Source organism: Malania oleifera, chromosome 12 (assembly GCF_029873635.1).
Source record: "Malania oleifera isolate guangnan ecotype guangnan chromosome 12, ASM2987363v1, whole genome shotgun sequence".
Taxonomy (NCBI): Eukaryota; Viridiplantae; Streptophyta; class Magnoliopsida; order Santalales; family Ximeniaceae; genus Malania; species Malania oleifera.
In genome coordinates, this window is record NC_080428.1 from 33,812,338 (window position 1) to 33,956,516 (window position 144,179).

At 37.2% G+C, this 144,179-nt stretch overlaps 2 protein-coding genes and 1 non-coding gene across 5 annotated transcripts; 2 read left to right on the plus strand and 1 right to left on the minus strand.

Annotated features, from left to right (window-relative positions):
* The first annotated feature begins 1,922 nt into the window (after positions 1-1,922).
* Positions 1,923-51,550, plus strand: LOC131144307 (urease accessory protein G). 2 transcript variants are annotated; one of them, XM_058092865.1, is made up of 7 exons: positions 1,923-2,230; positions 2,329-2,511; positions 10,018-10,078; positions 18,383-18,584; positions 19,272-19,393; positions 19,473-19,577; positions 51,226-51,550. In XM_058092865.1, the coding sequence occupies exons 1-7, from the start codon at positions 2,121-2,123 to the stop codon at positions 51,307-51,309; spliced, it is 867 nt and encodes a 288-aa protein (XP_057948848.1). In that variant the 5' UTR covers positions 1,923-2,120; the 3' UTR covers positions 51,310-51,550. The 2 variants fall into 2 exon arrangements, with proteins under 2 accessions (XP_057948848.1, XP_057948847.1); XM_058092864.1 differs by lacking the exons at positions 1,923-2,230; positions 10,018-10,078; positions 18,383-18,584; ... (1 more) ...; positions 19,473-19,577; positions 51,226-51,550 and adding an exon at positions 6,494-9,837 and having other exon boundaries at positions 2,374-2,511.
* A 21,339-nt stretch (positions 51,551-72,889) lies between these two features.
* On the plus strand, positions 72,890-77,443 carry LOC131144308 (uncharacterized protein At4g18257-like). 2 transcript variants are annotated; one of them, XM_058092866.1, is made up of 3 exons: positions 72,890-73,424; positions 75,286-75,606; positions 77,161-77,443. In XM_058092866.1, exons 1-3 carry the CDS (start codon positions 73,147-73,149, stop codon positions 77,318-77,320), a joined length of 759 nt encoding a protein of 252 aa, XP_057948849.1. In that variant the 5' UTR covers positions 72,890-73,146; the 3' UTR covers positions 77,321-77,443. The 2 variants fall into 2 exon arrangements, with proteins under 2 accessions (XP_057948849.1, XP_057948850.1); XM_058092867.1 differs by having other exon boundaries at positions 72,907-73,424; positions 77,115-77,275.
* A 24,630-nt stretch (positions 77,444-102,073) lies between these two features.
* On the minus strand, positions 102,074-102,146 carry TRNAR-ACG (transfer RNA arginine (anticodon ACG)). Its single transcript has one exon. It is a non-coding gene; the product is annotated as a tRNA-Arg (tRNA).
* Positions 102,147-144,179: the final 42,033 nt, after the last annotated feature.

Below are 144,179 nucleotides of genomic sequence, written 5' to 3' on the forward strand. Positions count from 1 at the left end.
CAAAGTGCCCAAAACGTGGAATATATATATATTCTTGTTCTTGTCATAAAACAACTACCATCATCGTGCTCCTAGGTAAAATGACCCATAGGAACTGAACCTGCATTAATTGAGCCAACAGTTCCAAGTTTAATCTGTAAGACCTACAAAATAAGTTAAAAATGGGGTTCCAAGTGCCCAAAACGTAAAATATGTTTGTTTTTGTCATAAAGCAACTACCGCCACCATGCTCCTAAGTAAATTGACTTATGGAGCCTAGTTCTGCGTTGAACGAGCTAACGATTCCCAAGTTGAACCATGAGACCTAAAAAATAAGTTAACATAAGGTTCAAGGTGCCTAAAACGTGGAATATGCATGTTTTTGTCATAAACCAACTACCACCACCGTGCTTCTAAGTAAAATGACTTGTGGGAACTAGTTCTATGTCAAACGAGTCAACGGTGCTAAATTTTGAATTGTAGGACTCACAAAACAAGTCAAAAATGAGGTTTAAGGTGCCTAAAACATGGAATATACATGTTTTTGTCATAAACCAACTACCACCACTATGCTTCTAAGTAAAATAACCCGTGGGAACTAAATCTATGTCAAACGAGCCAAGGGTTCCTAAATTTGAACCACATGACCTACAAAATAAGTTAAAATGGGGTTTCAGGTGCCCAAAACATGAAATATGCTTGTTTTTGTCATAAGCCAACTATTGCCACCATACTCCTAAGTAAAATGACCCGTATTAACTAAACTTGCATCAAAAGAGCCAACAGTTCCCAAGTTTGAATTATAAGACCTACAAAATAAGTAAAAAATGGGGTTCTAGGTGCCCAAAACTTGAAATATGCTTTCCCCCTCCCCCCCCCCCCCTTTTGTCATAACCCAACTACCACCACCATTCTCTTAAGTAAAATGACCTATATGAACTAGTTCTTGCATCAAACGAGCCAAACGATTCCCAATTTTGAATTGTAAGACCTACAAAATCAGTCAAATGGGGTTTAAGGAACCCAAAACGTGAAATATGCATATTTTTGTCATAACCCATCTACTACCACCGTACTCCTAAGTAAAATGACCCTTGGAAACTAGTCTTGTGTAAGCAAGTTGACGATTCCCAAGTTTGAACCTTAAGACCTACAAAACAAGTCAAAAATGGGATTCAAAGTGCCCAAAACGTGGAATATGCATGTTGTTTTCATAAACCAACTACCACCACCATGCTCTTAAGTAAAATGACTTGTGGGAACTAGTTGTGTGTAAAATGAGTCAAAGGTTCCTAAGTTTAAGTCATATGACCTACAAAAAAAAAAGGTCAAAAAATGGGATTCAAAATGTCTAAAATGTGAAATATGTATATTCTTGTCATAAACCAACTATCGTCATCGTGCTCCTAAGTAAAACGAGCCATGAAAACTAAACCTGCAGCATCAAAAGAGCCAACAGTTGATTTTTCTTAAATATTAATCATATTAGAGTAGATTTTTATTTTTTAGTAATATTTAAGAAAGATAAAAATATAATAAAAAATGATTTTAAAATGTTTTTCTTTTCTTTTATTTTTCAATCAAAATTCTTAAACCAAACGGGTCCTAAAAACCAGTTTAAGGGAAAAAAACCTTCATAATTGAGTTGTAAGTTTAAAAAAGTATCTTTCTTCTTTTTTTTAAAAAAATATACTTGATTAATATTTAAAATATGAATTTTGGACCTTAAATTTAGATGAAACTCAATACAAGTTTGTATTTTATTTTTTCTAAATCTAAAAAATTTCAAATCTAAAGTTTGAATTCCAAATTCTTAGAGGCCAAATTATTTTCGTTGTCTTATAAAATTTATAAATCCTATAATTTTAATTAATATTTATTGAGTTTTTATTTTTTAAATTAATCTCTCCATAATAATTTAAGTCTTCATGTGGCATATCATCAATTATTGCAGCAGGATTTTGTTAATTAAAAAAATAATTTGCCTGGTGCACGCGCATGTACTGTGTGTGTATGTGTGTGTCTACACGCACACACATGCTAATCTTGTTCTCTTTTAGTCACTGATCTTCAAATCTCAGAGTGTTGACTTGGAACTTGGAAGGACGCAGCTCACACTCCAAGCTCGAAGTCGGAGTCCCATGGCATCGCATCCCCAAAGCCATGACCATGACCATGACCATGACCATGACCATGGCCATGGCCATCACCACCATCATCACGATCATCATCAGCATCCCCATTCTCACGAGTAATTTCCCTCTATTTTATCAAACTTAATCACTTCTCTCTCTCTCGCTGGTTTTGAATCTTCATTCACTCGTGCTGAATATTGTGCTGTTGCAACAGGAAAGCAGAATCGTGGGTGGGGCCAGATGGGAAGGTGTACCATAGCCACGACGGATTGGCGCCACATTCACATGAACCCATATACTCCCCTGGCTACTTCACCCGAAGAGCCCCTCCTCTTCTCAACAGGGATTTCACTGAAAGAGCTTTCACCGTGGGTATTGGTGGTCCTGTTGGTACTGGGTATCTCCCTTTCCCCCCCTTCATCTGTTTTGCCTGTTAACATTTTCATTATTTGCTTCTATCTATTTCCCCTAATTTTTTTTCATTATCATTTAGAATTTGATTTACTTTCGAATGCATTTGATAACTGACCTTTTTTTTTTTTTTTTTTTTAAATTTTCTTTTAGTTATGTAATGATAAACCACTAATCTATTTCCCGTAATTTTTTTTTATTATCATTTAGAATTTGATTTACTTTCGAATGCATTTGATAACAGACCCTTTTTTTCTTTTCAATTTTCTTTGAGTTATGTAATGATAAACCACTAATTTCTCTTGTTTCAGTTAATTTTGGTTTTTTAAGCTTTGGACTATTTTATATGCTTTATGTGTTAAGATTGCATTAGCTTAATTTTAGAAATTGAGATATATTCTTTCATGTAAATATTTAGGTGATTTGTAATCCCTTCACTTAAGGGAATTAGTTGAGATCTTTATTTTATTTTTTTGCAATTTAGGATCTTGATTTACTCTTGCAAACTTATATATAGCAGTCCATTTTTACTGTCGAAACTGTGGAAGACACAGTTTTTTAGAAAACTTATTTTTATCATGGTATCAGAGCAATGATCTTGTTGCCTCTTTAAATCATTTCCGCCTACTCTGATCTCACTATGTCTACATCTGCGATTGATTCCGTAGATCCTTTTTTTCATCATCCTGATATGATTCTTGTTCCAAAAGTTTGAGATGGAACCAATTATTATGCTATGTGGAAGAGATCTATGCTGGTGAGTCTCAGTGCTAAAAACAAACTAGGGTTCATCAAAGGAACAATTTCCACCCAAGATGAAAATGATCCAAAATACTCTTTATGGCAGCGCTGCAACGATATGGTGCTTTTTTGGATATTTAACTTTCTAAGTCGGGAGCTTACAAATAGCGTACTCTATGCTAAAACACCTTCAGAGATTTGGATAGATCTTTAAGAATGAATCTTTCAAGGTGATTTTTCCCATTATTATCAAACTCAACGATCTATTGTTGAATTGAAGCAAAATCAAGAACCAAATTTTTTCTTACTATACAAAGATGAAAATGTTGTGGGATGAGCTAAATACTTGCAGTCCTTCAATCACTAAATACTTGCAGTCCTTCAATCACGTGTACTTGTGGAGGACAAAGAGATCTAAAAGAAAATGAGGAAAGGATTCGGTTGGGACAATTCCTTCTGGGATTGAATGAGGCATACTCTGTTGTGCGAGGGCAAATCATGTCAATGCACCCTCTACCAACTGTCAAAAAGGCATATTCACATCTATGTGAAGAAGAAAAGCAGGGAGGACTTACTGAGGCCAAGGGTACTGATCTCATTCATGCCATGAGTATCAAAACTTATGACAACTCTAAAGAATCACAATCTGATGCTCAACGACAACACAAACAGTGGTAATCCTCTCATTCCAAGTCACAAGGCACTAGAAAATCTCTACTATGTTCTTATTGTGAGGGCACAACTCACACTGTGGATCGTTGTTACTACTTGAATGGATTCCCAATTGGTCACAAGCTCCATGACAAAGATGTCCAGCCACCAAATCAAAGCAGAAAACCTGCTGCACATCAAACCTGTGTCGAGACGCATCAGGACACAATCAAGATACCAACAAAACAGACTTCCCAATTCACCTTTGAAGAAATTGCCCAAATAAAAGCCTTTTTCCGTAATGGTAAAAATTCGGCTAGAGCAAACTATATAGGTATCTCTGTCCCTTTCTGCTCATCCTTTAGTGCACAAAAGACAGCCTTGAATCAATGGATTATTGATAGTGGTGCAACAAATCACATAGCATCTTCAATATCTAATACCTATCCTTTCTTCTCAAGTAACCTTGCCCAATGGTGCATATTCTAAGATAACTGGCATTGGCTCCACACAACTCTCATATCATATGCATGTTAAAAACATTCTATGTGCACCATCTTTCCATGTCAATTTACTATCACCGAGTCAACTCACAGCTGCCATGAATTGTTCAATCCATTTCTTTCCCACTTTTTGTATATTACAGGACCTAACTTCGAAGAAGATGATTGGTTTGGGAAAGCAACTTAATGGTTTGTACTACTTTGTTCCTCCAGTGAAGTCTACACTACCTTCCTTCTCTATCACCTATCATGTTGATTCTACTACAAACCTTCCATGGCACAAGCGGTTAGGACATCCCTCCAAGGCACCTGCACAATTTTTGAGCCATGTTATTCCCTCATTTGTATTTGATTCGAAAAATTCGTGTGAAACTTGCCATTTGGATAAGCAAACACGGCTACCATTTTCTTCAAGTTTTATTCAAACTTTACATTCATTTGATCTTATTCATTGTGATATTTTGGGATCCCTTCGTATTGCAACTCATACATGGGCACATTATTTTTAACCATTGTTGATGATTATATTCGATTCATGTGGATATTCTTAATGAAATTCAAATATTAAACGCAAGGATTACTAACAACCTTCATCTCTTTTGTCAACACTCAGTTTGATTGCCAAGTTAAATGCATTCAAAGTGATAATGGCTCAAAATTCATCTCCATGAAATCTTATTTTTCCAAACTTGGCATTTTATTTCAAAGCTCTTGTCCATCTACACCTCAACAAAATGGTGTAGTTGAACGAAAACATCGACATCTTTTAAATGTTGGCAAGGCCTTAAAAATTGATGCTAATCTATTGGCCTTACAAGGCTTAAAATCTTATTTTGATGATAACAAATCAGAGGAACTTAACATATTTGGTTAAGTGATGATATTTTAGGACTCAAGTATGTGAATACAAGGTCAAGTGCACACATGGATTATTGAAAGCTTATACTCCAAAGAAAGAAGATCTCATAAAGCTTCTATTAAGACATGGATTCAAAGATGATTTGATGAAGCTTAAAGTGAATTGAAGTTGGAAGTCAAGATGGACTCAAAAGTTGGAAAAGCATGAAGACTTAAATGCTTAGAATGTATAAGTCTTAAGAAGTCTCATGTAAGTACTTTAAGCGATTTCAATATGGATACATGAAACTCTTAGGTTAATTTCTTGGACCTAGATACCTTTTAAAATACTTGGAAAATATTTTTATAAGGTCAAAAGTTATTTCAAAAAGATTAAAATCATTTTTGAATGAAAAACACCAAAACAGGGTTCTTCATATTACCTTCTTTTTTCTACATCTTTATTGATGAGCATTTTTCTCTATCCAACACTCCTTATTTTAAAAAGTGTTCAACATGAAAGTTGTGAGATTTTCTCTTAGCTTTTTGTTGATACCAAGAACGTTAAAATCGGAGTTGTATAGTGAAAGTTATATCCAAAATATTGAAGGCTGGTAGAAGCTGTCAGCATCCCAGGTGATGACATAATCTGTCTAGGCGACTGAACAGCAGCTCGAGAGGACCCAGGCGACTGACTCAGTGTTTCCAGTCGACTGACTCCTTGCTGACTTTGAATTCTCTGTGTTTTTAACCATCCAGGCGACCGACTCTTTGTTTCCAGTCGACTGATTCTTCGAGATTTCAAATTTTAAAAATAACGGGAAGTTTCCAAATTTGATTTTTTGAATACTAAACGTTATGAAAACTTGGGAAACACTCCAAGTCATTTGGGGAACACGAAATACACTTTATAAACTCTATAAATATCCCTTAAACCCAAGGATTTCAAAACACCAAGGAATACAAACAGCAATCAAGCTATATTGCAAATACTTCTCAAAAGCTCTCTCTTGCTCAAACTCTTGCTGCAGTTTCTACTGAGAATTTTTTGATTTAAAGCCACGGTTCTTTGAGTTTCTACTGAGATTTTCCAAATCTTAAGAAACTTGGTGATATTATCTTGAGCTTCATTCTTTCTATATTGATTCTATTGAAGTATATTGTGCTAATCAATTATACTAATCTGCTCTTGAAGAGAGTGCCTTTTTACACCAAATTTGTTTCTTGCTTTTGTAGACGGTTCAGAATTGTTGAATCGTTGTACCAAGTGTGGGGTATCGCTTGGAGAGGGAGCTCCACCCTAGTTGAAGGAGGGATTGTAAAAGGCCACTTCTGCCCGTCAAAGGAGTGTGTAAGGTTGCTCCTACCCGTAAAAGGAGTGGAATAGTGGAATCCTTGTGTGTGTTTGCCTAAGGCAAGGACGTAAGCGGGTATAGCCGAACCTCGTAAAACTCGTGTCTCACTCTCATCCCTACTCTTTAATTTTCTACATATATAAATTGCGTGGCTGTTTATTTAAGTGTTGGAAATTAATTTGTTATTGAGATTGTGGAAACTTTAATTAAAGGGAATACGTTGATTGATTTTTTGCGGAAACCTTAAAGGGAGTATGTTGATTAATCGTTTGCGGAAACCTTGATTAAAGGAAGTGCATTGATTGATCAATACTAAAGCTCATTAACAAATTAATTGGTTGCATATTTCATGTTACATATTTAACATCATTATTTGAGCTTTGGAAGCTTGGTTGAATTTTCTATTGTGTTTCATATTGAAGAAATCAAGCCTTCCTTGTTTGTAAAGGTTATTCATCAGTTATATATTTAAGCTCAAATCTAAATCTGAATATTGGAAACATTGCTGAAATTGTTGTATGATTTCATATTGTGAAAGCTTATATTGAATAATTAGATTGAGTTGTTGGATGTGCTAAGGAACTTGCAAAGTATTCAAATTAGTATTCTCATTCATAAAGATTCAATCTTGAATTAATTATCCGCTGTATTTGTGATTGTGTAATTGCTGAATCCAAAAAGGTTTAAGAAAGAATTAATTAAAGAGGGTATAAAGAAATTTTTAATCCCAATTCACCCCTCTCTTGAGAGTACACCTTCCTTTTCATAATCTTTCCTTGCGTTTTTGGGGGGGGAGTTTACTTACCGCTGCCTATCATATAAATTGTATTCCCACCCCCGTGTTGCAACATAAATCCCCATATGAAATGTTGTATAACAAACCACCTATCTACTCTCACTTGCGAGTTTTTTGATGTCTTTGTTATGCAACCAATCTGCAACCATCTCACAAATTTGACTCTCGCGCTAGAAAATGCATCTTTGTTGGTTATCCTGTAGGCCAAAAGGTTTATCACTTATATGATCTCAACACTCAACAATTACTTCAAGCCGTGATGTCATTTTTTCATGAATCAATTTTTCCTTTTCTTGCTCCAAAAAAATCACTAGAAAACATTGTTTTCCAACTTGCGATATCTGAATATATCACCGATTCACCTCCACTTGCAACTCCTCTTGTTTCTTCATCATTTGAGATCACTCCTACATCATCCCCATCTTCTCCTTCTTCCTCTATATCTCCTGCTGCACTTCCTCTTCGCAGAAGTGAATGTGTCAGACAACCATCCATCCTCCTTCAAGATTTTCATTGTGGACAAGTTAGTACAACGCCATCAATTGCAACTTCAAAACAGGCATCTTTGACTAAGTCAAGTACTCGGTATCCTTTAAGTACCTATCTTTCCTATGATTCTTTGTCTTTTGCTCACAAACACTTTGTTAATTCCATTTCAAGTGTTCTAGAACCTACCTCATATGCTCAGTCTTAGATCCCAAATGGCAAGAGGCAATGCAATGTGAACTTGATGCTCTCACTACCCAAAAGACATTGTCCTTGGTTCCCTTGCTTGCTGGTCATCGCCCCATTGGCAGCAAATGGGTCTATTGTATCAAATACAATTCCAATGGCAGGATTGAACGCTACAAAGCTCGATTAGTCACTAAAGGATTTTCTCAACACGAAGGCTTAAATTACACCGAAACATTTGCTCCTGTTGCCAAGTTAACCACTGTTCGATGTGTTCTTGTTGTTGCTGCTGCAAGACATTGGCCATTGTATCAAATGGATGTGACCAATGCCTTCCTCCATGGTGATTTAGAGGAAGAGGTGTACATGACTCCACCACCGGGTCCTTGTCGACAGGGGGAGAAACTCATATGTCGACTGCATAAGTCTCTTTTTGGGCTTAGACAAGCCCCTCGAAATTAGTTTGCAAAATTCTCTCATGCTATAAAAAAGGCTGGCTTTGTTCAATCACATTCAAATTATTCTTTGTTTGTGAAAACTAAAGGCTCATCTACAACTATGGTGCTTATCTATGTAGATGACATAGTAATAAATGGAAATGATGCAACTGCTATACAAAGTCTCAAACAATTTCTTCATCAACAATTTCATATTAAAGATCTTGGTCTTCTTAAGTATTTTCTTGGGTTGGAAGTTGCAAGGTCGAAAGCAGGTATTGTTATCTCTCAACGAATATATACTTCAGAGATCATAGATGATGTTGGATACTTGGGTGCTCAACCATCAAACTTTCCCATGGAAATGAATCTAAAGCTCACAAATTATCAAGGTGATTTGCTACATGATCCAATTCGCTACAGGAGGTTAGTTGGACAACTAATCTATCTCACAATTACAAGACCAGACATCACATACTCAGTTAATATTCTAAGCCAATTTATGCATGCTCCGAGAAAGCCTCACTGGGATGCTGCTCTTTGCATTATCAAATATTTGAAAGGCAGTCCTGGTTTAGGTTTGTTGTTCTCCTCAAGCAATTCCTTTACCTTAAAGGCTTATTGTGATGCTAATTGGGCAAACTGTCCTATGACAAGAAGATCTACTACAGGATATTGTGTGTTCTTAGGGAATTCATTGATTTCACGGAAAGCAAAAAAGCAGAAAACAGTTTCAAGATCATCTTCAGAAGCTAAGTACAGGTCCATGGCAGCGGCAACCTGTGAGCTAACTTGGCTCAGATTTTTGCTCAATGATATGCAAGTTTCTACAGGACCAGCAAGGTTGCTATGTGATAATCAAGCTGCTCTCCACATAGCAGCAAACCCAGTATATCATGAGCGCACCAAACACATAGAACTTGATTGTCATGTTGTAAGAGAAAAGATACAAAATGGTCAGATTATCATCGAATTTGTTCCATCTCATTTGCTACTGGCAGATGTTGTTACGAAGGCTCTTGGAGGAAATTTGTTTAAAGAATAAGAATCAAGTTGAACCTGCTGGATATACATGCTCCAGCTTGAGGGGGAGTGTTAAGATTACATTAGCTTAATTTTAGAAATTGAGAGATATTCTTTCCAGTATATATTTAGTTGATTTGTAATCCCTTCAATTAAGGGAATTAGTTGAGATCTTTATTTTATTTTCCTGCAATTTAGGATCTTGATTTACTCTTGTAAACTTATATATAGCAGTCCATTTTGACTGTCGAAAATGAACTGTGGAAGCCACTGTTTTTCTGAAAACTTATTTTTATCATTATGTGACAGACTGGCAGATACCTCACTTGTAGTTTATGATAAGAAAAATTATTCTGTTAGCCTTTCCTTGTAACATTGTTTTTCTTTTTCTCATTCCACAATTTTGTTGCTAACGCTAGCTCAAATTATTAAATGTGGTAAACATATGCTGATGGTATGTCGCTTTTTGCTGTGCAGGAAAACAGCTTTGATGCTAGCTTTGTGTAAATCTTTACGGGACAAGTACAGTCTTGCTGCTGTACGTATTGTATTATTTTTTAAATTTATTTATTTTTGGTTTTTGGGGTTGCTTTGAAAATGGCGAGCTTTTGTGTGGTTTCCTCATAAAATTTACTAGAATTGGGATCAGTATAAAGGATGAAGTGTTCTAATTGTTCTTAAGTAAGACATTAACATGATGTTTGTCTTTCGCAACATTGAATCTTAGAGACTCTAATTCCTGATTTTTGGTATTTGTGATACAACATCATGTCTCCTAACCCAATTGTTGTGGCTGAAGTTGTTTTTCACTTTGTTGAACCCTCTATATATATGAAAAAGGCAGCTGGTGCACAATGCTCCTTTGTATGTGGGATCTAGGGGTGGACGTGATGGATCTATAGTTTGCAGCCTTACCTTCCATTTTTGTAGGAAGTTGTTTCCACTTCTCGAACCCATGACCTCTAGGTCACACGGCGACAACTTTACTGGTTCGCTTAGATTCCCTTCATATATGGATCAAAATCTCCCCAATTATGTCATCAATTGGGGATGTGGGTCATGACAAAGTCTCCTTATTTAGTCCTTATCATCCCCAGTTTTTACCTGCTCGGTCCCCATCTTTGTTGTTAGGGGAGGTATAGCTCGTATTGAAAAATGATTTAATCTCGATGCAGATCCACAATAGAATCATGGTCAACTCCAAAATGATCATGCAGGAACATGGTAGTGGACCTGAGTTGGCTCATTTGTAATACCATAGGCTCCTAGCCTGAAAGTGCCAAGTCAAGGCACTTTTAGTCCCATGAGCCATACTTATGGCCCAAAGTCCTCGTACTAGTCTATTACATTAACTATGTAAGGCATTAGTTATGGCATGTGATCTTTGATCGCTTGCTTATTAATAGCAGCAAAATGTTGAAAAATTGAACACGAACATCTGAGAAAGTTGCAGTTCACTATGTGTAACAGTTATATTGTATAATCTGTTTTATGAGGAAGGGAAATATCCCGAGGATTTGGGGAGAACTACTCAGCATATATTGTGCTCCCATTTTCCTTCAAACAGCTGCTAAGACAAGGCTCTTATGCTAAAGCAAATTGAGGACTGTTACTGATTTCATTAGTGACTCTTACCTCTCTTATTCAAAGTAAGTGCTCATCAATTAATCTTAATTTATCTCCATTCTGTGTGCATCCATCTAACCAGCAACTAATTCTATCTCTGTAGTACTAATAAAGAATTGCATCTCTCTCTCTCTCTCTTTATGAATATGTAATGTAGTGGAGTTGTTCAGGCTTAGGAGTAGACTTGGAGACAGGTTGGGCTCAGCCCCTTTACTGCACAAGCTGGCATAATCTTCAATGATGCCAATGGACAGTTCTGTTTTGTAATTGTGCCAATTCTAAACCGTTGCAGCCATTTTTATCCCTTCTAAATCTTGTGTTATGGTCTCTGATGTTTGTATAGGCCTCCTAAGACAAAGAAATGAAAAAAAAAAAAAAAACTTGAAGCTCAACGTTAGGCCTTACGCTTTGGAATGTTGATATGGTGTAATCTACCGTTACTGGATTTTCTGGATGTTGAGTGTGTGTCTTTTTAATTCTAAAGTTGCATTTTCTGTAATAATGTGAATTTGTTGCTAATATTATTGAGTGATGATGATGATTCCTGGGTTTGTATTATATAGTTCTTCAGTTTAGCCGTCTGATTCATTTTTTGAATTTATGTATTTCTGATTGCACATTTTTTTTCTTAATCATGATAGGACTTAAATATTCAGGTTTTCTATAATTCGTGCACATACTCCTAGAACTGCTTTCCTAGGATTTTTTTAGAGATTCTGTCATTGTAAAATGTTAATTGAGTAGTATATAAGATGGCAGTCTACCACTCCAGGAAGGTAGGAATTCAAATATCTATGGAAGAACTGAAATCAATATTAGAAACTCTAGCCAGTTTGTTATAATGGATGTAAAATGTAGAAGTAAACAAATTAGGCTTTTTGAGGGGTTCATCTAATTGCCTTGTAAAAGTTGTCTGATTGTATAACCCTTGGTAATATGTGTCTTACTTGATTCAAAAGAGGATGAAAATGTTGAGACCCAAGTAATTGAAGGTGAAATAGAAGCAACCAAGTGATATAGGTGAAGATGGAAAGGTGGGAGAAAAAGATTCTCTAGTATTTCAAACTGTCCTCTCTTCCCTCAAGGTTGAAGGAATCGGCATTTCCTAGGTGATTTTTCAGAAACAACTTCGTACTTAGGTTAATGATCTTGGTAGTTAACAAATGTAGTTTCTAAAGAAGCTGTGAACAAATTGAATTTGAAGGTCGAGCCATGCCCTAGTAGATTGGGTGAACAGTGCCAACTTGAAGGTCTATGATTGTTGTTCTTTTACCTATTAGATTTTTTTTCCATCACAGATGCAATGTAGTGTGACATCTTTCTTGTCAAGATTTGTTTCCTTCTCTTAGGTTGTTCATGGTTATTTGATGGGATGATGTAGAACAATGCATGTGAGAATTTTGACTCTTTCTCGGTAAAAAAAAAAGTACAAGTTGATGCCATCTCATTACTTTCCACTTTCCCAAATTGAAGCAGATGATTGGTTCCTTCTTATGAAGCTAGTTGATTCCTCTTATGGTCATGGTCTCCTTGGTGCTTTCCCCAACTGATAGAGTCAAGTTCTTTCTGGTCAGAGGGAAATGATGTAGGATAGAAACTGGCCATTGGGTTGATCTTTTGACCTTTTTTGCAGTCCAACTTCAAATAATTAGGTCAAAGGCTTGTTGGGTCCTCAGAAATGTGTCTGGTTTATGTAATTGGCAGGCATTTGTTTATGTGGGGGTTTGTTTGTAAATAGATTTGTCTTACAGGTTTGTATGTAATTTTTCTCATTTTTAATCTTTCCTAAAAATGAGACTATTAGAGTAATTTTGTACTAAACAAGCAAGTTGGTTGAAATTAAATGGAGTAAGTTTATGTGGTTGCCTTCCCATCCTTCAGAAACATATAGTAGGATGTCAATTGCACCATAAAAATAACTTCTAGTACAAAATGAGGAGAAAGGTTGCAAAGTGCCCTCAAATGGATGATAATATTTACTTTGTGAGTGGATGAGTATTTTCCCTTAAAATGTTTCTAAACTTACTAGAAAGAAGTGATTTTAAGTGACAATACCCTAGTGACATGACCATCGGAGGAGTGATGTTTAAATATACAATGAGTGTTTAACTATTTTTGGAAAATTTGTTTTACGTCTCCAAACATAATTTATGTGGTAACGTTGCTCAACTATTGTGGCTTGAATTATTTCAATTACGTGTGTTTTTGAAGATTTTCTCTTTGCTCTGGGAATTTTATGTTTTATTCACTAATGAAAGGTTTGTAGTGGAGAAATGCTTGTGTTATATTCATGTGCTTTCGAAACTCATGTGCAACATGTGGCCACAACAATAACAAGAAGAACAACCAAGTCTTAAGTCTCTATTTTAGTAATTGGTAAGGATTTAATTATAGAGATGTGGTGAGTTTTGTGCTGGTTGTTAGCCGCCTAATGCAATTTGCCTTCTTTAACCAAGCCTAGAACTAGCCAATGTTACCTAGAACATGGAACGTTCTGGTTCATGAAATGGGAATGGGATGATCACAGTATGCTCTCTAAAATGTGGAATGTTAGGATATACTTATATGGATATACTTGTGAAAATATGACACTTGTGTAATTTTGGGAGGATGTTGAAACTTTTCAAAATCTAGAAGAGATTTTATTTTTGTGCAATAATTTAACAATGACTGAAAATGGAATTACGATGCAATAATTCTCCACTTAACTAATGAAAAAATGTTAGGTGAAAAATATTGGATTAAAACTTTTTTGGGATTAGTGAGAATAAATAATTACAATAGACAGAGGATAAAACAAATCTATTAATGAGGATAAATAATTACAATGGACCGAGGATAAGAAATCCTCCAAGAAAGGAAAAAAAAAAAAAAAAAAAAAAAGCCAACTAAAAAACAATGACATCAAAGCTGCCTTCCAATCTCTTTGGATATCAGACAGTGTTAGACCCCCAAATACCCAAAAAAATGTGCCCAAAAAGAACCAAAAAAATTCTAACTTTCTCCTGAGGCAAAAATGGAGAAGTCTTCTGGCTTTGAAAATTATAGCATTCCTTTCAAGCCAGAGCACAAACAGCACTGTAAAAACGGCATAGCCAAAAAGTCCTTCCTCTTTAATTCTTCCCAAAACTTTACTATCAAAAAATTATGAATAGATTCTGGAGCCACCTATCCTCCCCAAAATATGAAAACAGATTGTTCCACGTGTATCTTGCAACCTTAAAATGAAGAAAGATATGGCTGAAAGTCTCGTTTGACTCACTACACATCATGCAAATGTATGGACAAACAGCTTTGTGTGGCCTCCTTATCTATAACACAGATTTTATTGATCTTGTTGAGAATTAGACTTCCATATGAATGTCTGGATTTTAAATGGAACCTTTGCTTTCCAAAGAACTTTGTTTAAAAGGAAGGGACTAGGATTTGTGGATTTGGTAAGATTAGAAAAGAAAGACTTTGAAGTTTGAAGAGAAAGACCCCTAAGTGTCCCCAGTCCAAAGACTTTTGTATTGAATTAGAACTTTGGATTGTTAGATTTAGTGTTCCAAAATGAATGTATGGTATTTTGGAATGCTTGTGCCAATACGTGGTTCACTAGGGTGTTAGTGTTTTTTGGTAAGGTGGGGACTAGCTGTGTGTGAAAAGAGATAAGAGAGACATCATGTGCATGAGGATAAAAACTGTTGTGCACAAATGTTCATTAAAATGCCCACTTTTTCCATTGTAGCAGTACCTGCATTCATGGGGCACTAATCCTCTTGTAATTGGCCCTCACAGTCATGTGGAGGAATCCCTTTTCTTTTCCACATTTTCATTTTGTATTTTGGAATACAATACTCACATTTCATAAACAACCTCCTTTCCTATGAGTATTGACAATCTCAAGGTACTGAGGTTATAAAATGACATTTTGTTGCTTATCCACTTCCTCTCATGCTTTTCCTTCTTTTGTTATTTTGTGGAGCTTAAGTATTAGTCTCCCTTTATGAAGGATAGACTGATTCTAGATTCTGTACTTGTAGCAAATGAAGTGGAGGATGTGTGAAGAAGGGGATAGAAGGGTGTTTTACTTAAATTAGACATTGAAAAAGCTCACAATATGGTTAGTTGGAATTTCATGGATAATGCGTTGGCCTTGAAGGGTTTCAGTGGGAAGTGGGGGAAGTGGGTAAAAGGTTGCCTGTCCCCAGTGATTGTGTCAGTTATAGTAAATGGTCAACCATGGAAGTGGTTTCAGGCCTCATGGAGTTTGAGGCAAAGGGATCCTCAGATCCTCTTTCCCCATTTCTCTTTAGCTTAGTTGTGGATGTGAGTAGAATGGTCAATCATGCCTGGGTCTAAATGTCATTTGGGGACTCAAAGTAGGTGGGTAGGAGATCATAGTGTCCCATCTCCAATTTGTTGATGATACTCTCCTTTTTCTTAAGGATGGTATTTCTGAATTTTCGGAGGACTTATTATACTGAAAGTCTTTGGGAATTTTTTGTATCTTAAAATTAACATGTCTAAGAGTGGGGTAGCAGAAATCAACTTAGGTTTGACAGAGTTAGAGGGTTTGGCTGAACTAGCGGGTTGCATGATTTTGGAGTGGTCTCTGACTTATTTGGGTCTTCTGCTTGGTGGTTATCCTAGCTCTATTTCATTTTGGGACCCAATGTGGAGAGAGTGGGGATTTTTTTTGGGGGGGGGGGGGTGTTGGAAGATAGCTTACTTGTCTTTAGGAGGTTGCATTGCCCTCTTTAGTACTGCTCTTTCTAATATTCCTATATATTTTATTTCACTTCTCAAAATTCTAAATGGGGTGACAGAGACCTTGTAGAGGATTATGAGGGATCTTTTTATAGTTAGGAGTTGGGGAGGGCAAGAGAGATCATCTAGTTAGCTGGGATAAGATTGGAAGATCAAAGTTTGAAGTGGGTTTGGGGCTTGGGAACATGGAGTCTAAAAACATTCCCCTGGTTGGAAAATGGCTTTGGAGGTTGACTCCCTCTGGCACTTGGTAGTTAGAAGTAAATATGGTCTGCATTGGAATGGATGGGATACCAAAAGAAGTGGTTGTGCCTCATGCAGGTCCTTGGAAATTCATTTCTTAGATAGCCCATTTATTCTACCTTCTTACTCGTTTCCAAGTTGGTAATGGAAACAATATTTGTTTTTAGAAAGATATTTGGGTGGGTGAGGTTTTGTTGGAGTCTTTAGTGCCCCATCTATTTAGATTGTCTAGGTTACACAACTCTGATTATTGATTTCTACAATTTGGAAGGGGACACTCTCCTTGGGATATTCACTTTTTTAGGAATCTGAATGAGAGAGTGGTTGATGATTAACTATTTTATTGAGAGTGTTGGAATGGTGAGAGATGACTCGAGGATTTGGGTGAGGGAATTCTCTGGTTCTTTTTCCACTAAATCGTTTTTCTCTCATCCTAAGAAATCCTTGAATTCATGTACTTTCCCTTTGAATAATTTTATCTGGAAGGCAAAGGTTCCTTTCAAAACTAAAGCTTTCGTGTGGACTTTGGTACTTTATTGGCTTGATATTCATCATTTGTTGCAGAAAAGGAGGCCTCACAAAGCTATAAGTCCTAATATGTGTATCATGTGTCATCGGCCAAGTGAAACTATTGACCTTTTGTTCCTACAATGCGAGATAGCTAAGCGGCTTTGGTTTATGTTGTTTTCAGTCTTTGGTGAGGCTGTGATTTTGCCAAGGACAGTTGAAGCTTTCCTAAAAGTGCATTACAAAGGTTTTGGGAAAAGTAGGGAAGGAGGATCCTTTGGAGATGTGCTGTCTTTGTTCTTCTTTGGACTCTTTGGATGGAAAGGAATGCAAGGAATGGCAAATCAGATCCTCTTTGCTTCCTTTGGGATAGAGTGGTTTTCGTTGCGTCTTTTCAGGCTCAGTCTTCTGGATTTTTTCGAGGTTTACTTTTGTCAGATTTTCAGAGGAACTGGAGGGGAGCATCATTGTAATCCCATATTTTTGTTTTTTGTTTTTTGGTTTTTAATTTCTTTAGGAGGATCCCTTATCCTCCATCTTGATGTAAATTTTTCTCTTCCTTGTCAATGAATTTCTTTTTGCTATAAAAAAAAAAGGATTAGTTGCTATGTTGTTTTCAATTTTGTGGGCATTTTTTTTATAAGAAATGTTCAATCATGATAGGCGTACATCAAGGGTATGTATTTATTCCTTATCTGTTCTCTTTAATTGCAGATGAACTTTCTTGGTATACGCAAAATGATGTAAAATGATATTGTCTTGATAGAAAAAAGTAGAGCTAGGGTCAAATCTAACTTGGAATTATGTAGAAGCTTTAAAATGTAAAGTTTTCAGGATAGGTAGAAGTAATATGTATAAAATGCAATTTTAATAATTCTAGGAGGAATATGAAGGCTGATGAAGAAAATGTTATACTTGAAGGTCAAGAAATCCCTTGGAGTGATCAGTGATGCGAGTAGGACGGAGAAATTTTAGAAGATGTGATACATAGAGTTAAAAGTTAAAACAAATTGGATTAAATGGAGAGTGCATTTAGTATGCTCTGTGGTAGTAAAATAGCTTGAAAGTTTTATAGGACAAGTTTAAGATCTACTGCCTTATATGAGCTACAATTTCCAGCAACTAATAAACAGCGCACACAAAATGCAAATTAAAGTTGGATGGATGGTATAATTCTAAAAGATAAAGTAAAGGATGAACGTGTCGGTAGCACTTGTCAAGATAGAAAAATGTGGCAAATACTGTTTGACCGCTTCCTACATTGACCAAATAATTCTTTAGTTACAGAGAGTGATTTGTTGACATCAAAGGCTGTAGGAGGGAGAGATAAACCAAGGAATACTTGAATTGAGGTGGTAAGAAAGAAATTTTGACTAACACTTTTACCTTTTTGAGGATATTCTCTTGGATATGCAGTAAAACAAGTCGGACGGGTGAATCTGAATACCCCTGATGGAACTGAAGCTTTGTTGTGGTTGGAGCTTTGTTCTTGAAAACAAAAAGTGTTTTCGTTGACCCTTTTATATTTTTCGTTGACCCTTTTATATGTACTGGTTTCTTAGTCTTTTATTTCAGTTATATTTCATCACATCAGAAAGAGATATTTTGTAGCTAATATTTGTATTTGTATGGAAATTATAACCTTTTGATGTCTGATGCTGATGTAAAGTATGGAAAGTATACATGAAAAAAATGAATTATGATGCCATTTTAGGTGACAAATGATATATTTACAAAAGAAGATGGTGAGTTTTTGATCAAACATGGAGCACTTCCAGAGGAAAGGATACGTGCGGTGGAAACCGGAGGCTGTCCTCATGCAGCCATTCGTGAAGATATCAGCATCAATCTTGGCCCTCTTGAGGAGCTTTCTAATTTGTACAAAGCAGACATTCTGCTCTGTGAATCTGGGGGAGGTAACCTGGCAGCAGAAAATTTTCTTTGCTTTCCATCATGCAGAATTGATTCTTTCATTTGAATTCTACCAGGATGAACTGGTCATTCAAACCAGCTCATGACAATAACCATGCGGAAAAATGATGTATCATGTCAGAGCCACATCAACAATTTTTTTATTCAGTGCTCGCAATAGTTTGGAATTAGGAAATGAATTGAAAAAGATTCGTGACCAAATGAGAAAATGCACCATGATCAAACTCATCTAGATTGAATTTGAGTAGAGGAAAAGTGGTTCATGATGGGGTTTTTTCCATTTATTTTCTTCCTTTAATCTAAAAGGAGCATGATTGGCTGAAAATTTTCATTTTAGCCATGACATTTATTCGTTTATATTTTTCCGAGCACCATATTATTATTGATAATTGCTATTCTTTACTAATACTGTTGCTGCTGCTGCTACTACCATTATGTAGTTTACCATGAACTCGCAATGAAGGAGGTTCAAAATGAATAATGGAACTTGTATGTGTTTTATTTGAATAATGATATATTTTTTTGTTCTACAGTCATTTTGATTCGGGATTCCCTTTAAATGATGATTAATGAGGACTTGTGTATCAGTTTAGTTTCTTCAATGTATGAAGTAGTGAACTGAGTTTCAATTAAAGAAGGATTAATGGTTGTGATCATTTTTGTTGGTGCAGATAATTTAGCTGCCAACTTCAGCAGGGAACTGGCTGACTATATCATCTATATAATAGATGTATCTGCTGGTGATAAAATACCTCGAAAAGGAGGTCCAGGCATAACCCAAGCAGATCTCCTTGTATGTAATTGTTTTTACTCTTTGGAACTAGTTTCTGGAAAAGCTTATTTGTAATTCTGATGAGGGTTGTTTGCATTAGGTTATAAACAAGACTGACCTTGCACCGGCAGTAGGGGCCAACTTGGCAGTTATGGAGCGTGATGCACTTCGAATGCGGGATGGGGGCCCTTTTGTCTTTGCACAGGTACATCTGCTACAATTTTTTCCCTTTAAATTTTGGCTGGATCTCATTTTTCATAAACATGGTAAGATCTTTAACTTTTTGTTGTCCGACTTCATGGGGCTACACGCTAATTATTTCTGATGTTCTAGTAGAATGTGTAAATGCTCAGCTGACTTGTATTATTTTCTCGCTTCCGCCAGCTGTATACCGCTTATGGTGGGGGCGAATGAACCTCAAGGAAAGCAATAAATATAGCATGCTTTCTGCTATTCCATTTTATCATCTTTACATGTTCTAAAATATCACTGCACAAAAAGCTGCACTATAGGACTGAGCACCTGTCTGTGTACCAAAGCTATAGCTTTGGGTACAGTGCTATAGCTTTTGGTCTTTTGATGTAATTGTGGGCACTAAAAAAAGGCAGGCTGATGCACAAAGATCCCTCAGACAAAGCTCCTGCTTATGTAGGGTCTTGGGAAGGGGTGGACCATGAAAGGTTTATAGTACACAACCTTTCCTTGCATTTATTGCAAAAGATTGTTTCTATGCCTCCAACCCATCACCTCAATTCTATAAATGGAGTTAGAACCAAGGTTGTGAGTTTAATTCCTAATAGGCTGCTGACAGGGTCAGGATTGAATTGTTGGTTGAGCTGTGCCAACAATCTGCCTGTGGTGGAGGCCTGGAGTAGGAGTGTGCGTCAAGCCTGCTCATATGTTTCTTGGGCTCAACTCGCTCTACAATTTGACTCAACTTGATTCTACTAAAGTTTGAGTCGAGCTTGAGCTACTCAAGTAGCTTAATGAGCTGAATTTGAGTTCTGTAATACTACTTGCAATCCTAATTGAGCTTTTGTAATTTTATTATTTTTATATATTTAAGTGATATAATATTCTGTATATATTTAAGGTTATTATATATTTTATACATATCTTTAATACTATTTTATAATCACATCAACCCTAATTGAGCCGAGCACAAGTTTTAAGAACTTGTAGCCGAATCGAGTTCAAGCTCAAGAAAAAATTGATCAAGTTGAGTTGCATTTCTAGCTCAAAATTTTCTAGTTAAGCTCAAGTATCCTATTGTGTTGAGTCAACTCAACATGACTCAAATAAACACCTAGTCCAGAGCATGGATCAAGAGGTCAGGCCTTGGATCAATGGCAAGGTTGCTCCTTTATGATTGGTGGAAACAATATCTCTATATAAAAGCCAAGTTAAGGTTGCGTACATTGTGACAATCCTCTCCGTACCCTTGCAAAGCAAGGAGCTTGATGCTCTTTTTTAGTTTTCTAGAGTGTGGATCAAGTCACCTAGGCACTTGACTCTTTCACGATATAAGAAATTTGGATAACACTTAATATTTAATAGCTCTGGGTGTAGTTGCAGCACTCAATCCAACAAGAATAAATGACACTAGAATTTCTGAAGACATCATTCCAATTATCCCATGGGTGATTTGACAATTCCAATGAAGAGTCATATGTGTTGTAGAAAACAGGTTTATCACAAATGCTATGTGAAAGTAATTAATTGTTTAATCCCATACTCTGCCCACTGCCTCCCCCTTGCCCTAGGGCCTCCCCAAAATAAGGGGGTGGGGGGGGGGGGGGGAACAAGAGGAAGAAAAGAAAATGAAAATGAAATGGAAACTATATGTTGACTTTTTGAGTCATATTCAGTTTTAATAATGACAATCCACAACATCAATCATTGTGCTGTTCATACACTTAAAGCACAGATGAGATGTGGTTTGTTATTGTCAAAACGGGATAGGACTCAAAAGGTCAACAATCTCTCCTTTTTTGGTGATAACAAATATAGGAGCAAAATGAGGTTATCTTGACAAGGCGCCCCCTCACAATATGCAAAATTTCAAAAGAATAGACAATGTATTTCAAGCATATTCAAATGAGGACTTAGGAATTTTTAAGTTGAAAATTTATAGTTTAGTTCAATTTACATTTAGTATTGAGAATGACTTTGAAAAGATAGTCATATAAAATAAGTCACATGATACATAGTTGTGTAAAAAAAATCATGTTGTGTTTTAGCCTTACTGGGGGTTAAGAGAATAGGTTTAAACAAACAGTCATAGTAAACTTGAAGCCATATTTAAAAACATTGCTTACGATTTTTGCTCAAGACCCCCTAAAACATGTAAACTTTAAGCCATACTTAAAGTTAACATAAGTTAGCAACATGCATACACATAGCAATGACAAACTATTCATTCATACTTGTCTTGTGAAATAAACTTGTGAATAATCCTTTGACATCCTTGAATGGACCATTCTTGCTTTGCTAATATCTAAAACTGGATCATTTAACCCCAGACATAGATGGACATACTTTGAAACTGGGGCCAGCATTGGTTGTTGAATCGGGTAATCTAAAGAAAGTTAAAGAATCTCGAGACTTCATTCCCGATTGATCATTCCCAGTAGAGTAACTCTGAACCCTACACCCTAGGACATCTTCTGAAAGAATCTCAGGATCTCGCACTCAACTGATCACCCTCAGTAGGGTAACCATTTTCTTCAAAACTCTTACAAAGAAAAAAAAAAGATCTCAGGATTTCATTCTCGATTGATCTTTTCCAGCGAGTCAATTAGGTTTCAAACCTAAAAACTCGTTTGCTGAAGATTCTCAGAGTAATCACTCCCCGGAGTGGACATTTCCAGTGGAGTGACCGTTCTCTAAAATTACAATACATGTTGAAATGTAGGTTTTGGTCATCATGCCCCTATGGCTCGGATTCTTACATCCATGGCAAACCCACACAAAGGTTTGAGTCATCGTACCCCCATGGCTCAAACTCCCATGTCCGCAGCAAATCAACACAGAGGTTTGGGTCGTTGTACCACCATGACTCGGATTCTTATATCCGCAGCAAACCATCACAAAGGTTTGGGTCATCGTACTCTCACGGCTCGGATTCCTACATCCATAGCAAACCGACATGAAGGTTTGGGTCATCGTACCCCCATGGCTCGAACTCCCACGTCCGCAGCAAACCGACACAGAGGTTTGAGTTGTACCCGCATGGCTCAGATTCCTATATCCGCAGCAAACCGTCAGAGGTTTGGGTCATCGTACCCCCACGACTCAGACTCCTACGTCCGCAACAAACCGACACAGAGGTTTGGGTCATTGTACTATGTCACGGGCCGAATTTTTCACACCGTTGTGAAGGGCCGTGTAGCGCTAGCTAAAGCACTCTTGCTTAACTAGCCAGCCTATTGTTTACCAACATTCATCCACGAAGTACTTTCATTAACATTCAATCAGATAGCAGCGGAAATAATAATCAATTCATGAAAGCCGTGGCAACCAAGCAGTAAATATTGAAGCAAACGTAATTCATTAACAAATCCTCCGTTGACATGTTGTACTTAGCGAGCGAGGCAAGTAGGCTAAGTACGTTGACAATTGCTAGTGAGTTTTACAATGATTGATGAACACTCACCCTCCCCTAAAGAGCTTTCTGGGCCATTCTCACTCTGGCACTAGGAAACATCAAAGTGATCGAGGAGTCATACTGCCTTATTTGGCTTACAATGAAATAAATACTGGAAAATAACCCTACACTAGTATTTACATGATGGAAACCCATCCCAAACACACGAGGCAAGCGGTCACAGGCAAGCATAATGCCCTGAACAAGCTTAGCTCGTGACATTCTCCCCCACTTATGCGGTCGACGTCCCCGTAGACTTTGACGCTAGGTACACTTCAACTTCGTCTACAAATGGTTGCATGTCTTCCGCCGAAACCTAGCTAAAATCTTCGTCACCAAGGCCTTTCCACTTTACTAAGAATTCATGCCGCTTCTTTCTTGAGGATTTGAACTCTCTGTCTGCAAGGATTTCTTCAACTTCACGTCTGTCAGGTTGCACTGTACTCACTTCTGCTCTGGCTGACTGATTTCTGCTTAGATCGTCGGTGTCGGCGTTGTACGGCTTGAGGCAGTTGACGTGAAACACAGGATGCACTTTCATCCAAGTCGGAGGGTCGATTTTGTAGGAGACCTTTTCGACTTTGGCTAAGATGGGGACTGGTCCTTCATATTTGCGAAGTAGTCTCCTATCTCGTCCTCGTAGTGACCTGACTTGTTCAGAATTGAGCTTAACAAGCACCAAGTCACCTACGTTGAAGTGTTGCGGTCTTCTCCCCTGATCTGCCCACTTCTTCATCCGCTTAGTAGCTTTCTCGAGGTATGCTCGGGCAATCTCAGCATTTCGTTTCCATTCTTTGGTAAAGACGTACGCCCTGGGACTCTTTCCTCTGTACAGCTCATCCACTGTGTGAGGTAACAGCGGCTGCTGGCCTGTAACAAGCTCAAAAGGACTCTTGTTGGTTGTGGAGCACTTTTGGGCATTGAAACAGAACTGAGCCACATCGAGTAGCTGCACCCAATTCTTCTGGTTGGCGTTGACAAAGTGGCGCAAGTACTCTTCAAGTAGCCCATTGAATCTCTCCGTCTGTCCATCTGTCTGTGGGTGATAACTCGAAGAGATTTCTAGTTGTGAACCGAGGATTCTGAAAAGTTCTGTCCAGAAGTTGCCAGTGAATCTTGAGTCTCGGTCACTAACAATGTCGTGGGGAACACCCCAATATTTCACAATGTTCTTAAAAAATAACTGTGCTGTCTCCTCTGCCGAACAGTACTTCGGTGCGGCTATGAATGTACCATACTTTGAAAACCTGTCTATGATAACAAGTATAGACCCTGCGTCTCCCACTCTGGGCAGGTTGGTGATGAAGTCCAATGAGACACTTTCCCATGGTTTGGACGGTACTGGTAAGGGCTCCAACAGCCCAGCTGTTTTACTCTGCTCAACCTTGTCTTGTTGGCAAGTGAGACAAGTTCGGGTATAATCAACCACATCATCAAGCATGTGCGGCCAATAGTACCCCCGCTTTAGTAAGGCCAAAGTGTGCTGCCATCCTGGATGTCCGGCCCACATGGTATCATGACATTCCTTCAGCAATGTCTTCCTCAGATCACCTGCTCGTGGCACAAAGAGCCGGTTACCATGGGTTATCAGCAATCCATCTTCCATCCAAAACTGTCGTGCCTTCCCTTCTTCGGTAAGTTTCATTAAGTTCTGCGCAACTGGATCTTTGGCTAAGTTCTCTTTGATGCGCTCCCGCATCGTTGTGGAAACAGTACTAGAAGTCAGATGTGTTATTGTAAGGCCGCCAGTTCGGCCTTTCTACTCAGTGCATCCGCGACTTGGTTCAATCGCCCCGCCTTGTACTCAAATGAGAAATCAAACTCTGCCAAGAATTCTTGCCATTGGCCTTGCTTGGGTGTCAACTTTGGCTGTGTGAAGAAATGGCTAACACCTGAATTATCTGTTTTCACCACAAACCTTGCCCCAAGTAAGTAATGCCTCCACACACGGAGACAATGTATCATCGCTAACATCTCCTTCTCTTAAGCTGTGTACTTCCGCTCCGCTTCACTAAGCTTACGGCTTTCGTACGCAACAGGGTGTCCCTCCTGTACCAAGACTCCTCCAAGGGCGAAGTCTGATGCATCTGTCTGTACCTCGAAGGGTTTCATGACAGCCGGAAGAGCCAGAACCGGATCTCTCATCATGGCATCCTTCAAGTCATCAAAGGCTCCCTGGCACTCCTCTGTCTAGTTCCACCCATGACCCTTCTTTAGTAGTTCTGTCATAGGGGCCGTTCTCCGTGAATACCCATCTACGAACTTCCTGTAGTAGTTGGCAAGGCCAAGAAAGGAACGCAACTCTTTCACTATTGTTGGGATCTTCCATTCTTGAATTGCCCTTACCTTCTCCATATCCATTCTGATATGACCTTGGCCAATCACATAACCAAGGAATTTGATGCTTTTCTGAGCGAAAGAGCACTTCTCCTTCTTTACATATAGACTGTTCCCCTTCAGCCTATCGAACACTTTCCGCAGATGCTCTTTATGTTCCTCCAGAGTGGAACTGTAGACAACGATATCATCCAGGTATACCACGACAAACTTGTCAAGGTATTCACGGAAAACCTGGTTCATCAAGGTGTAGAATGTTGCAGGTGCATTCGTTAACCCGAACGACATCACCAAGAATTCATATGCCCCATACCATGTCACACAAGTAGTCTTCGGCTCATCCCCATCAGAAATTCTCACCTGATAGTAACCTGACCTCAAGTCAAGTTTAGTGAAGTACTTGGCGTGACTCAACTGATCCAATAAATCAGCAATCAACGGAATAGGATACTTGTTGCGCACTGTCACCTTGTTGAGCGCGCGGTAGTCTACACACATTCGCAGGCTCCCATCGTGTTTCTTCTGAAATAGCACTGGTGCTCCAAATGGTGCTTTGGAAGGGCAAACATATCCCGCTTCCAATAATTCATCAAGTTGCTTCCTCAATTCTGCCAACTCTGGAGGCGCCATCCGATATGGCCCTTTTGTAGGTGGTTTCACCCCTGGAAACAACTCGATCTCATGCTCCACACCCCGTAGTGGAGGTAATTCGTGAGGTAACTTATCTGGCATCACCTCCTTGTACTCATCTAACACCGCTTGGATAGTTGTAGGCACCAACTCTTTACCTACTTCTTTATCTACCACCATCGTGGCTAGATATGTCTGCTCTACCTTCCTTAGACCTTTCTTGAGTTGCATGGCTGAAAGGAACTTCCCATCGTCTCCTTTCGTTGCAATAGCTTGCACCATGCACGGGTGATCTCCCATCAGGCATAGGGAAACAGCCGAAGGCATCATCACTGCCTTCGTTCCCCTTAGGAACTCCATTCCCAGAATGACTGGAAAGTCATCCAATGGCACTGCTGTAAAATTCACATGACCTTCCCACTGCCCAAGCTTCACAGTAACTTGCTTGGCTACTCCCAGAGTAGGCTGGGCTACAGAATTAATTGCTTTCATGCGTCCTGTATCCTTCTCTAAGGATGAGTTGAGTCTCCAAGCTTCTGGTTGCAAAACAAAGTTATGGGTAGCCCCGGTATCCACCATAGCGCAGGTGCTCTTCCCATTGATTCTCAAGTCCACAAACATTAGCCCTCTGGCTCGTGTAACCTTTGGTACTTTCGCCTGCTTTTCCAATGCGCTTACCTGCCGCATTGCACCCATCCTCGGGGTCTCATCTTCTTCCCCATCGTCTTCCCCTGCTTGTTCGGCAATGGAAGCCTGTAAAGCATTAAGTGATGCCTTGTGAGGGCACTCAAAGACTCTATGAGGACCTCGACACAAGAAACACTCAAGTTTACCCTTTCCCTTGGGTGTGTTGAAACCTCGAGACGACGAAACTTCCTTTGAGGTTGATGCTTTATAGTCGGCTCCCCCATTCTTGGGTTTGCCTTTCTTGAAAGACTTTCCATTGTTTCCCTCTCCGCCAGATCCTTTGGACGAAGTGGTTTTCTCCCCAGCATAGTCAGTCAAGCGTTCTGCAGCAGCTTGTGCGGTAGGCAAGTCTTGAACTCTTTGTCTATGAAGTTCAGTCCTTGCCCACGGTTTCATCCCCTCAAGAAAATAGAACAACTTGTCCTCCTCCGACATATCCCGAATATCCAACATTAAAGCAGAGAATTGTTTTACATATTCGCTGATCGACCCCGTATGCTTGAGATCTCTCAGTTTTCTCCTTGCATTATACTCAACATTTTCAGGAAAAAATTGGGCCTTGAGCTCTCTCTTCAAGTCTGCCCAACTATCAATTACACAGTTTCCATTCTCAATGTCATAGTACTTAGCACGCCACCACAGTTTGGCGTCACCCACCAAGTACATGGTTGCAGTATCCACTTTCACCTGTTCCGAGGGCATCCTCACAGCGCGGAAATACTGTTCCATATCAAACAAGAAGTTCTCTAACTCCTTAGCATCACGGGCACCCCCATACGTCCTGGGTTCTGGCACCTTGGTCTTGCTGACTCCCGGAGTGTTGGAGTTCCCCATAGCAAGAACCATTAGATTCACCTTTGCATCCAGATCAGCCATCCGGGCCTGCAAAGTTTCCACAGTGTGGTGAAAGTCCTCTGACATTTCACTTGTCAAACTTGCTTGATGTTGCTGTGATCCCATCACCTCATCAACAAGTCCCCTCAGTTGGGCCATCTCGTTGGCCATATTGTTGGTTGTCTCTTCAACCTGTGCTTCCAGTGCACCAAGTCTCTCAGCATTGTTTGGTGCTATGGTCAATTACCAAAGCTTCCAAAATCCCACAACGAAGGTAACTGAATTCTCGTAGTAACTGAGCCTTGACTCTAATACAAAATGTCACGGGCCGAATTTTTCACACCGTTGTGAAGGGCCGTGCGGCGCTAGCTAAAGCACTCTTGCTTAACTAGCCAGCCTATTGTTTACCAACATTCATCCACGAAGCACTTTCATTAACATTCAATCAGATAGCAGCGGAAATAATAATCAATTCATGAAAGCCGTGGCAACCAAGCAGTAAATATTGAAGCAAACGTAATTCATTAACAAATCCTCCGTTGACATGTTGTACTTAGCGAGCGAGGCAAGTAGGCTAAGCACGTTGACAATTGCTAGTGAGTTTTACAATGATTGATGAACACTCACCCTCCCCTAAAGAGCTTTCTGGGCCATTCTCACCCTGGCACTAGGAAACATCAAAGTGACCGAGGAGTCATACTGCCTTATTTGGCTTACAATGAAATAAATACTGGAAAATAACCCTACACTAGTATTTACATGATGGAAACCCATCCCAAACACACGAGGCAAGCGGTCACAGGCAAGCATAATGCCCTGAACAAGCTTAGCTCGTGACATACTGCCACAGCTCGGACTGCCACGTCTGCAACAAATCGACACAAATGTTTGTGTCATCGTACCACCATGGCTCGGACTCCCACGTTTGCAGCAAACCGACACAAAGGTTTGGGTCATTGTACCCCCATGACTTGGATTGCCACGTCCGCAACAAACCGACACAAAGGTTTGGGTCATTGTACTCCTGTGGCTCAGATTTCTACATCCACAGCCAACCATCGTAGAGGTTTGGGTCGTTGTATCCCCATGGTCTGAATTTCTACATCCACAACAAGCCATTTGGAGGAAATTATGGCTCGGGTTGTTGTACCAGCAATACTCTTATCCTCATTTAAAAGAAAATCACCCAAATTTTATTAATCACCCTCACTTATGGCGGAGGAATATCGTGGTTACATTTACGGTTTTGGAAGATTACAATAACTAAACCAAAACTCTTTGAAAAAAAAAAAGAAGTGGGGGGGGGGGGGTGGTTTACATTTACATGCCTCGTATGACAACCTAAATACATAACATCATGACTTTCCATGCCTCTCCACGTCCCCTTTCAGGTTGAGAAACGAGAAGCCTAGTCTTTTCAATGCACTGTGGTTTTGAGCCATTTATGCTTCCGCTGGAAGTCCTTCCTGCTTTTCTCCAACGTGGCTATTTTAGGCCCAAGATCGCTGGAGTAAATGACTACCATTCTTCTCAAATCCTCGATCTCCCGTTTCAGCATTTTATTTTCTTGCCTTAAGTCCCTCATTTTCTGTTGTTCTTCTCGGCATTTCTGCCGTACGAGGTTGACTTTATTTTCGAGGATCACAGTTTGGTTCTGGTTCTGCAAATGACGGACTAAATGAGATGTCGAGGTCATTGCTTGGGCACTATGATAAAGTGTCTGGATAGCTACGCCGACATCGGACATCGTGGCCAGCATTGTCTCCTTCCTCAACATTTCATTTTGAAACTGAGGAGAGAGTTGGAAGGAGCCAAGGATACTAGGACAGGATGGCACCTCCGGTGCTACATTCAAATCAGGAACCTGTTTGGAAGATAAAGCCCCTGCCATGAGAAATGATTGAGAGTTGTAAGAAATTTAAAATGGTTAAGGTGCAGTTGCCGTAACATAGGGTGGCCAAAGATGGGTTGCGGTTACACGTGAAGTTTGCCTGTCGTGTTTAGGTGTGAGAGAAAGTGTGTTAAATAGAACAATAATAAGATTGCCCAACTGTATATGTTTTAAAGTGTGTGAATGATAGGAGGAAGAGAGAGTAAAAGGTGTGTGTAGAAGCCCCCAGTAGCTGTGAGTGAGGGTGAGTCATGAAGATGGTGATGAGAGTTGATGTGCATCTAGAAGCCCCCAGGGATTGAGTAAGGATAAGTTGTGAGAGTCGTGAAGCCCCTCAGCTGTTAGTGGAGGACTATGTTCACGAGGTGGCGAAAAATCTGGGGACAGATTTTGATAGACGGGGAGTTGTCGTAATATCTAAAACCCAAGAAACTAGAAAACTCATTTGCTTTAAGGAAAAAAAAACAAGCACATTTATTCCTAGGGCCTACTTTAAAAGAACCCGGAGCTGTTTTGTTTTTTTTTTTTTTTTTGCACAAAGCCCAACAATCGTTTTTAAAACCCAAACCTGTTCATTTTCAAAACCAAAGCCCTAAAACTGTTTTTAAAAGGAACCTGGGCCCAAACCCTTAACCGAGCCCAACCATTTAAATAAACCCGGGCCCTGTATTTTTAAAGGGAAAGTGGGCCGGCCCGTTTTAAAAATGACTCGGGCCCTATTTTTTTTTAAAAAAATCTGAAGAGGGTCAGCCCGTTTTAAAACTCAATTCAAGCCCATTTTTCGAAATCAAACTCAGACCCGATTCACTCAAGCCTATTCTCATAAGTCCCAAAGTCCACATGTGACCTAGACACGTGATAGAGCCCATCTGGCTCGCTCGGGGTCCCCCAAATTCACTCAACTTTCCTGGGTTGACTCGCACGAGTCAACCGTGGTTTGACTCACACGCTCAGCGAGTCAACCCTGACACTCACTCACCGAGTCGAAGACGAGTTGACTTGTCTTCAACCTCACCAACCAACTTGAAACCCTAATCCTCGAAACCAGAGCCTGACATTAATACCTTTCAGATCATCACAAATATCACACGCACTCGCGTTCGAATCATACACATACTAGATCTAAAAAAAACAAAAATTGACAAAAACGAAAAAAAAAAAAAGAAACAAAAAAAAAAAAAATCAAATAAAAGGAGAACAGGGGGTACTTAGCTTTTTAGAATTCTTGGATCTTCTCGAGTGACTCCTTGAAACGCCTTCGGCCAACCGATTGTTTATCATCGTCCAAGCAAATCTTGTGCAGTTTCGAACACATTCATGTATTTGGTAGCCCGTTGACAGTCGAGGAATGAGGAGGATGAGAGTTTTACTAATATGAGAAGGAAAAATAGGTGGTCTGAGAGTCAGGTTTCGAAGGGGGTCCGTTTGAGAGAGAAGACAAGGACAGAGAGACTAAAAAAGAAGAACAGAGGAGACCAGGAGAAGAACATAAAGGGTAAAAGAAGAGAGAAAAGAAAGAAGGGGCACTCGAGAGAATAAGACATGGAAAAAATGAACAAAACGAAAAAATTGGGTTTAGGTATCTAAAGCTCCGGAGCCACAAGATTCGACCACGTGGCATTCCATCATTCGTTCTATCGAAGAGAACACGTGGCTCTCTTGCGTTCGTCCGTTTCTAATCCCCATCAACGGCCGAGCTCTCATCGTGTTAGTACTCTAGATAGCCGTTCGATCCTCACAGATCAACAACGGTCAAGATCGCCTTGTTTAAGAAGCCATCATGAGTGTCTGCACGTTTCTCCACTCGCCAGGTGACACATGGCAAGAGCGTGACCCTCATCATTAATGCGCACAGATGCCCGCGAGCCCTCTCCACAAGTCGTCGGATCGTCCCTCCATTGGACGAATCAGATCATGCCACAACAAGAGATCTGTGCGGGTCAAATCCCTATCGTCGGATCCCTACTGTGCACCAACGGTCCAGATCACTCCGCATCAGCACGTCAGCATCAAGAGTCTGCGCCCCCTCCTCAACCGCACGATCTGTGTTTTCTGGGGACGGCTTGGATCGCTCCCCGTTAGCAATTCGAGTACCACTTGCTGCTCACCGTCCGATGTGTGTTTTCTCGGGACGGTGAGGATCTCTCCATGTTAGCAATTCGAGCATGCCTTACCTCCATCGTTGAATCCCGCTTTTCCAAGGACGGCTTGGATTAAGCCACGTCATCGATCCGCACCCACATACACTCACCAATTGGGCCACCGACACGTGGCTCGTTTTCCCCAATGCACGAAGAGTCCTGCGTGGCCCCCCTGACCACTGTTGGTTCTGTGTTTTCTGGCAATGGCAGAGATCGTGTCACGTAATGAATCTAAGCGTGCCATACCTCAATCGCACGATCTGTGTTCTGTCGGGATGGTCAATATTGTGCCACTTCTAGATTCGAGTAACATTTGACTAGCCACTTAGCTACTGACACGTGGCACGCCTTCCTACACACTGTCATATGCTACGTGGGGCTCTCAAGCCCTGTGGGGTCCACAAGTCGTGTGAGGGTTATAGGAACCCGAGTTAGCATGCACCGGATGTAGGAATTCGAGCTACTAAAGGGGGTAACGTGCACCAAATGTAAGAATCCGAGTTAGCGTACCAAAGATGTGGGGCCCATAAGCCATGTGAGGGTTATGGGAACCCGAGCTAGTGTGCATCGGATGTAAGATCTGAGCTAGCGTACCAAAGGGGGTAACGTGCACCAGATGTAGGAATCCGAGCTAGCGTACCAAAGGAGGTAACGTGCACCGAATGTAGAAATTCGAGTTAGCGTACCAGGAGATGTGGGGACCACAAGCCATGTGGGGCCTAAGAGATATTGGGGCCCTCAAGTCATGTAGGGCCCACAAGCCGTGTGAGGGTTATAGGAACCTGAGCTAGCATGCACCGGATGTAGAAATTTGAGCTAGCATACCAAAGTGGGTAATGTACACCAGATGCAGGAATCCGAGCTAGTGTATCAAAGGGGGTAACGTGCATCAGATGTAGGAATCCGAGCTAGCGTATCAAAGGAGGTAACGTGCACCGAATATAGAAATCCGAGTTAGCGTACCAGGAGATGTGGGGGCCACAAGCCATGTGGGACCCAAGAGATGTGTGGGGTCCTCAAGCCATGTAGGGCCCACAAGCCTTGTGAGGGTTATAGGAACCCGAGTTGGCGTGCACCAGATGTAAGAATCCGAACCAGCGTACCAAATGGGGTAACGTGCAACGGATGTAGGAATTCGAGCTAGCGTACCAAAGCGGGTAACATGCACCCGATATAGGAATCCGAGCTAGCGTACCAAAGGGGATAACGTGCACCGGATGTAGGAATCCGAACTAGCGTACCATGAGATGTGGGGCCCAATGGAAATATATGGGGTCCACAAGCATTGTGGGACCTACAAAAATGTTTGGGGTTCACAAGCATCGTGGGATCTACAAAAATGTGTGGGGTCCACAAGTAGCGTGGGACCTACAAAGATGTGGGGGGTCCACACGTAGCGTGGGACCTACAAAGATGTGTGGGGTCCACAAGCAGTGTGGGAGGGTTTGACTAAAGGTTTCCTCGGAAATGTCTGGTTAAAATTGGGGTGTCTACAGCTACCCCTCTTATTGGCCTTGGTGGTTTGGGGTAATAGTAGGAACTCTCTTATGTTATCTATAGTAACAGACCTATAAAGATAAAAAATACCTATTTTAGTCAGGTCATACAACTGACCACGTGTCATCTTCTAAGTAAGGTTATGCGTCGACCGACAAAAGGGGAGATAGAGGGTGACCCGTATTGAAGACGTGGCATGATCTTGTCCGTTGTGGAGAAACATAGATCGAACGACTTACAAGAGACTACGTAGCATATGCCAGTGTGTAGGAGGGCGTGCCACGTGTCAGTAGCTGAGTGGCTGGTCAAATGTGACCCAGATCTATACGTGGCACAATCCTGACCGTCCCAGAGAACACAGATCGTGCGGTTGAGGTATGACACGCTTTGATTCATTATGCGGCATGATCTCTGCCGTTGTTAGAAAACACATCCAATAGTGGTCGGGGGGCCATGCAGAACTCTTCGTGCGTTGGGGAAAACGAGCCACATGTCGGTGGCCCAATTGGTGAGTGTATGCAGCTGCGGATTGGTGACGTGGCTCAATCCAAGCCGTCTTTGGAAAAATGAGATTCAACGGTGTAGGTGAGGCATGCTCGGATTGTTAACACGGAGAGATCTTCACCGTCCCAAGAAAACACACATCGGACGGTGAGTAGCAAGTGGTACTCAGATTGCCAACGTGGAGCGATCCAAGCCATCCCCAGAAAACACAAATCGTGTGGTTAAGGAGGGCGCACAGACTCCTGATGCTGATGTGCTGATGCGGAGTGATCCGGACTATTGGTGCACTGTAAGGATCCGACGATAGGGATTTGACCCGCACAGATCTTCTGCTGTGGTATGATCTGATCCATCCAATGGAGGGATGATCCAACGGCTTGTGGAGAGGGCTCGCGGGCTTCTATGCGCATTAATGATGAGGGCCACACACTTGCCATGTGTTACCTGGCGAGTAGAGAAACGTGCAGACACTCATGATGGCTTCTTAAACGAGGCGATCTTGACCGTTGCTGATCTGCGAGGATCAGATGGCTATCCAAAGTACTAACACGGTGAGATCTGGGTCGTTGATGGGGAATAGAAACGGACGGACGCAAGGGAGCCACGTGTTTTCTTCGATCGAACGGATGATGGAATGCCACGTGGTCGAATCTTGTGGCTTCGGGGCTTTAGATACTTAAACCCAATTTTTTCATTTTGTTCATTTTTTCCATGTCTCATTCTCTTGAATGCCCTCTCTCTCTCTTCTCTCTTCTCTTACCCTCTCTGTTCTTTTCCTGGTCTCCTCTGTTCTTCTCTTCCAGTCTCTCTATCCCTATCTTCTTTCTTAAACGGACCCCCTACGAAACCTGATTCTCAAACCACCTATTTTTCTTTCTCATATTAGTAAAGCTCTCATCCTCCTCATTCCTCGGCTGTCAACGGACTACCGAACACACGAGTGTGTTCGAAAATGCACAAGGTTTGCTTGGACGATGACGAACAACCGGTTGGCCGAAGGCGTTTCAAGGAGTCATCCAAATAAATCCAAGTAGTCTAAAAAGCTAAGTACCTCCTGTTCTCCCCTTATTTGATTTTTTTTTTGTTTTTTATTTTTTATTTTTTTCGTTTTTGTCAATTTTTCTCTTTTTTAGATTTGGTATGTGTGTGATTCGAATGGGGATGCGTGTGATATTTGTGATGATTTGAAGGGTGTTATGTCAGGCTCTGGTTTTGAGGATTAGAGTTTCAGGTTGGTTGGTGAGGTTGAAGACGAGTCAACTCGTCTTCAACTCGATTAGTGAGTGTTAGGGTTGACTAATGCGAGTCAACCTACTGAGTGTATGAGTCAAACTAGGGTTGACTCGTGTGAGTCAACTCGGTGAGTTGAGTGAATTTGGGGGATCCCGAGCGAGCCACATGGGCTTTATCATGTGTCTAGGTCACGTTTGGACATTGAGACTTATGAGAATGAGCTCGAGTGAATCGGGCCTGTGTTTGATTTCAAAAAACGGGTTTGGATTGAGTTTTAAAACAAGCCGACACTCTTCAGATTTTTTTTAAAGGGCGCGGGTCACTTTTAAAACGGGCCGGCCCACTTTCCCTTTAAAAAAACAGGGCCTGAGTTTATTTAAATGGTTGAGCTTGGTTAAGGGTTTGGGCCCAGGTTCCTTTTAAAAACAGGCTTGGGGCTTTAGTTTTAAAAAATGAACAGGCTTGGGTTTTAAAAACAGTTGTTGGGCTTTGTGTAAAAAAAAAATAGGCTTTGAGTTCTTTTAAAGCAGGCCCCGGGAATAAATGCGCTTGTTTTTCTTTTTTCTTAAAGCGAATGGGTTTTCTGGTTGCTTAGGTTTAGATATTACGACGGCTCCCCGTCTTTTAAAATCTGTCCCTAGATTTTTTGCCGCCTCGTGAACATAGTCCTCCACTAACAATTGGAGGGGCTTCACGACTCTCACAGCTTATCCTTACTCACAGTCCCTGGGGGCTTCTCGATGCACATAAACTCTCATCACCATCTTCATGACTCACCCTCACTCACAGCTATTGGGGGCCTCTACGCACACCTTTTACTCTCTCTTCCTCCTGTCATTCACACACTTTAAAACATATACAACTGGGAAATCTTATTATTGTTATATTTAATACACTTCCTCTTACACCCAAACACTACAGGCAAACTCCACGCGTAACCGCAACCCATCTTTGGCCACCCTCTGTTACGGCAATTGCACCTTAACCATTTTAAATGTCTTAAAACTCTTAATCATTTCTCATGGCAAGGGCTTCATTTTCCAAACAGGTTCCTGATTTGAATGCGGTACCGGAGGTGCCATCCTATCCTAGTGTCCTTGGCTCCTTCCAACTCTCTCCTCAGTTCCAAAATGAAATGTTGAGGAATGAGACAATGTTGGCCACGATGTTCGATGCTGGCGTAGTTATCCAGACACTCTATCATAGTGCCCAAGCAATGACCTCGACATCTCACTTAGTCTGTTGTTTGCAGAACCAAAACCAAACCGTGATCCTCCTCGAAAATGAAGTCAACCTCTTACGGTAGAAATGCCGAGAAGAACAACAAAAAATAAGGGACTTAAGGTAAGAAAATAAAATGCTGAAACGGAAGGTCGATGATTTGAGAAGAATGGTGGTCATTTATTCCAGCGATCTTGGGCCTAGAACAGCTGGGTTGGAGAAAAGTCTGGAGGACTTCCAATGGGAGCATAAACGGCTTAGCTTGAAAGGGGAGGTGGAGAGGCATGGAGAGCCATGATGTTATGTATTTATGTTGCCATTCGAGACGTGTAAATGTACACACCACCCCCCCCCCCCACCTTTTTTTTGGAAGAGTTTTGGTTTTGTATTGGTTTGGTTATTGTAATCTCTCAGAACCGTAAATGTAACCACGGTATTCCTCCGCCATAAGTGAGGGTAATTAATAAAATTTGGGTGGTTTTCTTTTAAATGAGGAAAAAAGTATTGTTGGTATACCGACCCGAGCCATAATTTCCTCCGAATGACTTGCTGCGGATGTAGAAATTTGGGTCGTGGGGGTACAACGACCCAAACCTCTACGATGGTTGGCTGTGGATGTAGAAGTCCGAGCCACAGGGGTACGATATTCCAAACCATTGTGTCAGTTTGCTGCAGACGTGGGAGTTCGAGCCGTGGGGTATGATGACGTAAACCTTTGTGTCGATTTTCTACGAACGTGGCAATTCGAGCCTTAGGGGTACGATGACCCAAACTTTTGTGTCGATTTGTTGCAAACGTGGGAGTCCGAGCCGTGGGGGTACGATGACCCAAACCTATGTGTCGGTTTGTTATGGACGTGGCAGTCCGAGCTATTGGTGTATGATGACCCAAACCTCTGTGTCGGTTTGTTGCGCATGTGGGAGTCCGAGCCTCTGTGACGGTTTGCTACGGATATAAGAATCCGAGCCATGGTGGTACAATGACCCAAACCTCTTTGTTGGTTTGCTACGGACGTGGGAGTCTGAGCCGTGGGGGTACGATGACCCAAACCTTTGTGTGGGTTTGCTGTGGATGTAGGAAGCTGAGCCATGGGGGCATGATGACCAAAACCTACATTTCAACTTGTATTGTAAGTTTAGAGAACGGTCACTCCACTAGAAATGTCCACTCCGGGGAGTGATTACTCTGAGAATCTTCAACAAACGAGTTTTTAGGTTTGAAACCTAATAAACTCGCTGGGAAAGATCAATCGGGAATGAAATCTCGAGATCTTTTTTTTTGTAAGAGTTTTGAAGAAAATGGTTACCCTACTGAGGGTGATCAATTGGGTGCGAGATCCCGAGATTCTTTTGGAAGATGTCCTAGGGTGTAGGGCTCATAGTTACTCTACTGGGGATGATCAATCAGGAACGAAGTCTCGAGATTCTTTGACTTTCTTTAGATTACCCGATTCAACAACCAATGCTTCAATTGGTGACTGGGGTCGGCTGCCCCAGTTTCAAAGTATATCCACCTGTGTCTGGGGTTAGATGATCCAGTTTCGGATATTAGCAAAGCAAGAATGGTCCATTCAAGGATGTCAAAGGATTATTCACAAGCTTATTTCACAAGACAAGTATGAATGAATGGCTTGTCATTGTTGTGTATGCATGTTGCTAACTTATAATGTTTGAATGTCGGGACATGTTGCTACATGTACAGGATGCATGTTACATGATATGTATGCTTGCCGCTACCCACAAAGCGGATGTCTTTCCTTAAATGCATTGGGATGCATGCCCCTTCTATTCCACCACCCAATCCCTGATCTTGGCCATGTTTTTAAATCCTAGTCTGATACGAAGGCCTCTAACTTAGCCCAACTGAAACTCGACGCAAAGCTTGCCCTAGTGTTTATCTGTCGCTGGTCTTTGCATTGTTTTCAAAAGGCGCTTGAAATCTGTTCTAGAATTTTCTTGTCACTGATCCTGGCCATGTTTCATATTCCAATTGGTGTTTGAAGCTTGCCCCCAGCGTTTTCTTTCCACTGGTCCTAGCCATCTTTTCGATTTGGATAACACTCAAAATCTGCCCTAGTGTTCTCTTACCTCGGTTTCTAGACATGCTTCAGTTTCCCGCCGGCGCTCAAAATCTGCCCCAGTGTTTACTTGCTGCTGATTCTAGACATGCTTCAATTTCCCAGCAGCGCTTGAAATCTGCCCTAGTGTTTCAGAACCCTTGATTCTTTTGACTGTCTGTTTTTGGGGATTTTTGAAAAACAAGAGGGTTCTTGATAATGAAAATGATTAAGCATTTATGTCAAATCAATTTGCTAAATCAAGTTATCAGACTATATAAAATAGTTGTTTTGCTATGTTCAGAAATTGTTTCAGGAAAAGGATAAATTTTACACCAGCGCCTCCTAATATTATGATACTGACCTTAAATTATGAAAACTACCTCTTGCTCTTCTCGATAACTGCCCCAGCTTCAAAAGGACCCAACCTTTCTTGATGCCGTGAGACTGAATGGTGCTCTTTTTGATTCCATTTGGACCTTGCTCACGTTTCGATCTCTGGATGGTCTTTAAGACTTAGGACGAAATGTAGGCTTAGGGATGTTGGCTCTTAGAAGAAAAAGGAAACCCAAGCTCAAAAATCCCATCCCCTGATAACGTTTACTTCCCTAGCTTGGGTTTCTGCAAGGTATCAACCGAACTTGTCACTTGAACAAGCTGCCTATGTGCCTTTCCAGGATCAGGTCATTACATAGTTTAGACTAAATATTGAGTCTGACAAATCATTTGAAACAACAATGTATGTCAATCTAGTCAGGACTTTCATTTGGACCGTAATGTAGGCTTAGGGTATTGGTTAGAGAAGAAAATGGTACAATACGACTCAAACTTTGCTGACCTTAAGAAGGGTAATCCTTGGTCAAAGATAACATTTTAAGCATGTCCCTTTTCATTTTCTTTTTCTTTTCTACATTTTCTTCTTTTTCACTTTCCCTTTTATGGAGGATTTTCGAGCGACATGTTCATTGGGAGCTCAATAGAGACTAATCTTTTTAAAACTGTCCTAGTGTGGGGTGTGATCATTTGACGGGTCGGTCAAGAATCAGACTCTTTCTATGCTCAAGGGGGCTTGCAAAGGGGTTTTCTTTTCTCAATTTTACTTTTTTCGGTAGCCGGAAAATGGCTTGCCGTCACTTTGGGTAACCAATTTTTGTCTCATATAATCTGTCAGACCCTTGAAAACCCCTGACATAGTTTGATTTTTGGAAAATGAATTTTTTGAAGAAAAATGGTTTAATTTTAAAGCTCAAAAGGGTCTTCAAGTATTTCACAAACTTTGGGTTTTTTAAGGAGGAAACTGGTGGGCCAAAAATGGTCATCCATCGTTTAATCGAAACGATGAGCAAAGAGAGAAAGCATGAAGTAACAATATGATCCTTTTATTAACTTTCTTTGGGAAGATACACAACCATTAAGCGTAATACTTCTTTACAGCATCAGAATTGACAAGATACAAGAGGTCGGTCCTGTCCTTGTTTGCCAGCAATAGGGCGCCTCCTGAGAATACCTTCTTCACCATGTAAGGTCCTTCATAGTTCGGTGTCCACTTGCCGTGGGGATCTGTATGGATCGGCAAAATCTTCTTCAATGCTAGGTTCCCCTCCTGGAACTGTCGGGGTCGCACTTTCTGGTTGAACGCTCTTATCATCCTTCTTTGATACAGTTGTTTGTAGGCTATGACAACCATCCTTTTTTCCTCAATTAGGTTCAACTGGTCATACCGAGATTGTACCCATTCTACCTCAGTCAGCTCTGCTTCTTTCAGGACCCTTAGAGACGGGACTTTGACTTCTATTGGGACTACAGGCTCCATTCCGTACACCAAGGAGAAAGGAGTAGCACCCGTGGAGGTTCAGACTGTAGTTCTGTAAGCCATTAGAGCAAAGCGAAGCTTGTCATGCCAATCTTTGTAAGTATCCGTCATCTTCTCCAAGATACTCTTAATGTTCTTATTGGCCTATACGGAGCCAAATTGTGGTGCCTGACCTTAAACTGGTCGCATAACTTCGTCATCACTTCATTGTTCAAGTTACTGGCATTGTCTGTAATTATCCTTTCGGGGATTTCGTATTGGTAGATCTGCTCTTTTTTTATGAAACGACTGACCACGTTCTGCGTGACACTGGCGTATGAGGCTGCTTCTACCCATTTAGTGAAATAATCGATTGCTACGAAGATCAAGCGGGGCCCATTGCTAGCTTTTGGGGTTATTGGCCCGATCATGTCCATGCCCCAGGCTGAGAAGGGCCAAGGTGCGGATAGAACATGAAGCGGGGCTGGTGGAACTTGTATCCGATCTCCATAGACTTGGCACTAATGACACTTTTGAGCGTAGTCGATGTAATCTCTCTCCATGGTCATCCAGTAGTATCCATTCCTGAGTATTTTTTGTGCCAATGAGTGACCCCTGACATGAGTTCCGCGGACTCCTTTGTGGACTTCACACATGACTTGTCGTGCCTCCTGTGCTTCTATGCATAGTAAGAGTGTCATATCATGGTTTCTTTTGTACAATAGCTCGCTATCCAGGAAAAACCCCATGACCAGCCTCTTGATTGTCTTTCGATCATTACTAGTAGCCCCTGTAGGGTACTTATCTTTCTGGATGTATGTCTTGATATCGGGAAACCAAGGCTTTTCGTCGGCCTCCTCTATCACTGTGCGGTGAGCGGGCTCTGACTGTATTCTAATCTAAATAGGCTCAATCTCCACCCTCTCTTCTACTTTAAACAAGGCGGCCAGCATAGTCAACGCATCAGGACTCACATTGTTTTCTCTTGGTAGATGGGAGAAATTGATATTATCAAATCCTTCAATCATCTCATGAATATACTCCTGATATAGTACCAGTTTGGCATCCCGAGTTTCCTATTCTACAGTTAGTTGGTGAATGACCAAGGCCGAATCTCCTCTGGCCATTTGCTTGATACCCTGATCCATAGCGGCTTGCAACCCCAGTATACATGCCTCATATTCTGCTATGTTATTAGTGCAAGGAAAAAAAAGCTTGGCTACCACGGGATAATATTTCCTTTTCGGTGATATGAGTATGACTTCTATTCCGTGTCCCCAAACATCGACTGCTCCGTCAAACAACATCACCCATTTTTCGGGATCCTCTTCTTCTTGGGTTATTAAGTCAATGTCCTTGTCTGGGAACTCGAACTCCATAGGTTGGTAGTCCTCCACAGCTCTCTCTGCTAGGTATTATGCAATGACACTTCCTTTGATGGCTTTCTTGGTGACATAAGTAATGTCGTATTCGGTCAACAACAGCTGCCAACGTGCTAACCGTCTTGTCACTACAGGCTTTTCAAATACATACTTGATTGAGTCCATTTTGGAGATCAGCTAGGTGGAGTAATACAGTGTGTACTGCCTCAACCTACTGATCGCCCATACCAAAGCATGACATGTTTTTTCCAGGTCTTAGTACTTAGACTTGTAATTCGTGAACTTTTTGCTCAGGTAGTAAATAACCCTTTCTTTTCTCCCCGACTCATCGTGTTGGCCTAGTACACATCTCATGGAGTTTTCAGACATAGCTAGGTAAAGGATTAGCAGCCTTCCAGGTACTGGAGGTACTAACACCGGCGGGTTCAAGAGGTATTCCTTTATTCTTTCGAAAGCTACTTGGCACTCTTCGTTCCACCTTTCCGGGTTATTTTTTCTCAACAACTTGAAGATGGGTTCACAAGTGGCGGTCAGTTGGGATATGAATCGGGCAATGTAGTTGAGCCTACCTAGGAAACTTCGTACCTCCTTTTCAGATTTTGGGCTAGGCATCTCTTGAATAGCTTTGACCTTGTTGGGGTCAACCTCGATCCCCTTCTCGCTTACTATAAACCCCAATAGCTTTTCGAAAGTGGCACCTAAAGTACATTTTTTGGGATTCAACTTTAGTTGACATTTTCGGAGCCTTTTGAATAATTTCTCCAAGTTTTGCCGCATGTTCCCCCTCATTTCGTGACTTAACGATCATGTCATTCACGTAAACCTCAATCACCTTATGCATTAAGTCATGGAAAAGGGCTACCATAGCTCTTTGGTAAGTGGCCCCAGCGTTCTTTAGTCCAAATGGCATAACCTTATAACAAAAAGTCTCCCATAGTGTGATGAAGGTTGTTTCTTCCTTATCCTTAGGCGCCATCCTGATCTGATTGTATCTCGAGAATCCATCCATGAACGAAAATAAATCATGCCCTATCGTGTTGTCTATCAACATATCGATGTGCGGGAGTGGGAAGTTATCTTTAGGGCTTGCCTTATTTAAGTCCCGGTAGTCGACACAAACTTGTACTTTGCCATTCTTTTTTATTATTAGGACAACATTGGCCATCCATTCGGGATACTATGCTACTTCTAGGAATCTTGCCTCGAATTGTTTTTGTACCTCTTCCTTTATCTTGAGCAACATTTCTAGCCTCATTCTTCTCAGCTTTTGTTTTATCGGCTTAAGAGTCAGGATGAGGGGGGATTTTGTGGGTTACCAAGTCCATGTTTAGACACGACATGTCCTGGTACGACCAGGCAAACACATCCTGGTATTCTTTCAGTAACTCAATAATTTTGCTTCTTTCCTCACCCTCCAGCAATGCTCCAATTTTCACTTGCTTGGGTTCTTCCTCAGTCCCTAGATTGATCATAACGGTGGGGTCATTGCTGGTTAGGGTTGGTTTCTCATCTGTTTTTAACATTCTTTCCATTTCAGGGGATAAATTTATTTCTTGCCCTTCAGCTTCAGTTTCATGAATTTTATTTTTGAAGTTAATGTCATTTTCTTGGTCAGAAGTTCTGGTGTTATCATTTCCTTTATTCTTGTATGAAGTCATAGCAAACAAAATTTTCACAACTGAGTTTGAGACGCACATAAATGATAGAAAATGCATAATTCATTTTCATTAAAAGAAGCTGGCCCGATTTTTTAGCACCCGTGGGTTAGAAAAACAAGCAAAACAAGATTAAACAAAAATCATTACATGATGATGCTTGGTAAATCAAAAGAGCTCCAATTTAGAAGCCCTACTCTCGGCCGGAGGTGGTGGACCCGCTCTTTGGAGGCGTTTGAGGAGACTTCGGAATCCAACACTAATATGCTTAGTTGTCGCATTTTTGTCTCTAGGTTGGATTGACTACTTTTCACGAATATTTGGTCGATGACAACCAATCCCCCTTGGGAACTTGCTTCCCCAATGAGTCTCCCTACTCTCCGCATCTTCCTTTCTTCTACCTTCTTCTTTTGGTCTGCTGCCGTGGGCACGTAGCCGAGACCGTATCTGTCTTTTACTTCCTTGAGCATTAACGGCCTTCGAATCCCCTGCAAGTACTTCATGAGACCCTTTTCCAGACAGTATCCCTCCTTAATCATTTCGGAAGCCATCATGCATGTTGCAGCGGAAATCCGGGGACGAGGGATGGGATATTCTTCCATTATAGTTGTGGCATTGACAATCTCAAAAGTTCGGAACGAATCGTTCAGTGTTTCCTCTACAGCTTCCACGCAAGGAGTTGAAGTGGGCTTGGTTATCATTACATCTGTCTCACCATACACACAGACTAGCTGGTTTCCCACCACGAACTTCAACCTCTGATGTAACGAAGATGTAATCGTCCCGGTATTATGGATCCAAGGTCTTCCCAACAAGCAACTGTGTGATGGCGTGATGTCCATAACCTAGAATGTGATGTCAAAAACTACCGGCCCGATTTGCATAGGAATCTCGATCGCCCCTATCGACTCCCTACGTGTCCCGTCAAAAGCTCTTACTACCAGGTTGTTTTGCTTGACGTATGAGGGGTCCACCGGCAATTTCTGGAGGGTGGCCATCGGCATAACATTGAGGGACGATCCATTGTCAATCAATACTCATGCTATCATATGATCTCTACATTTGACTAATATATGTAACGCCTGATTATGTCCCCTCCCCTCTAGTGTAATCTCTTCGTCGCCGAAAGCAACATTATTAGTGGTGGCCAAGCTCCCTATCACGTGGCTGAATTTATCGATACTAATGTCTTGAGGGATGTACGCCTGGTTGAGAAGTTTCAAAAGTGCTTCCCTGTGGACTTTCGAGTTCAAAAGCAACTACAGAACGGATATATGCGCTGTCATTTTGTTCAGTTGATCGACCACACTATATTCGCTGTGTTTGATCAGCTTTAGTCTCTTGTGAGCCGTTCGATCTATGTTTCTCCACATCGGACAAGATCATGCCACGTCTTCGATACAGGTCACCCTCTATCTCCCCTTTTGCTGGTCGACGCATAACCTTACTCAGAAGACGACACGTGGTCAGTTGTATGACCTGGTTAAAATAGGTGTCTTTTATCTTTATAGGCCTGTTGCTATAGACAACATAAGAGAGTTCCTATTGTTACCCCAAAGCAACAAGGCCTATAAAAAGGGGCAGTTATAGACACCCCAATTTTAACTAGCCCTTTTCGAGGAGATCTCATGTCAAACCCTCCTACACTTCTTGTGGACCCCACACATCTTTGTAGGTCGCACACTACTTGTGGATCCCACACATCTTTGTAGGTCCTACCCTGCTTGCGAACCCCACACATCTTGTAGATCCCACGCTACTTTTGGACCCCACACATTTTTGTTGGTCCCATGATGTTTGTGAACCCCAAACATTTTTGTAGGTCCCACAATGCTTGTGGACCCAACATATTTCCATTAGGCTCCACATGGTTTGTAGGCCCCACATCTCCTGGTACGCTAGCTCGGATTCCTACATCTGGTGCACATTATCCCTTTTGGTACGCTAGTTCGGATTCTTACATCCGATGCACATTACCCTCTTTGGTATGTTAGCTCGGATTCTTACATCCAATGCACATTACCTCCTTTAGTAAGCTAGCTCGGATTCCTACATCCGGTGCATGCTAGCTCGGGTTTCTATAACCCTCACATTGCTTGTGGGCCCTACATGGCCTGAGGGCCCCACATGGCTTGTGGCCTCCACATCTCCTGGTATGTTAACTCAAATTTTTACATTTGGTACACGTTACCTCATTTGGTACGCTAGCTCCGATTCCTACATCTGGTGCACGTTACCCCCATTGGTACGCTAGTTCAGATTCCTACATTTGGTGCACGTTATCCCCTTTGGTACGCTAGCTTGGATTCCTATATTTGGTGTTGGTTACCCTCTTTGGTATGCTAACTCGGATTCCTACATTCAGTGCACGTTACCCCCTTTAGTACGCTAGCTTGGATTACTATATCCGGTGCATACTAGCTCGGGTTCCTATAACCCTCACACGACTTGTGGGCCCTATATGACTTAAAGGCCCCACATGGCTTGTGGCCCCCACATCTCCTAGTACACTAGTTCAAATTTCTACATTCAGTGCATGTTATCTCCTTTGGTATGCTAGCTTGGATTCCTATATCCGGTGCACATTACCCCCTTTGGTATGCTAGTTCGGATTCCTACATCCAGTACACGTTACTCCCTTTGGTACGTTAGTTCGGATTCCTACATCCAGTGCATGCTAGTTCGGGTTCCTATAACCCCACATGGCTTGTGAGTCCCACATCTTTGGTATGCTAGTTTGGATTCCTATATCCGGTGCACGTTACCTCTTTTAGTACGCTAGCTTGGATTCATACATCCAGTACATGTTACCTCTTTTAGTACACTAGCTCGAATTCCTATATCTGGTGCATGCTAGCTTGGGTTCTTATAATCCTTACACGGCTTGTGGGGCCCTACATGGCTTGAGGGCCCCACATGACTTGTGTCCCCCACATCTCCTGGTATGTTAGTTCGGATTTCTACATTCGGTGCACATTACCTCCTTTGGTACGCTAGGTTAGATTCCTACATCCGGTGCACGTTACTCCCTTTGGTACGCTAGCTCGGATTTCTATATCTGGTGCACGTTACCTCCTTTAGTACACTAGTTCGGATTCCTACATTCGGTGCATGTTAGCTCGGATTCCTATAACCCTCACACGGATTGTGGGCCCCACATATCTTCATTGGGCCTCACATTACATGTGGGCCCCACACATCTCCATTGGGCTCCGCACAGCTTCTTGGATCCCCGTATATTAATTTATTATTATTATTACTATTATCTAATTTGTCAAATACAAGCATGCTTTGTTCCCCTCATCATCACTTACTCCATGTCTTCTTCCCCTTTTTATCATTCATCCCATGCTATGTTCTCTTCATTATTTTTCACCCTATGCTTTGTTTCCCCCATCATCACTCACGCCATGTCTTGTTCCCCTCTTTATCATTCATCTCATGCTATATTTTCTTTATCATTCTTCGTCACATGCCTTGTTCCCCTCTTTATCATTCATCCTATGCTATATTCTATTCATCATTCTTTACCTCACGCTTTGTTCCTCTCATCATCACTCACCTCATGCTTTGTTCCCCTCTTTATCATTCATCCCATGCTATATCCCCTCTATCATTTTTCACCCCATGCTTTGTTTCCCCCATAATTACTCTCTTATGTCTTGTTTCACATGCTTGCCCCAAGTTAAGTCTGTAAATAATCTTCTCACTCTAAGCACAGGGGAGGAGTTTTTCTTGGTTGTAGAAGTTTTCGAATATTGAAGTTTTCTATTGTATGTTTGTGAAGCTTGTCTCTCTCTTTGTGAGTAAGAAGTGAGGTTACGTTTCATTCTCTTAGAAGATCAAGTGGTCGACCGATCTCATTTCCTACCCGTGCCGGGTCCCCTCATTTGAAGAAAGCACTCCGTAGTGTCTCGAGTTAAAGCTCAAGAACCAATCTCGGGAAGACGTTGTAGACTAACCTTTGTAGACTCACCGACAGGAAAAGAATACCGGAGGAGAGGAAGACAAAAGGTAAAACTAATGGACTTTTTCTTCCTGAGTTACATTCTAAAGTGTAATAAACAGAGTATGAAGTTGTGAATCGAGAACTCAAGCCCAAAGTTAGGTTCAACCTTGAACCTAAACCTCATTTATCTCTCTGCGAATTGTTTGAACCTTTGAGCCGGTATGGAACCGGTTTACTATTTTATTTAGTTTGTGATTTTTTTTTCTTTCTTTTAAACGTCTAATAATTCGAAAAACCCATAAAAAAAATCATAAAATGCCAAAAAATCACAAAAGTTTTTAGGAAAAATTCCAAAATATTTTTCAAACTTTGACTTCTATAAGTTTTGTCTTAATTTTATTTGTGCTATTTTGAAGTTCGAGAAAAATATTGAAAAATCGTAAAAGTCACAAAAATGTTTTCACATTTTAAAAAAATCATAAAAATAATTTCAAGGTCCAGGAAATCATTTTTACCTCGAATGAGCCCAAAACCTCCCAAGGTTTCAAAAATGTCATTTTTCCTTAGAAAAATTCTAGAAATTTCAAAATACCCAAGAGTTATTTTTTTGTAAAAACCTATTTTCTTGATTTTCCGATCTCGATGATTGCAAAGAAGAGCGTTGAGCTTTTCGAAGCACAATATGCCTCGGTTTTGAGGGAATGCCTATACGTTTTTTTTTTTTTTTGGGTATTTGTTTTATAATTTTAAAAAGGAGCAATTTTAAATGCTTATTAAATTAATTTTGAGATAATTTTCGACTAATCTGGTACCGTTCGTAAGAATGGGCGCGTAGGGGGTGCGAATACCTTCCCCTCGCGTAACCGTACTCCCGAACTCGTTTTTGGTAACGCAGACCGATTCTACCCGTAATTGAGTAGTAATCAAGTGTTCTAACCACACTACTCCATTACACCATTTTTCCCGAAAATCAAAATTAGATTTTTTATTCGCCTCGTTCCACTTCGGGACGTTGCGACACCTTAAAATTATGTCAATTTAATCAAAAAATTGCCCAATGAAATTTTTAATCAAACAACAACTAAATATGCCTTTTAAATAATGAAATTTTTGAATTGAATTTTTAGGAAAATGTTTTAAAAAATAAAAAATTCTATCAATTGATATGCATGATCCAATCATTTGTAATTTGCATTTATAATTCATTATAATAAATTAATGAATATTTGAATTAATGAATCTAATTCATAACAAACCAATATCCAAATTTTTTATATATTTTAAGCATAGATAAGTTAAATAAATAACTAAATATGAAATATTTTAACTCGGTTCGGTTCTCCTGGTTTTTAAACATTCAAACCAGATACTGAATGGAAAAGTCTTGGTTCTCCCGTTCCATAAACTGAGCCGAACTGATTCACCTACAAAACTGAGTTATTTCAGTTTGGTTCAGTTCAATGCGATTGGTTTTGTCAATTTCGATCGGTTTTGCTACACCCCTACCCATGCGCGTGCACTACCAGTGCTGCCCCTCTGGCGATGATTTTCTGGATGGAGACAGATCAGGGGCTGGGTAGTCCAGTGGGGGTGTTGGTGTATCAAGGGAGCTTCAGGAAATTGGGGATTTAGGGGGGAGTTGGCTGGAAAATTTTCAATCAGAGCATGAGCCTTCTCCAGTGGTCGGGCAATGAAACTTCAGCTGGGGGTCTCTGGTTTTGGCGGTAAGGGAGGTGTTGTGGTTTGGTGGGTGGAAGTTAGGGTTTCAAGTTTAGGAGCACAAACGTAATTTTCAGAAAAGTTGCAGATGAACAGTGTTGGAAATTTCTGCAATTTCTGACTTCGAATGGCTGCATTAGACCCAGCAAAATGGATAAAAATTCGTTAATCCGACCCACATCTCACCTATTTTAACTGATTTATAATTAACCGCTTGCTAAATGAGTCGAATATGATTTTCCATTTTCATATCCCCTTTCTTAGCGGGTCGGGTCAGATTTATCCGGTGGATATCCGCCAACTTGCTTAAAACCCATTACTTATTAACCCTTAAAAGCCCAAGTGCCCACAGCCCATTGCCCAAGTGCCCACACAGCCCACACCAGATGGCCAGAGTCTGTTAGTCCCACACTCCCACTCCCAGGATAGCCCAATCCCAAATCTCAAATCTCAGATAGTTAGATTAGGGTTTCAACTTTCATAATTTTCACTGTTTCAGTTGTGTAGCCAGTAGCCACATCCCAGGAGGGCAGGACCCAAACTGAGACTCCTTCTCCCAATATCCCATCGTCCCACAAGCCACGATGATGACGATGACGATTCCCACTGTCACTGCCGTTGCCAACTGCCACCCACCAACCCACGGCCACGAGCCACGATTCCCTCGCCCAGTCTTCTCTCACAACCTCGCCCAATCACTCGCACAGTGGCCCCAGTCAGCCCTCGCCAGCCACTCGGCCGGTCGGCCAGTTCATGATTCAACTTGAGGCGGATTGCATATATTCTTTAATTTCTGCATTATTTTTCTTCATTGAAGTTTTCCTTCTGTGATCTTGTAACTGTATGTTTAAATTAAACTAGAATTAGACCAAAAGAAGAATGGAGGAATATCTTCTTCCAATGATTCAACTGATATTAAAATTCTGTTTGTGGCATTGCAGTGACTAAAATAATGGATATGTTCTGCCTAGCTAAGGGTTCTTGCTATAATGTTCAATTTTCATCTTCTATTTTTGTTGCAGTGCACTGACCAAAAAAAAATATATTAAAGTATGGAATGACAATGTTTATGCACAATGGTTGTTTTTTGTTTCCATTTTCGATTTTCAACTATTGTGGCAAAAATGAAAATTAAATTTTATGATATTTGTTGTATATTCAATATTCACTTTTGCGTATTAAATCATTCTATATACAATTTTTGATTAAAAAAAAATTAATATAAGATGATCATGTCAATTTAAAATATAATTGAAGTAAAAATATCCATAAAATTGAAAATATAAATAAAAATTCATTCAAAGAAAATATATTCACCCATTTTCCAATGTCACACATTTTCTTGGAGCACTAGAAACTAAGGAAAAATGTAATAATTGAGTAAGATAATTATAATTAATTTATATTTTTATATAGCATTTTACAATTTGTATTCATTTTTGTTTTAATTATTTTATTCATATTTTTTTTAATTATTATTTGATTCAAGAACAAAGATGAACATACTTTCAGTTAAAACTTTTAATTTGTCATAAAATGTTATACATTAAAGAATTTAAAGAATGTGAAAAATAGTAAAACAATATTTCTCAACTGGTTTTCCCCAAAGGAATTTAAGACTAGAAAATAATATTTAGGCTCTATTTAAAATTTAAAGAATAGTCGAAAAAGAAATTTAATATAAATGTATTTTTTATGTTTAGTTATTAAAGAAAGTGAAATAGAAAATAAAAGTATAATTAGTGAGAAAAACTTTTATTTCATGAATTAATTCTTATAATGCACTTCACCCCTTCTAGCTTGTTTCTCTATTTTTCACAATGCATTACAAGGATTAGGGGGAAAAAAATGTCTCAGTCAATAGTGAATTCAATTTATCAAAATGACGAAATGAGTGAAGAAGATATTCGGTTGCCGAATTCATCAAACATAGAACTCACAAATGAAACAACTCCACACGTAAAAACAATTGAATGATTAATATAATTACAAGAAAAGTTAATAACAAACTAATCGCAAGTTTTCGTTTACAACTTAAATAATTATGACAATAAATAAATTAATAATAAAATAACATTTGAAAATAGCAGATTATCCGTCCATCCGCCATGAATTATCCGGCCCGAAATCGCCTAATCCGTCACTTAAACGAGTCGAACATGGATTATGATTTTTTCACCTGATAGTCCGCCTTTTCCGCCACGGATTATCCGACCCGATCCGCATTGCCAGGTCTAGGCTGGTGAGAAAAGAAGGGGGGGGGGGGGAGAGAGAGAACTGCAATCTGATTCAAAAAAGTAACTTCATGTCTAGTACTTATACCCACTGCTAATTAAAACACATTTATGTAAAAGCCCTAGTAAAACAAGAAATTGTAAAATAACCCCAAAGTAAATAAACCTAACTTGAGTAGACTTCTAAAATGACGAGTTTTCCTAAACTAAAATATAAAAACCTAACTACAATATAAACATCTAAAATTCTCCATTGACGGTTCTCCATCAAACTCCCCTTGTAAGAGAAAAAAAGGAAACCTAGATTGACTAGACTCCTAAAATAACAAAAGTTGTCCCAAACTAAAATATAAAAACCTAGATACAATATGAACATCTAAAATTCTCCATCGGTGGTTCTCCATCATTGTGCCCTAATGGTTTTTTATGAATTTAATATATGCAGGTGAAGCACGGGCTTGGCGTGGAGGAAATTGTGAGCTACATTTTGCAGTCTTGGGAAGTGGCAACGGGGAAGAAGCTCCACTGATGGATCACTCTGAAAATTGCTCCAGCGTATGCATGCATTGTATCTTGTTGCATTTGCTTGTGCACACCGTGTCTTTTAAAGTCTTGCACTCTTTCCATCTCATCTTGGCAATAAATTTAAGTGTTCTGTTGGTTACGTTTCTAGTTCTGTTCTTGCAGTTCAAATGCTTGTAATATTTGCTGTGATCCAGATATCCTTTTTATTTTAATTTTGAATTTTTCAACCTTTTCTTCTCACAAAAGTTGCTGCTGAAGACCTCCCAAGTTATTGGGCCAAGGAGTGATGATGGATGTGTCGTAGGCAGGCATGTTCACAAGTGTGCTCTTGATCAGTGTCAATTTGCCTTTGGATGATTTGTCGTACAGGATGCTACCCTCTCAAATTTTTTCCGTGATTGGATCTAATGTTGTTTTGGTTATGTTCTGCCAGCAAGATAGGCTCAAGCAAGTTGTCTCCCCCACCCACACCACCCCCCCCCCCCCCACCCCGCAGCAGGGGCGGGAGGTGTGGCATCAAACCCACCGGGCGGCGATCTTCTCCCCTGATGCACCTCTCGATTAAATCTGAATGCGAACACAGTTTCCATCCGCCAATTAGACATTCGGCCATCCAAGACCCAGGATTTAGGCCCAAGCACACCTCCACGCAAAGATCTCCACTAGGAAGCCCAGGCCCACCTTTGCCAACAAAGATCTCAACTGGGATGAGTCTATTGAGAATCGAACACACGATACTCAGATTTGATTGGCAATGTCTTTTCACCTTGCCGATAGAATGCTCAGTTGCTCCTATTGGAAGAAGTTTGCTCTGTTTCTGAGTCTGGAAACTGCCTGCAAGCAAAGTACTATACCTCTCATCCATTTGGTATAATTCTCAATTCTTGCTTTAGGTGCTGCCAAATAAATGAATAACACCCGCAAGGCTTAGATTGTGTTTGAGAGTTTAAATTTTGAATTTTAAATTAAATATAATATAATTTTATTTTAATCGAGAGAAATTTAAATTTGAGATCAGAACTCTAAGCTTTCAAATACAGGCTTATAACTTTTGTCAAGTACATTGCAAAGGATACCCTAGCCCACCCCATGTTAAGAAATATGGGGCCGGTAAAGTGGGCCATGTTCAATGGGAGGTTCAAGAATTGTTTATTTTGGTTGAATATGAATTTTAAAATAAAAATCACTTGTGTGAAATTAGGTCAACCCAAATCCAATTAGATAAGGGGGCAGCAAAAGAGGTTCTAGCTATTGTATTTTTTCTAAAGTAAAAATATTTGTTAAAATTGTATCTTTTAGGGATCTCTTCTTTAATACTTAAATTTGAAAGTTGGTGGAGGGGGTAAAAATTTCTCTAGTAATGAGTCAAATGCTTCTCAACAAGCAATTCATTTGGTTGCCCTATTAGAATAAGGGTGGTGTGTTTCCCTCAAATCAATACGAGCCTATAATTTAGGAGAAGCTCACAAAAAGGGTGTAGGGCAAAGATGAGGGACACTCACTTTTATTATTGTTGCCATCTCATTCTTTCCTTATCATCTATTTGTACAAATATGATATGGGTCTTGGCTTAACCATTAAAGAGATCCCCCAAAGTCCATCTTGGGTCCTCAAAAGTTTGTTTCTCTTGTCTTGCAAATGGGCATTTGGTTTTATGGATTCTCACATCAACAAATTAACATCCTAGGAAGGGAAAGAGGGAGATTCTTTTAATACCTTTCAAGACCATGCCAACCTTTTTACCACAAAAACTGTCATAGTTAGATGGATGGGACCAACCACCACCCCCCCCCTCCCCCCCTCTCTTTATTTACATCTTCTCCATAACCACCTTATGGAGAAATAATCCACATGAAGCAGTTACAAGCTTTCTAGGTGTTTGAGGATTTCTTGCAACAACAAGCTCCACCCAACAAGCTAAAATCAACCAACATCTCTAGCTCTTTCGAGGAAAGGAAAATAGGTAGATGTTGTGGCATAGCAAGAACATTCGATAACACTTCAAGTGCTGACAAGAATGGTCCGGTTGGAAGACCTTGTTGGCATCGATGTTAATGCAATTTTCCCAACAACTTATAAGGAGAAGTTTAAAAGGATCGATAATTGACTCAAACAAATAATGAAGGAGGTATGCATTAGGATGCACCTTGTTAGCCCTAGGGACCTCTTTTTAGTTGAAAGTGATGAAGGATCCCTTACCGGTAAAGTTTATGATGCATAAGCCTTGACAAGTACATTGACACTGTAAATCTGGTGGTCTTTTTGGATGCTTTAGGACATTGATGCAACTTCGAAGGGCTCGTAACACCATCATGTATAAAATTTTTGTGACCATTTTACAAGGGCATGTGTAGTCTTGGTATTGAGGGCAAAAGCCTCAACCCATTAGCTCCTTTAAGGAGATTAAAAAGGCAGTTTGTTGGACATTTTTTCAACAATCACAAAAATGGTGAAAACCTTGCTCACCTCATGAACTTAGTCAAAAGAGAGAATGAATTACTTAAAGATGGTATGCAATGTTCCACTAATTCCTCCCTAAAAAAATTTTAAAAAAAATCCTAACCAAGGAGTAGCAATGGTAGCCTTTACAGCAATCTTACAATCCAGGGCATTTCTTGTGTCCCTTTGGAAGTAGTTGCCTCTCAACATTAGGTAATTGATGGGTTGTTTGAGAAGTATATCAACCTCACAAGGTAACGAATACTCAAAAGAGTACAATAGAGCTAAAAAGGAAGTCAGTCAAATACATTGCCAAAATCTCATAACGAGAAGTGAAAAGAAAGGATAACCATAAGCAGTTGAATCCAGCCTAAGAGACAAGGCCATATCTAAGGTATCAATATTATACACCCTTGAATGCTTTTCATACTCATGTAGGTTAAGTAGCAAAGTTATGCGACTTGGCTAGGACCGATAAAGGCCCGTTTTTACAAAAACAATATGTAACGCCCTAATTTTTGAACCATTTGTTTTTCCATAACATATTATTACTCTAATAAAACTCTGATACCATAATCTATAGTCAAAGTCAACCCAGATCCATAGGTAGTGGAGATTTACCTATTTATACATACATATCACCTAAGCAGTGGAACTATAACATACTCAACATATATACAATAACTAGAGTTTCACTATCTCTACATATAAACATATAAACTCCAAAAATCCATCATGTCCCTAACTCATCTACTTACCCTGCTACTGGGTAAAACAACCAAACTCCTTAGTCACGGAGCTCGCTCCACTCGTCTGTCGAGGTTTCCTCAAATATTTGTAATTCTAGGGTGAGACACCTTTTAGTAAGGGAAATAAATGAATATCAGTAGTAAGGGAAATAAATGAATATCAGTGTGTGGCAACGTGATTTTGTCATATAATAAACATATACTATAAATAATTTCATTGTAGTATTACTTAAATTGTAGCTGATAATACATGGAAAATCTGTACTTATAATCATACTCATAATGAATTTACATAATATTGAAATCATCTGCTAAATCTGTATAATACTGAAATTATACCCCGGATATCCGTGTATCATGACTCCACCCCTCATGATCTGGGTCGTGCAGCCCGAAGGCTGGACCTAACATGGTTGACCTACCAGGTTAAGTCTAACATAACATACTATGCACGATTGCTCACCCAACCTGGTCTGCCCATCCTACTACACCGCACGCACTTCTAGCGGGTCAATCACACAGTGGGTATCATACTACACCAACTCACTTCTAGACTAATCGGCCACCGACCCACACTTCCTTACTAGTGTGGTTGCAATGTCGGCTATACCCAATATAGTCCGCCCAATCTACTGCACCGTCAAAACCACTGGTCGGCACTCAATGGGTATACCTACTACACTGATCTGACTAGCTAGCTACGATACCATGCTCTTAACGTAAATAACCATCCAGGTTTTAATACTATATAATACATTTCACATAACATATATTTCTATTCATAAATAATATTTTCATATTCCTGTAATAAAATCTAGTTTTCACATTTCCGTGAATAAAAACTATCATTTCATAATTCCTGAATCATAATACCATAATAATATTGATCACGGTATCTGCATCAGCTATTATATCTCGGCATCTGCGCCGGCTATCATATCTCGGCATCTGCATCGGCTATCATATCTCAGCATCTACGTCGGCTATCATATCATAATATATTGGAAATATTCTTTAATTTTAGTAATGATTATCATCGTTCTAAAATCACTGTAATATCATACTTATTCTATGAAGTAAAAACATATTATGATATACTGTTAATACATTCAATTTATATTCATGCCACACGAGTGAGTAATCTATATAATTTTATCCGACCTGGAAAACATAATTTACTGATTTTATATTACTCAATATAAAATCATGATTTACTCAATTCAACATCAGTATTTCTCAAAACTAACTATATCATACATACCATTTCTGAAACATGTACTAAATAATAATAAACATTGAATTTTTTGAAAAACCTGACTTTATCTATTCCCTTACCTGGTTTTCTGAACTACGCTTACAGGGATCTCGAAATTATACTTGAGCACTCACCCGAGCCCTGAATTCCAAAAAAAATCCTACTTACTCAGTTCAACCCTAGAATGCCCAATATTTTAGCCTTTCTAAATCTACAATAACTAAATAACAATTAATCTCTAAATAACCCCCTTATCCTTATTTTGGTGCTATGCCTAGGACGACCTACGAGAAATCCGCTCCGCTAGACTTGTAGAGAATCATCCTTAGATTCTCGTATTGGTGTCCGATTGTCTATTTAACTTAAGATTTAAGAAAAATTGAGGTAAAAGTGAGAATTTACCTTATCCCAGGAGATATGCCTACGTCACTCCTATGACAAATCCGCTTCGGTAGAAATGTCGGTAGCGAGGAATGGAGCCCAGCAGTATTTTCTAATTTTCGATCGGCGCCTGTTTGGCAGAAAAAATCTAGGAGAGTGGGAGAAGAGACGAGGAGAGAGATGAGAGATGGAGAGTGAGAGAACGCTGGGGGCCTCTGTCTGCAGGAATTGAAAGTGGTGATTTCAATTTTGAAATCCCTTAGGCTCAAGAAGCTTCTAGCTTCCTTTGTTTATATAAACAACTTAAATTATAATAATTTTATATTATATTTTATATATATATATATATATATTATAAGCATAAGTGATATATATATATATATATATATATATATAACCATCATATTAACTTAATTAATTCAATTTAATACTAAATAATTAATTAATTATTTTTAAATCACTACATCTTCCTGTAATAATTATTTTTGGGACGCTATATTCTCCCCTCCTTATAAAAATCTCGTCCTCGAAATTTGTTGAAAATAACCCCAAGTAAAATTCATCGTTAACCTAATAAGTTTTGAATTAATCTTTTAAACAAGTCCATTAGAACTAGTAACTAACATAAATTGATAGATTATAAATCATGTTCTAATGCACCTTACTTCAACACTAACACTCAACAACTTCAATTTTCATCTCCAATCTTTCAAAGATCTAACACCGACATAACTTCAAGGTCTCATTATGTTTTTTTTAGTGAGTAGCACAAGTGCAACCTATGATGATGTACTAGATCGAACAAATTCCTTGTTAAGGAAATTTTCTAGTTGCACCCTAAGTTGCTTTAGTCTAGTTAGTGTCATTCTATATGAAGCAGTTGACATGGGTTCTTTTCCTAGCACTAAATTAATATTAAATTCAATCTCATCTTAGAGATAGCCCCGAAAAATCATCTGAGAAGAATATCTAAAAATTCATCACCTATGGGTAAAGAAGTTTGGAATTCGTTAACTCGTATATTTCTTTCATTGCTATTACAACCCCAGACATGTGCCCAAATTATGTCCTTTCACAAGCATTCAAGATGTCAAATATGAGAGCTTGTTAGTTAGAAAGAAAACCCTCACTCCATTAGGATTTTTGAATACTATTTTCTTTTAAAAAAAATAACTAGGTGAATGATCAATAGATAACCACCAATGGTTAACCTCATTTTTAAATAGAGAACTTGCAGTAATGACTCATACTCATCAAGGACCATACCTGTTGGGACATCTCAGCCCAGGATGTGTAATCATTTGCCCGCTAACTCAATTGTATAAAAAACACTTCAAAACTCTCATAATAACTTTATAATTCGTTTGAGTAAAAATTATATGAGCTTCTAAACATTCTCTAAAATTCTAATTACCCAATTCCTTTTTAAGGCCAAACTAATACACAGACTTACACTTTTAAATCAAAGTAAAGTATCATTTTCCTACCAAATTGGTTTCTCAATTTTTCTTGCTTCCAACAGTTTTAAGATTCAACTTCTAGCCTATGTTGGCAAACATTGAAAATCAAAGTATAGTTGGAAAATATCCACAATGAAAAACAAGGATTGCAATTATGGCAAGTTTAAGTCCTGGTATACCGACTTCAAGTCAACCATTACCTTGCTCTAGTGATTGGACAAATATGCAATAAACATGTACCTTGGTTTTTGGTATAAAATACAATACTAATAAAGTTGTTTAGTCAACTATGATCAGTGATTGAACATTTTCTGGCAGCATAAATCTTGTGTGAAATGGACTAGGAAGGAAAGAGTGACATTTATTTATACTAGAGAGTTGCTAATGGTAGAAGAATCAGATTCTGAAGATGGCTTCGAAAGCCACAATCAATTGCAAACAACAACAGAAGATTCCACATTAGGCTGTATACAAATCAAATCCCAATCGAGCCGATGCCTAAGCGCTTAAATTGGTGTCCCATTGCCAAGTAGGATTTGCACAGGTTAGAGTGAAAAGATAAAGTTCCAAGTCCTAACCTATATAGGTTTCCTTCTAGATAGAAGATTGCTAAAGGTCCGAGTATCATTATGATTTTTTTCTTCTAAGTAAGTTGCTAAAAATGATTTTGTTGGATTCTTTGGGTTACTTGGCAATGTGATGCCCATGACATCTTATTCTCATGTTTGTTTTCAGGTTATGGTGACAACATCACTTTCCAGGGTATAAAGAATTCCCACAAAACATAGAAGTCCAATTGCTGCCTACTTAGTATCTAATATTCTTATGGGCATCTTAATTTTAGGATTAAACTATCCCTCCACTATTTTGGCCGAATTATGGAAGTATAAAATTATGTAGCCGATGCACATTCTCATCGACCCATCTTTCTTTTTCCCAAATAATATCGGCGTTCCCCATGGTGACACACTAGGATCGATAAACCTTTTATCTAACAGTTTCTGCACTGTTCCTTTAATTCTTTCAATACTGTCGGTACCATTTTGTACGACGCTTTCGATATTGGTGTTGTCCTCGGAACTAGATCAATAACAAATTCTACCTCACGATCAGGAGGTAATCCCGGAAAATCTTTGGTAAATACATCAAGAAAATCTTTCACTGCTGAGATATCCTCAACCCCTAACTCCCCTTCTAATACTTCCTTCACACAATCCAAATATCCCTAGCAACCCTTTAGTAACAACCCTCTCTCCTAAATGGTGGGTAACAATTGTAGTGGGGTGTGCACACATGACCCCATAAATCTCTACTTCTGTCCTCCTAGAGGTACGAACACTACCTCTTTTTGATAACAGTCTATACTGGCGTAGTTTACTGTTAGCCAGTCTATACCCAATATTATATTGAATCCCTACATGTCTAATACTATAAAATCGGCTAGTAATATTTTCTCCTGAATGCCTATCTCACTACTGATCCAGTTAGTGCGGCTACTAACAAATCTGTATCTAGCAATTGTGTCTCAACTTCAATCGATTTAACATACCCCAACGACACAAACGAATGGATGGCATCTGAGTCAATAAATCATATAATAGAACAATATTCATACTTGTCATGACGTCGCCTGCAACCTCAACATTTCAATGTCAATGCATAGTCCCGTGCCTACGCAGTATTCCTCTGTTGACTGCCACGGGGTGCTTGGATGTTCCCTAGAGCTGGTTTATTTCATTTGTATTTAAGTGACACTCGAGAGGTTTGTGCGATGTGATCAGGTCTACCGCACCGGTAACAAACATTCTTTCCAACTCGGCATTCTCCTGAATGTCTCCGATAACACCTTGGACAAGGAGGGCGTGATGGATTACCCTGTTCAGCCCAATCTCCCATTCTCTGTCTCTAACCTCCACTACCCCCATGCCTTCTCCAAGGCCCCTAACTGGTACCTACCTGAAATCTAGGAGGCGTAGACCTCTTGCTTTAGTTCAAGTTCATAAACTCCTCCACCTGGACATCTCCGGTAGAAAAGTGAATTTATTGATCATAGAAAATTTCCTTAAAACAGTTCCATATCAGGGTTGCTGGTTCGGGCCTTTGTTCTTTAAGTAGCTTTACCGACATCCATTAACGCTTGGCCTCCCTAGTCATTTTCAAAACAACATACAAAACTTTCTGCTTGTCTGTACATGAAAGCACTGCCATCATGTCCTCGATATCCTGGACCCAATTCTCAACCATGAGTGGGTCAACCCCCCTCCAAAAAATGATGGGGCTTCATACATGTGAATTGCTCAATCGTGCAAGTCCGTTCCCCTAAACTCCTAGCCATTTCTGCCATCACCTGCTGGGTGACGCTACGTAATACCACTTATATACTTAACACATTAGGATCCAAAAATAATCTTCTATGACCATTCATTTTATCATCCTCAATCTCAATTTAGAATTCAGTCCTACTACTCAGAAACAAGAGCCAATGATAATATCTATGGTTTTCTTGAAATCGTCACCCTAGGAAAAACACAGAAACAACCCTGGTACTCCTATCTCTAAGTTGAAAAATAGAATCCTAAATTCTCATCTCAGCCTCTAACAATAACTGACTCATTTATCAATCTACCAATCTCCTATTTCCTCAAAATTCATTCTTATACTCTATTCATTCATATACTCTGGTATTGTTTCCATTGCAAACTAAAGTCTATAGAACCTAACAACCTAGACTTTGATACCAAAATATAACGTCCTAATTTTTGAACCATTTTTTTTCCCATAACATATTATTACTATGATAAAAATCTGATACCATATTCTATAGTCAAAGTCAACCCAAACCTATAGGTACCAGGGATTTACCTATTTATACATACATATCACCTAAGCAATGGAACTATAACATACTTAACATGTATACAATAACTAGAGTTTCACTATCTCTACATATAAACATATAAACCCCAAAAATCTGTCATGTCCTTGACTCATCTACTTACCCTACTACTGGGTAAAACCAACGAACTCCTTAGTCATGGAGCTCACTCCACTCGTCTATCAGGGTTTCCTGAAATATGTGTAATTCTAGGGTGAGACACCTCTCAGTAAGGGAAATAGACTAATATCAGTGTGTGGCAATGTGATTTTGTCATATAATAAACATATACTGCAAATAATTTCATTGTAGTATTACCTAAGTTGTAGTTGATAATACATGGAAAATATGCACTTATAATCATACTCATAATGAATTTACATAATATTGAAATTATCAGCTAAATCTGTATAATACTGAAATTATACCCCGGATGTCCATATGTCATGACTCCACCCCTCATGATCTGGGTTGTGCGGCCCGAAGGTTGGACCTAACATGACTGACTTACCAGGTTAAGTCAAACATAACATGCTATGCATGATTGCCCACCCAACCTGACCTGCCTATCCTACTACACCGCACGCAGTTCTAGTGAGTCAGTAACACAGTGGGTATCCTACTACACCGAATCACTTCTGGGCTAATCGGCCACCAACCCACACTTCCTTACTAGTGTGGTTGCACTGTCGGCTATACCCAATCTGGTCCGCCCAACCTACTACACCATCAAAACCACTAGGGTCGGCACTTAGTGGGTATACCTACTACACCGATCTGACTAGCTAGCTATGGTACCATGCTCTTAACGTAACTAACCATTCGGGTTCTGATACTATATAATACATTTCACATAACATATATTTCTATTCGTAAATAATATTTTCATATTCCTATAATAAAATCTGGCTTTCACATTTCCCTAAATAGAAACTATCATTTCATAATTCTTGGATCATAATACCATAATAATATTGATCACGACATCTACGTCGGCTATCATATCTCGGCATCTGCGCCGGCTATCATATCATAATATACTAGAAATATTCTTTAATTTCAGAAATGATTATCATCCTTCTAAAATCACTGTAATATCATGCTTATTCCATGAAATAAAAATATATTATGATATACTGTTAATACATTCAATTTATACTTATGCCACACGAGTGAGTAATTCTATATAATGTTATCCAACTTGGAAAACATAATTTACTAATTAAATATTACTAAATAGAAAATCATGATTTACTCAATTCAACATCAGTATTTCCCAAAACTAACTATATCATACATACCATTTCCGAAACATATACTAAATAATAATAAACATTGATTTTTTCAAAAAAACCTGACTTAATATATTCCCTTACCTGGTTTCCTGAACTCCCCCTATAGGGATCCTGAAATTATACCCGCGACGCTTACCCGAGTCCTGAATTCCAAAAAAAAGTCTTACTTACTCAGTTCAATCCTAGAATGCCCAATATTTTAGCATTTTTAAATCTACAATAATTAAATAACAATTAATCTCTAAATAACCCCATTATCCTAATTTTGGGGCTATGCCTACGACGACCCCACGGGAAAAATGTTCCGCTAGACTTGTAGAGAATCATTCCTAAATTCTCATGGTGGTGTCCGATCGTCCATTTGACTTAAGATTTAAGAAAAATTGAGGTAAGAGTGAGAATTTACCTTACCCCATGTGATATGCTTATGTCACTCCTATGACAAATCCGCTCCACTAGAAATGTCGGTGGCGGAGAATGGAGTCCAGCGGTATTTTCTGATTTTCGATCGGCACCCGTTTGGTCGAAAAAATCGAGAGTGGGAGAAGAGATGAGGAGAGAGACGGAGAGTGAGATCTTTCTACAGGAATTGAAAGTGATGATTTCAATTTTGACATCCCTCAGGCTCAGGAAGCTTCTAGCTTCCTTTGTTTATATAAACAACTTAAATTATAATAATTTTATATTATATACCTATATATATATATATATATATATATATATATATATTGTATAACCATCATATTAGTTAACTTAATTAATTCAATTTAATACTAATTAATTAATTAATTAATTAATCAATAATTAATCTTCATTAATTAATTTTTTTTTTTTTAAATCACTACATCCTCTTATAATAATTATTTTTTGGGCGATACACAATACAAAAAAAATACTACTAGTATCTTAGAGACCATATACATGATATGAAGGAATAAGGAATGAGTACATTTGAAAAATGAAAATGAGGTTGTGATCTATTTCACTCTCAAGATGTGTGAACAAGGAAGGAAAAGATCATTTAGAAACAAACATAACCCTAATCGCTACTTTGGTGGAGTTATGGTTGCAAGAGAGATTGCTATGAGATTATGTTCGAGCTAACCTTGGAGGCCATAAAGATTGAATGGGACCGCTTGAAACCAACAAGGCGTTGTTTAGTGGGGTTCGGAGGAGACGTGGTATAACCTAGGGCTGTTCAAAATTATTTGAAAACCAAACCGAATTGAAAATTCGGTTAACAGATTCGCTCGGCTCGAATTCGATTTGTATTGATCTTGAGCCAACGATTACCAAAACCAAACTGATATTTAATTATTTATAATAATAATATGTAATATAACTACATTAATATTAATATATATAATGTCTTTTAAGATTATTTTTTTTTAAATGGCTATATTTGTTTGATTGTTTATGTAAAGATAGTGTGTGGCTAACCACACCAAATCATATCTCAAAAGAATGAATAATCAAACCCAAAATCCCCAGCCCAGCAGCCCTATCTCATGGTTCCTTCTCTTCTCAATCTCTCAACTACTCTAATGTCTGCTGTCTCGTCTCTTTTGCTCCAAATCTCCGCGGAGCTACTACTCAGATCTTCGCTGCTACGACTACTGCCTGCTGCCCTCAATGGCCTCGAAACCGATGATATCGGTTTGGTTCGAATACCCAAACCATGAACAACCCTGACTTATAACCATTGGAAATGAACAAAACCTGGTCAAACTACAATATCAACTGCCCCTTCAGCCTTCCTTGGCAGACCACCACCACATTACCACCCTACCGCCCACCATCATGCGTATTGCCCTCCTTTTGACTATTGCCACTTAACCATTGCCCTTATATATAAATACATATATTCTAAATCCTTAGATCTAGGAAAGAAATTTGGAAAGTTGATGAAAGAGAGAGAGATGATAGTCGAGCAGAAACTTGCATGGCTCCCTATGTTTTTTTTATTAGTAAAGGATAAATTATATTGATCAAAATGGAATATGTAAAGACATACCGAACATATACTGTATTGGGGCATTGTTCCCCATCCAACAAAACATCAGCAATCTAAATTACATCAAAACCTGGGCATACCCAAGGGCACAAGGCCATTTCATAATCTACTTATCAGTCTGACATCAATACAAAGGGAATAAAGCTATCCATGTCAAATACACTAGAGGTCAAGAGTGTGTAAGTTAAATTTGTCAAATACAACTCTAAAAATGTGTCTTTGAATTACTTTAATCATCTCCTTTGGGTTAATATTCTTTTTTTCAAACCTCATCTTGTTCTTGAAGTGCCATAGGAAGAAAACTATAGTAGACAAACCAACTCTTTTCCCTACCACACTTATGCCATTACCTTTCACCCCTTTATGTAGCCACTTCACTGCAGCCTTCAATGTAGACATGGCCCTTTGGATTCCCAACCATCTCCGAATAACACTCCATACATGTGAAGAGAACCTGCATTTAAAGAAAATATGATCAATAGTTTCAGTATCTTCTTTACAAAAAACACAAATATGATCCTCATTTCCCCAACATATTTATCACACATGAGTAGGTTCCCTATGATCCCCAACCACAATGTAAAAGAATGTTTGGGAGAACTACCACTCTTCCATACTTCTTTAACCCAGGGGACTTTGTCCCTCTTTAGTCTCCAAAAATCATAGCATTTCGAGGTATTGTTGTGGTCCAAATCCCACCCCTCTAGAGTTCTTTTTGCCACATCAACTTGGTTCCCACATTTTAGAAATAGCTGGTTCTTTATATCAATCGTTTTTTTTTTTTTTTGAAAAGGGGGGAGTCATCATGCTTCGAGTTCATCCTCCAGATATTTGAACCCTTCATATAGAAATGATTAACCCATTTAGATCACAAGGAGTCTTTTTTGGTTTGTATGTTCCAAAAAGTTTTAGTAAGTAAAGTCTTGTTCCATGATTTGAGATCAAAGACCCCCAGCCCTCCTTCAGATTTTGGGAGACAAACTACCTTCCATGCCACTAAGGGTTTCTTCCTTCCCCCCCCCCCCCCCCCTCTCACAAGAAAGCCCTACAAAGTTTAACCACATGCTCAAGGACCTTGTATGGAATAGGAAAGATGGCAAGCCAAAAGCACTCAATGCCCTGTATAACACAATTAATCAGTTCCAACCTTCCAGCATAAGATAATGTATGGCCAACACTTAAAGCATATTTGCAATAGTGTTTATCATTGGGAGATAGTGAGCCACATTAAGTCTAGATGCAGCAAGTGGTATGCCAAGGTATCGAAAAAGGAATACCCCTTCATTGAAACTAGTCATCTGTTTGATTCCCTCCAGGTTATATTCTTTAATGCCTGCATGGTACAGGTTAGACTTGAGACAATTAGCAGACAGGCTTGAGCATTCTAAGAATTTTCCAAGGCATTCCATTAATAGCTTAACAGACTGACAATCCCCTATAGAGAAGAGGATTAAGTCATCTACAAATGCCAAGTGTGTAATTCCCAACTTCTCACCTTTTGGGTGGTAATTAAAGTCTGAATTTTCCACCATATCCTTCAACTACCTTAATAAATATTCCAGACATATCACAAAGAGCAAGGGGGATAAAGGGTAGCAGTCCTTGAAGCCCTAGCTCTCGCGATTCAGATCTGCAACGGCAGCGACGACCCAATCCCCATAGCCCATGCGCCGTCACGCGCACTGCACCGAGCGCCTCCCGCCCCTGGCCCTCCCTCCTTGCAATTCATGACCAACTCAATAGTGCTGCACCGCCACCAACCTCACTCTCTGACGTGTTTTCGTGTGCACTGCCCCACTGCACTCTTGCGCGAGACACCGTGCGCCCGACCACCACTGGCCACGCTGCTGCCGATCGCCACACAAGCCGTGCTACTACCCTCACCTATGCCAGCTGTGGACGCTGATCTTTGGATCTAGCTCTCTGTGGCCCTGCACACCAAAGCATAGGTTGCAAAGGGTGGTTTTTGTGGGATTTGCAAAGAAGGTTTACGAAGACGGTGGTGGGATGACGGTGAGTTCGGGAAATCTTGCGATGACAACAACGAGAATCTCAGCCCTTGCGACGACGGCGACTAGGTGTTGTTTTAGGGTTTCATAGAAGAGAGTCAGACGGTGTCGTTTCCAGGATTTGCAGAGGAGAAATCTCAAGCCTCCTCCTGCTATGAGAATTTCACCAAAGAGAAGAGTCATAAGCTGCAACTACGGTCGCCCACTTCGCCGCCTGCTGTTTTCCATTCTCGTTGAAGTAAGACGCTTACTATGTAGGAGTCGATGGCGACACCTACAGGCCCTATGGGGGATCCTCCACTAGTGGGGCCTCTTTCGAAAGGTGGTTCAGGACCTTTATCGTATGCCCATGTAGTATCACGTTCTTATGCTAATGCTGTTAACCCGTCGTCTTCCTCTTTCAAACTAGCCATGAGATATCCAGTTTATGTTGATGGAGATATTGGTTTTATATTCTTGGAAGCTGAGATGAACAAAGTGGCGGAATATTTTCGGTTTGCATTGGTTTTGAAATTTTTGTGATCTAGACCAATCATTGATGTTATCCGTTTGAATATCATAAAGTTGTGGGGCCTTTTGGAGATCCCTTCTATTAGTTTCATGGATGATTTTCATGTACTAGTTCAGATGAAGAATGAACAAGATTTTCTTCATAGGTGGTCTCGTGAAGGAAGGATTTTGGCTGGATTTCCGTTTCGTCTTTTTCTATGGACAAAGGATTTCAACCTGAAGTAGGAACCATCCTTGGCCCCTCAATGGTTATTTCTCCCTGGTCTTCCGATGCACATGTACAGGCCTGATTGCTTACAAATTCTAGCCACGAGGTTTGGTCGATACCTAGGAACTGACAATGCTACGCTTAATCGAACTAGGGCTACGGGTGCGAGAATGTGCATGGAGGTGGATTTATTGGCAGATAAGTGGATGCTTTCCCGATTGTTGTTTCTGCAAATAAAAAAATTTGGTAGGAAGTGAGGTACGAAAAGTAAGGATTTTATTGTGAGAAATGTCATAGACAGGGGCATTTAAATGTGGTATGCTGAGGGGGTGAAAGGAAACAAAAAATTGGGCATAGAAGTAAGGATACGGAATATGGTAGACAAGAAAATCAACAAGAAGTTTGGCGTGTGAAGAAATTGGATAAAGGGAAGGAAGTTCAGAGAGAATTGATAAATCCATGCATTGTTGAAGAACCTGTAGAGGGGGCTCAAACTCAAAAGGGTGCAATGATATCATAAATTTTTCTAGTGGTTGAGACAGTTCCGCAACGTGAGATGGAAGAGGGGGAGTTTGTTCCTGAAGATCCAAGGCCTGAAGTGGAGACTTTGCAGTGAAATACAAATCAGTATGAGATTGTGTAGAGGGAGGAGAGTGTTGAACCAGTCTTGGGTGCTCCTGACACTAATATTCTGATAGTGGAAGATGACATAATAGTGCATGATCAGTTGATGATGTCTAGTAGTATGGTTATAGAAATTTTGGAACAAGAGTGTACCTTCATGGCCAGGTGTGTCCCACATAATTGTGAATCGAATAGGGAGGTGGAGACAAATACTTTAGAGAAACTCCCTTTGGAAAAAGGCTTTTGTTTAGATGATGATTTACATGTTCCAATTGTTAAGTTGAAGGATATTAATGGGCAAAGTGAGAAGAAGTCTCAACGGGTTATTACTCGTCCAAAGAAACTTGATTTATGATTAATACAATTTTAGTGTGGAACGTGCGGGGTTTAGGCACGTCAAAAAATCATTTACTTAAGTTAATGAGGAATTTTTCACCTTCTATTTTGGTTCTTTCAGAGCCATTTTCTGATGAAAGTCTGATGTCGCAATGGGCTGACTTTCTAAATTTTCCAAATTTTTGTGCGAATGCTTTAGTGGGGGGGGGGTAAAATTTGGATATTTTGGGAAGAGGAAGTGCACTTTGAGTTACAACATATGTTTGATCAAGTTATTTTGAGTATTTTTAGTTCAGTGGACCAGATTTTTTTGGCTTCTTTTGTTTATGCTAAATGTTGTCAAACAGATTGCCGGGAACTTTGGAATGATTTGGAGTTTGTAAAGAGGGATGATTTCCCTTGGTTCGTGGTAGGAGATTTTAATATCATCCGTTCAGATTCGGAACGTATTGGTGGTCATATGAGGCCGTTATCGGTTATGGAGGAATTTAACAATTGCTTGGACAACTGTGGTCTTATGGATTTGGTTGGTACTGGAAACAACATGTCTTGGTGTAATGGTCACAGTGGTAATTCTCGGAGTTGGACAAAACTGGATAGGGTGCTCTATAATTCGAATCTTCTCCAAGTTTTTCCAAATATTTATTTTGAGTATGGAAAGAGGAGGACTTCATATCATAACCCATTGATTATTCAATTTCATAGAAATCTGCATCGGTATGGTCCTTCTCCCTTCAAGTATCAGAATATGTGGAGCACGCACTAGTCTTTTAAGTCTTGCGTGGAGGAAGCCTAGAGGGAGGAGTCTCATGGTTCGGGTTTAGTTAGATTTGCTGGTAAATTGAAACATACAAAAGTTGCAATTCGAAACTGGAACAAACAGGTTTTTGGACATGTACAGCAAAACATTAAAAAATTGGAGGAAAGTATGGAGGCTCGGCTTCAGGAAGGGTATTCACTAGAAATGGAGGAAGATTTTTTCCTTACTAAACTTGAGTTGGAAGCATGGGAAAAGAGGGAGGAGATTCGTATTTCTCAACTAGCCAAAAAGAAATGGTTGAAGGCAGGGGATAACAATACAAAGTTCTTTTATGTATTTGTGAACCAAAGGAGGAAGAAGACTATGATTCATTCATTGAAACTTCCAAATGGAGAAGTATTGGATTCTATGGAGGCTGTTCATGAGGGTGCAGTAAGGTATTTTCGAACTTTCTTAACAAGTGTAGGACCCAATCGAACAGCTAACCTTGTTGATATAATATCTCCTATGGTTTTTGAAGAGGAGAATATTGATCTTTGTCGTGAACCGTCTGAGGTGGAGGTAAGGGATGCTATTCTTTCTATCCCTAGAAATAGTAGCTTAGGTCCAGATGGTTTTGGCTCGGCTTTTTTCCAGGATTGCTAGGATATTGTAAAAGAAGACGTGATTGATGCAGCTAGAGATTTTTTTGCTGGGTCTCCTCTTCCTAGATTTTATTCTACATCTTACATTATTCTAATCCCAAAAGTTCAGAATCCTCAGAGTTTTGACAAGTTTAGGCCTATTAGTCTTTGTAGTGTTATCTACAAAATTTTTTCAAAAAATTATTGTTGCAAGGATGACAGGTTTATTGTTTGCATTGATTTCTCCGGAATAGGGAGCTTTCATTCCTAGTAGAAGTATATTTGAAAATATTTCTTTGGCACAAGAAATGCTTCATTCTCTGCATAAGAAGTCTAATGGTGGAAATGTAATGATCAAAGTGGACATGGCTAAGGCATATGATAGGGTCGACTGGGATTTTTTAAACTTGGTTTTGGAAAGCTTTGGTTTCTCACGAAGATTCTATGGTTTAGTGGTGGAATGTGTTTCCTCTCCTTGGTTCTCTATTATGATGAATGACACTTATAAAGGTTTCTTTAAATCTTTTCGATGGCTTCACCAAGGAGATCCTTTATCTCCTTATCTATTAATTATTTTACAGGAAGTTCTCTCTCGGTTTCTAAAGAAAATTTTATGGAGAATAAGATAGGGGCTTACTATCATCCTCGTGGGACGCCTTTGGTATCTCACCTTCTCTATGCGGATGACATTCTTATTTTTTCCAATGGCAAGAGAAGTTCCATTCGAATGCTTATTAATACTTTGAAGAATATGAGGATTGGTCTAGTCAATTGATAAATAAAGAAAAGTCAAGTATTTTTTTGTCAAAGAGAATTGCTTTTGCTCGGAAGAGATCTCTGTTAAGGACGACTGGCTCTGCGGAAGGAGGTTTCCCTGCTACATATTTGGGTGTTCCTTTGGTATCGGGACGTCTTACGGCCCGTATTTTAGAGCCCCTAGTTGATAAATTGAGAAAAAAGATAGTGGGTTGGAAATTTAAGCTTTTATCTCAAGGAGGCTGCCTAATTTTAATTAGGCATGTATTATCATCAATGGAAGTTCATCAATTGGCGGTATTGGACATTCCTAATACTGTCTTCAAAAGGATAAATTATATGCTATCGAAATTTTTTTGGAGTGGAGTAAATGAAAAAAGGAAAAGGAATTGGTGTTCCTGGTCTAATATATGTAAGTCTGTTTCTGAGGGTGGTTTGGGTGTTAGGGTTTTGGAGGAGGTAAAAAAATAATTGCATATGCAGTTTGTGTGGAGATTATTAACTATGGATAATCTGTGGACTCAATTCTTTAAAGCCAAGTATTTGTATAAGAAACACCACTTGAGAAAAATGAAACTAGAGAAAGGAACCAGATTTTGGAGATCGATTGTTCGTGTGATTCCTAAAGTTTTAGAGCATGTCCATGTTCGAATTAAAGAAGGGTCAGCTTCTTTTTGGTTTGATCGTTGGTTAGCCTCCGGTCCCCTTTGTGCTAAGGTTCAAGAAATCAGTAACCATAAGCTACGAACTCGAGATTGTTGGGATAGAGATGGGTGGAATGTTGATTTATTAGTGGATCTGTTGGGTGAAGATCAAGCTGAGGAAGTAATGAACTCTACTATTTCTTGCAAGGAGGGTCCAAATACAGTAATTTGGGAACCTTCAATAGATGGGAAATTCACCACGGCAAGTGCTTGGGAAATTATAAGGGAGCATAAAGAGGAATTCTCAGTTGCAAAATGGATCTAGCATCCTATGTTGCCAAAAAGGGTGTCAATTTGTATGTGGAAGTCTTGGTTCGCTTGTCTTCCGGTTGATACTCGTATTAAAGAAGTAGGTGTCCAGATAGCCTCTCGATGTGATTGTTGTTCAAATGCCAAGATTGAATCTCTAGACCATGTGTTTTGCACCAAATCTTTTGCTCAGGAGGTATGAAAAAGAGCAGTAGTGGCATTGGGTGTTAGTTGTATGGCAACGAGTACTTGGAAAGGTAGAGTTAATGTCTAGTTTAGTTGTGCAAGACGGGCCTCACAGTTAGGCATTTTGGTAGGTCTTATACCTAGTATCATCATTTGGAGACTCTGGACTCGTCGATGTAGAGCCAGGATGGAATCAATTCATGATTCGATGAGAACTGTGTGGCTAAATATTAAATATTGGCTGAGATCCATTTCAAACAAGTTAAATAAATGTGCACCTGCTTCTTACACGGATATTGCAGTCCTTTGTGCTTTGGATATTCAAGTAAAAAATGTGGGGGTTCGTCTTTCTTGTGTAGTCAGATGGTGTAAACCTGGGATAGGTTGGGTTAAGTTGAATATGGATGGGAGCTGTAAAGGTAACCCAGGTAATTGTGGGGGTGGAGGCGTGATAAGAGATGAAAAAGGCTTATTTAAAGAAGCTTTTTCATTATTATTGGGTTATGGAACAAATAACATGGCTGAATTGAAGGCGATTATTTTAGGAATTAATCTGTGCAAATATCTCAGATTTGATCAAGTGGAGATTGCATGTGACTCTACTTAAATTCTAGGAAGTGTTCGGTTTGGAACTTATGGAAATTGTGGGAAGAACTTATGCTAGCATTGAGAGGCATATAGTTCAAAGTGGAACATGTTTATAGGGAGGCGAATAAAAGTGCAGATTTCTTTGCCAACAGGGTGAATCTGGTATTTCTCAATCATATAGTTGTCAGGATGATCTTCCTCAGCAAGTCGGGAGAATGATTCGATTGGATTTGTTGGGTTTTTCTTCTTTGCGCTTATGATGTTTTGTGTTATCTTTAGGAGTTTTGTTTGTTTTCCACTTTTAGTGGTTTAGTTTCTTAGTTTTTTTGTTTGGTTGCTAGTGTTTGGTTTCTGGTGTTTGGTTTTTTGGTTTGGTTTATATTGGTTAAGTTAGTTTTAGGGTCTTGGAGTTTGCTTTTGTTGTCCCAAAGTCTCAAGATTGGAACCATGGTATTCCTCCGCCATAAGTGAGGGGTTTTTTAATAAAGTTAGAAGGTGCCGCCCTCTTTTACCAAAAAAAAAAAAACGGGGCCGGGGGGGGGGGGTGGATAAAGGGTCACCCTGTCTCAAGCCCTTCTTTCCCTAGAAAAAAACCATGGAAGTTTCCATTTAATGATAATGAAAAGGATGTAGTTGAAACACACTCCATGATCCAACTAATAATGATTTCTGGAAGTTTAAGTGCTGCAGCATCTCTCTTAAAAAGCTCTAAGAGACTGAGTCATAAGCCTTCTTAAGGTTAATTCTTAAGCATGCATCTTGGAGAAATTCTTTTCCTTGCATACTTTCTCACCAGTTCTTGAACCAGATAAATGTTCTCCACCATACTCCTCAGTTGTATGAAAGCAGACTGGACAATGTTGATAATTCCTTCCAGGTCTGATTTAATTTTCTTTGCTATGATTTTACCAATCACCTTATACATTACATTATAGCAGTATATGGGTCTATAGTCTCCAACATAAGTGACATGATCATGTTTGGGAATCAAGGCTATATTGCTCCCTATGTTGATCTAAAAAGAATTGGCACGCTGACAAAAAGAATGGCTTCTTCTGCACTATACTCATGAAATCAAAGTTGTACATGGTTGCAAGCCCAACCCAAATAGGCCGAACTTGTGCAGAATCCACAATCATTTTATTCTAACAATTTAATGATTTTTAAAAATAATATATATTTTTAATAATTTAACCTAGAAAAACCAATTATGGATTTTAAGTTATTGAAACAAGAAGTTACCAAAATTATAAATTTAATTTTTAATTTTTAACTAAATTAATACTAGAAACAAAAAAAATTATCATACAAGATAAGAACATTATCACAACATCTTTCTTACATGCACAACCAAAAAAAAAAAAAAAAAAATTCAAAATTAAACTTCAAAAATAGCACAAACATTTTTAGAAAAAATTAGTAAATATAAAATAAAAAATGATGCATTTGAGAGAACCAATTTTAAACTTTAAATTTAAATGGGAATGAATTTGAATCAATTTTAATATAATTTTATATTATATTTTATTTAAATCTAATAGAAATTGAAATATATCCGAATATAGGTTGAAAGTTCGAGCCTGGAGGACGGTTGCAGCTTGAAGCCCCGGCCAGGCCCGGCCCATTCCGCAGCCCGGATGAGCGAGGTAGCTCGTTGGCCCTAACTTTCCTGGTTAATGTTTTGAGGGGCAGCGAAGCGATGGGCAGAATTCTCCGATCACCAGAGCAACCGCAATTGCCAATCCATTGACAATTTGAAGCAGGAGGAGGAAGAGGAGAACACGGCCATTAAGGGGGGGAGAGAGAGAGAGACAGAGAGAATGGAGGAAGAGGAGACGAAGAAGAAGAGAGTGGTGGTGGAGTCGTTGGGATGGCTAACGGAGTCGTCGATCATGCCGAAGAAGCACAGGGCTATAGCCGGTGTAGGAGCCTCCTCCATCCTCGAACTCAAGGCCGAGCTTTACAAGTCCCAGGAGGAGTCCAAGAAGTCCAAAGATCTCATCGGTCCTGACGTCCACTTCCACCGCGCCAAGGCCAAAATCGCTTCCCACGATCCCTTCTCCCTCAAGAACTCCGGCGTTGAAGCTCGCGCTCACAAGTAAGCCTCTTCTTTAATTTTATTGTTATTCTTCTTTCGTTTGTTGGTTGTTTGGTTGAACCTAAGGCTATGAAGAATTATTAGGGTTTTTTCTTTTTTTGAGTGTGGAATTGATGCTGATTTCAGTGCATTGATATGAATTGAAAAAAATTATGGTGAAATTAGCCACATATGAAATAACCTCTTTCAACAGTTGGAGACGTGTGTGTGGTCAAACCAAGAGATTTCCTGTAGGGAAGGTGTTTTGCGTTTTGTAATTGCATGTTGTATCGATGTATAAAAATTATCGCTTATTGCTTCACTATTTGGTGACTTCTCTCCTGAATTTCAACTACTGTGAATTTTAGCCTCTATGAGCTCCAAGTCCACAACCCAAAAATATGGTTCTTTTTGTGGATTTAAAATAATAATAATAATAATAATAATTACTGATCTTGAGCATGTAGTTGAGGCTGACCCTAGTCAGAAAAATGGGATATTTCAACTTCATGATTTACATGTGAACATGAGTTTCGGAAATATTTTGCTTTATGTTTGACTAATGTGGATTGTTATTTCTGGGTTGATTAAGCATGTTCACAAGGTTAAGGAACTAAGGAAGCTCGTTAGACGCTAAATAGCGGGGTTAACTAAGGGATATAGAAATTTTTTTATCTAATTTGTTTTCTTCTTTGTGGGATGGATGGTAGGATTTTCCTTTTTTGGGTCTTTGTTTGGCACATTTTATGGAAATGATTTTGAAGATAACAGAAGGTAGATGCTTTGAGGAAATTTTCTTGTCATAAGTAAAGTTTATTTGCATCATTCAATATTTCAATGTGTATTTTAATGACCAAGGGACAGGCTTTCGTCTTGCGCTGAGCAATTTCCCCCAAACACTCTTTTTACCTCCTCTTCCCTTATCCTACATTTGGTTCGCAGAATGTCTACACCCAGGAATAGATTAGTTATAACAGGTTAGTTACAATTAGTTATAGAAAAAGTTATGTTGTGGTAAAGCAAATAAGAATATGAAAATTTTTTAGTCTATAACAAGGAATACACAATAACTATTCCCAAAATTCACCATTTGAATGTTTATTCATTTCTTATTACATGTTGAATGAAATAACAAGGAACATGTAAGGAATAACTTTTACCTACATTCCCAAAATTTTCACTAATTCCGTTCCAAGGAGTAGCTATTCAGTGAACCAAATGAGTTGTTAATTTTTCTTGTAGTGAGTATGCAGTATGTTCAAGCTTATAGAATGAATTTATACAGCCCCTTTTGATTTTTATTGTTAAAGCAACTGATAGTAAAATTTGAACTCATGGCTCAATTAAACTTAGCCCAATTAACCTATGTTACTCTTAAGAGTCCATCCTTCTATGTTTTATCCTTCTGGACTACAAGTTGTTAGTCATGTGATTTAGTAGGTGTCCATTTGGTCTAACAAAGTCAGCAGGTTTTTTAGTGGCCACCATTTTTGTTGTGTTCTCTTTATCTTGTTCACTTACTTCAAATTACCCCACTACGATGAGTCGGTGGCTTAATCTTGTCATAATGAGGATCAATTAAGGTTTGAGCTATCTACTTGCTCTTCTTCAATATACTGTGAATCTTGGTTTCACCATGCCAATGCATCAATTGTGCATGTTGCAACAATGACGGCTTATTGTTCTCCAGTTCTCCATTGCTTTGAAAGCATCATTGATGCGCAAACCAAGAATAAAAAGGGAAAGGTTCCTTTTCTTTTCCTTTTTTAATTGTGAATGTTATCCTATTCTCATTTTTTTTATGTGTAATATTTAAACTGGCTTTTGGCACTCTGCTGACTTCTTCATTGGATGAATATTAAGTTTTCCCAATTAAACTCAGGGACAAGCTTGAGCTGAAAGCTGTTAATGATGGATCAGTGAGCTATGCTGCCTTGGAGAGGAAGGCTGAGTTATATGATAAGCTCACAAGGGGAGAGCTATCTGATGAGGAAGATAAGGAGAAGTATTGTGTTGATTTTTTCCGCAAAAGCCTCGTGCCGGATGAGTCACAGCAGTCACAGGTCAATGATACTCCTCCTGCTGTGCCACCAGAAACTGATGATGCTGATAATGATGTCTCTGTTCTGTTTAACATGAAACCTGTGGGGCCTGGACGAACCACTGGAATGGTAGACAATAATGAACACAAACGTTTTGTAAGGTAAGCCCTATTAACTTTTACTACAATTCTATGTGAAGTGTGCTATTTTTTAATGTTCTCTGTGATAACATGAGACTAAATTTTTTAAATTTTATTGCAACAGTTTAGGGCCCATTTCATCGTGGAAAACATTTTTTTTCATTTTTCTTTTTAATATTCTAAAATTTTACAAAAAATTGGCTAATAATTCAACTTTACAACATTTATATGCAAAAAATGAAAGAAAAAAAAAATTATGCACTATTCGCTTGTGAAAATAGTTTTATTTTCCATTCTCAATTTTTTAAATAGTTACAAGAACGCCACCTTTGTTTTTTTTTTTTTTTTCCAATTTTCTAAGTTGGAAAACATCTTTTTATTGTTATCTAAATTTTTGATTTCTTACTTTAGTACGTGGGAACATGAAATTTGGATCTTAGATTTGGATTTGCATGGATTATGACAAAATATAGTATAAAATTGTATTGAGTTTTTTCCAAATGCAAACAAATTCCAATCTAAATCCATGATTTCATGTACTACGCTACTACCTTATATAATTTTTGGAAAACTTAAAACACTTTTCTTTTTTGTAATTATTTTGAAACCTAGAAATAAAAATGAAAAACTATTTTGTAAGACTATGTAAACTCTTTATTTTCTAGGTTTTTTATATGAATCTTGATAACTAATAAATAAGCTGGAATTTTTGTAATTGTTCGGAAAACCATAAATCTACCACTAAAGGAGCCCTAACATGAGACTTGATTTTTTAAGTTTTCTTTGCAATAGTGTACCTTTCTTGTATGTTTGTGCGGGGGTTGAGGGGTGGGCTTGGATATGCTGCATGCTTCTCGGAACTTCTTGCAGTTCAAAACAGGCATACACAAGACTGTAGATGGCATGTTGTTGTGCCTGTGATCAGGTCAGGATATGCCTCTCCACAATCTCCACAGTTGCCATAAAGTTTTCAATATTCTTTTACTTCTGAGCTACAAATTTCTAGAAAATTATGTTTTAATTTTCAATCAGCATATTGGAAACTGAAGGATAGAATCTTTGGAAGGAGTAAGCAGATCAGATATGGGTAATGGGGATTTTTCAAAGAATATATGTTATGGAATTTTCTGCATAGCAGGTAAACACTTGTGTCTCATGTTTAAGTGATTAGCAGAGGGATCAAGCCTCTCCTTCTGGATAAAGATCAGGGATCAGAGTTGCAATTTTGAAAGCTTAATAAGGCCTTTAATTAGATCATTAATCTCACAGCTCAAGAGTTCTACTAATTGAGTTGCAGTTACAAAGGTCGTACAGAATTCACATAACTGCGTATGATTATTGCTAGCCAGAAGTATATTTACTAGGAAGGGGATCTAAGAGTTTTAATTCACATGAATTTTGTAGAATGCAAACCAGTAAAGATTGTTTTTGCTCAAGCATTGCTAGATGTCTTGATGTACATTCGATTTAAGCTGCTGGTGAAGAGATTGAGTGCTTCTTTTTTCCTGATGGAGTGTTTTAAATTGCAGAGTTATTGACCATCTCATGATTATTTTTGGCCGTCGTATTCCTCAGGGAAGTTCATGAAGAAGCTAGTCAAGCAAGAGAAAGGGTTTCTGACCTCAAATTGCGCAGGCAAGAACAGGCAACTGCTCGTCGAGAAAAACTGAAGCAGGCCTATCTCCGAAAACAGCTAGAGAAACTTAAAGCTGCATGTAAAACAGATCAGACATGATTGATTGATATTCATTACATACCCTTTCTTTTTTTGAGTCTGTTGTACCTGGACTTCGATATGTACACCTGAAAAATGAATTCTGGGGCAAAATTACAGTGCTTATGAAGTTGAATTCAACAATCTCTCTCTCTCTCTCCCTCGTGTGTGTGCTGCTCGCACCTCCTTTTTGGGGCTTTGGGGCTGGGCAGAGGACTTGGAGGATTTTTCTTATTGTTTACTGTTACTTGTGCACATAATTTAGTTGCCAAGTTTACATTAACCAAAGTCGACAACTAGGCTCCTAAGTTCAAGAATACTAGGGAGGCTTGCTTGGGTAAGAGTTTGCTCTGTTTGTTTGTGTAATATGAGTGATTTTCTTACTTTAATTTTGAGGCTTGTTCCATAAGATGTGTTGAGAGTCAGGTTATAGTTGGACTCAAGTACATTTGAATATTAATGCTGATTTCCAATTAAAATAAAAGAGAGAGAGAGAGAGAGAGAGAGAGAGAGAGAGAGAGAGAGAGAGAACAATCTATAGGAAATTTTTTGTTGAGAGGAGCATTGCATCTACGCAAAATGTTATGGCTTAAGAAGTCACCAAACTCGGAACAACCTCAAACTAATGTCAGGACATTTCAAAATAAGTGGGCGAAGTTCCATGCACCATTCATTGAGTGAAAAGTAACGTATCACTATTCCCAATGTATTTGAGATGAAGAGGTTTCCGTGAAGAATAGAATTGTTGGTAATTTGAGAACAATTTGTTTGTTGATGTCCCCCATCATAATCATCTTCGCTGTAATATGCCAATGACACTCTAGTAATTTCAAATTAAAGAAGAGATATCAACGTTCATATTCAAGATGCAAATATTGTATTTAGTTAGTAATATGGAAAAAATATAACAATTCCATTTTTAATTTCATTCTAATGTTTAGTAGTTTTTAGTGATGTCTGTAATGGAATGAGAAATAATTCATTTTACAGAATTATTCCTAATATAGAATTATTTAATTTTGTAAATTTTTAAATATTATTTCAATTCAATGATATATATATATATATATATATATATATATATATTTAAAAAGTTGACTTTTTCAGATCATAACATTTTTTACATTTTTTTAATAATTATAAATAAATCTCTTGTTTAGATTTTCTTATTATTTATCAAAAGTAAACAATAATAAGAATAATAGTAAATTGTTATTTCATGTTGTTATTGTTGTTGCTGTTTTTATTGCTTGTATAATAATTATTATTGTTATTATAATTATCGTTACTTTTATTTTTGTCATTGTTGTCGTCTATTCTTTGTATGAGGAGAGTCATAAGTTAGTCGTTGTATTATTAAGTAAAATATATTTTAATCCCTGTACTATTAATTAGTACAAATAAGGACTTGTTTTCATTAATTTCTTGCAATTGGCTTTGTCATCCTAATTTCATTTGAAATTTTTCTAGAATCTTTCTCACATATATAAAGTGTGAAATTGATATTACAAACTATATCACTATCATTCATAATAAACTTATCCTTAAAAAAAATCTCAAAAAATTTTATTTTTCATGAAGTAATTATGACATTAAGTGTATAATTCATATAAAAATAAATTCAAAAATAATAAATATTTTTCATCGCGAAATAATATTTGGACCATAATGAGCTGATTAATCTTCATAGATGGAAGGACTCTCCATTAATTTTAACTCTACAATTTATAGTCATTAAATTAGTTTAGATGATAACTTTAATTAGATAAAATAAATAGGTACAAATTCTTAATTGTACAAATTTAAAGTATTGAGGACTAAAATAAATTGTAACTTATACTAAGTATAAGGACTAACTTATCATTTCACTCCTTTTTTCTATAATAATGAATACTATTATTAAAATTATAATTATTCTTATCACTGATGTTGTTATTTTTTTCTATTAATTTTTTATTAGTAATAACAATATCAATGATAATTAGTATTATTACATTTTTTTATTGTTGTTTGATTAATATAAGGGGGAAAATGAACTTGGTTCATAGCATGCTATGGAGATAATCACCCTAATATAGATGACGCAATCATTGCTGCATCAACACCATGGCTTCTGATTTCAAACATTTTTTCACTTTGAGTCTTCCCTTAGCACATGTAATGGTGTTTGGCTTCAAACACTCTTCACTATGGGTTTTGCCTTAGCGCATGTAATGACTCTCGATTTCACACACTTTTCACTATGAGTCATGCCTTAACACATGTTGTTAGAATTGGTGTGATCCCAATAGGGGGAAGGGGTGAATTGGGTTTTAAAACATTTTGACTAATTTAAACTTTTGTCGATTCACCACATGACATATCCTATTCAAAATGTACACGTGTACGTAAAATAATTTAAGTAGTGAAAACAAGCACACGCGTTTGCAGTATCTTATTTAAATTAAATGAATGTATGCAAATTGTTATGACAATAAATATGAATAGGCATATACGTGCGGAAATTAAAGTACAAAATTTTAAATAAGAGAGAGAGAGATACACGATATTTGTTATCGAGATTCGGATAAACCAGCATACATCCCCGCCTTGGGCATACCCCTCAAGGATTACACTATCCTTGCTCACTTAAACGGACAGAGCAGAAGTCATTACAACTTTTCCTTACGGGGCAAGGTAAACTTCAGTTCAATTACCAGGCTGAGCTCAACTGGTCTCTCTTACGGGACGGAAACTCCCCAATTCAACTTTCAGGCTTAACCAAAGCAGTCTCACTTACAAGGTTGAGACTCCCTAGTTCAATTAACAGGATGAATCCAATCGATATAATAAAAATCACTTTCATAAATGCTTCTAAAAAATACAAGTAATGATGTACACGTTTAAGCTCAAAATGTACTTTCTAATTATATGAGTTATTATACTCAATAGAGTAAGGGTGCTATCAAAATAAATTTAAACCCTGATAGGAAATTTTCTCCAAAAAATATATTTCAATAAAAATATAGGAGAACCTAGGGTTTTGCTCTTCAACACATTTTGCACAAATAGAAACATATGAATATATATATATATATATATATATATATATATATATATATATGGAGAAACTGGGATTTAATCTCACAAATATTTGTGCAATAGAAAATTTCACCCAAGAATGTTTATGAAGAAAATAATCGGGGGAAATTTTAATCCAACTCCCAAAAATGATTTTATGAAAAACAAAGCTTATGTAAGAGTGGATGATCTAAAGTAAATGCCCACACGAAAATTTCTCTTTCAAAAATGATTTTGCAAAAGTAATGAGTGAAAGAGATTAAGAGAGTTTAAAAATTTTACTCCAAGGAAAAGATATTTGCAATGAAATCAATTTGGGGGAACTTTGATTAACAATGAATTAAAAATATTTGAGAGAAAATTATTTGCTAATCAAAGTTGCTAATCTGAGGTTATGAGGGGGGTATATATATATAAAGTTTTAGAAAATTTTGACCGTTAGGGACACACTTGGTATTTTTGAATTTGTTTAATTAAAATTTAAGCGTGTTTAGGCGTTGAAAATTTACCCAACCCAAGAGGTTCGGTCAACCAAGGGTAAGGGCTAGTCGACCAACTTTTATAAGTTCGGTCAACCAAGGCAAATTTGAACTATAGGTTTGGTCGACCATATTAGGGTGTTTTCGAACCCTTCGTGGGTTCGGTCGACCATGGCAAGAGGCCAGTTGACTATTCATGAGGTTCGGTCAACCAAGACAATTTTGAACTATAAGGTCGGTTGATCAAGTAGTTGGAAAAGCAAATTTTAATGGATTGGTCGACCAAGGAAGATTAGTTCAAAAATAGATCGGTCGACCAAGATAAGTCAATTTGTTGACTTTTCCAAGGTTTGATCTACCAAGGCATTTAACACACCAAGAGGTCAGTCGATCAAGCTATGGTCAACATTTTTTACTCCGAGGCAAACAGTGGTTCGGTCAACCATTAAAATATGGTCGATCGGCCGAGGGCATTAAAATTCCAATTTTGCCTTTGCATTTTACCTTAATTAATTCTAAACCTTTTGTATGATTTTAATGTTTATGAAAAAGGTTTTTCTTAGGAATCTTAAGTATCCTAAGGTCATTTGGTTCCCTATGGTCAAATTATGGTCTTATCTGAGTGTAGTAACCTGGATAATTATGGGAATTAAATAATAAAGAAATGAAAGGAAGAAGGAAAGTTTAAAGGGGATGCAGTAGGGCCTCTATGTTCATCGACGAACAGTCTTCTTGGGCTTGTCGACGTGGACGTGTGTCTCATCGACAAGAGTTTACTCAGGGGTGTTTTCGGGGCCTGAAACTCATCGGCAAGGGTTAGGTGTTCGTCGACAAACTCCCTTCTTGGACTCATCGATGAGGTGATGTGCCTCGTCGACGAGGCCACATGGCAAGAGGGCTATAAATAGTTGAAAACGACATTTCAATGGAGAAAAATGATTTTTCCTGTTTCCTTCTCTCTCTAGCTTGGCTCCCCTCTCATTCTCTCTAGATTTTCGGCTTCGATTCTCCCTGATTCAACGATCAGAAGCTACCATGGTGATCCTTGGGAGATTCTCTACAACATAACAGGAGCAGAAATTCGATTTGGAAAGTTTGGAAACCATTCCAAAATCAAGGTAAGTGGATTTTTAGGTATTTTCAGTATTACCAGTTTTATTTGAGCTCGGATTTTGTATTGTGAGGGTATATACTGGTGTTTTGTGGAATAAAATTTGGGTGTTATATTTTCAGGGTTAGGGTGTTTTTAGGATCCTGCAGGCATGGGTTGAGGACCCCAGCAGATGTTTTTCCAGGAGCTAGGTATATTAAAGTTTAAGAAATTGTGAATATGCAAATTCAGGAAATATGAGTGAGATGATCTTTTGGGGAATTCAATTATTTACTGAGAAATTTGTATAAATGTGTTATTTTAGGATTTTGAGGATAGTGTGTCGTGAGCGTGAAAATAGAATTGGAGGTGAGCCTCCCAACCAGTTAGGTAAGAGAAATATGCTATACTATGAAATTCAAGATTTTTATTAGTAAAATATGGTATTTATTTAACAAGGTAATACATATATACAATATTAGACCCAAATGAATTAGATCAGTTATCAACAGAACACGGTACCGTTATTATTTCAGATCAGTTTACTAGCTACCGCGCCACAAAGTTTATGTCAGGGCCGGGCTGAGGATAGGTGGAGTGTAGTTTACCGGCTACCGTGCCACGGAGTTTGTGTGGCTAAGGAGTAGTAAAGGTTAAATCATGATGTATAATTTTCCAGAGTATTATCACAGTTACTTTCATGTATATAGATTTACAAAAAGAGCAGCAGATATTATATAGTACTAGAATTATGAATAAATTGTACTCAGAGATGTCAGTGGTATTTTAAACTATATGAGATGTTTTTCCAACTAAATTTAGTTTCAGTTATTTGTCAGTATAATATGTCTGTAAGCTCAGTTACCACACACTAATAATAGCATATTTCCTCTTACTGAGCGTTGTCTCATCCCAGTGATTTAACATTTTTTTCAGGTGATCTAGTTAGACGAGCGGATCAGGATCGCAGATAGAGAGGGTGAGTACACTACCCTATTTGTAGGGTAAGTTTTAATAGGAGGTTGTATTTTTGAGTAGTATAACCAGGAGTTTTGGGTATATGATACTGGGATGATGTGTATTTATGTAATTATGTGTTGGGGAAAACTGGATTCTAGTATTGTAAATATGGATGTATATTTTTATGTTTTCCACTGCTTAGGTATGTAATATGAGCAAGGTTTCCTTAGTACTTACTTGGAGCTTGGGAGGTTATAACAGATAATTCAGGGGTATCAGAGTAAATAGGTAAGAAGGAAAAAAAAATGGTATAATTTTTGGGTCATTACACTGAGCATATAACCATTTCATGCAGATGCATGCACTATTATAGACCAAGTATAAAAAATTAAATGCATTTACAAATTAAAATTAAATATATTTTTCTTATTCTTCTTCTTCTTCTTCATTGCTCTTCTCTCCATGGAATGCGCCAGTTGAATTAATTTTAAGTCTTCTGCCTTTCATTTCCCTTTTACCTTATGTGTGTGTTAAATAGTAAACATGTTCAAGTACTTAAAAACACATACAAGAAACTTATGTTTTGTTAGCATCAAAACAGATATCAAACTAAAAAAACCAATAATCTCCCACTTTTTGATGATTATAGACACCCCAATTTTAACCAGGCTATCTTGGGAAGACCTGACTTAATTGAAGTTGACTTTATTTCGGAGAATGGGAGGATCCAATTAAGTCCTATTTTATTGTTAAAAATAAGCCCCGATTATTCCAAATCGAGTTTCCGCTATTTTAGAGTCCCTTTAATTTTTAAAATTAAGTTCTTTTAATGGGCATCCCCGGCGCCCCCCGCCACACCCGCCACACACCCCACACCCCCAACCCCCCCCCCCCCCCCCCCCCGGGGCGTGGGTGCGCGGCCCCCCGCCACACCGCCACACACCCCACACCCCACCCCCCCCCCCCCCCCCCCCCCCCCCCCCCCCCTCGGGGCGTGGGTGCGCGGTAATTTATTTTCATTGTTCATTCGTCACTCTCTCTCATTTCTATCGCTCATCACCCTCACAGACTACCTCTCATTCCAATCTCACCGCTGCGCCTCACAGCCCTCACGATCTCCATCTCACGCAAACACCACCTTAGCTTCGGCTATGCACCATCATGGTTCCCCAAGGCCAGATCAGACCACCTCGTGACCACCGGTAAGCTCACTCGAACCAGCCAAGTACCTCGCTTTGCTCGTCAACAACCACACTCCACCATCTTCTTCACGGTCATCATTCTCCCGCCATCCTCCTGCAGATCAGACCTCACGCGTTCTCCATTCTTTCACCTAAGCTCAGCCCTCCAGCCACCATCACTCCTCTCCCCCGCTCTCCCTCACCCTTATCTGCTCATGGTCTCTCCTTTCCTCTCAAACAACCTGCAACCACCAAATCAAGGAGTCCCACCATGCTTGAGAAGAGAGAAGTCACCATCGACGGCAGCGTTGAGATCGCCCTCGAAAAAGTTGCAGGGTGCAAGGAGGCTGCATTGATCACTATAGAGAAAGGTAGTGATGGCAATGATGATAATAGCGAGGTTGATGATACGTATGGATTTCTGATTCATCATCAAACACCACAGCAGCCCCTCTGCTCTTTCGCCGCCTCGGATCCCTGCTCCTTTACCCAGTTCACCGCCAGCTACAGACACCTCCCACAACTCCCGGCATCCCTATTGCTCCGATCATCCCTCACGGCCACCTACGCCTCACCGTGCATAACACCAGTATGAGCAGTTGACCCGAACCAACATCCGGCCACCCTCACGGCCATGTAGAGGTTCCCACATCTCTCTGCCTCCTCCTTTCCCACGTGCTAGTACCAAGAAGAGGATTGCAACAGCCCATACCTCCTTCTCACTCAATCCAACTTCATCACACCTTCACGGCACCACCTAGCGACAGCCACAGAGAGGAACGACACCGTCTTCTTCCCAAAAGCCACCCTTGGAACCTCACTTGCACATGGAGCACAGGCTCACTCTCGCTTCAACTCTCTCACTCTCCATTCTCTTTTCCTCCATCTATCTCCTACATCTCTCTCTTTCTCTTTTGCTTGCTGTGAAATTTGATTTACAGGGAGGGTGTTTGATGAAATGACTCAAAGAGATGCCGATTCTTGGGGCTGTTGGGTGTTGATTCGAAGCTTCAACTACCAGATATTTACTCAAGTTTGCATCTCCTCCGTGCATTATTCTCCTATTAATTGATGCTTCAATTGATCATTCCGATTTGGATCTCAGTTTTGATCTTGGGGTTTCTGAAAGAAGGGATGGAAACAAATCTGAGGTATCAAATTCTAATCTGAGTGTCGAGTTTTCTGCATTTTGAACTCGGAACTGTTTTCATGAATTAATTCTAATTTGGGTGTGTTTCAATTATTATTTTAAGACTATGAGTCATAAGAGAATGGTGGGAGGAAATGGTATGTTTTACCCAATTCTTGGATTTGCATCACGCTTTGCTTTCACTTACATGTTTTTTGGGGATTTAAGGATCAACTATTCCTGAGAAGCCCATGGTTTCTGTATGCTTCGGTTTGGGACACTTGCTACATTGATGAAGGGAGGTGGACAGAGCCCTGTGTGGGCGTGCAATGAGCCCTATGTTTACCAATGCACACTAAAGCTCACTCATCTCACGCATCCACGGTAAAGCACTCAACACCTTCACCACCTGCTTGATAAAATGCCCAAACCAATGCTGTTTTTAGACAGTACATGTGCTTGAATTCTAAATCTCCACCACCTGCTTGATAAAATGTTTAAACTAGGCCTTGTTAGAATTGCTGCATGGTATGGGGGTCCTGTTTGTATTGGAGATGATTGTCATGGTTTACATTGCTTTGGTTGAGGCTTATGGAAATGTGGTGAGCCGGATAACTCATATGTTCTCATAATAATCCATATTACCTCTCACTAACTTGCACAAATTTGTATACTAAATTCATCTGCACACACTTTTACACACACTAACTCACACACACCTGCACACACATGGTCTTGACTAGACCTTAAATAGGTTACCCCCATTTGAAGAACCGGTCCTTCTCCAAATCGGTTCGGTCCCTTGAATTGGCATGAAACCGGTTTAATTTGTTATTTTTATTATTAATAATTCACAATAAATCCAAAAAATCAAGAAAAACTGAAAAAAATTCTAAAAATGTTTTCAAGCCAGTTTTCATTGCTTTCTCATCTTAAACTAATTTTTATGTTAGAAATCACAAAAAAAAATCAAAAAATGCTAAAAATTTAGAAAACTCAAGAAAAATTCCAAAAATATTTTTAGGACATAATTTTCATTATTTTGCTTTAATTATCTTTCTGTTATTTCAAAATTCAGGAAAATGTTTAAAAAATCATAAAAATTACAAAAATTCACAAAAATGTTTTTGTACTTAAAAAAATCATAAAAAAACAATAAAAATATTTTTGAGGTCCCAAGAAATTGTTTTCATCCCGAATGAGTCCAAAAACCTCCCATTGTAAAGTATTTTCTCGATTTTCCTTCCCGATGATTGCAATGGGAGGTATTGAACTATTTGGAGTATGGTATGCCCTGATTCTCAGGGAATATGTACATATTGTATACTATGTTTTGTCCATTTATTTTTATTTTTTTCAAATTCACAAGAGGAGTAAAATAAAAAGGCTTTATGAATTAAATTTGGGATAATTTTTTATTAATTAGGTACGATTCGTAGAACGGGTGCATAAGGGATGCTAGTACATTCCCCTCACATAACCAAACTCTCGAACATGACTCTGGTAATGCAGATCGATTCTACCCTTAATTGGGTAGTAATCAAGTGTTCTAACCACACTCCAAAAAGGTTAGTGTCGACTTCATCATACTTTGTTTTCCATGAAAATATCACTTTTAAACACATACATTTTTTAGTTGTCCCAAGTTCGCGTTTGAGAATTTCACGACAATGATGACAAATGCACCAGAGCAAAATGGGTACAACCTGAAAAGGCTCCCCCTAACAATATGCATAATTTTAAAATGTAAACAATATAACGCAAACATATTCACAAAAGAAGACATTTCAAAACGTATGTATTTAAGTTTTGCATTAAAGTACATGTTCAGATATTTGCCCCTATGTTTTTGCCCCTAAAAAAATAAATAAAAAAAAATAAAGAAAAAAAAAAAAAAAACTTCTCTTTTGGTCATAAACATTTTGTGCATAAAAATTCTCCCCCTTTTGACATCAACAAAAAAGGTTAAATTAAGTAGAAAATAAATTTATCATTTAAAATAGACTTAACAAAGAGAACTTCCCCATTTTTTTAAAAAAAATTTTTTATAGAAAAACTCTCCCACTTTTTGGTATAGGATTTGGGTATAGAAAATTTTGAATAATTAAAAAAAAAATAGCAATTAAGCACACAAAACAATTTAACTGGTCATCTAAAAGATAAAAAATAACATGATGAACAAGTGATGAACAAGGCTAGATCAGAAATATGCAAAAACCATTTCAATTTAAGTACAACATAAGACCCCGCAAAAGATTAGAATTTAAAAGCATACAGCACATAAAAAATTGGTTTGAGCATAAAAATGGTCTAACTAGTTCACATGCATTTCATATAAAATCCATGAACCAGTTATGCAATACTCTTTGTAAATTTGTAAACTATAAAAATATAAATTCATGACATAAAATTTTAAAGCAGAGATAGCACAAATCATAAAAGCATTCAGCACACAAGCAAGAAATAAAGTATGTTTCATTTAAAAAGCATTTCTTGCTATAATACAGTATATATATAGGTATTAAAAATATATCCCCTTGTGATTTTTGATAAATACTGGGGGCTATGCTTGTTGAAAAAGAAACTTTAAGTTCAAGCAAGCAAATGTTTTTTCTGGTTCTACATTTAAGCACAAAATACTTTAATGGATAACTAGAAAAAAACAACCATATGGATTGTAAGGATATGACAATTTAAATTAAGATCATATGGCTAGATCAAAGAACTTGTGGCCAAACAATATATTTTAACTAAATATTTTTTATAAAATCATTTCATTAAGCCCACGCCACAATGAATTCAGAACATCAAATCTAAGTAAGAAAAGTTGGTGAGCACAACAAGACAAGAATTTAATTTTAGATGCTCCCCCTATCAAATTAACTAAGTGCTTAGATTCTTTAATTACTTATACTGATGCTGATTATGAAAGTTCATTGAGAGTTCAAACAGTATAAGTACTATTTTTTCATTCCTAACAGATTTTACTAAATATACGTTAAATGATTTATGTTCCACCAGTAAAATCTTTCCTAGAATACGCATGCGCTAAAAATCAAACACTAAGTCAAGCATGGTGTTCATATGCCCTAAGAACAATCCATATCAAGGATAATTCATGAAGACAAGATATGATGTTTCGAGTACAAAAGAATTTCAGACTAAAAAAGTAGCAACAATGAAAATGTGAGCCCATGGGTCAGGTGCTTCTAATGCTTTTCTCAAGGATGTGGCTTATGCACCCTGGTAGATTCTCATGTACACACAAGTACATTCATGGTCAAGGATGAATTTCATTTAAGCATAATCAACCTATATTCATCCTTCGTAACATGACTTAGCATACAAGAGAATATAGGCATTAAGCTCTTATTCATTTTTTCCTAAAAGTGGGGCTTAAGCTCCCGTGTATATTTTCATACACGCTTACTTGCATTTGGTTCAAGGATGATTTTCTTCTAAAAGCAATTATCATATATTCATCCTTTCAAAGGATTTCAGCATGTAGCAGATATTAGTCATTCAGCACGTATGCATGATATATTGCATTTTATATTGATACACGATAGCCAATCAAGGCTATACTCAAAAGTTATGCAATAGGGGTTTTGAAGAGAATAACACAACTCAAAAGAGTGTGTGTGAGATGAAAACTCCCCCTTAGTCATGCAAATGTCCCTAGTCAATGGACCATCATCAAAATATGAAATGTTTAATTAAAAAGATGATACTTTACCATTTCTGTTCTGAGTGAAAGTAAAAAATCCAAGGAGTTGGACCAAATGGTGTCCATGAACTAGATCGTCCTAGGACAATAGAATGTGTACATATCTTTAATTTATAACATTTTGAATTTGACATGTACTAGCCAATTTAATCATTTGGAATCCTAGGAAAAAGTATGAGGACTGTGCATGTTTTACAGTTTAGCACATACCATGTAAAGTTCAACATGCGCCAGCGAACAGTTCAACATGCATATTTAACTAAGGATGAAAATTAATATTCTTTTATGATTCACTCATCCTTTCAAAAATATTTTAGCATGCATTAAATTATTATCTTATTACATGGTTTCATTTTTAGGAAAAATTTTACCAAAATTTTGACGGCATGTCATCTATAAATTGAACGTTTTCCCATTTTACCATATACCTGAAACCTGATAGATTCAAGCAAGCAATTTAAAATAATCTGCATCATGCAAATACAATTCAGATTGAGCATACAAGAACCTATAATATCTATCAGCATGCAATTCACATCACTGCATCAACCATGCAAAAGACATTCAGTACAAGCATGCAAATTAGTAGATCAGGCAAAAATATTTGTCCATTAAATGAAATTATCATTTAAGTAAAGAATGGACAGTAAACATTCAGCTCAAATAACAGAATATGCAAATATAAATCATCCATCAAATATAATTAATCTTTAAGCGAAGGATTGATTGTGAGCATTCAGAACAATGATTATGATTAACTATCCATCAAGAAATTTTAAACATTTCACAATTTATGGATAGGGATTAGCAGTTGGCGTTCCAGTTCATAATATCATACAATTCATTTTAATTCAATTAATAAACTATCCATCAAACAATTCAACTTTATCAATCATTGGATAGTAGCATTCAGCTCATAAAGATCATCCACAAAGTATAAGCACATACTAAAAATGTTCATTGGATGAATTTTAAAGAACTTCCCCTCAATTAAATAGCCTAAGCATTATTAACTTTTGCTCTTAATTTTCATCATTTTATGCTTAGCTCTAATCTATAATATCTAACAAGGGGATAACCTACAGATGCATTTGAAAATGTTTAAACCTTTTAAGTGCAATGATGAGTTTAGGATTATACATGACATACCATAAGATTAATTTCCTAAGACTCAAAATTATATGATGGACAAAAGTATGCTACATTTAAAGTATTCATACTCTAAGCATATATAGCATTAAGAGAGAGAGAGAGAGAGAGAGAGAGAGAGAGAGAGAGAGAGAGAGAGAGAGAGAGAGAGAGAGAGACGCGATATTTGTTATCAAAGTTTTGTCAAACCAGCCTACGTCCCTGCTTTGGGCATACCCTACACTATCCCTGCTCACTTGAACGGCAGAGCAGAAGCCATTACAATTTTTCCTTACAGAGCAAGGTAAACCTCAACTCAATTACCAGATTGAGCCCAACTAGTCTCTCTTACGGGGCGAAGACTCCCCAATTCAATTTTTGGGTTGAACAAAATCGGTCTCACTTACGGGGTTGAGACTCCACAATTCAATTAACAGGCTAAACCCAACCGATATACATTTTTTTTACATATGAAATGCTTTTAAAAAATAAAAGCAAAAATGTACACATTTAAGCTCAAAATGCACTCTTTAATGCTATGAGTTATGCTCAGAAAGTAAGGGTGGTATCAAAACAAATTTAAACCCTAATAGGAAATTTTCTCCAAAAATATATTTTAATAAAAATATAGGAGAACCTAGGGTTTTGCTCTTCACTACATATTGCACAAATAGAAATATATGAATATATATATATATATATATATATATATATATATATATATATATATATATATATATAGCTATGTTCTCCAATAAAGATTTTTGCAATAAAAGATTATATGGAGAAACTGGACTTTAATCTCACAAATATTTGTGCAATAGAAAATTTCACCCAAGAATATTTATGAAGAAAATAATCGGGGGAAATTTTAATCCAACCTTCAAAAATGATTTTATGAAAAACAAAGCTTATGTAAGAGTGTATGATCTAAAGTAAATGGCCACACAAAAGTTTCTCTTTCAAAGATAATTTTGCAAAAGTAATGAGTGAAAGAGATTAGGAGAGTTTAAAAAATTTACCCCAAGGAAAAGATATTTGTAATGAAATAAGTTTTGGGGAACTTTGATTAATGAGAAATTTAAAATATTTGAGAGAAAATTATTTACTAATCAAAGTTGCTAATATGAGGTTATGTGGGGGTATATATAGAGTTTTAGAAAATTTTGACCGTTGGAGACACTTGGTATTTTTGAATTTGTTTAATTAAAATTTAAGCATATTTAGGCGCTGAAAAATTTACCCAACACAAGAGGTTCAGTCGACCAAGGGTAAGGGCTGGTCGACAACTTTTATAAGTTTGGTCGACCGAGACAAATTTGAACTATAGGTTTGGTCGACCATATTATGGTGTTTCCAAACCCTTCGTGGGTTTGGTCGACTATGGCAAGAAGCCGGTTGACCATTCGTGAGGTTTGGTCGACTAAGACAATTTTGAACTACAAAGTCGGTCGACCAAGTAGTTGGAAAAGTAAATTTTAATAAATTAGTTGACTAAGGAAGATTAGTTCAAAAACAGGTCGGTCGACCAAGGCAAGTCAAATTGTTGACTTTTTCAAATCGATCTCACTTACGGGGCTGAGACTCCCTAATTCAATTCACGGACTGAACTCAACCGTTACAATAAAACAATTTTTGTACATATGAAAAAGTTTCTTAATACAAGCAAAGATGTACACATTGATGCTCAATAAAACATGTACTCTAATACGATATGATTTGAGCTCAGTAGAGTAAAGGGTGTGTTTCTAAATAATATTTGCACAAATGAAATGTATATGAAAAATGAGTATTATTGTTCTCCCTTAAAGATTTTGCAACTAAATAATATTTGGAGAAACTAGGAATTTTAAGCTCAAAAGTATTTGTGCAACGAATAATTTTTCTCTCGAAAATATTTACCAAAGAAATAACTAGGAGAAAACGTAAGCAATACTCTCAAGAATATTTTTCAAAGATAAGAGCTGTGTGAGAGTAAAAGCAATTTAAAATGCCCTAAATAAATTACTCTCCTCAATAAAACGATTTTAAAATAAATGTATAAAAGAGAGTTGGAGAGACTTGTATAAAATATTTGACCCCAAAAGAGTGATTTAAACAATAAAAAGCATTTTGGGGGTACTTTGATTAACCAAGGATTAGAGAGAAAATTTATGTTAGTTAAAGTTGCTAATCTGAGTTATGAAGGGGGTATTTATAGATTTTTCACAAATCTGACCGTTGAGGGACTCGCTTAATATTTTGAAAAAGATTAATTAAAAATTAATGACAATTAAGTCCTAAAAAAAATCCAACCTGAGAAGTTTCGGGTGGCTGAGTTTTAGTTCGGTCGTCCGAATAGACTTAGCTTAAAAAGCCATTTTAAAGAGTTCGGGTGCTTGAGTTTGGGATCGGTCGGATAAACAAAAGTCAGAAACATTCATTCGATAGTTCGAGTGCCTGACTCACAGTTCGGTTAACCGAACTAGGCAGTTCAGTCGCCTGAGCCTCTTTTTGAACGTAAACATTTGGTCGCCCAAGTAGTTGAAAAGTGCTCTGACAAGCATTCGGGTGCCCAAGGAAGACACATTCAAAATAGGTTCGGGTGCTCGAAGACCAAGTCAACAAATTGACTAGTTCAGTCGCCCGAGCCGCTTTACACGGCATAGGTTCGGTCGCCCGAACCCTCTCATCTTTTCCTATTGAGTGCATTTTAGCCTTATTTTGATTCCCCTGATTATGATAAGTGATGTAGGGGACTTGTGTCCTTAGTGTAGGTACCTAAGGTCTATCTAAGGCCAAAAACCTAGTGTCGGTCGACCGAAGGTTGACCGAAATCTTTCCTAGGGTCTGACTACGGCATTACTGAGCATCCAAACATATCATGCAAATGCATGCAATATTACAGACCAAGTTATAAAAGTTAAAATGCATATACAAATTGAAACAAATGTCTTCTTCTTCTTCTTCTTCTTCTTCTTCTTCTTCTTCTTCTTTGCTCTCTTGTCCTTATGAAATATGCTAGATAATATCGCTCTTCGAGTTCTTCTGGCATCTGTCTATCAGTATCTTATGTTCGTACTGAATTGGAAACCTGTTCACATACTAAATGCGCACATAAGGTACTGGTGGTTTGTCAGCATCAAAATAGAGATCAGACTCAAAAAGCCAACAATCTCCCCCTTTTGATGATGACAAACAACCATGAGCAAAATGGGTACAGTCTAAAAAGGCTTCCCCTGAGAATATGCATAATATAAACTACAAACAAAAAGGCTCAAGCATATTCACAAAAGAAGACATTACAAATGATCATGCATTTAAATTTTTGTGTTAAAGCACATGCTAAAAAATTTTACCCCTATATTTCAGTCATTTTCATCATTGTCATTTTACTCAAAAACATTCTCCCCCTTTTGGTAGCAGCAAAAAAGGTTAAGCTAAGTAGAAAAGTTTGATCATTAAAAGCAAACGTAGCAAAGAGAACACGCCCCTTTTTTTAAAAAAATATCTTTATTTTTCTTATAAAAACTCTCCCTCTTTTTGGCACATGATTTGGGCATACAAATATATGGCAATAAAGCATACAACATTATAACTGGTCATGCAAATTTACAATGACATAACAAACATGATTAGACCAGAATTATCCACAGACTATAGCAATTTGAATCATATCATAAGAACCGTAAAAGATTTGAGTTTAAAAACACACGGCATATGATACCAAGTATAGGTTTGAGCATAAAAGCAGTCTAACTAGTTCATATGCATTTCATATGTGATTCATGAACCAGTTATACAACACCCTTAAAAAAATTATAAACAATATAATTTCATGACATAAATTTCAACACAAAATGGCACAAGTCATGAAGCATTTAACCACACAAGCAAGACATAAAATATATTCCTTATAAGTTCAATTTCTCGCTTTCATAAATGTATATATATAAATATATAAACAAAAAAAAGATATATCCCCTTAAAATTTTCAAAAACTACAGGGGGCTATGCTTTCTGAAAAAGAAACTCTAATTGAAGACTCAAGCAAGCATTATTTTCCTGGTTTATCATTTAAGCATAAATCATAAAGTACCAGAAAAATACAGCCATATAGATCCAAAGATATTAAATAAAGTTAAAATAGGGATCATATGACAAAATCTAAAACACTATGTCAAAACAAAATATTTTCATTTATTATATTCAATCAAGACATTACAATTAAGCACAAGCCACAATGAATTCAAAAACCAAATCTAAGCAAGAAATGTTGTGAGCACAACAAGATAGAAAAATAATTTCTAGGTGCTCCCCCTATCAATTTGAATACGTGCTTAAATTCTTTTAACTACTTATACTAATATAATTTGTTCATTAAAAGTCCAAACAGTATAAGTATTAATTTCAGATTTTATTGGATATGTGTTAGACGAATAAATTTCACCAGTAAAACGTCCCTAAACACACATGCACTAAAAGTCAAACAGTAAGTCAAGCATGGTATTCATCCATACCGTGAATAATCCATATCAAAGAATGATTCAGTAGAGACAGGATATGATGTTCATGGTATTGAGAAAGACTCCGAACTCAAAAAGTTGAAATAATAGAAATAATATGAGTCAAAGAGTCAGGTGATTCTTATCCTTTTTCAAGGATGGGGCTTAACCTCCCCGGTATAGTCTCAAGCATACAAAAGTGCATTAACATTCAAGGATGAATTTCATTTAAGCACACTCAACACATGTTCATCCTTCTAAATATTACTCAGCATGCAAGAGATTATAAACGTTAAGCTCCTATTCGTTCTTTCCTAAAAGTGGGGCTTAAGCTCTCCTTATATATTTGCATGCATACATACTTGCATTAGGTTCGAGATGATAGTCATTTAAGAGCATTCCTCAAAAATCCATCCTATCAAAATATTTCAGTATGCAGCAAATATTAAACATTCAGCACATAGCATGACATATTGCATTTCAATTTAAATACACAATAGCCAATCAAGGTTATACTCAAGGGTAATGCAATAAGGGATCAAAGGGTATGACATAACTCAAAACACGATGAGTGTGCATAAAATGAAGAACTCCCCCCAAGTTATGCAATTGTCCAAGTTTATGGACCATCATCAAAATATGGTATATTCAATTAGAAAGATAATACTTTACCATTTGGGTTCTGAGTGAAAGCGCATAATACACGGAATTTGACCAAATGGTGTCCATGAACTAGTCTCTCCTAGGACAACATAGTGTGTACATGTTTTCTATGTATATAACGGTTTGGATTTTACATGTAGAAACCTACTAAATTACTGCACATCCTAGGCAATAAACATAAAGACTGTACATGTTCTTCAATTTAGCATATAACATTTGAAACATTCAACATGCACCAATAGATAGTTCAGCATGCACCCATGACTAAGGATAAAATTCTTTTATGATTCACTCATCCTTTCAAAATTATTTTAGCATGCATTGAATTATCTATCCTAATACATGATTTCATTTATGGGAAAAATTCTACCGAAATTTCGGCAACATTTCGTCTGTAAATAAAACATTTCTCATTTTTCCATGTACCTAAAACCTGATAGATTCAAGCAATCAACAAATAATAATCCAGTTTAAGCATGTGAGAACCTATTTCCACTACTAGCATGCAATTCTCATCAACTGCATCTGCCATGCAAAAGGCATTTTAGACTAAGCATGCAATCAGGTAGTTCAATCAATATATCAAATAAAATAAAAACTATCCATGAGAAGATATAATCATCAGGCAAGTGATGGATAGTGGCATTCAGCTCAAAGCATATCAAATTTTAGAAAATATCCATCCATCATAAAATATATTCATTTAGCACACATGGATATTTGCATTCAGCTCAATAAACAACATCCAATATATATGAAATGATAAGCATAATACAACAAAATGCATATTGGATGAATTTTAAAAAAATGTTGCTCCCCCTCAATTATACAGCTAAAGAGTCTTATATTCAATTAAGTATCTAGCATAACTGAAGTCTTCAAATGGGAGGGTGAGCTTATGAATGTGTTTGAATATGATTAAGCGTTTAAGCTCCATGATAAGTTTAGGGTAGCATGATATATAATACTATCATAGATTCCCCTAAACCTCAATCTGTGTGATGGACAAAACATGCTATATTTAAGATCTTTCTAACTATAACACACACACACACACACACACACACACACACACACACACACACACACAAATATATATATATATATATATATATATATATATATATATATATATATATATAGCATTATGAATATAATGACATTTTCAAATCTATTTGTCCATTTGAATGAGATTTTATTTAAAAGTGCTTATGACATTTAAATTAAGAATTGATAGTTCTATATAAGCATGCACTAGCCAATATCAGCATATATTAACCAATCATAATTATATGTATATATATTAAGCTTAGATTGGATAAGATCATTTAAAACTCATATGTTGGCTAGATTTTCTTAGGATTCTTAGTATAACAATAGTGTATATTAAGGTTTAGAATTTTAAGCATTATACACTATTTAAGCAATTAAGGCATTTGAACCCAATTTACAACAATTTCAAAAATCTTATGAGTATTAATAAAATTTTCTTCTTAAGTGCACCTCATAAGCTGGTATGCAATTATCACAAAATTCACATGATAAGTATAAACATGAAGCATACAACATGTGAATCAAACATCAAATAAAGTAGAAGGAGAAAAATATATACCTTTCCATTTTACTCCTTCTTAATCATTTAAGCTCGGAGTGGTGTTCATCTCTCTTTCGATTTCTTATACCTCTTATGTTTCCCAAAGGACCTTAGCACTCAAGAAAATAAGCTTACAAAAGCATTAGTGACTAAGGCACATAAAAAGTATGCATGACACTCAAATGATATGCATTAACAATGTCATGCAAATTTAAAATTATTTTCAGCTTTGGGAAACTTTGCATTTTAAAATCATTTTCCAATGGGATATGAAAAATTTTGCTGAAACCTTTTCCAAAACCTCCAATCGATTTATTTTACAAAAGCATTTTCAATATTCAAACAGTAAAATCTACACAATGAAAATAGTGGAGGATTTGCAAAGGGTTTACCCTCAAAATAGGGATACACCGTCCATGAGTTGTTGCAATCTTTAGCATAAGCGGTTAAACCTTTTGCAACGAGGTTCTAATACCAATTGTTAGCTTTGGTGTAATCCCAAGAGAGGGGGGTGAATTGGGTTTTAAAATATTTTTGACTAAATTAAACATTTACGCCGATTCACCACAAAACATATCTCATTCAATATTAAACGCGTGTATATAAAATGATTAAGCTCTTGGTTTATGCATACACATGTATCTCATTCAATGTAAATGTGTGCATGCAACTAAATATAACAGTAAATAAATAGGCATACACAAACTGAATTTAAAGTGCAGTAATTTAAATGAGATAGGAAAAGAGCGACACCGAATATGTTATCGAGGTTCGGCCAAACCAGCCTACATCCCCACCTTGGGCATACCTCCCAAGGATTCCACTAAACCTACTCACTTAATCGGGCAGAGCAGAAGCCGTTTACATCCTCTCCTTACGAGGTGAGGAAAACTCCAACTCAATTATTAGGCTGAGCCAAACTAGTCTCACTTACGGGGCTGAGACTCCCCGTTCAATTCCGGGCTGAACCAAACCGGTCTCACTTACGGGGCTGAGACTCTCCAGTTCAATTCACGAGCTGAACCCAACCATTACAATAAAACCATTTTTGTACATATGAAAAAGCTTCTTAATACAAGCAAATATGTACACAATGATACTCAATAAAACATGCACTCTAATATGATATGATTTGAGTTCAGTAGAGTAAAGGGTGTGTTTCTAAATAATATTTGCACAAATGAAATGTATATGAAAAATGAGTATTATTGTTCTCCCTTAAAGATTTTGCAAATAAATAATATTTGGAGAAGCTAGGAATTTTAAGCTCAAAAGTATTTGTGCAACAAATAATTTTTCTCCCGAAAATATTTACCAAAGAAATAACTAGGAGAAAACCTAAGCAATACTCTCAAGAATATTTTTCAAAGATAAGAGCTGTGTGAGAGTAAAAGCAATTTAAAATGCCCTAAATAAATTACTCTCCTCAATAAAACTATTTTGAAATAAATGTATGAAAGAGAGTTGGAAAGACTTGTATAAAATATTTGACCCTAAAAGAGTGATTTAAACAATAAAAAGCATTTTGGGGGAACTTTGATTAACCAAGGATTAGAGAGAAAATTTATGTTAATTAAAGTTGCTAATCTGAGTTATGAATGGGGTATTTATATATTTTACACAAATCAGACCGTTGAGGGACATGCTCAGTATTTTGGAAAAGATTAATTAAAAATAAATGACAATTAAGCCCTAAAAAAATCCAACCTAAGAAGTTTCGGGTGGCTGAGCTTTAGTTCAGTTGCCTAAATAAACTCAGCTTAAAAATCCATTTTAAAGAGTTCAAGTGCCTGAGTCTGGGTTCGGTCGGCTGAACAAAAGTCAGAAACATTCGTTCGATAGTTCGGGTGCCCGGCTCACAGTTCGGTTAACCGAACTAGGTAGTTCAGTCGCCTGAGCCTCTTTTTGAACGTAAACGTTCGGTCGCCCGAGTAGTTGAAAAGTGCTCTGACAAGCATTCGAGTGCCCGAGGAAGACACGTTCAAAATAGGTTCGGGTGCCTGAAGAGCAAGTCAACAGGTTGACTGGTTCGGTCACCCGAGCCGCTTTACACAGCATAGGTTCAGTCACCCGAACCCTCTCATCTTTTCCTATTAAGTGCATTTTAGCCTTATTTTGATTCCCCTGATTATGATAAGTGATGTAGGGTACTTGTGTCCTTAGTATAGGTACCTAAGGTCTATCTAAGGCCAAAAATCTGGTGTCGGTCGACCAAATTCCTACGGTCTGATTACGGCATTACTGAGCATCCAAACATATCATGCAAATGCATGCAATATTACAGACCAAGATATAAAAGTTAAAATGCATATACAAATTGAAACATATGTCTTCTTCTTTTTCTTCTTCTTTGCTCTCTTGTCCTTATGAAATATGCCAGATAATATCGCTCTTTGAGTTCTTCTGGCATCCGTCTTCCGTTATCTTATGTTCGTGCTGAATTGGAAACCTATTCACACACTAAATGCACACATAAGATACTCGTGGTTTGTCAGCATCAAAATAGAGATCGAACTCAAAAAGCCAACAAACCATATCATGTAGATGCATGCACTATTACAAACCAAGTATAAAAAATTAAATGCATTTACAAATTAAAATTAAATGTCTTCTTCTTCTTCTTCTTCTTCTTCATTGCTCTTCTCTCCATGGAATTCACCAATTTAATTAAGCTTTAAGTCTTTTGACTTCTATTTCCCTTTTGCCTTATGTGTGTGTTGAATAGTAAACCTATTCAAGCACTTAAAAACACACATAAAAAACTGGTACTTTGTCAACATCAAAATAGGGATCGGACTCAAAAAGTCAACACATGTAATAGCTCCCGATTTCAAACATGTTTGCACTCCAAGTTGTGTCATAGCATATGTAATGGCTCCTAGTCACATTCGTCTTAGAGTTTGATTATACATATTAAAAGTTTCCATATATTCTCTTAATTCCATTTTCCAAATGCATCCAAGGTGGGTTAAGTGTGAAATTTTTGCAAATACCCTTGCCTCTATTGTTCTATTCTTGTTCACATGGGAATATGGTACTAATCCCTATGAGTGACCTAACTTTTCTTGATTGCAAATTCCTTTGCTTTTATTGCTTGGTCAAAATGAGATATCTTTTTCTTTCCTTAATGCCTTCATACAAAGACATTAGTCAAAAAAGGGTAACTATCGATGCCCATTTTTGTCCATGACTTAATTGCATTGAATAGCATGCACTTAAAGGGTTTAAACCTCTCTAGGTTCCTTGGGCATCCTTAATTGTGTTTTGAGGGATCCTTGGGACCTCAACTTATCAATTTGGGCCTTTATTCAGGTTAAGTTACCCTATTTTGGGCTAGCACAGCCTCTTGGGTACCTTTTAGCACCTTGAGGGGCAAGGAAGTAATTTTCCTTGCTCCTAGCAGGGATGCTCTAGGAATTTTATGTTTTAAAAATCCCTAACACTAGCATTTTACTTATAAAATAGTGGGGAAGCTAGGAGAGAAGCAGACAAGGAAAAGGAGAGGGGAGTATATGCTAGAAGAGTAAAGGGAGAGGGACAGGGCAGAGAGAGAGAGAGGAGAGAGAGAGAGAGAGAGAGAGAGAGAGAGAGAGAGAGAGAGAGAGATAGAGAGAGAGAGAGAGAACACACGAAAAAAAGAAAAGAAAAGAAAAGAGGTTTTGCACTCTCTAAACCGTAATGCAACACATGACTAATACACAAGAAAATGTTGAGAAAAGGAGAGACTAAAGGGAGATTTCTAGCCTACCTAAACAAAAAAACCCTAGAGAGCAAAAAGGGGGGGGGGGGGGAGAGAGAGATGTCCTTGCATACATAATGCATGAGAGAGAGAGAGAACAAAGAGAAAAAAGGGAGTCCACATGTTTAAACAAGGGAAAACACAAAAGTGAGAGAAGATCGAATAGAAGATAGAAATAGGCAAAATATAATGGGGGAGAAAGAAAAAAAAAACTGGGGAGCCTTCCTAATTCATGATCAAGAAGCAAAAAGGAGGAGGGAGTGTTTGCTACTGAAAGAGGAAGATTCATAAAATTTGTGGAACTTAAAAGATTTGCAGGCCAGCACCTTTTCAAGCTTTTGTAGGCGTGAGTACTCTCGTTGGATTTCTGAAAGATACGCATTCTCATCTAGTTTAGCTTTCTTGCATGGCTAGATTGGTGGATAATATAGTTAGGAGTTCTGAAGGGTATTTTCTTATTACATTAAATTAGTTTAGATGATAACTTTAATTAGATAAAATAAATAGGTACAAGTTCTTGATTGTACAAATTTAAAGTACGAGGACTAAAATAAATGGTAGTTCAAAATATGAGAACTAACTCTCCTTTTTTTTTTTTTTTTTTAGAATAATGAATATTATTATAATTATAATTATTCTTATCACTGATGTTGCTATTTTTTTTCTATTATTATTTTTATAGTAATAATAATATCAATAATAATTAGTATTATTACATTTTTTTATTATTGTTTGATTATTTTTAATTTTTTACAATACTAATTATTATTCGTATTATAATAATTATAATAACAATAAAGTAGTAATTATTATTATAACTATTTATTGGCGCTGGTATAATTGAGAGACGGTCAATTTGTGTGTTTTTTTTTTTTTCAAGAATTTATTATTTAAAAGAGATTATAATTGTTTTTACAAAAGAGTTAGGATAGACTGTGATTGTTGTCAATAAGAGGAGAAATCTATTGTCATGCAATTCTGCTTTCATTTACAAAAACCAAACAGCAAATGAAAGTTATTTTGATCTCATTCTCTTCCTAAATTCACAGACCAAACAAGATAACTTTCTTGAAAATGCTCAATTTAATTTAGTCAAACAAGAATCTATGAATTCCACATTCTCTACTCAAACCTTGGGCTCAAATAATTTTTCCTAGATAAATGGTAAGTTGGATAAAAAGGAAAATCAATTTCGTGTGTTGTGTAATCATAAAGTACTCATAATTTTATTTTATTTTTTATATTTTATAAGATGGTCATGAGACCAACTGTATTATATGAAGTAGAGATAAAAAGGAAAATCAATTTCATGTGTTGTGCTTTAGAATTACTGGGAAGGATTCAGAGAGTTGAAGTCTTTTGTAATATTTGTGCGTAAAAAGTATTTTTTTCTTCAAAAAAATAAATGTAAAGTAACGCACATCCCAAATTTATGAAGCTCGCCCCTTTTAAACTTTCCCATTTTCGGTGGCATTAAAATAAAATGAATTGGAGGGAAAAGTGTATGACTCTTACTGATGGACACACACATTTATAAAACCGACTCCGCTGGGGATCGAACCCAGAATCTCTGGTTCCGTAGACCAGCGCCTTATCCATTGGGCCACGGAGTCAGACTGTTAATTTTGGCCATTTTCAGTAACATATAACGTTAGTTATTTTCTTTCCTCACGCAACCTTGAGATGTAAAAATGTTCACATTCACAAGTTTTATAAAATAATAGACATAAGTGAATCTACGGCCAAAAGCCGTTTGGTTTGATACTTAGATTGAACTTGATAAACATTTTAAGTATTAAGAAATTATAAGGCACTATTAAATCAGAGTAAAACGTAAAAATGAATTATAATAATTAGGCTTGAGATTCAACATGTTAAAGGGAATGACTATTTAAACATTTATCTTATATTTTAATAGTTTAGTGGGATAGCCGCTAATCTTTTTTTTTTCTTATATGTGATTCAATTTATCTAATTACTATCAATTGTTTGGTCTAACTAATAATAAGATTTAAGAAACTAATAATCTATAGTTTATATATTGAAGCACAAATTTGAGAGTCCCAATTATGTGAGGAAAACTATTAACACCCTTTACATGCTCCTTCTTTACAATCAAACCATGCATAATTACCAATACATTAATTATCCGTTATTTTATTTCCTTTTCTTTCTCTTACTATTATTTCACCTGTCAGTCTTATGGAATTTTGACTTCGCAATATAAGACTTCCCTTTCCTCAAAGAAACTAATGAGCGGTGCTATTACATTCCCTATGACATCGATTGTTACATATATTTATTAAAATTTTTTTAAAAAATAAATTTATTTTATTTGATTCACTTACAACTTTAAATAAACTTTAAATCTCATCATGTCACATTGTTTGTCGTGCATAAAATGATATACTTAGTAGAAAAACAAATAGCTTGAATTGAACAAACATCCTCCATCAAAGCAAATCAAATAATGAAAGTTCCTATTATCCATGCATGGGATTAACAAATGACCATATTCTTAGAAACAAGGTGACATTTTATTTACAAAATCCAAAACTACACTCACTTTCACACTCTATTTTATATATTTTCACCTACAAAACCACTTTAAGGCCACGCCAATGCCCAAAACACTTAAAAATCAAATAACCTAATAAAAATCAATTGGGATTTTTAAATATATTTTATTAAAATTTTCTGCATTTTTTAAAATTTTTAATCAACTAATAAAAACTTAAAAAATTGAAGCAAAATGCAATAAAAAATTAAATTAACTAATCCAAAGAAGATAAATGTTGTTGCAAAAATAAAGATCGTGCAATGCAATAATCACAATGAATAATACGGAAACACACACAAATAATGAAAGTAATAAACACAACACAAAGGATTTAATATGGTTCAAATAGAAAGCCTACATCCACAGGAGCAAGCGGCGGCTGAAATTCACTATCATAAAACAACAAGGTTACATAATTGTTTTTATGCTAATCCTATACGTATAGAGGGATTAGAAAATTTCCCAAATACCCTTGTATCAATCCGCGAAGGATTTAACCCCCACATCCCCAACCTATAGATCTTCCTAATTTAAATTTAAAAAACAACTCCGAATAAAACCATCAATGATTTTTCTTCACCGGAAGAAACGTCGATGTACCTACATCAAGTCATTGATAATTTTCTTCCTAATTGACTATTGGAAGAAACTGTTGATGTAACCGTTGATGTACTATGCAAACCGTCGATGGTTTTTCTTCAGTCCAACTTCCTTTTTTTCCTGAACCTGATTTCTCTGTACATGTGTTCCACTCGATATGAGCCACATACTTCAAAAATCTCCACCTTGGTGAATAGTCACCCCTTAGGAGAATAAGAAAACATAATCCGGAGCTCCACCTGGGACAATAGGTTGAGACGTCTCCCATCTATCATGTAACGACCCGAAAATGCTGCTATAATTTTTTTTTTTTATAATGAATTCGAATACCACAAAATATAACAAAGTTAACTCGGACCCAATGTAGAGACCCCAATAATTATAGTAATTAAATAATAAAACAAAAGAGAGAAATGAGAACAATTCTAAAAGGGAATCTTAGGGTCTTGTCGACGAACACAGGGTGTTTGTCGCTGAGCATCCTTATTGGGTTCGTCGATAGGGACATTCGTCTCGTCAACAAGAAGTTAATGAGAGGGCCATTTTTTGGGCGTGAATCTCGTCGACAAGGAGTAAGCGTGAATCGACAAGACTACCGCTGGACTCGTTGATGAGGTGACGTGGCTGGTGGACGAGACCATGTGGACAACATTTTATATATAGCCCTAAAACGGATTTTAATGGAAGAAATTCATTTTCACATTTCTCTTTCTCTCTCTACACGATTTCTTTGGCTTCTCTCTAGAAATTCAGCTTCGTCTCTCCCTGGTTTGATGATCAGAAGCTACCACGGTGATCTTGGGGAGATTCTCTACAACATAGCCAGAATGAAATGTTGATTTGAGAAGTTTGGGAACCATCCCAAAACCAAGGTGAGTGGATTATTTGACTATTTTCAATATTATCAAGTTCATTTGAGGTCAGATTCTGTATTATACGTGAATATACTCAAATTTTCATATTAGTTTTGTAATGTTACGGTTATTTCAAAATCATGGACAAACAGTATTATAAAATATCAGTTACATATATAGTATCAGACCTTGATAGACCAAATTCAGTCAGCAGAGCATGGTACTGTAGCTATATTCAGTTCAGAGTGCAACCACATAACTTAGATAGTATGTGGATATCAACAGTCGATCGTGCCTATGTTGCGGACAGGCTCCCCGTCAGTTAGGGTTGAGGAGGTCGATCTGACTTTTGGACTTTAGTTGACTTATCCTAGTCGGCCAGTCAGGATAGGTCTTGCCTTTGAGCCGCACAACCCTATCATGAGGGGTTAAATCATAACTTTCAGTTATCCATCCAGGGAAGTTTTCTCAGTTATTATATATATCCAAATTTACAAAAACCATAAATATACCTATGAATATTAGAAGTATTATGTTTAGAAAATTCAAAACAATAGCTTATGTTAAGCAACATAGGTATGTGCTATATTGAAATGTTTATACATGTTTGTCGACTCAATTATTTATGGTATTTCTAAATCAGTTTTATAAATATGTAAACTCACCTGCCACACACTAGTAATAGCATATTTCGTCTTACTGAGCGTTGTCTCATCCCAGTGATTTAATATTTTTCAGGTGATCCAGTTAGGCGAGTAGATTAGGCTCACAGATAGAGGGGACTACAGTACTGCCCTATTTGTAGGCTGAGTATTTTGGGAAGTCATTTTTGAGTAGTCTCTAGGTCCAAATAAGGGTATTTTGGGAATGTTTGTGTACGCATATTTTGGGAAATAATCTGACACTCTGGTATTGTATATATATGGTTATGATTATATGTATTCTACTTCTCGCTGCTTAGGTGGTTTGTTGTGTCTCAGATTTCATGAGTCTTATCTGGTCCGTGATGATGGTTTGGTTTATATTAGAAGGTATTAAAGTAGTGAAATTTTACAGTTTTAAAAAAAATGGTATGTAAAATCAGGTCGTTATAGTTTGGTATCAAAGTCTAAGTTGCTAGGTTCTGTAGGCTTTAGAGTGCAGCGGAAGCAATACCAGAGTATAGGTAAGGATTTGAGGTTTTGTTCTATATTCTGGGTATAGGATTTCCATGGTGGTTTCTGTATTTTTCCTGGGGTGACGATTTCAGGAAAGCTATAGTAAACTATTGTTGGGTCGTGTGTCTACGTTACAAGATTTGATTTTGAATTAAGATTAGGGAGAATAGTTAATAGTGAATATGGGATTTTAGTTGAATGAAATAAATTAAATTTGTATAGGAGATAGGTTCCTTAAATGGCGTTCTTTGTCTTTTCAGGATGGACCCAAGGAGTAGTGGTATGAATGCTGGGGGTGATAGAGCAAGACCTTCCAGTATAGGAGGTGGAGATACTGAGGCAGTATTGCGTAGCGTCACCCAGCAAGTGATGGCTGAGATGGCCAGGAGCTCAAAAGAGCGTAGCTGCACGATCGAGCAGTTTACACAGATGAAACCCCCATCTTTTTCTAGAGGAGCTAACTTGATTATAGTTGAAATTGGGTTCAAAACATTGAGGAGACATTGACAGTGCTTCCATGTATAGACGAACAGAAGGTAATATTTGCGATATTCAAACTGACAGGAGAGGCAAAACGTTGGTGGAGATCAGCGCAATTGATTGAGGAGCAGAGGGCGGATCCAGTTCCAGTGACGTGGAGTCGATTCAAGGAGATGTTCTTCGATCAATACTTCTTTGCTATCATTCGGAGCGCAAAGGTAGTAGAGTTCATGCATTTAGCTAAAGGGCAGATGATAGTATCATAGCACACAACTCGATTTATTGAGTTATCTCAATTTGCCCCACATTTGGCATCGGACAAGGAGAAAAAGGTGAGGAAGTTTGAAGAAGGTCCGAGGCAGAATCTATTTGAGCAAGTGATTGGTTTTCGGGCTCAGAAATTCGTGGAGGTTGTGGATAGGGCTGCGGTTATTAAAAGTGGCATGCAGAGAGACATCACAACTTAGAGTTAGAGAAAGAGGCTTGCGCCTTAGGATTTTCAGGTGGGTTCTAGTAAGGCCCCATGAAAGTTCCTATTATCCATGAATGGGATTAACAAATGACCATATTCTTAGAAACAAGGTGACATTTTATTTACAAAATCCAAAACTACACTCACTTTCACACCCTTTTTATATTTTTTCACCTACAAAACCACTTTAAGGCCACGCCAATGCCCAAAACACTCTTAAAAATCAAATAACCTAATAAAAATCAATGGGTATTTTTAAATATATTTTATTAACATTTTTTGCATTTTTTAAAATTTTTAATCAACTAATAAAAACTTAAAAAATTGAAGCAAAATTCAATAAAAAATTAAATTGACTAATGCAAAGAAGATAAGTGTTGTTGCGAAAATAATGATCGTGCAATGCAGCAATCACAATGAATACGGAAACACACACAAATAATGAAAGCAATAAACACAACACAGAGGATTTAACGAGGTTCAGTAGAATGCCTACGTCAACAGGAGCAAGCGGTGACTGAAATTCACTATCATAAAAAGCAGGGTTACATAATTGTATTTATGCTAATCCTATACGTACAGAGGGATTAGAAAATTTCCCAAATACCCTTATATCAATCCACGGAGGATTTAGCCTCCGCATCCCCAACCTATAAATCTTCTCAGTTTAAATTTAAGAAACAACGTCGAATAAAACAATCAACGATTTTTCTTCACTGGAAGAAACATCGATGTACCTACATCAAGTCATTGATAGTTTTATTCCTAATTGGCTATTGGAAGAAACTGTTGATGTAACCATCGATGTACTATGCAAACCATCGATAGTTTTTCTTCAGTCCAACTTCTTTTTTTTCCTGAACCTGATTTCTCTGTACATGTGCTCCACTCGATATGAGTCACATATTTCAACAATCTCCACCTTGGTGAATAGTCACCCCTTAGGAGAATAAGAAATCATAATCCAGAGCTCCACCTGGGACAATAGGTTGGGACACCTCCCATCTATCATGTAACAACCCAAAAATTCTGCTATAAATTTTTTTTTTTATAATGAATTCAGATACAACAAAATATAACAAAGTCAACCCGGGCCCAAAGTGTGATACTAGGGATATATCTGTCCATACATACATTCCATCTACGCAACAGAAAACATAATGAACCTGTCCTCACATACAATACCAGAGTTCTACTATTTCCATAAATATTCATATACATCCCCAAAAAGAAACCATAGAATATCCTAGGGACACACAAAAACCATCTCCCAACTCAAACACTTACCCTACAACTAGGGCAGTACTAAAACCTCCTCTATATCGGAGTTCGCTCCGCTCGTCGATTTGGATTTCCTGAAATGTTTGAATTCCGGGGTGAGGCACCTCTCAGTAAATGGGATAGATTAACATCAGTGTGTGGCACATGAGTTCTATTGTGTTATAAACATATACTGTACATAATTAACTATAACATATTTAACTATATCTAATAAGTCAGGAAAATTTGTACTCATACTTATAAATTTGGTCATTCATATTTAATTTCTCAACATAAGCATATTGTATCATAATAAATTTCTGTGTGCCTGTAAATCGTCTGCTATATCTGTATAATAGTGAAATTTTCCCCTAGATGGATAGTTAGCTGATATCATGTATTACCCCCACATGATTGGGTTGTGCAGCCTGTAGGCGAGAGACCTAGTAATAGTTGGCCTACTATGCTAAGTTAAAACTGATTCGTCTGTAAGTACAATTGGCTTGCCCAGCCTAGTCCAAACTCCCGCCGGGGGGGGGGGGGGGGGGCACACTACTCTACACTAGCTCAATTGACTATCCATTCACCAACACTCTATCTAAGATGTGTGGTCGCACTAATTTGAATTGATAGCTACGGTAGTGTGCTCTGAAACTAAACTAAGCCATCCGAATTCTGCTATCATATAGTTTATTTCATAAATAATTTTAATATTGCTCGTTTCATGTTTCTGCGTAAAATCTATCATGTTAACATTCCTGAATAAACTATTTTATATATATATATATATATATATATATATATATATATATATATATATGATCACGGCACTAGGTCGGTTGAAAAATCATGGCATCTAGGCTGGCTAAAATATCACAGCATCTGGGCCGGCTGAAATATAACGGCAGCTGGGCTGGCTGAAATATCACGGCATGTGGGTCAGCTAAAATATCACGGTATTTGGGCCGGCTAAAATATCACGATATACTGAAAATATCATAATTTATGTACTATTTATAGTTTTCTAAAAATCATTATCAAATCATACTTGTTTTGTGTAATCATAAAATAATCTAATATGTTAATATCTGTAGTGAATATTTATACTCATGCCATACTATTTGAGTATTATTCTATAATATGCTAACTATCTGGGAAGAATACATTTTTCTAAAAAATAATATTAATTTTGTTTCTAGGGTTTACTCAGTTCAAACATCAGATTTCCCAAAACTTACATTAATTCATAAATATGGCTCTCATAAACCTGAATATCCAAATAAATCATATATAATTTCTAAATCAAATACTGTATTTTAATTGATAAACTTTCTAAAAATACCTGACATAATCTATCTCCTTACCCTATTCCTGAAGAAAAGCTTACAGGGATCCTAATCCGCGCCTGCGGTGTATGCGCAAAATCCTTGTATTCATAAATCCTAATCCAATCAATTTAACCAAAGAAAAACATCCATTAAACATACCTAGGCTCATATACTTTCAATAACTAACTAATCTTTAAAAATAGCTTCCTTACCCTAGTTTTGGAGTGGTGCATGAAATGCCCGATTCATAAAACTACTCCGGTTAAACTACGAAAAATCATCGCTGAGATCCTGAAATCACGTTTATCAGCTGATTCGAGCTAAAATTAGATGAGAAATCAAGGTGATAGAGGGAGCTACCGCAACCCTTGGAGAGAGAAAGAGAGAGATTTGATTTCCTTTTAAAAAGAATGTGCTACAGGACCTTACATATAAGCTACTGCTAGACAAAACCGTTGATGGTTTTCTTTTTCACCGTTTTACCATTACTAAGTTGTGGCTACACAAAACCGTCGATGGTTTTTTGAGCTCCCATAAAATAATCGACAGTTTGGTCTACACCAAATAATTTTCCCTCTTTTTCTTTGTTTTTCTTATTATTCCTATTTTCCAGGTCTCTACATATCATCTGGAGACGTTAATCAAGTCCAAGCATTGCATGAACTTGTCTATGGTAACATGCTTTTTCAACATGTCTGTTGCATCTTTGTAAGTGTGAACTTTATCAAGCAATAATTCACGAAAAGAAACCAATTCATAGATCTTGTGAAACCTCACATCTATATGCTTGATCCTCGTATGATACACCTAGTTTTTTGCCAAATAAATGACACTCTGACTATCACAATGCAGCTAAACTCTACCTTGCTAAATACCCAGCTCCTTGACCAATCCTATAAGCCATAAAGCTTTCTTGGCAGCCACTGCCATATACTCTGACTTAGTTGTAGATAGTACAACTAGAGACTGAACCATGGACCTCCAACAAATAGGCCCTCCCATAAGAGTGAATACATACCTCGTGGTAGACCTCATGTTATCCATGTCCCTTGCATAGTCTATTGGTATATGTGTTTGTAATGCCCACCTCACATGAGTTGATTGACACACTTACCTAACGTATGGCTCAGATGAGGTCGAAGTGGTAGACCACAATGGTACTATGAAGATAGAAGGCTTTCCCCTCCAAGACACAAGGGTCTGGGGGTAGCGTCCCAAGCAGGGGCGCGGGGGCAGTGCCACTAGTGGGGGTACAAGGGGCAATGCCCCCCAGATGACAAGGTCTGGTATGGCCTATGTAGTGTGAACGCCAGCCACAGTAGGTGAATGATGGCCACTAGCGTGAACGACGGCCATGGTAGGTGAATAACGACCACTAGTGTGAACAGCAGCCACAGTTGATGAATGACGGCCACCTACTATGGTAGGTGAGCCACCGCCACTTACCATGTGATATTACCACGAGCCAGAGGCTATAAATTGAGACCCCCACCAAAGCTAAGTACATATCTCCACTGCAAGTTGTGTCCTCTTCCATTTTTCTATTTTTTGTCCTTTCGCCATTGAAACTCATCTAATGAGTGCATGGTTGGATAGATTATTGTAATAAAACTTTGTATTGTTGCTTCAATTGTTTCTTCTAAGCAGATCTTGGTGTTGTTTTACATAGTCAGCATCCACATATACCATAACTGAAGGATCACCCTATTGTCTGCCAAACATGATGTCATAACCTACAGTACCCCTCAAGTATATGAAAATCCATTTGATTGCATCCCAATGTTGTCATCCCGGATTTGATAGAAACTTACTCATCACACTAACAACTTGTGCTAAAATTGGTCTTGTACAAATCATAACATACATCAAGTACCCCACTGCACTAACATATGGGACCTTTGACCTGTCATGAACTTTATCATTTGTCTTCGGGCACTAGGCAATAGACAATCTAAAATGATTCGCCAAAGGTGTACTCATTGGTTTTGAATTATCCATGTTGAGCCTCTCCAACACCCTCTCAACATAGCTACGCTGAGATAACCACAATTTCCTGGAAGCTTTGTTCCTGTGAATCTCCATCCCAGGAATATTCTTGGCTATACCCAAATCCTTCATGTCAAATGCTTTGCTTAATAGAGTTTTCAACTTGTTGACTTTACTCATACTCTTCGCAGCAATCAACATGTCATCCCCATAAAGCAACATAAAAATAAATGAATCATCATCAAGACTCTTTATATGAGCACAACAATCATACTCACATCTCCTATAGCCAATCCAAATCATGTAGGAGTCAAATTGCTTGTACCACTGCCTCGAAGACTACTTCAACTCGTAAAATGATTTCCTCAATTTACAGACCAAGTGTTCCTGTCTAGGCTAACTGAACCCTTCTGGTTGTACAGTGTAAATCAACTCCTCCAAATCACCATGGAGAAACGTTGTCTTTACATCCATGTGCACCAAATGCATATCAAAGTGTGCTACCGGACCCAACACTACTCTGATGGAAGTGTGTCTAACCACAAGGGAGAAGATATCATCATAATCAATCCCCTTCCTCTGTGAGTAACCCTTTGCTACTATACGAGCCTTGAGTTTTTCTCCTTCTTTTTCCGATACTGCTTCCCTCTTCATATACACCCATTTACATCTTATTGCTCTCTTCCCCTCTAGAAGTTCCACCAAATCCCATGTCTGGTTCTTATACAGAGACTTTATCTTCTCCACCATAATATCCATCCATATACTCTTCTCTTGGTTGTATACTACCTTTTGAAAAGTAGTAGGATCCCTGCCACTAGTGATGAGTGTATAAGAAACTAAATCGTCAAAACCATACCTGGGGGGTGGCCTGATAGTGCATCTGATCTTATGTATAGCTATACTGTGATGCTACTAATCTCCTAAGTTAGAACTCCCTGTATTCTAAAAACTGTCATCTTTAACTTAAGTCTCTAGCTCCACATGCACCACATACTCATTGCTGTTGCAATTTTCTAGCACCCATTTTTCTTCTTCCTAAGTACTCTCTAACATGACTTTCTTATCAAAAACCACATCTGTAGAAACCTGAATAATTATCATAATTTAATAACAGAAGGAAGGAGAGGAAAGAAGAATTAAAGAAGAAAATTACACAGGGTCTCGTCAACGAACATAGGGGATTCGTCGACGAGCACATATGAGGGGCTCGTCAACGAGAACATGTATCGTCGACGAGAAGATACCGAGAGGATATATCATAGTTCTGAATTTCTTCAACGAGGAGTAAGTATTCATCGACGAATTTTCTTCTTGACCTCGTCGACAAAGTGACATGGCTCGTCGACGAAGGCCAGTGTATAAATAGGCCTAAACTTCATTTTTTGCCAAAATTCACGCACAAATTCCTCTCTCTCTCTCTCTCTCTCTCTCTCTCTCTCTCTCCTATTCGACCCATTCTCCTTCTCTCTAAGTTTTCGGGCCAAATTCTCATCGGTTCGAAAATCCGAAGCCACCACGACACTCCTAGAAAGGTTCTCTTCAAATCTACTAGAGTGGATCGTTGGTGGGGCTGCTTTGGATTTCATCCCAAGTTTAGGGTAAGGCTTTCTATTCAGTATTTGACTTTCCTGTAGTTGTAGGAATTGTAGTAGTCAAGAAAATACTGAAGTTTTGTTTTGAAAGATGTTGATTTCAGGGTGTTGAACGGGGAACCCTGCGGGTGCAGGACTGGTCTATTTGGGGGGTGGGTTCAGAATTCAGGTAAGGGAATAAAGTAAAACAGTTATTTTTCATGAAAATTATTATTACTTATTAGCAAATAAATTTTCGGAAAAGCATGTATTATATGTATGAGTATGTTGGTAGAAAATGTATATTTGGGAAAATACTGCTGTTATACAAAAAAATATGATTTTAGAATGGAAGTTATGGTTTTATTCAGTATTGTGTAGCATGAATATTATTTTATTCAAATGGTATTATGTTAATCAAGTTTACAGGAAAAGTATATTTGCAGCTATTTCAGTATAATACAGTACGTTATGTTCTCGGAATACATGATAAATAATACATATATTCATATCAATATTTATGATATGTTTGGTGCAAGCTCGTGATTGATAGCTGGAAAAAGGTTGTGGATTATGTATGTTTTCAAGGCAAGGTCGTAATTATGAATGTTTCGACGCAAGGCCGCAGATATGAATGTAATCGATGCAAGGCCATATTTATATATGCTATTACAAAAATCAGAACATGCTATCAATATATTTACGTTAAACAATATATTATCATGTATTATATGTTATTATAACCCGAATGATAATTCAGTTCATTCCAGACTTGTGCTAACTGCCCCTACTAGTAGAGGGGGTAGGAGATGGATAGTCGATGTGACTTTCAGTGTAGAGTTGTAAACGTCCACCTGGCAGTCAGGACCAAGGTGTGGTGGACCCATTGTACTTACAGAAATTTTTTACTCGGCAGTGGTCGGCCAGCCATTGTCGGGTCCCACCTTCAGGCTGCACAACCCGTCATGGGGGGTAATACATGACATCAGCTAGCTATTCATCCTGGGTAAATTTCAGAATTACGAGTTATATTAGACGATTTATGAACTGTATGATTTAGTAGAATTATGAACTTATATGTTTACTCAACTATGCTATTAACAGTGTTTTCAAGTAAGTGATCCAAAAAAAAAAAAACAAGTAAGTGACATGTACTGCATATCTATTATAGCATTAAATATTCATGTTGCCACATAACTGTATTTAGTTTATTTTTCCTTACTGAGAGGTATCTCATCCTTAGCTTAAATCATTTTAGGGAACCCAGATAGACAGGCGGACTGAGGTCGCCGTTGAGGTGGAGTTATCACCCACTAGGAGGGTGAGTCTTTTGAATTGAGATCAGTAGATTTTTGCTGAAAGATCTTAGCTGTATCTTTTGATGTTTTTGGATATTGTATACGATATTATGGTGGATTGTAGTTAACTCTGGTATTATGCACTTTATGGTTTGGAGATTGTAATTTTATTTTTACTGCTGCTTAGGTTTCCGCTAGATATAACATGTGTATCCTCGCTACCCACATTGGGTTGATTTTATGGCTATTTAATGGTATCAGGGTATTAATATGATTAATTATATAGTAAATGAAGCAGGACATTACAACATTTCTACTAATCACCACCTTGTTTGCCTTTGGATCCTAGAGCTTGAAACCTTTCATCCCTTTCTAATACCCTAAAAAGATACACCATCTAAACTTTGCATCAAGCTTCAATCTCTCCTCACTAGAAACATGCATGTAGGCTTGAAATCTAAATATTTTCAAACCAAAGAAGTCTACTGTGCTGCCTGTCCACACCTCCTCTGTTACTTTCCCATCTAGTGCTGCCCTTGGTGCCTTGTTGATAAAAAACATGTCATAGTCACTGCTTCTGCCCAAAAGTTCTTTGCCATCTCAGCTTTCAACCCGAGACACCGAGCACTTTTAGCTATTATCTTGTTTATCCTTTCCACCACACCATTCTGTTGTGGTGTCTTGCGTACTGTGAAGTGTCTTCTAATGTCATGTTACTCACACAACTCTATGAACTTTGAATATGTGTACTAAGTACCATTGTCAGACCTAAGGCATTTGATTTTCCTCCTTGTCTGGTTTTCCACTTCACCTTTCCACAACTTGAACTTGGAAAATGTTTCTGACTTGTGCTACATGAAGTACACACAAACCTTTCATGAGTAATCTAATAGGGATCGACATGCGTTGCCCATATATTTTGCAAATGTTCTGACACATGGACAACCTCCGAAAGTCCGCATTTCTTTTACTGACATGCTAACACATGGAAGACCTTCGGATGAACCTTTTGTTCATTGTTATGCGGGAACTCATGGAGTATCTAGAAGATGTTCCAGTGCGAGAAAACCCCGAGTTGAGATGCCAAAGAAAAGTTGAGATCAAGACCCCTTGTGGGCCCCACATGATCTTTGGGCCCCACATAGTTTCATATTAGACCCCACATGGCTGGGCTTCCCCTTTGACATATATTTTTATTTAATGTAATATTGCAAGTCAACTTAGCTTGCAAGTGTGCTTAGCATTAATGTGTCTTGTAAGTTGAGCTATTTAATGTATCTAGTGAGTTGTGTGTTTTATTATGATTTGTGAGTTTTAAGAGTGTGTGTCTCCCATGCTTACATGAGAATTGTTTGTGTCTTTATTTTGTCCCCCATGCTAGCTTAAGTTAGTTATGGCTGTGTCTTCCCCTTCTCCATGTCAAGTGTATATATTTCCATTGTAATTGTTGTAACATCAGTAAGAGTCAAATAATATTGAATTTCAGTTAAAGACTTTGTCATTGTGAGCTTGTCTAAGCTTGTTCTGATAGTTGTGATTGAGTAGCGAGAGTCTACATTCGTTCTCCCCGAAGATCAGTTGGTGTGAGACCAATATCTATCCAGCGATACCATTCATATCCATTTTCACGACCTCCATCCATCACCCACACAGCCACCACCAAGTTACCCCACTGCTAACAATATTTCATTTCGTTTCCTACGTATATATCCATATATCAAAGTGTGTGTGCAAAGTGCTCTAAGAGCTAGTATAACTTGTGGAGAAAATCATCAAGACCTCCTTCAAAGTTAGTGGTGATTTTAGTAGTTGTGTGGACTATTACAATTGCACAGCAACTCCAATTGCAACTCAAAGCTTGATTAAGGTATTCCAAGATATTCTGAAATTGTGTGAATCAAACTGAGCCATTCAATGATTTATTTAGGTAAGATTGTTCATTTATTTAATCCTTGAATTGTTTAAGAATCTTTATTCAAATTTTCTTTACAGGGGAATAATTAGTATCATAAAAATCATAAAAATGATCAACAACACAATTTAAAATATAAAACCAACATTTGTACTCGTCCTTTTCGTATTGTTCCAACTTTTCATGGTAATTGATCAATTCGTATTCATTCATGTTGTCAGTATTGATTTTGTTGGATGTTTCTCGGTTAGAACATAGGTAACCTTGAGGAGACTGAGGTGGAAGAGTGTCTTGACTTTCCACATGTTGAAGTGGGATCTTTAAATGAAGGGCATTGTTGAGATCTCCAACATTTTCATTGGGTTTTTCAACTATAGGTTTTATATTTTGACTCTCCTTAAAATTGTTAGGATACTTAATACAAACATAATTGAAAAAAAAGAAAAAACTTAAACCCAAATTAAATGCAAACATGATTGATAATTATGTTGAAGTATGGATATCTCACTCTCTTTAAGGAGATTCAAGTTCTCTTCGGTTTTTCGACTTAACTCATAAAGCGGTGAAGCAAAACTTCATTTGACTTGTCTCCCCCAGGATACAATAGCCCAATTTGAATCATATGATTGTCTCCAATTCGGCATAAATGGAAGAGTTCAAATAACCACAAAAACATCTTTCTTAAGTTATTAATCTCTCTATACTCGGATGATAGAATAGTATGATGAGAGCGATGTGAAGAGAATTGTGTGTAGAGACTATGTACGTAGAGCCAATGCTATAGGGTCTATTTATAAGCACTAAAGACTTAAAATCAAGGTACACTTAATATTTTGAATTTATGAAACATATCAACCAAGACTCAATAAATAGATATCTGACTTCAAGGTATATGTCCTTTTCAAATACTTAATTAAATAGATATCTAATGTCAAGTTATATGTCCTTACCAAAAACTCAATTAAGTAGATGTGTAATGCCAAGGTACAAGCCATCCCAAGATGATTAATAAATTTTGATGATGTTAAAATAGTAAAATTTACTAACATTACATGACCGAGTTATTAGTTGTTTTATCTATTGATCTTTCCTTTGGAATCTACATTGTATTTCGTCTCCCCTTCATTAATATATTCCCCTTACCTTTTTCTAAAAAAAAAATAATTAATTAATTGCCTTTGTATTAAAATTTACTAACATTACATGACCGAGTTATTAGTTGTTTTAATTTAATTACTCTAATTGAGATTAAATTCACTTTATAGGCAATTGACTTAATGCGCAGAGGTTGTGTTGAATTTTGGAGACCTAATCTACTAAAATGGCAAAAAATTCAATTTTAAAACAATAGGTCACTATCAAACTCTACCATTACAATTATGATTTTGTACATTATTTTATAATTTCTTTTGTATCATGATTTATTCTCGTTTAATTTGAATGTGCTCAAATAAAACGTTTATCGAACAATTTTTCCATATAAATGCTTTCCCCGATGACAGATAGAGTCATTTGACGTTTCTTTCATAAACAAAATTGACAATGACAAATCCCTTCTAAACCTTTTTAAAATTACGTTAAGCTAGCAACTAATTTTAATGTTTCTCTAAAAACAAATTATTTAACGTAAATTATAGTTAAGAATATAGATTTTAGGCTTTAATTTGAATTTATGTGAATTTAAATAAAATACATCAATAAATTCTACTGGATTTATTTAAATTCATACAAATTCAAATCTAAAATATAAAATTTGTTTTTCCAAACAAAGAACTTCCATTGTTAGTATTGTCTCATGTCATGATCTCACGTCGAATATGTACTCGAAATCTCAGATTTATAATAATGATTTTAGTTTCAATTGTGTAAGACATCTTTTATAAGACAAATTCAGGAATATAGTGAATCAAAGCAAATAATGTCTTGCTAAAGTTAAACCTAATAACGTTGGCACAGTGATACATTCTTTTAATGTTATTTATTTATTAATTTGCATGATTCATATTCTTTTTTAAATCGACTCTCTTTCCTTACCCACCCCTCCTTTTTTTTTTTTATTACGTCAGGTTTCTCTCATCCCTATCACCACGCGGACACTCCCCTTTGGAGCACACAACCTAGCACGCAACCTGATGGGATCGGCGAGAGAGACTAATCATACGTCTGCATGCACGGTATCCTGCACGTGTGGACGTTCAGGAGTAAATCGCAGATGTGCACTTAGACTAGCAGGGTTCGAACCCTCAACCTCTCCATCAAGCGGCCTACAAGAATTCGTTCTTACCACCCGAAACTTCTAACATAAATATAACAAATTTTAAACACAAAATATCATAATTCTATGTACATAAAAGATTTTTCTGCTGAAGAATATACTCACCCTACATTTTTTCAAACGAAGAATATACTCACCCTAATTGTTTGGCAGTAAGTAAACATGAAATCAAACTAAATAAAACTTAATTAACTATGACTTAATCTTAATTAAAAGTTTATTACATTTTACTAATTCACTTATTCAAGCCATTGGATTCTCTCGAAGGCCAGCCCCTCGAGTCTTTCACCCAAAACGACGTTGTCTGCCACGTGATCTCAATTCTCATTCGAACCAAAACAGCTCACCTGCAGACAGCCAAAACCCACCCACTAGGCACTAGGCACCGCCTCCTTGCCCTCCTCCTCCTTTGAACCACCCGCCGCCGCTCCCTCCTCCTCCTCCTCCTCCGCCGCCATCTCCTCCGTCTCAACTACGCTGAAAGACAGAGACTCCCGCCGGATCATGAACCGGCCGGTCGGCGGCACCCACAGGTTGAGAAGCCCCTGGGGCCTCCCGGACGCCCGCCAGACCTGCACCGTCATGCACTGGATCGGGTTATCGGCGGGCTCCGCCGCGTCGCCGCCCTTCAAGACGTCGCACAGCAGCACCCTCGCGCTCCCCACCGGCTTCTCCCGGACGTGACCGTGCGCGTAGATGTCCACGTTCACCGCCGCCATCACGCCGGCGGTTTCCGACTGGCGGAAGCGCACCCTCACAACCTCGTTCCAGGTGGGGTTCACGCCGCCGTGTTCGTCGACGCGGGTCTTCGCCACGTGGTAGTCCTTCTCCACGTACACCACCGCGTAGGCCCTCATCTTCGTCACGTGCTTCACGTTCTTCAGGCCTTGAGCCGAGATTATCAGCACCTCTATTTCTCTCGCCCGCTCCGCACCCGGCGACTTCCTTCGCCGGGGATCTGAGACTTCACTCATTCGCTGTATGCTCCAGCGAGTACTGAAATTTCAGAGCAGAGAATTCGAGAACCGAGATTGCGTGTCGCTAGAGTAGAGTTGGGCAGGCATATCATACACCGGAGCTTATTAAGGGCCCATCAAGTTGCATTAAATTACAACGGCATGCCACAGGGCCCACAAAATTTTACCAAGTGAATCCAATTTTCAAAAAAATTTAATAGTAAAAGATTAACTTGGCTGAATTTTTATATTTGGAATTTTAGTTTCTATAATTTCAAATTCAGATCTGAATTTTATGGTTGGTTGGGAAGATGATAAAAATCTTTTAAAATGAAAATAAAAACACAAATAAATGTATTTTTTATTATTTAATTATGTAAAAATAAAAAATACATTAAATCAATGAATAAAAATTTAATTATATACACCATTAGCATTTAATTTTTATAGGAAAAATGCATTGATAAGATTTTTTTTTTTACTTTTCCTCTAATAAAACATTTTATTGACTTTTTGAGTTTTATTCTTATTTTGATTATGACAAATTACAAGATTTCATTTGTCCTTTTAGTCTTTGAACAGATTTAAAATGGAGAAGGCGCAAATAAGAGATGCAAAATGAAAGTCAAGGAGTACCTAATCGAGTACAAATTTTGGCGTATTTCATGGAGTATTAAGGAGTGGAAGCATGAAAATTTTATTTATTTTTTAAGTTGTAATAGTAATTAAGTTTTAATTTGTGCATGCATAATGATATGATTTGAATTGAAACTTTCACAAAATGACCAAACTTTAGATTGACCTTAGGGGCATAAACTTCTCATGAAACCATTTTTTCAAAAAACTTTTTTATTTTATTTAAAAAAAAATCCCTTCATGTTTCTTCCGTCGCATTGAGGAGTACGTTTCTCTTTCAATAACTTCTTATCTTAAAAAGTGTTCAACATAAAAGTTGTGGTAATTTTTTCTTAACTTTTTGTTGATACCAAGTACGTTCAATTTGAAGTTGTATAAAAAAAGTTATGTTCAAAATATTAATGGGTGCCCGCAACAGAAAAATTCTCTTCATGTTTCTTTCATCTCATTGATAAGCAATTTTCTCTATTAAAAACTCCTTATTTTAAAAAGTATTCAACATGAAAGTTTTGGACCTTTCTTTTAGCTTTCTGTTGATATCAAGAACGTCCAATTTGGAATTGTATAAAAAAAGGTTATGTCTGAAAAATCAAAGGGTGCGCACGCAGAAAGTGCCCCAACAGCTGAAAAATGATTAGTTTTCAAATTAAATTATATTTTAATACCCCAACGATCATAAAATGGCTAGTAATGGGTTATCCCTACAAATACAAGCCTAAACCACTTAAAAAATATTAGAAAAACCATTTGAGAGCATTCTTGCAAATTCTCTTTTTCCCAAACATATTTTACACTCCATTTTTTAATATTAAAGCTTATTTCTCCTACTCTTCTTCTTGAAAATCTTATTGGGGGAATTATTTTTGGGTCTACAAGTAAGGTTTGAGCTTAAGCATATATTTTTACCAATATATATTACAAGGTTTGAGCTTGAGCATAAATAGCCTTCTTGGGAATACACCACAACTCTCAATTGGTATCAGAGCCTTGTTACAAAAAGTTTAAACGCATTTGTTAAAGATTGCGATTACTCACATTGGTGTATCCCTATTTTGTGAAGGACAATCTTGTTATAGGCCTCTAATTTTTTGTGGTGAAAATTTTACTATCTGTAAATTAAAAATGAGTGTTTTTATCAAATCTATAGATTGGAGGGCTTGGAGAATAATAACTCAAGGGAATTTTGCGCCTATGAAAATTGTTGATAATATTGAAATTCTCAAATTAGAGAATGAGTTAAATGAGCATGATATGGATTTATTGCAAATTAATTCAAGTGCTTTGAGCATAATTTATTGTGCTTTAGATGCTAACATCTTTAAGGAAATCACGGCATGCTCAAGTGCAAAGGAGATATGAGATGAACTCAATAGGAGATATAGAGAGACCATGGAGAATGTAAATACCACTCCGGATGCTTCAAACTCAAAAGATCAAGAAGGAGAAAATTCTTGCTTTATTGCTCTAACCGACGAAGAGGTACATTCTTCTCCTTCTATTTCTTTAAATAATTCATGCATTGATACTTGCGATTTATCTTGTGAAAATTTTAGTGAATTATGTGATGAATCTGGTAGTGATGATAGCATGTCATCTTATAAGGAATTACAAAAGGGATTTATTAAGGTTCATGAGATTCTACTAAAGTTGTCTAAAATGAAAACATTTTTGAAAAAAGAAAATAAAATTTTAGCAAAACAAATAGTTAATTTAAAAGAATCTTATAATATCCTAGAGAAGGAAAAGATTGAAAAGGAAGTAGAAATTAAGGAATTAGAAAACAAGAATAAGACATCATTGAAAGAACTAGAATCTAAAATTCTTGTTAATAAGGAAAAAGATTTGAAAATCATGAAATTAGAAAAAAAAAAAAAAAAGAATGAAAAATTGGAAAAAGAGCTGAAAATCTTAAGATCCCAAATTTCTAGTATTAATACAAAGGATCTTTTTATTTCTGAACTTGAGTGTAAAGCAAACACCATGACCAAAGAGTTTGTAAAATTGCAAGCAGTTTGCAAAGACTTAAAAAAATTTTAAATGATAATCCTAGAAAGAAAAGTGGATGACCAATTTAAGATCATTCACACATTTATTAGGGGCACAGTAAATTTTGACAAGCTCTTAGGTTCTCAAAAGATAACCTTAGAAAAGGAAGGTATAACTTTTAATGGCATTGAAAAAATGAAGAAAAATAATCTATATATGGGGTACTTTGTAAGAGCATCTAAACATTATGCTAGTACCTCTTCTAGTCCATATGCTCATACCACGTGCTTTTTATGCAAAAAGAATGGTCATATCAAATTCGATTGCCCTTTCAAAAGAAAAGGTGTGAAACCCAAACAAGTTTGGGGAGTCAAAGAAACGCCGGGTTTTAACCGGCCAAGACTCAAAGAAGAATGGGTTATTACGAAAATCAACCCTTTAGAAACCAAGGAAAAATGGGTTCCAAACGGAATTACATAAATTGTCTTTTCCTTAATTTTTAGAATTTGTCTAAAAGGGGTAGCGATAATTAATTAGTGAATAATGCTTAAATGTCTAGTATTAGTATACACATTCACAGTTATACTAAGAACCATCAAAAAACAAGCCAATATGAAAAATTTGTGTGTTAAGTCCAATCTATTCGTTTAACGTTAACATATCATAATGTTTGGACAAAATATGATAATATTGATTATAACTTGCTCAAATAAATCCACTTCCAAATGGACAAACATGTCTTCATTTGTTAAATGAGTTTTATGCTATATGAATGCTTAAATAGAATTACCTTAATTATAGCATATTTTGTCCATTACACAAGCTTGAGCTTTAGGGAATTGATCATAGTAATATTTATCTTTTATCCCTAAACTCATCCAAGAGTTTTCACGAAAGATCATAATACTAGAGTTGCTAGATTTTCATGTTTTAATAAACATCTTTAGTGGAAAGTTTGGATGATGTTATCAAAGATGGGTTCTCTGAATATAAATTCTAATACTAATCTAAGAACCCTCACTTAACCTTTGAATCTAAAAGTATTTGTGAAATGCAATATGATTTTTATTATTCAGATCATACGGTTGAGTTAAACAGAAAGAAAAGTTAGTCTAATTACTCTTTTGAATTCATAATTGATTTATCTTGTGTAAGAGTATTTATGCATTCTCCCCTCATAAGCTCTCGTCCTTAAATCAATTTAATTAGAGCTTTTGAATAATGTTGAATGGTTAGGATGGCTGCACTAGGTTTCAATCTAAAAGAAGGTTAAAATGTCTAAGAAACCTATGCACAAGTAGTCAAAATGGAAGGCCATTCGCACTAGTGCCCCTCACATGCTGTAAACATGTGAAAATATGCTTAATTCACTAAATGAATATTGATTGTGACCCTTTGGTTCCTTAAGCCTATACATTTAAGGTTAAATCTAAAATTATTGAAAATTGAGGGTAAAGATAATAAAGAGTTGACTGCATTATTGAGGGGGAGCAGCAGCAATTTTGAAATTCATCGGATAAACACCATTAGGCATTGTGCTTATTTTGGGAATATCTTTATGTTTCATGCCTTTGTAAGAACTGCATATCACTATCCATATCATGCTAAATATTTAAATATATTTTATGGATTGCTAATATTGTTTACAGCATAAACTATTATTGAGATATACTGAATTGCATACTGTAGAGATAATTAGGAAACTTGCATGCTTAAGCTGAATGCCATCTGCTGGCTAATGCAGATGCTTATGAATTGCATGCTGGTAGTTAACTAGTATCTTGCATGTGGTCTTGAATGATCATATACAGTCATACATGTCAACTAATTGACCGAAGATATAACTCCATAAGACTGATTTTAAATACAAAATTATTTTACAAGTCTTATGTAGTGTCATATAGTGACCATGATGAACTTAGGATTTTTAAGCATAAGAGGTCACTTAGTCTATTACATGCATTATGTCATTATTAAATAATTATAACTGATGCATGATAAAAAGATCATTTGCGTGCTTGTAACTGTAAGCCTTTGCATGTCGAATGATTATGGTTTAAAATTTAGTGCATGCTGATTGGATTTTAGAAATATCTTAAATAGCATGCTAATTAATCTAATTGATTGGTATATGTTGAAGCCTTTATGTTGTGTGTTAAATTGAAAGACATGTACACTTTTCATGAAATTCACCTAGGATGCTCTAAATTATGCATATTCTATGTTCCTAGGATAGTCTAAGATCATGAGTACTATTTGGTCCAAATCTTTGGGTTATGAACTTCATGTATGACCCAAATGGTTAATCAAACTGTTTTAAATTCAAAATCATATGTCTTGATTAAATTCCATAAACTTGGAGAAATTGCATGACATTAGGGTAGCTTTTATTTGTCACACGCTCATTGAGTCTTTTGAGTCGTGTTACCTTCTTGAACCCCAACTACATAGTTATTGTATAATATTTGTGTATAGCCTTGATTGTCTATTGAGTGATGATTGAAATGCAACATGTCATGCATATTTGCTGAATGATTAATATTTGTTGTACGTTGAAATATTTTGAAGGATGAATATATGATGAATGCATGAAAAATGAACATCATCCTTGAACTAAAAACGCAAGTATGCATGTATGTAAGTATATAGGAGAATTAAGCCCCATCATTAGAAAATAAAATAGAGCTTTATTGAGCATTCTTGTGGATTCATATGCATTATTGTTTTTGTTTTTGAGTCTTAAACTTTTATGGAAACCATGAACATCATATCCCGCTTTTATGGATCTATAATTTGATATGGATTGTTCTTGAATTATATGAACATCATTATATGACTTAATTTCAATTTTTTGATGCATGTGTATTCTATAGGGATTTTACTAGTTGGATGAAATGCTAAAACAATATCCAGTAAATTTTTTAAGCTGGTTGCTTATACTGTTGAAATGAAGTTCTCACAATTAGTATTAGTATAAGTAGTTGAAAACATCTAAGCATATACTCAAATTGAAAGGGAGAGCTCTTAATATTAAATTTCTATCTTGTTATGCTCACCCACATTATACCTTAGATTAGAAATCTTCTGTGGCATGTGCATTAGAGTATGATGTTTTTATTGAAAATATTACATTGAAATATGTTGTTTTGCCACAACCTTCTTTTCCAACCATATGATATAGGATTAAATTGTTTGAATTACCTTTTTGGATCTATATGGTTGAAGTTCTCTGGTTAATTTATGAAATGTCTGTGCTTAAACGACCATAAAAAAAAATTTGCTTGCTTGAACTTTAGTGATTAAAATCATTATATTGCAAGGTCCCCATTACTTATTGTTAATATTAAGGGGAAATTTTTTATGGCAAGAACCAATTTTATAAAAGATATATTTTATCTCTTGCCTTGAGTTTAAAAACATTCATGACATATATTTTGTAATCTTCTTCAATTCGTTTTGTCATGATATTTCTAATATTCAAGGGCAATGTGGGAATAAGTTTACATGCTCTCTTTTTGAGAAAAATATTTTTTACCCTTTTGTTGATGACAAAAGGGGGAGAAGATCTATGAGTAAAATTAAAATTCATTTATTCTCCTACTTTTGTTAATTACAAAATGAAAAATGATAAATGTGCTAAATTGAATATTTTTTAAATCAGCTTCAACATAAACTGCACATTAAACTAAACTGATCTCAAATGCTCAACTTAGAAATTTCTATAGTCTTCATGTGTGAATATGAACTTTATTGAATATCATTTTAAATTATGCATTTTTTAAGGGGGAGCTTTGTCGGGCAATCCCAATTTTGCTCATGTGTTTGTCATTATCAAAAAGGGAGAGAATATTAACTTTTTGAATCTGATTCCTATTTTGATTATGACAAATCATAGGATCTCATTTGTGCGTTTAGCCTTTGAACATATTTATGATGCAAAAGGCGGAAATAAGGGATGCAAAATAGAAGTCAAGGAATACCTGATTGAGCACAAATTTTGGCGTATTCCATGGAGTATTAAGGAGCGGAAGCATGAAGATTTTATTTATTTTTTAAGTTGTAATAGTAATTAGGTTTCAATTTGTGCATGCATAATCATGTGGTTTGAATTGAAACTTTCACAAAATGACCAAGACCTTAGATTGATCTTAGGGGCATAAACTTCTCATGAAAATGTTTTTCCAAAACAAGTTTTTTTTTTTTTTTAAACCCCTTCATGTTTCTTCCGTCACATTGATGAGCACTTTTCTCTATCAATAACTCCTTATCTTAAAATTTGTTTAACATGAAAGTTGTGGTAATTTTTTCTTAGCTTTCTGTTGATACCAAACACATTCAATTTGGAGTTGTATAGAAAAAGTTATGATCAAAATACTGAAGGGTGCCCGAAGCAAAAAAATTCCCTTCATGTTTCTTTCGTCTCATTGATGAGAAATTTTCTCTATCGAAAACTTCTTTTCCTAAAAAGTGTTCAACATGAAAGTTGTGGGATTTTATCTTAGAGTTCTGTTGATACTAGGAACATCCAATTTGGAGTTGTATAAAAAACGTTATGTCTGAAAAACCGAAGGGTGTGCGCACAGAAAGCACCACCCCAATGGCCGAAAAATGGCTAGTTTTCAAATTAAATTATATTTTAATACCCCCAACAGCCATAAAATGGCTAGCAATGGGTTTTCCCTATAAATATAAGCTTAAACCACTTAAAAAAATGTTAGAAAAACTATTTGGGAGCATTCTTGCATATTCTCTCAATCCAAACATATTTTATACTCTATTTTTGAAGATCAAAGCTTATTTCTCCTACTCCTTCTTGAAAATCTTTTTGGGGGAATTATTTTTGGGGTTTACAAGCAAGGTTTGAGCTTGAACATATATTTATACTAATATATATTGTTTGAAAGCCTTCTTGCCATTTGATGCTTTTCAAATGTCAATCTTGAAGAAATTCACTCTCCTACCCTTTCTTTGAAATATCATTTTTGGAGAAAATTCTTGTTGAGTATTACAGAAAGCGTTGAGCATACTTTAACTTATAAATTAATTTCTGGAGAGGTTTCTTGATTTATCAAAGGTCATTTGAAAAGAAAATCATTTTCCATTCTCTCACTCAATTAATTGCAAAATGTTTTTGAGAAGTTTTATCATACTCTATGGAACTTCATTTGAAAATCATTTGAGAGTGCATTAAGAATTTTATTTGTACAAATCAGCTTATTTAAGAAGCATTTTACTTGTATGTAAAATTCTAGATCATTTGTATTTACGGTTCGGGTTGTGAGCTGGGAAGAGGTAGCTATGCCTTGTGTAAGTAGCGGATTGTAAAAAGGTAGCTATGCCTCATGTAAGCAGCGAATTGTAAAGGCAAGCTTTGCCCTGGTAAGAAGCGGATTGTAACAAGAAGTTTCATCCCAATTTTAAGGAGCGGATAGTGGAATACTTGGGTGGTTTGCCCAAGACGAGGACGTAGGCGGGAGTTGCCGAACCTCGTTAAAAACTTTGTATTTGTGCTCCCTCTTCCTTATTCTATTTAATTTCCGCACTTGTATGCTTATGTTCAATATGTGCTGAATGTTATAATTATTTTAAATATTTGCATACATTATTATTTGTGGGATCCATGCTTGTTTAGAAAGACCCTAAGTTGTGTTATACTAATTGTGGAATTAAAATAGGGATAAATTGACCTAGGAAGAATTTTTTAAATACCCAGTTCACCTCCCTTTTGGGAATATACCATAACTCTGACATTTGACCAAGAGTCCTTGGAAAATTGAAAAATTTTAAGAAAGATAAGAAAATTTTAAAGGAATTTATTTTTCATGTTTAATTTATTAAAAAAGTAAAAAAATAAAATAAAATATATCAAATCAATGAATAAAAAATTTAATTTCACATATTATTAGTATTTATTTGTTAAAAAAATTTAAACATAACAAAATAAATTTAACAATATTTAACATAGAAAAAAAATGTATAATTGAAAATGAAATTTTTTTATTTTGTTTACTTTTCTTTTTAAAAATAAAATTATTAATCCCACCTAATCTTTAAGAAAACATTAAGGAAAGAAACAGGAGCATATTAAAAATCTATATTTTATAAAGAAAATCATGTAGTTTACTAGAAAACCGTCAATGGTTATTGCATAGCCCATCGACAGTTTCAAACACAAACATTTTTAGAAGGAAACCGTTGACGGTTTCACCAAACCATCGTTGGAGTACTGAAACCGTCGATGATTTTGTTCGTTACTTATATAGCCAAGAATCTTCGTATTTGAATACTAGTTGATATCTGATAGCCTATGATTCTCCTATTGTATTATTTGAATATTTGTTCATATCTGATAGTTTAGGATCTTCTTATTAAGGTAGTTAAATAATTTTGAATTTGTAACAACCATACTCTGTATAAGTCCTATATATAGGACATCTTCATATCAATACAAGTATCCTACAAATTCTATGTGGTATTAGAGCTCATTTCTCTAACGAGTTTTTTTTTACTCATAGTTGTTACCCCTAAGTTTATTATTGTCAACAATTTCGAACTTCTTGGCAATGGTAACACTCCTCTTGTTGTCATCAATGTTGTTGACTTTGGTGTATTCCTAAGAGGGTGGGTGAATTGGAAATTTAAACTTTCTTCCTAGGTTAAATCAGATAACAGTATAAAACAACTTCGGGTCTTTCTGATTATACACCAATTGCGCAGATAATGATATGCGAAAATTAAATCATGCGCGACATTCACTATATATTAAATTTAACATTCATGTGCAATAAAAAAATTACAAAAATATAAAGTGCACACACGATATGTTATTAGGGTTCGGCCAATACTGCCTGCGTCCTCGCCTTAGGTCGCAAGCCCGAGGATTACCACTATTGCTCACTTAACGAGTGAAGCGGTACCGTTTACAACCAGGTTAAATTTTTAGGGCTGACCTCAACCTTTACAAACTCTCTTTATAGGGCGGAGAAGACCCTAGGTCAAATTCACAGGGTTGACCCCAACCTGATCCTCCCGGATTAGATCAAACCCCCTCAAGCTATGCCTGGAATACAACAGTATTTCAATACAAGATGCGTACAAATAAAATGCTTCTTAATCAAGCAGGTTGTACCAGTAATAATCAGAACACACTATCATGTAAGAACAATAAGCTCAATGGTGTAAATGTGCAATCAACGCTCAAAATAGTGATTATCTCAAATCAGACACAAGAGTGTATCTACAAGTAAATCTTTGAAACTAAGTAATGATAAAATCTCAATCTTAGTTTAGGGTTTCAAAGATTCAAGCCAATGAAAATTTATAATATCTAAAAATAGTTTTTCTCAATATTAAGCACAAGGAGATATTCAAATCTGATCTTATAGAAAATAATTTTTGCACACAAAAATACAAGCTCTAATGAGTACTCTTGTAATAATAATGCAAAGACCCACAAAGTTATGAGAATTTTTCCCAACCAAAGATTTACTATATAAAATCAAAGGGAAAAATTCTTCGCTTAATCCTCAAATAAAAATCAAATGCACAAGAACAAGTGAGGGTTTCTAGCAATAATACTCTATAAATAAAACACTCACAATGCTAGATGTATCAAAGGAATAAAGGTATTTGAGTGTATGGGCTTAGTATAGCAAAATGGGGTTTAGGATTTTTCAAAGAGATTTTTGCTAATTAGTTTGCTAACTCTCTTTTAATCCAAGCAAATGTGCCCCTATATATAGAGAATGACTAAATTTTGACCGTTGGGGACATAAGGGTAATTATTAAAATTATTTTAAAACTGTTTAAGAAAATTAACCCCATTTAACCTTTCTTAACCACGATAAAAATATGCCAACCTGAGACTTTTGGTCGATCGAGCCCAAGGTTTGGTCGCCCGAATAGACAATGGAAAAAGCGAGTTTTTCATGTTTGGGTGCACAAATTTATATTCGGGTGGCTAAACTAGGTAATTTTTCAAATGCTCGAGGTTCGGTCGCCTGTTCTTAAGTTCGGTAACCCGAACTTGCTAATTCAGTTGCCCGAGGATATTTTTAACATAAGAGGTCAGGTGCCCGAGTTGTTGAACCAAGTCTTAGTATATGTTTGGTCAACCGAAGCCACTACAGCCAATTTGGTTCGGTCCCCCGAACTCAAGTCAACTTATTGACTTAGTCCACTGTTCAGTCGACCGAGGCAAGATACACTACCAAGTTTGGTCACCCGAAGTCATATGATTTTACATTTTAAGCCCTAATTCAAAACGTATGATTTCCCATATAATATATGTGATAGTGGGGACTTTCCTAGGTGCAAGTGCTGGGACCTAAGGTCATTCTAAGGTCGTTTAAGAGCTTATTGCATCTATATGCATGATATGCAGTGATTATTACAGACCCATTTGAAATTAAATTAATGCAAACCCTATAATATTTCAACAAATGATACATATGTCGAGTCTTCATAATTCTTCAAGTTACTGCATGCTATCAATGTGATCCAGTTAGTATGATCCTATACACAAATTTGAAAGTCATCAAATACCAAAGTATTTGTCATAATCAAAACAGGATATGACCCATAAGGTCAACAAATGTTGGCTCCCAACTTTCTCTGAAGCTAACCCCTTCCAACTTTCCTTCATGCGTCCAACTGACGTCATTGCTCATTGGCTATGACCTCCAAGGCTATCTTTACGGTACCACTGTATGTCTGTCACTGATGCTTTCAACTAGCACCTCCTCTACCGTTTCATCTTCTGTAGATGTCTCCAATTCGGCCTTCTGGTGTTGGCGTAGGCAAGATAAGTTGATCCTTCACGTCATCCTTGCATTAGTCCCTAAACCAGTCATGCCACTCATTACTGCTTCAACCATTACTCATGATGCTTGGTCCAAGTTGCAACGATTGTATGTGAATCATTCACGTACTCGTGTTATGCAGCTTAAGGAGGAGTTAACTCTCATTTAACAAGAGTCCCACTTGATCACAAAGTATCTCTATGCCATCAAGGTTCTAGTTGATGAACTTGCCATGATTGACTTTCTCCTATCAGTGGATGATATTACTCTTTATGTCCTAAATGGCCTCTGTAACGACCCGAATTTAAAATGGTATTTAAATAACAAAAGAAAGAGAAATGGAGACCAGAAACAGAAAGAGGCAGTTGACTTCGTTGACGAACGCGAAACCCTACGGGTGTGGGGAAGATTTTCTTAGGGGCTTTTCAGGAATCAGGTAAGGGGATAAACTAAGCTAGTTTTGTTTTGAGAAAATGCATGTATATCTATATATAGTATCTGATTTTAGGAAAAATAAATATTTACACACACACACACACACACACACACACACACACACACATATATATATATATATATGTTTTATATTTGCAAAATACTGTGAAAATGATCATATGTTGAATATGTGAACAATCCGTTTATGTGGCATGAGTAAAAAAGTTATGAAATACTGTTTTCTGGGAATGTGGATGATATGGATTTTTATGATGGAAAACCAGCGTACGGGCCAAGATTTTTATATGTTTTGCTAGCGTACAGGCCGTGCTATGTTAATGTAATTTGCCAGCGTACGGGCTGTGCTATGTTTTGCTGGCATACAGGCCGTGCTATATGATTGTGATTTGCTAGCATACGAGTTGTGCTATGTTTTTCCGGCCTACGGGCCGTGCTATATGGATGTGATTTGCTAGCGTACGGGCTGTGCTATGTTTTGCCGGCGTACGGGTTGTGTTATGTGACTGTGATTTGCTGGTGTACGGGCCGAGTTATGATAAAATGTGTAATACCGGCGTACAAGCTGATGATTTTCATGATATATGTATATGTGCAAAATGATATGATTAATTTGATAATTAATGATATGAGATATCCACGTATCACGATTTCAGTATATATTATATGATACCAGAACCTGGTTGGCTTGGTTTAGGCTAGCACTTGCACGGTACCGTTGCTATGTGTCCATGGTCTTCATGATCATGATTTCTGTGTTAACGCCACTGTATGGAGTGGTGTGAGATTGAATGGTCGATGTGGTTATTTTCAAGAAGTGTACTGTTATTGCCCCTGGTGTACGGACCAGGTCTGGCAGACCCATCGGACTTACAGACTTCTGTTTGACTTGACAGTGGTCGACCAACCATTTTCAGGTCCCACCTTCGGGCCACACAACCCAGTCATGTGGTGGTAATACATGACAACAGCCAGCTAACCTACCAAGGATGTTTTTATGTTATTATTATGATATGAGATGAGATATGCTTATGAAATGCAGTATGTTCTACCATGTTTTGATATACATATGTTTTCCAAAATTTGATAAATAGTACTGAATATGATATATATGGTATATGTAGAACACGGTATACTCATGTTTCCACACACTAGTATTAGTTTATTTCCCTTACTGAGAGGTGTCTCACCCCTAAATCTTATAAACTTTTCAGGAGCCCCTAATAGGAGAGCGGGAAAAGCCCCGCTAAACTAGAGTTGTTTATCTGCCCTTTGCAGAGGGTAAGTTTTGTAGGGACCTTTAGATTTTGTGGGGAATGTCCCTAGTTATGATTTTTGGGATGTATATACTGAGATATGGTAATTGTAGTAACTCTGGTGTTGTAATGCATGTTATGATGAGATGTATATGATTATATGCTTTCTGCTGCTTAGGCTTGTGCTATATATATACTTTGTCATATCCCTGGTACCCACGGGTCCAGGTGGATGGTGACCTGCTGAGCTGGAATGTGAGATGTGTGGTATTGGTTTTATGATGATATTAATCTTATAAAAAAAATGTGGAAAAATGAGCAGGTCGTGACAGCCTCAGTCCTGAATTTCGTGATATTGTAGCACACATTCAGGTACGTTTGAAGAACTTCATGACATGTTGGTTGGCCACAAAAGCTACTTGAAACATGTTGAAGCTTCTAACTCACCTATCGCTTCCAAATTCAATTGCAACCAACGTTCTAGCACTAGTTCCTATGGTCAAAATCGCACCAACTATGGTTGCTATAATTGCAAAGAGCAGTTTGGTAAGCCCTAGATTGTTTGCCAGCTATGTGACAAAGTGGGACACTCGGCCAAAACTTGTCGCTCGACTTCCGGAGTGAAGTTTGTATAATGTGCCACGACCACCGGGTCCAATGACAAAAAGTGGCTTGTGGATTCTACTGCTTCTGCCAATATCACCTCTGATCTTGCCAATTTATATGTTCACTTAGAATATGATGGCACAGATGAGGTCATCAATTGCGATGACTTAGGTTTGCGAGTCACACATGTTGGCTTTATGACTCTCCCCTCTCCCTCGAAGCCATTTACATTAACTAATACTCTTTGTGTTCCTAATATTCACAAGAACTTAATCTATGTTCATAGTTTCACCCATTCCAATAATGTCTATCTTCACCCATTTTATTTTCTTGTGAAGGATTAGAGCACGAGGACAACTCTTCTTTGCAGTAAATTTCAGGATGGTGTCTACCCAATGTCGATGGCTTCTCCTGCTACCAAGTCTTTTGTTTAGCACTTGTTGGTTAACGAACAACATTTGACACTTGGCATAGACGAGTTGGGCATCCATCGAATAAAATTGTTGATATTTTTATTCATCCTCATACCTCTTCACCATCTTTTTGTGATGCTTTTCAATGCAATAAAAGTCATACATTGCATTTTTCTTCCACTTCTCTTGTTACCAATCATCCTCTTAAATATATTTATACACATATTTAGGGGCCTATGTCTTCCACTTCACTTGATGGGTTTCATTTTTATGCCTTATTTGTTGATTATTTAACCAAGTATTGTTGGTTGTTTCCCATTCGTCAAAAAAAAAAAGAGCTACTTGTAAAACAATTTGGTTTTTAAATCAAGCACTTGTACTCCGATAATGGGGGGAATATCATGCTCTTCGCTAATTTATTTCTTCTAATTCCATTAGTTGGCTAACCACCGCTCCGCATACACCTCAACAGAATGGTACAAGTGAGCGTTGGCATCATCACATTGTCGAAACAGGCCTCACTTTATTGAGTCAAGCGAGTCTTCCTCCATCTTAAGGATCCTATTTGTTTCAGGTAGCAGTTTATAAATCATATGCCCACTCCTATTTTAAAATAAAAGTCCATTCGAATGTTTATTTGGTCATCTCCCCTGATTACAAGAAGTTTTGAATTTTTGGTTGTCGGTTGTTAGCCTTAGTGGCTAAGGTTCTTCATTCTAGCTTGTTTTGATGATAACAACCCGTCAATGATTCTTAGGTTAGATAATATTTTTTCCCAAGTTCAGTTCAGATAAACAGGTGGATACTAAAGCAAGCATCAAACGAATTGTGATGAAGCAATGAGCAAAAGCATACACAAGGAATACTCAAGGCACAACCAACCGAAGTCTACATAAAGTTATATGTGTAATGGGTTGTCAGTGAGGTAGAATATTCCTGTAACTCTTGTTGCATGATTTTGGTAAGAATACTTAGTAAGAGTTGAGCAAATGCACATGCATGATAGTTTATAGAATATCATTAACAAACTTAATGAGTTTTCAAATATACTTTTACAAGATATCCTATACTTAAACAAACTCTTATAAGGACAAGTTTTAAACAAGATTAGTATTTTAATATCTCACAAACTTGGTCCCCATTTTGTTTAAACAATGGTTGAAGCACCCAAAGGAAATGGAACAAAACAAGTACTTAGATGGTTTTCTAAAAAGGGCCTAGCCTACAGAAAACCATTGATGATTTGGGAGAGTCTAGAAAAACCATTGACAGTTTGGGCCAAATATGGCTATCCTACAAAAAATCGTCGACGGTTTGGGAAAGTTCAGAAAAACTATCGACGGTTTTGTACGGAGGTTGACTGTAATAAATGCGCTAAAAACAACTAGTTTTTGATTTGTTTTGCCTCAATAAATGTCCATCGGCTAGCCAACAACTAGTTTGTATCCTTGGCCATAAATATAGCCCATTGAGCATTCATTGAACACATTGATTAAAGCATTTGGTTATTAAGATAATTAGTGAATCATTCATTCTAGTTTTCTACTTGCTCAAAGCTCTCTTGCTACCTATTCTTAGTTAGACATCTTTTGCAACAAAGAGTAATGTGAGGTTTAGACTTGTGTTATTAGCTCAAGAAGGAGCATTCCATAGTGTATCTACTTGCTTTCAAATTGTTGTATTTGGAGGTTCGTGGTGAACCGTTGGAAGGTGGTTCTAGGTGAACACCTTGTTGTAGCTCTTGGTGAGTAGCTGGGATAGGGTCCCATCTTGTAAAGGCTTCTTGGGCTTAAAAGGAGTTCATATAGTGGATTTGGGAATCCTTGAGTTGGACTCAAGGCGTGGATGTAGGCTTGGAGCCGAATCACGTTAACATCGTGGTGTCAAATCTTCTTTCCTTATCTTTGCTTTGCTTGATTGTGTTTTATGTGTTTTGATATATATATATATATATATATATATATATATATATATATATATATATATATATATATTGTGGTATAATACTCTTGTATCTTTTCAAAGAATTTTGTGATTGCAGTTAAACTCAATATCCATGCAAAACGTCTATTCACCCCCCTTTAGATGCACACCCAGGCTGACAAGTGGTATTAGAGTGAGTCTCTTGTCCTTCGGAGTAAAATCTAGGGCACAAAGATCAAATGACAGATATGTTTCCCCAAGGACAATTCGTTGATTGTCCACTAAAGTTCAGTGGAAGCAACTACCTGGCATGGAAAGATCGAATGACAATATTCATCCAATTGTACGACTTGAAAATGTGGAATGTGATCACCGAAGGAGACTACATATTTAAAGATGACAAAGGTGAGTCTGCACCAATCGGGAAGCTGTTACATGCTGACTCTAGGTTGGTTCAACTAAATTTCAAAACAAAAAATTTTCTTTATTGTGTTGTGAGTGATAAAGAGTAAAACCGTATTTGCAGATGCAACACCGCAAAGGAAATGTGGGAAAAGCTCCAGGTAACATATGAAGGTACGTCTCAAGTTTAGAAGTCAAAAGTTTATATGTTGGTTAAAGTATATGAAATGTTTAAAATGGAAGAAGGTGAGTCAATTACTTCCATGTTTACACAATTTACACATATAACAAATGACTTGAAAACACTTGGCAAGTACGGAAGACAATGTGCAAAAAGTACTTCGTTCATTGCCCAAACCATGGCATGCAAAGTCTACAACAATTGACGAAGCAAAGGACCTATCTAAGGTCACTCTTAATGAACTCATTGGGTCTCTCATGACATATGAGATCAAGGAGAAGAATGTCTTCAATTCAAAAAAGGCAACAATCAACAAGGGGATAAAAAGAAATATAAGGCCATAAAAACAATCGAGTGGGACAAGCTTGATGGACTCTCTACCGATGGAGAAAATGAAGAAGAAGTTGCAAACTTTTTCTTCATGGCGGATAAGTAGGATGAAGTAAATTTTGATGATGAATACTCTCCTTCATATGATGAGTTAGAAGAAACTTGTAGAAAACTTTATAATGAATTAATTGCAACTAAAAGAAGAAATAAACATCTTAAAGAAACACATTCAAAATGCAAGAAAAAAGAAGTATGTCTTTGTTCTACTTTAAAAGAAGAAAATGTGACTTTGAATACAAAAATTGAAGTGCTTAATGAAAGTTCTCGAATAGAGCATGAATTTTTCCAAAAGAAAATCGAAAAGTTGAAAAATCAAATTGATGAAAGTGTTGAGGAAAACCTGTCTTTGAAGAAGAAAATTGAGGACCAAAGTAAGATTATTTACAAGTTTACCAATCAAAAGGATAATTTTGACAAATTACTTGGAGCTCAAAGATTTGAGATTTTCAAAAAAGGTTTAGGTTATGGCTTTTCATCATCCAAATCTATTGGTTTTACAAAACTATGTGTCAAAAGAAATTCATTACCAAGCAAAAATCCAGAACCCAAACAAAACCCTTTGCATGCTAATAAAACTTGCCTATACTGTGAAAGAAAGGGTCATGTACTCTTCACTTGTCCTTTTAGAGGAAATAGAGGAAAAGAAAAAAAGTATGTATGAGTTATCAAGAACTCTAACACCATAGGACCCAACGAAAATTGGGTACCAAAACAAATCACCTTTTTCTATTTGCAGGTTTTCTTGAAGACCTCTTTGACAAAGAACAAGTAGATCCTTGATTGCGGGTGTTAAAGGCACATGGCGGGAGACACCATTAAATTCATTTCTCTTTCCTACAAGAAAGAAGGGCTCGTGATGTTCAGACACAACGCCAAGGGAAGAATCATAGGTAAAGGTAAAGTAGGTAATTCATCTCTTTCTATTGATAATGTTGCACTTGTGGATACCCTTAAGCATAATTTGTCAAGTATTAGTCAGCTATGCAACAAAGGACTAAATGTTTTTTTTTCAATCTACACAATGCTTAATAACTGATTTGAATGGAAATACTATAGTGGTAGGCAAGTGTGAATCAAATATCTACACTACTGAATTTGATGATATTAATTCTTGTGATATTAGATGTTTGGCCGTAACAAGTGAAACTAGTTGGCTATGACATACGAGGTTAGGTCATGCTAGCATGGATCTTTTGCATAGATTATCTTCTAAAGAACTAGTGAATGGCTTACCTAAGGGTAACTATATTAAAGAAAAAGTTTGTGATGGTTGCCAATATGGAAAACAAAGTAAATCACCTTTAAAAACCAAGAAAATGATCTCCACATCAAGACCTTTAGAATTAATACACCTTGATCTCTTTGGGCTAAATGATGTTGCAAGCATAAACGGAAAGTTGTATGCGTTTGTTATTGTTGGTGATTTCTCAAGATTTTCTTAGGTTATTTTTCTTGCAAACAAAAGTGATACTTGCAATGCTTTTATTCATTTTTGTGGAAAATTTCAAAATGAAAAAGGAATGCCAATTGTTCACTTTAGGAGTGATAGGGGAAGAGAATTTAGAAACAAAGAATTAGAAGACTTTTGTAATGAACATGGTTATTCACACAACTTCTCCATAGCTAAAACTCCACAACAAAACGGAGTAGTTGAAAGAAAGAATCGAACGCTCCAAGAAATGGCTAGGACAATGCTTAATGAAGATAAACTTCCAAAATATTTTTTGGCTGAAGCCGTTAGTACAACTTGCTATGTCAGTAACTGTGTCATTATTAGATCTAAAATAGGAAAAACCCTATATGAGATTTGGAAGGGTAGAAAACCAAACTTCTCACACTTCAAGGTCTTTGGATGCAAATGCTTTATTTTAAATGATAGAGATGACTTAGAAAAATTTGACTCAAAATCCGATGAAGGGACTTTCCTAGGGTATACAATGAATAGTAAAGCTTATAGAGTATTTAATAAAAAACCCAAACTATTCAAGAATTCACACATGTTGTTTTTTATGAAACTAACCCATATGCACCCAAAGTAACAGTTGACTTGGATGATCAAGTGACAGCCATGAGAGTTGAAAGGGAACTTGAGTAACTTAAGATAAATGATGAACAAGATGAAAATTCCCAAGAAATAAAAAATGATCATCAAGAGTCATCACCTCATGAAGAATCTATGAAACCTAAAGAAGAAAATTGGGAACTCCCTAGAGCTTGGAAATTCATGAGAAACCACCCAACTGATCTCATCATAGGTAATCCATCCCAAGGAGTTAGTACTAGATCTCACTTGAGAAGTGGATGTGATCATATAGCCTTTGTGTCCCAAATAGAGCCTAAGAACTTTCAGGAGGCTGAAAATGACGAGAATTGGACATCACCATGCAAGAATAACTTGACCAATTTGAAAGAAACAAAGTATGGGAATTGATTCCTAAACCCAAGAACAAAACAATAATAGACACAAAATGGGTGTTTAGGAATAAGAAAGATGAAGATGGTAAAATTGTGAGAAATAAAGCAAGGCTAGTTGGACAAGGGTATAATCAACAAGAAGGAATCGATTACGACGAAACTTATGCCCCTTTAGCAAGACTTGAAGCTATTAGGATGTTGCTTGCTCATGCATGTTTCAACAATTTCAAATTATTTCAAATGGATGTCAAAAGTGGTTGGAATTGGTGTGATTCCAAGAGGGGGGTGAATTGGGTTTTAAAAATATTTTTGTTAAATTAAACATTTATGCCAATTCATGACATATCATATCCCATTTTCACGTGTGTATGTAAATTAATAAAACGATGAATGTAGACATACATGTGGGACATATCTTATTTAAAATAGCTGTGTGCATGCAAATAATTATAATGATAAATGAGAGCACATGCAAAAATTTAAGTGCAGAAATACAAATGAGATAAAGAGAGTGACACACGATATTTGTTATCAAGGTTTGGCCAAACTAACCAACATCCCCACCTTGGGCATACCCCCCAAGGATTCCACTATCCCTGCTCACTTAAATGGGTGGAGTAGAAGCCTTTACAACGTTTCCTTACGAGGCAAGGTAAACCCCAGCTCAATTATAAGGCTAAGCCCAACTTGTCTCCCTTACAGGGCGGAGACTCCTTAGTTCAATTTACGGGCTAAACCTAATCTGTCTCACTTACGTGGCTAAAACTCCCCAATTCAATTTTGGGTTGAACTCAATTGGTCTATTAAAAACATTTTTGTACATAATAATGCTTCTAAAAATACAAGAAAAGATATATACATTTAAACTCAAATACATGCACTTTCTTATGATATGATTTATGCTCAGTAGAGAAAGGATGCTTATCTAAATAATTAATGCACCAATAAAACATATGAAAATATCAAAATGATTATTATGTTCTCCAACAAAGATTTTTGCTAATAAAAATGTTTGGAGAATTTGAAGTTTAAGCGCAAGAAAAAATATTCATGCAATAAAAGATTTCTTCCAAAAATGTTTATTAAGAAAAATAACCAGAAGAAATCTTAAGGCTACTCTCAAAAATGATTTTCAAGATAAAAACCCAAGTGAGAGTAAGTGCATGTGAGATACAAGAATAAATGCCCAAAAGTAAATATACTCTTTTCAAGAAAAATTTTGAAATGAAAGAGTGAAAGAGAGTTGGAGAATTTTGTTTAAAAAATTTGCCCCAAACAAATGATTTTAACAATATAAATTGGTTTGGGGAACTTTGATTAACAAAGGTTTAGAGAGATTTTTAGAGTTAATCAAAGTTGCTTATAAGAGTTATGGAGGGGGTATTTATAGATTTTTTTAAAAAAATATGACCATTAGGAACATGTTCAGTATTTTGGAAAATTTTAATTAAAAGTTAATGACGTTTTAGCCTTTTAAAAAAATTTCAACCCAAGAGGTTTGGTCGACCATATTCAAGGTTTGGTCGACCATATTAATAGGTTTGATGGACCGTGTCAATTTTGAACTACGAATTTGGTCGACTGTCTCAGGGCAATTTTGAACCCCTTCATGGGTTCGGTCGACCAAAACAAGGTCGGTTGACCATTCCTATGGATTCGGTTGACCAAGGCCAATATGAACTACAAGGTTCGATTGACCAAGTAGTTGGGGTGTTAGAACCTTTATGGTTCGGTCGACCAGGGATGATACATTCAAAAATTGAACGGTCGATCGAGCGAAGTCAACATGTTAACTTCTGACCGGTTCAGTCGATCGAGGCATTTATACTGCCAAGGATTTGGTTGACCGGGCAAGTCAAACTTTTGACTCTAGGGCAAATAGTAGTTTTGCGTACCGAGCTGATTAAAGCTCAAATTGATCGATCGACTAAGGGCATTAAAAAAGAATATTTTTTGCCCAAAAAATCTACTGTTGGTTGACTGAAAGCTTTGTTTTTACCTGATTTTGACCCTAAGGTTATTCTATAAACTTTGTATGATTTTAGTCTTTCTAGAAAAAGGTTTTTAGTGAAATGTGTTGGTCCCTAGGGTCTATCTGCGGTCGATCTGAACATTCATCCATATCATGTAAATGCATGCATTATTACAAAACAAAAATAAAAAATTAAATGTAATACAAATACAATAAATGTCTTCGTCTTTTGCTATTTCTTCATGGGATATGCAAAGTTTTGTGTACGCTTTAAGTCTCATCTTGGCTTCCATTTTTCGGTATCTTATATTCGTGCTAAAATGAAAATTTGTTCACACACTAAATGCACACATAAGATACAAGTGCTTTGTCAGCATCAAAATAGAGATCAGACTAAAAAAGTCAACAAAAGTGCATTTCTAAATGGGTATATTAATGAAGAAGTATATGTTAGACAATCCCCAAGTTTTGAGAGTCATACTCACCTTGAAAGTGTATTTAAACTCTCAAAAGCCTTATATGGACTTAAGCAAGAACCAATAGCTTGGTATAAACGTTTAAGCAAGTTTCTCTTGGAAGATGGCTTCACAAGAGGACAATTTGATATTACTTTGTTATTGAAACATAAGGAAAATGATATGCTAGTCATATAGATTTAAGTAGATGATATCATTTTTGGTGCTACGAATGAAAATTTGTATAAAGAATTTGCCCGGACTATGTAGGAGACATTTGAGATGAGTATGAGGGGCGAATTAACCTTCTTCCTTGGTTTGCAAATTAAACAATTGAAAAATGGTATATTCATTAATCAAGCTAAATACGTAGAGGACATGCTCAAGAAATTTGGACTTGAAATAGGAAAAACCAAAGCAACCCCTATGAGCATAACAACAAAGCTTGACAATGATGAAAAGGGGAAGAATGTTGACCAAAAATTATATAGAGGGATGATTGGTAGTTTACTATACCTCACTTCTAGCAGGTCAGACATTATGTTCAGTGTTTGCTTGTGTGCTAGATTCCAATAATGAGTCACATCTCAATGTCGTTAAGAGAATATTTAGGTACCTAATAGGAACACATGACTTAGAACTTTTTTACCCTAAGAATGCTCCATTTGATCTCACCTGCTATTTAGATGCTAACTATGGGGGGTGCAAAACTGATAGAAAAAGTACTAGTGGAACATGTCACTTTATTAGACACTCTCTCGTTTCATGGTTTTGCAAGAAACAAACCTCAATTGCCCTTTCAACCACCGAGGTTGCATATATAGCAGCCGACAGTTGTTGTACTCAAGCACTGTATATGAAACAACAACTCGAGGATTTCAAAATCTTAGTAAAGGGAACCCCGATTCATTGTGATAACACTAGCACCATCAGCATCTCGAAAAACCTGTGCTTACACTCTAGGAAAAAACACATTAAGATCTGGCACCATTTTATTCGAGACCATGTGCAAAAAGGGGATATTGAATTACTTTACATTAATACCGATAAACAATTCTCCGATATCTTAACAAAACCCCTTAATGAGGAGAGATTCTACAAAATTAGGCATGAACTAGGAATGTGTACTCCTCAAGACATCTCTTAAAATAGTGTGGATCTTTAAGCATATTGCAAGAAGAGAAGATGGTTTGGTACAGGACCAAACGGTTGATGGTTTCAAGAAACCCAGAATAACCATCGATGGTTTTAGACTGGCCAAGAGTCTTTAAATTACAAAAATCCTAAATTTTAAAACTCTCACTTGGTTATATTTTGGTCTGTCATCCTCCGCTCTCTCCAAACCCTTTCCATACTCCTCCAATCCATCCTAATTTGCATCCTCCATGGTTCCCAAGCATGCTAGAATCGAAGTTAGCTCCTCTTAGAGGAAGTACAAAGCTCTTGTTCGTGAACCCTCAGCCTCTCCACCTTCCAACTCCTCCTCCTCACAATATGAGGATTATGATAATTCTCCTTATACTGCAGAATAATAGAAGAAATGTTGACTTTGGTGTGATCCCAAGAGGGGGGTGAATTGGGTTTTAAAACATTTTGGCTAATTTAAACATTTACTCTAATTCACCACAGTTCATATCCCATTCATAATGCAAACATGTATGTAAAATGATTAAGCTATCAACGCAGACATACACATATGCAACATATCTCATTTAAATTAAATGTGTGCACGCGAATAATTATAGTAGTGAACAAGTAAGCATACACATATGGAAATTAAAGTACAGTAATTAAATAAGAGAGAGAGAGAGAGAGAGAGAGAGAGAGAGAGAGAGAGAGAGAGAGAGAGAGAGAGAGAGAGAGAGAGCGACACATGATATTTGTTATTGAGATTCAGTCAAATCAGCCTATGTCCCCGCCTTGGGCATACCCCCCAAGAATTACACTAACCCTGCTCACTTAAACGGACAGAGTAGAAGCCTTTTACATCCTCTCCTTATGGGGCAAGGAAAGCCCTAGTTTAATTTTTGAGCTAAACCGAACCGGTCTTCAGTAGTGACCTTCAGGTTACCTAAGTATCAAAGCAGAGGGGTGCTACTTGTATGGGCGGGTAATCACCCCTATCCTTGGGTAATCTCGTGGGTTAAACCTTTGCATGTGATTGTTTAGATTCAAAGAATGATTTCAATGTTTATGAAAATGCTTTACAAATGTTATTAAAATGATATTTATATACCTTATGTTAGCCACACACTGTGTTTAATATATTGTTTCTTCCCTTACTAAGATGTGTCTCACCCGAATATGATTATTTCTTTTTCAGGACATCCTTGAGGTTGGGCTTAGAGAGCTCGAGGGTTTTAGCCTTTTGAGAATTGTATAAAGAGAAAGGGTATATATTTCTACGTTAATTTTGGGGAATGTAAATATTTATGTTTTATGTCTTTATGTTTAAGGCTGTTGAGTAAGAAATGATTGTGAACATACTGAAATGTTTTGGAGATTTGTGTATTTATGGAAATGCAAGTGTTGGATGGATATTATGAAATTTAGATAGGGTTAGTATACTCTGGTATTACAAAATTATGGTATTATAGGATAATGTTGTATGGATATTTTTGTTTATGTTTTTCGCTGCGTATATGTTGACTTATGGATTATCAGGAATTTTATCAAGTATAACGCACTAGACTCGGGTTTAAAGGTTCAGGGTGTTACAGAGCATATTTACATATCATACGTGCTTGCAATATTGCTTAAGCTATATTGGTGTACATATCTGCTTATGAAGAGGCATATTTTCATGTACAAAAAAATTTCATATCATTTGTTGTATTCCAAGTATGGGCTTGAAGAGGGAGACTAGCCCTGTTGAATAGTTCTGAACTAACTTAGACCTGGTTAGGAAAGCTAGGTGCGCCATCCTGGTAAGACGTATTGGTTGAGGTCAGGCCCTTAAATTGACTTGTTTGTAATTGGTGCCGCTCCACCCGTTAAGTGAGCAGTAATGAAATCCTTGTGCTGGTGTGGCCAAGGTGGGGACGT

Bases quoted from the DNA above. Each gene is read 5' to 3' on its own strand.
- LOC131144307 (XM_058092864.1), top strand. From the start codon at position 8,639: ATGGTGCTTATCTATGTAGATGACATAGTAATAAATGGAAATGATGCA.
- LOC131144308 (XM_058092866.1), top strand. From the start codon at position 73,147: ATGGAGGAAGAGGAGACGAAGAAGAAGAGAGTGGTGGTGGAGTCGTTG. The intron at 73,425-75,285 runs GTAAGCCTCTTC...AATTAAACTCAG, and splicing joins GTTGAAGCTCGCGCTCACAA to GGACAAGCTTGAGCTGAAAG. The intron at 75,607-77,160 runs GTAAGCCCTATT...CGTATTCCTCAG, and splicing joins GAACACAAACGTTTTGTAAG to GGAAGTTCATGAAGAAGCTA.